Here is a 144,179-nt window from a genome sequence, read left to right as displayed (position 1 = left end):
TCTGGCGCGGCGGCGCGCAGGCGGAGGGGCTGCTGCTCCCGGTACCCGGGTCGCTGCCTGAGGCGCAGGCGCGTGGTCGCAGTCTGCCCGGGCCTCGCATCGCTGTGGGCTTACCCTGACGACGCAGCAGAGGCCTTTCCGCCTGGCGGTGCTCGGCGCCTCTGACTTTACCGGCCAGCTCATGACAGAGCAGGTGTCCCGGAGCGGACCTCCCACCTGCCGTGGGCCGCGCGGGCCGCTCCCCGGAGAAGCTGCGGCGAGTGCCGGAGAGGTTGCCGTGAAGCCGGGTGAGGGGGGCGGGCTGGGCCCGGGCTCGGCCCCGCCGCCACCGCCGCCGCTCGCCCCCAGGAGCCCCCTTCTCGGGACTGAGGGGTTCAGGGCGCCGGAAATGGGCGTCCCTCCTCCCGCAGCGCCCCTCCGTCTCCCCAGCCCTGCTGGAGGCCGGGAGGAGGGGAGCGGTGCTTCAGTAGTGTCAGCTTTGTTTCGCTCCCTACATCAAACAGAAAAACAGATTGAATCTCGCAGCTTGAGTTTTTCCTTTACTTGGGGAGCCCCGCTGGGGAAATAGTGAGAACTTCAGGTTTTCCTTTCCCAGCTCCATCCCATTTAGTAGCTGGTGGGGCTGGAGTTCACTCGGTATTTGATGGAAACGAAAGTGGAGCGCTGGTTTCTTTGGAATTGTTTGTACTTTGCCTTGTGTTTTGGAGATGGGAGAGAATGCTTCAGAGTTTTACTGATAACATTCCTGAAGCTTTATTTTTAATTTATTTTTTGCTTGTAAGAATTCTCCAGCAGTCCCGTTAGCCGATAGCGAGACCTCTAAATTAGAAGGCCCGCCATTTACATGTTCCTTATGTTAGATTTTCTTTTAAAGGTTAGTAATGTTTTTTAGCAATCCTTAGAATTAACTCCATTTTCCTCATAGTCTTTTCCTTTTTTATTACCTGGTTAAAAACCCTTTCGTCTTTTGTTTGAGAGGGAGAGTTAGCTTTCGATATATTTAGTAAATTTACCATCACTGGTTACTATGAAAAGAAGATCTGGGAAATCTAATACTGTATCAGGATTTGCTTAAGACAATTTATTTCTTATTTTAGGAAGACCAACACTGTCATCTGAAGTTGGAATAATAATTTGTGATATCACCAGTCTAGCCTCACTTGATGAAATGGCTACACCGGCAACAGTTGTCCTCAATTGTGTAGGACAGGTAAGTAATCAGCCTCTCTTTTTATCAGAACAACCTATTCATTTCTAGCAGAATCTGGTATTTTATATTCCAGAGAAACATAAGGGCAGGGGACAGAAGAGTTGATTCAGCGCCTTAATCCCATATGGGGAATTCTCACTTCTTGTGACAAGCAAATGAATATGACCAAGGTCTCCTGAGAGAGAGAATGACACCAGACTCAAGGAATGCATGCTGGTTTATTTAGTGGCTACAGCTATAATTGCCAGACTTTTTAAAAAAAGTTTGAGCATATACCCCTAATCTAAATTTATTTATTTCTAATTACATTCTGTATTACTGTACCAGTATATATGTTAAAATATGTACAGAGGTTAAAAAAGGACTTGTTCATTTATGCAAAAAATATTTCTTGAATGTTTATTATATGTAGACTGCACTAGTCTAGGAACATAATGTGCCTAAAACCAAAAATCCCTCACAGAGCCTTCAGTCAGTGGGAGAGACAGAGAAATAAGGTTGAAGCAGTAGGTAGTGACAAGTGCTTTGGAGAAAAATAAAACAGGGAAAGGAGGTAAAGAGATTGGCGCATCAGTCTCTGTTAGATGGATGGTCGGGGAAGGTCTCTGTGAGGAATTGAAATTTGCATGTAGACCAGAATGAAGTGAGGGAGAAAACCACCTGAGTATTTGAAGAGAAGGGTCTTCCAGGAAAGAGCAGATACAAAGGTCCTGAGGTGAGCATTTGCTTGGCAAGACCGAGGAATGTGCCAGAGGCCAGTGTGGTTGGGTGAGCTGGGCAGAGAGGTGGGAAGTTAGATGGAGAGGTACTCTGGAGCTAGGTCATTAGGTCTGAAAGGTCAAGATCAGGGTTTGAACTGTCTTCTAAATGTGACAGACTCATTGAATGGTTGAAAGCAAGGGCATGATCTGATCTACAGTTTTGAGATTCTTTGGCTTTTGAGAAGAAAAGTAGATGGTAGAGGACCAAGAGTGGATGGTCAAAGTAAGCCAAGCACAGGGCAGGAGTGTTAGAGGTGCTGAGAAGTGGCTGAGTTCAGGTGTTTTGAGAGGAGAATCATAGCTTCTGCTATTGGACTGGATGCGAGGGGCACACTTTTGGTCCGTGGAACAGGGTGAATGTTGGTGACGTTTACTTCTCTGAGGAGGCTACCACAAGTGGCAAAACATTTGAAAACTAAGCATCTGAAAGTTATTGATAATTTGAAAAATGTAAGCAGAAAGGTCTTTATGATTGTTATCAAGTAAAAATGTATTTAAATTGTTGTTTACTTAGATTTATTTCATTCTTAACTAGCTTAGGATGTGGTTCTGTAGTTCGTTGCTTGAATCACTATCTTACGTACCTTCTCAGCCAGCTCCCTAGTCCTTCCCTTCCCAGTGCCCTGGAAAAACCCCAGCCCTGGTTATTCCAGCTCCCTGCTCACTCTTTACCTGCATATCCCCCTGCTGACTGGTCCCACTTTAAATACGTGGGGATAAGCCTCCCCCAGGGCCTCAGCACCTCCAGCAGTCCTGGTCTGTTTCTCTAGGCGATTCTCTCCTACTCTCTGAAGCAGCAGTTTTATAACTTCTTTTCCCCACACTTTTAGCATCCCGTTTCTTTTTCCGCACTCTTATCCGGTGATTTTCTTTCTTACTTTTCACTGTGACAGTAGAAGCTGTCAGAAGAGACCTCCTCTTCCTACCCCAGGTCTTCCTACCCGCCCACCTGCATCGCACCCTGACTCCTCTCACCTCTCATCGCAGGGCGCTGAACCCGCTTCTACTGGGCATGGGACTCAAAGCCTTCATGTTTACAGCTTTACAATTATCATCATGTTCTCCCTCTCAATTGGGTTATTTCCCTCAACATACAAACATGGGATTATCTCTCCCATTGTAAGAAAAACCTCCCTTAGTTCTCCACACTCCTCCCACTACTGCCATCTAGCAAACTCCTGGAAAGGGCTCCCTTTACTTACTGTCTCTCCTTCCCCACCTCCTCCTCTATCTCAAAGGAGTCTTTTAAGATGCTTTTATCCTTCCTCCTCAAATGAAACTGCTCTGCCCAGGTACCCCTGTCACATCCCATCAGCAGTTCTCAGTCCTCTTCTGAGTCCTGTCTCCCCGCATTGAGCCCAGTCCATCACTCTCTCCTTTCCTCACATGGCCCTGAATTCTTGCCCTCTCCTAGCTATTTTTTATCCACCAGCTTTGCCTCCGTCTCCTCTTTTGGATCTTTTTATCCTCCTCCAAATGCCAGAGACTTCAGAGCTTAAGCCTTAGAATCTCTTCTCTGTTTATACTTCCTGACCACTTTTTAATATTATTATTATTATTATTGCAGTAAAATATACATAAAATAAAATTACCTTTTCAAGCATTTTTGAGTATATACTTCAGTGACATTAAGTGCATTCACAATGCTGTGTTAACTGTCAGCACTTTATTTCCAGAACTTTTTCATCATCACACACAGAAACTGTAACTGGGCCAGTATTTTTTAAAAATTTTTATACGTCTTTTTCCTGAATGGAGGCACTGGGGATTGAACCCAGGACCTCATGCATGCTAAGCACATGCTCTATCACTGAGCTGTACCCTCCCCCACGAGCCAGTATTTTTTAAACTGTGAAATCAATTCAGTGGGTTGAGACCAGGCATTAAAAAGGAAGTATCAGATAAACTGAAATAGAAAATAGGGTGAATTACACATAATACTGGTAAATGACCAGTTCATGAACACTTTGTTTCAGCTAGATATATTCGTGCATGGAGCTGCTATGTGAAATGCATTTCTTGGGATTATGTCAGAAAGATCCGAAAGCCTTGGCTATAAATACTATATGTCAGTGATGCCACATTAAGTTATTCCCAGTGAGAACCTGCCCCTTAAACTCCGGGCTGGTGGATCTAGCTACCTTCATCTGGCTGGTTCCATGTGGATGATTCATGGGCATCTCTAGCTTTTGCCCCCAAAACCTGCTCACCCCTAAGCGCTACATGCATGTCTGTTTTCACTTTGTGATATGAGTTATACTCCCAGGGGTAGATGTGCTAACTTTGCCAGGTGGGGGTCATAATTTGGTTTTTTGCAGGGTTTTTGTTTTGTTTTGTTTTGTTTTGTTTTTTCACTCGTTTCTCTGATCTGTGACAGTTTATTTAGTGAGAATCAGATGATATCTGTAAACCTGGTCAGGCATATGTAAACAAGCATTCTATCATAAAATACAGAAACGACTGAATGATTGCTTTTAAACATTATTTATTGTCTCCTATGCCAGGAACTGGAGGAGAAAAAAGCTGGTTTTAAGAGAAAGATGATTCTGATTTTGGACATGCTGAAACTGAGGTGTCTGCTAGATATTTTTGAATTAAGACAGGAAATGCATACAAAATAGTGGAATTATTTTTTTAAGTAAGTGAGGAAACTTGGCTGAAGAGAAAATAGTGGAGGGAAAATGAAGCCAAAGTGAAATTGATTTTGCCCCAGGTCCTGTACTCTTGTGAGTCCTCTGACTTTTGTAACAGAGGCCACAGATATGGCACCTTCATCAGTGTGCAGCTCTGGAGAGAGAAGCCGGAAGCCATTGGCATGATGTAGCTGGAGTCAGGACAGCAAGTGAGATTTTCCAGGGAGCATGTCTGGGGGGGTGAGTCTCCTCCTTTAATGGACAAAGAAGCACCTGTGGGGCTCACTGCACATGCAGGTTACTGGCATCTACCCCAGAAAACCTGTTACTGGGGAATTTGGGGAGGGACTGAGTAACCAGCATGTTTAATGAGTGGCACAGGTGATTCTAGCACAGGGGACTGCTGGCCAGTTTGGAATATTTGGAGGTAAAATGACCAAGAGAAAGGACAAGGAAACCTCTAAATGAATTTCAGATGGTTCTGTGTAAAGATTACCCAAAGGGATTTATTGGGTACAGGAAGGAAATAGAATTTTGAGTTGTATTTATTTTAATCTCAACTTTGTTTCCATTTTATGTATGTTTAATGTATATTAATATAGTAGCCCATGTAAGTGATTTGTAAATAAATTCTATAGTTTAGTAGGTGATGGATTTAAGGTGTGAACTTGAGTCTTACTACCTTGAAAGCCCTTATTTTTTTTGCTGTAGAGCCATTTTGGTTAGCATTTTAAAAGTTTAATTGCTTTGTTCTTAAATATTTTAATTTTGGTCTAGATGTTTCTGTAAAGCTCTGATTCAGATTTTTTTTCTTGAATGTTTAGTTTCTGGAACTAACATATTGAAAGTATCATGAGAAAGCTGTAGAAAAGGAAGTTTATGTCATTGGAAGCAGTGGCTCTGACTGCATTCCAGCAGATCTGGGAGTAATAGATCCCAAAAATAGAATGGATGGTAATTATTTATTAATAAGCAGTCACGGAATTTGAAATAGAAAGACTTCACGTTTGTAACTGTGATGAACTAAAATCTGCTTGGGAAAAGAAACAACTATAAAAGGGGAGTGTTAAACACATGCTCTGTTTTTAATATAGCTATACTTATTAGAAATGCTATTGACACTGTTGTTTTTTGAGATATGGTTAGTCCTGTAAGTGTTCCAATTAAGGAATTATCCATTGTTTCAGTTTGGTTGTGGTTACAGCTATAAACTTTCTGGAAAAAAATTCAGCAGGCATTATGAATTCTAGCTTGCTTTGTTTAGGAATTAATACATCTTAAAGTATACTTTATATAGATACTATAATTAGAAGTTTTAGTTTTTTTTAACCAACAAAGCTAGAAAGTATTGAACAAAGTTTTTGACATCTTTTTTCCTCATTTATAAAATGGAGACAATTTAAAAATGGAAAAAATCAGAACAAAAAGACTGGAAAAATTACTCTTACAGTAAAATAATGGGTATTAGTAATGTGCATATATAAAAAGTGTCCATCTAGAAAATGACTTGAAGCAAGTAAGTCCAGTTTTGTATAAAGCATACTAGAGCTTAAAAAGATGGAAACTGTTCCATTTTATATTGAAAAGACCAGCAAAGATAGCACAGTACGCGTGTGCGCACACACACACACACACACACACACACACACACACACACACAAACGCACAAAGAAGAAAGCTACAAATCAGTCTTGCTTGTGAAATTAATAGTAAAAAGAAAATACTAAAATTCCAATGTCATTTTAAAATAATAATATATCAAGGCCAAGGTTTATTAGGAAGTTACATAATCACATCAGAATATCAAAGGCAAAAAGCTACATGCACATTTCAGTAAATGATTTGAAAATTCATGCCATTTACTAACTTTTGACTTTTAGAAATTGAGCAATAGAACACTTGCCTAACACAGTCAATGCCAGAACGTAGTAGTCATCGTACTTAATGCTGGAACGCTGGAACCATCATGCCCAGCAAAGAGAAGGGCATGAAGTGAACATCTTTAAAATGTTTATGTAGTCTTCCAATCCATGAATCTGGTATATTTCCATTTATTAAAAATCTCCAATTACTAAAAAGTTTAGCTTTTTTTCATGATGGGCCTGCGTATTTCTTAATAGAGGTTATTCTTAAATATTTGATAGTTTTTATTTTGAATATGTCATTTTCTTTTTAAGGGAGAAATATTACTTTAAGATTTGTTTTCCCTCAGAGAAGCAAGATGGCGGATTTAAAACTTTGTTTCCAGATACTGAAAACATTTTAACTACCCCAGCTGATTTTGGGGGAGGAGCCTGAAGGCTGGCCTGAGGGATAGCTGGATCCAGAGGGCTTGTCCAGCAGGCCAGCCTGGTAGGCCTGAGGAGTGGGCTGGAGTGGGCCCCATCCCAGTGAGGGTGTGCAGAAAGAGGCAGCAACAGGGCAGACATCCAGATCTCTTTTATTGGGGCCTGCCTGCAGCCATGCTGTCTGGCTGGTGAAGCCACACTTCGCCCAATGTCTTGCTGTCATCCAATAGCTGGTCATCCACTGGCCGCTTGAGGATGCCCTGGACACTGCACTTCAGCTGGAACACGATGCTTGACTGCCTAGTGCCAGTGAAGATGGCGGTCTTGTGGCACCAGATCATGAGAAACACGTCCTGGGGGCGGCAGGCCATGTGAGCTTCTAGCCCGGGTTTGGGGGGGGGCCCGCGGCCCGGCGCCCCCTAGCTGATGTCTGCTGCAGGTGGTTCCCATCTTTATTATCACTGCTTTAGGTGGCGCAGGTTCTTTCTGTGGAGAGCCTTATCTCACAGAGCCATATTCCCAGGCAACGTTCTCTGAACCCTCAGAATCATCTCTAGGGAGTTGATTTTAATGATCTAGGCTTGGTTTTCCTCAGTGGTCAGGCTAGCAGCATTTATGTGGCTTTGGTTCTCTTCTACTGTCACGTCATTGTTGATGATGTGGTCATTCATTACCTGGCTCAGCGTGAACTTCCTAAGGCCCCATGCTTTAATTTTCTCTTGGACTTAAAAAAACTAGTAACATTGTCTCTTAAGAAATTAATACATTTCATTTTACCAGATTTTGAGAATTAGCTGGTCTGTTATGTTTTTCTTCATGTCTTACTGCTCTTGATACGCTCAAAAATTATTAATTAAATACTTAAACCACTATCTCTATATATTAGTCCCCATGGTTAATTGATTTCTCAGCTTTTTTCTGGTCTTGGTTTTCTATTTTTATTTTTCACTCATTATATTTTTATTTAATTAAAACAGCCTTCCTGTAGCATTTTATAAGTCATCACAAAGGCCCATTTTGGTAGGTTTTCTGTACATTCATTGTAAGTCACTACTAATAAGTCTTCTTGAAAACTCTCATACTGGAAAATAGAATAATTCCCATGGTTGTGGGTTTGAGAACCTATGGCCTTCCAGAATGAGTGAGCTGAAGTGTTGCCTTATTGGAAGAGACTTTCAGCACTGTCAGTTTGAATACTAGAAAAGCTTTTGTCAGTACCGACAGTCAGTTTATGCTAAACTACTCTCTTTTTGACAATTTACCTGGTTTTAGTTCTTTCTTAAGTCTGTTTACAATAACCTATTAATACTGTTGTAAGTGCAGATTTTATGATTATATCAGCTGTAGGCTTAATAAAAATGTTCCTTAAATAAATAAGAATAGATTATTATTATTTGTCCTGGGTCAGTAGATTTTTATTTGATTTTACTTTACCATTTTCTTCCTATTTTAGGTACATTGACTGTTATGGAAAGTTTTCTGACCTTACATTCAGGACCTAAGGTTAGTTTTGGTTTGTCCCATGTTTTCTATGTTAATATTAAAAATATTTTGGAAATGACACATACCTGTTAAATAGGATTTAGATTAAATTTTATATATAGTTTTAATTTTTAGTGTATGAAAGTCACTGTGCCTAATTTTTAAAAGATGGCTGAGAATTATTTTGATTTAAAATAGACTTTGTTGGGCCCTGCGCCCGCCTCCTGGCCGCTTTCCTGCTGCTGCACTGGGGGCCTGAAACCGGGATCTGTGCATCCCAGGGACAAGGGTGGAGATGCCAGGCTGGGGGCGCTGGATGCTGCTCTGCTTCAGGCTGCTGCTTGCTGGGGGCAGCATCGCGTGGCGCGTCGGGGATCCCATTCTCTGAACGCAGGAACTGGTGCTCATTCATGGTGACCTGCGCCGTCTCGTGCCATGTGCAGAATGGCACCTACCTTCAGCGAGTGCTGCAGAATTGCCCCTGGACTCTGAGCTGCCCTGGGAACAGCTACAGAACTGTGGTGAGACCCGCACACAAGGCAACATACAAGACAGTGATAGCCCATGAGTGGAGGTGTTGCCCCGGGCACTTGGGGGCAAGCTGTGGGGAAGTTTCAAGCTCCTCTGGCCCCATGGAGCCCGGGTGGCTGGGCAGCACTGTGTGGCGGATGGCACTTTGGCCCATAGCCTTCTCAGGTTGTCTCAACTGCAGCAAAGTGTCAGAGCGGATGGAGCGGCTGAAGCTGCTGGAGGCCAAGGTGGCAGTGCTGACTGCCACCAAGTGGGCAGTGCCCCTGACCCCAGTTGCCCCGACCCCAGTTGCTCCCAAGGACCCCACCCTGATCTGGGGCTCCCCAGCTGCCCAGGGCAGCCCTGGGGATGGAAGCTTCCAGAGAAAATGTGAAGGCCTCACTGTTCATGGAGATGACTGAGTTGGCACCTAGGGGCTTCCTGGGCCCACTGGCCCAAAAGGAGACCCTGGCAGCTGGGGCCAATGGGGATGAGGGACCTGCCAGGTCTGCAGGGCCCCGAAGGAGCCCTGGCCAGCCCGGAGCTATGGGTGCCCCTAGAGAGAGGGGACCTCCAGGCCCTCCAGGGCCACCTAGGCCCCTGGACCCCCAACCCCTCTTGGACCATGATCCGCCTGGATCTGCCAGCCATGAGGATCCATTTCTGTCCAACACCTTCACTGAGACCATCAGCCACTGGCTCATGGGTCCTCCTGGACCTCCTGGTCCCATGGGCATCCCTGGGAGTTTTGCACACATGGGACCCCCAGGTCCCTCTGGACCCAAAGGAATCTTCGGCCACCCAGGAGAGAAGGGCGAGAGAGGACTGTGTGGGGAGCTGGCTCCTCAAGGCTCCATGGGACAGTGGGGAGAACCCGGCCCCAAAGGAGACCGTGGTGAGAAGAGCCACTGGGGAGAGGGGTTGCACCAGCTATGTGAGGCTTTGAGGATTTTAGCTGAGAGGTTTTTAATCTTGGGAGCAATGATTGGGCTCTACAAAACAGAGGTGTCGGGGCAGGCCCTGCTGGCACAGGCACCCCCAGCCTCCTGCTGGGCAAGAGGGGAGAACATGTGGCCAATTGTGGCCCCCAGGAGCCAAAACAAGAGTGACTGAGAGTGGTGGTGGTTCCTCGGGGTTGGCTGGACCTGGCTTCCCTGCCCAGCCTGGGCTTGGCCAGCTGCCTCCAGTGTGCTACTGTCCATATTTATCAATATTCTCAGGGTCCCTTCTGCCGTCTAGGCCTTTGTGGTGGGCAGGTCTTGGTTCTGGCACCCTGTATATGTCTGTCTCCCATGGGACTGAGCGGGGACTGGGGCCCGAGAGGGAGGCGTGGCCCAAGTGAGATGTGAGGCCTGGCTCAGGGCCTAGGCCTCAGTTTCCTTCTGCAGAGGTGTGATGCAGGCCTGCGGGGTGGGGATGGCGGGTGTGGAGCTTCTGTCTTCTTATCCACTGCCTGGCCCTCCAAGCTCCAAGCAACTGAGGGAGTCAGAACTCCCTCCAGCATAGGCAGGGGTGATGAGGGAGGGCAATGGCAGCTCCCTCTTCTTCCCAGCCAAACCTGGGGGTGCGCCTTTACCTCGCCTCTCCTTGTTTTCCGGTGCTTATTCCCCTGAGGTCAAGTGACCTGATCTGACTGGACCTTCAGGGCTCCTAGTCTCATTCAGTCTCAGTTCTGACCCCTGAGCCCTCAGTCCCTCCTGTGGCCAGGTAGGGGGGGTATATGGAGAGGGAGGGGGCCCCCTGCTCGCAGAAACACTTGTGACAGACACCAGGAGGTAGATGTGTACCAGCCAGTAGAGGCCCCCAGTGCAATTTCCCCCAGAAGAAAACATAAAATAGACTTTGTTTACAAGAGCTGCACAGTTCATTCTATTAGAATGAATTACCATCATCCTAACACTAAAGATCACCCTTTGTTTTGTGATGAATGTGGTCAGCCAAGAGCATTGTCACCTTTGTGCAAATCAGTGCATTTTTATTACGTGCCTGACTTGGAGTTAGGTGCTCCTGTGACCACACAAGAAATGTATGATGTAAATGAAACCTTACTGAATATGTGGTCTATGAGAGAACATAAGACAGTTGCACTTCTGGGAAAGGACCATGCTTTATGATAGCACTTTTATGGCCAGTACTGTCTAACCCAATTTGTGTCTGTAATTGAGGCTCCATAAGTATTTGCTGTCTTTAAATACATTCAGTATTTCAAATATTGTGTAGTAGTGCAAGGTAGTGTGGCACATAATGAATAAGATGCAAACCCTGCCCTTAAAGGGGTAATAATTTGGCTCAGCAGGAGATGAGCAGGCTTGTGATTAGAGCGGCAGGTGAACCACTGTGGGATTCTGAGAATGGAGAGAACATCCCGGGGGGGAGGCTAGAGGCGAAGGGTGTTTGGTAGGAGCTGGGGTATAGACTGAATTTTAAAGGTTGGTGGGTTAAAGGTGAGCTGTGAGTTAGGGAGAGGACATGGTTTAATAAAGATGAAACTGGGATGGTGTGGAGCGTGTTGAAGTATGGTTCCGTTTGTCTGGGTTGTGGGTTCAGATTAATGAACACAGAGAACTCTGTAAACCGTGCTAAAATGCCAGGAGTGTCAGAATAAAGGGAGACGCTGGGAGTGTCTCACAGATTCCTTGTTAAGTTTGACCTTGAACAGTGACCAGCGTCTGGAAGGGCAGAGGCAGCAGCCTAAACAGCAGCTTCAAAGTAAGTCTGAGAGACGTGCATGGAGCCCTGGGCAGCGCGTGTTAGCAGCTCAGCTCCCCGGGGGTGGGGGGGAGGTGTAGCTCGAGCCGCAGAGCGTGCTCAACACGCGTGAGGGTCTGGGTTCCCGTCCCAGCACTTCCTCTAAATGTAAGTGAGTAAATACACATTAATACCTCCCCCTCAAAAAGCAAACAAACAAACAACAACAAAAAGAAACTCACCTGGTTTAAACCAACAAAACAAAAAGGAGTGTGTTGATTCACATAACCAGATGTCTACAAGTAAACAGCGTGGCTGGATCTAGATGTGTAAGTGGTATTATTGGAACTCTTTTTTTTTTCTTTTTTTTGTCCCTTTTCTCTTCCTGTCTCTTCATGTCTTCTGTGTTCCTCTGGGTCTGTGGGCTCTCGCAGTGACAGAGAAGGTGCTGGTAGCCCCATTGTCCTTAAGGTTCACGATTTCCTGGGAACAGCTGCCAGAGTTTGTATATCAGATGATGGGGAGATGAGTCAAGCACCAGGTCCTCTGGTGCTTCTCAAACCTGTCAGTGCGACCTGGGGTGACGGAGTAATCAGATTGCCCTGGCCTGAGTCGTGGGCCTCTGGAAGGGGGATCATAGGGCCAAGCTCTTCTGAACAACAGGGAACAAATTCCAAATAGAAAAGTGTTTTGTAAGCAGAAGATGGGGCAGGGGTTATAGGGGATTAGTGCAGGACTGACAAAAAACAGATGCCCACCCCGGGGAGACGGAGAAAACAGGTAGAGCCGGAGAGGGGCTTCCTGGAAAGAGCAGCAGGAGGTGCTCTACGACAGGAGATGGTGGCCGTGCCCACTGCATACAGTTGTTGAGGATTCAAGTAGTCAATGAATACAAATCAGGACAGTGGCTGGCACTTAATAATCACTCAGCAAGTGTCAGTACGTATTATTATTATAAGGGCTCAAAGTTGGGGCTTACCTCAGGGCCAGGTGGTTGAAGCATCCACATCAGTGCAGCTCCCTCTGATTCCCTGTAAAGCAAGGTGCAGAGCCTTCATCTCACAAGGGTGGGGCGGAAATACGCCCTTGATTCTCTGCATCCCTTGGCACTGCGTTGCTCTCCTGCCCCTTCTTATCCTCCTTTTCGCCTTAAGCTTTTTAATTTTACATGAAAAATTGAACCATAGACTATCTGTTAGACCATGAAACAAGACTCAAAAATTCATGGTTTGAAATCATGTAGTCAGGAATAGTGCTGTGCAGTAGCGGTCCCCACGGTGACGAAGGTGCTCCGCGCCTGCTGTGTGATGGCTTCCATCCTTCGCGGTGTAGCTGGAGAGCAGGCTCAGCCCGCGGCCCGCACTTAACATGGCTTCAGGGAAGGGGTGGCTTACACTTAGACAGGGGTGTGGAGCAGAGACCACACGTGGCCCGCACAGCCTGAAAATCTTAGTTTGACCTTTCACAGAAACAGTTTGCCAACCCCTCTTCTAGAGTATGTTTTAAACTATAATGCAGTTCTGCTAGAGATCAGTGAGAAGATAACAAGAATTCAGCCTCTTCACTTCTCACAGGTTCCTGTTTTCTGCTTCTTCTTAAGTCAGTTTTGTTAGTTTGTGTCCGCATTAGCTCTCTAGGGCTGCCGTAATAGGGGACCACAACCTGGGTTGCTGAAACAACACATGTTTATTGTTCTCGCAGTTCTGGAGGCTGGAAGTCCAAAATCAAGGTGTTGGCAGGTTGGTTTCTTCCCAGGGCTGTGAGGGAGCATCTGTCCATGTATCCTTCCTGGCTTCTGGTGGTTTGCCGGCGGTCTTTGGCATTCCTTAGTCTGCAGACACATCACTCTGACCTCTCTCTCATCTTCCCAAGATGTGTGTGTGCGTGCAAATTTCCCCTTTCTGTAAGGACACCAGTGGTTTTGGATTAGGGGCCCACCTACTCCAGTATGGCTTCAGCTTATATCTACAGCAACCCTGTTTCCAAATAATGTTATGTTCTGGGGTACTGGGGGTTGGATCTTCAACATACGAGTTTGAGGGAGCACGCAGGTTAATCCATAACAGTGTCTTTCTAGGAATTGGTCCGTTTCACCTAGGTCGTCTAACTTGTTGGCATACAGTTGTTTGTAGTATTGCCTTACGTCCCTTTCTATGTCTGGAAGGTTGGTAGTGCCTCTTTCACCCCTGGTTTTAGTGGTTTGACTTCTCTCTCTCTCTCTCTCTCTCTCTCTCTCTCTCTCTCTTTCTCTTTCTGTCTCTCTGTCTAGCTAAAGGTTTTGAAATTTGGTTGATTTCTTCAGAGAACCAATTTTTGGTTTTGATTTCTCTGTTGTTTTTCTGTTCTCTCTTTTGTTTATTTCTGCTCTAGTCTTTACTGTTGCTGGTTACACCAATAATTTAAAAATCAGTTGCATTTCTGTATACCAGCCCCCATTAGAAAATGAGTTTCTTAAAAAGAGAGACTATTTATTGGAGTTTTTAAAAATTAAGTACTTAAGTAAGCAATCTTATGGTAACCAAGGGTAAGGGATAAACTCAAGATTTGCAAATATTAACTACTATATATGAAATAGGTAAAAACAAGTTTATTTTGTATAGCACAGGAACTATAGTTAGTACCTTGTAATAACCTATAATGAAAAAGAATATGAAGACAAATATATGTATGTATATGTATGACTGAAACATCATGCTGTACACCAAAAATTGACACATTATAACTGACTACTTCAATTTAAAAAAATCAAGTACTTAAGAATAAGTGATATAAAATATATAAGATTTCTATGAAGAAAACTATAAAATGTTATACAGAGACCTTAAAGAAGACAAATGGAAAAATTCACCATTATTCATGGATTGGAAGACTTGATTTTGTTAAACTGTCAAGTTTTCCTTAAATTGGCTTATAATCCCACATAATTTCAATCAGAATCTCAAGCAGATTTTTAAATTTTTCCTTGTTTGTTTTATTCTGGTGTGCAACTTGACAAGCTAATTCTAAAATGTATATGGAGATGCAGAGGGCCCAGAATAGCCAAGATGTTCTTAAAGGAGAATAAGGTAGAAAGATGCTCTCAAATATCAAGACTTCTTATTAAGTCAGTGTGTTGGCAGTGGCGCACTGCTAGCCCAGGGGAACAGGATGAAGAGCTCAGAGTAGTTCATGCATGTGCGAGTACTTGACTTATGGTATAGGGGCTTTTCAGGAGATGATGGGCGTCCATATGGAGAAAAAATGAAATTGGACTCATACTTTGCACTATGTACACAAGTCAACTTTAGGTGGATTATAGACCTAGAGGCATAAGGGAAAACAGTAAGCTTTGAGAAGATGACATATTTCATGGCCTCAAGGTCAGGAATGGGGAATGGCTTCCATTTTCCAGAAGTAACTTTTATTTTATTAGTTTATTTTTCTTGAGGTATCCTTGACAGATAACAGTGTACTATTCAGGTGTACAACATACTGATTCCATATTTGTATATATTACAAAATGATCACTGCTAGTTAGCACCCATCACCACAAATTGGTTACAAATTGCTTTTCTTGAGATGAACTTTAAAAATCTTCTCTCTTAGCAAATTTCTAATATGCTGTATAGTATTAACTGTAGTCACCAGGCTGTACAGGGAATGACTGCTTAAAAAAGACACAGAGGCATTAAATACAAAGACACAGTGATACATTTGTATAAATTTAAAATTGAGAGTGTCTGTTTATCAAAAAACACCACTAAGAAAATGGAAAGTTCAGCTGCAGAGTAGGAGGTACTTCTAACATGTGATGAATCCTAACAGCACAATTTTGAGCAAAAGAAGCCAAACTCAAAGAATATACACTGTATGCTTCCATTTTGGTAAAATTCTGAAACAAGCAAAGCTCACTGTGCTGTTTAGGAATGAATACTTACTTAGGTAGTAAAACTCTAAAGAAAAGCAAGGATTTTTCTTGATTACCACAAAGGCCCTCTGGGCTTACATAGATGTTTGCTTCATAATTTCATTAAATTATACATTTATATTTTAAATACTTTTTCTATTTTTCAATGAAATCAAGTAAAAACTTTTTAAATGAAATGTAATTTTTGCCTTTTTGATGGCTTATATTTATAAGAAGATATCCTTAGGTTTTCAAAAACTTTTCTCTTGATTTTTGAAAGTCTTTGCAAATAGGTCACATTGGCTAGGCAGAGATTTAGGATAGTTTCATAAACTCTTAAGACTTTTAGCTCTGTTTTAGTTTTAACAAAACAGAGGAAGTTAATCTTCACCAAAATGGAAATCAGGTTGGTGTCTCCCTACCTTTCAGTGTCACCAAAGCTGTGAAATGAAATCCTGACTCTTTTGATGGTTTTATTGTTTCTTTTATTCTGCTTAAAGCAATCAGTGATATCTTCACATCTACCTTACTGGTACTCCTCTTTCAACGCCTTGTGATGAAGTTGGTTTTGGATCTTTCTAAATGACTTAGTTCATTCAAACAAGGTAGATGGTATATAAGCAGGACATAACACAGTCATGTACAATCAAAATTATAAATGAAGTTTAAAATATTTACATAATAGAGAATTAAAATTAGGTAAAGAAGGGACAGTAGTAAGGCAGTACTTTCTGAGATTACAACCTCCCCTGTGCTGTCCTTTCTGCCAGTCATATCTTTTTTTTTTTTTTTTTGGCTGGTTTTTTTTTTTTTTTAATTAATGGAGGTACTGGGGATTGAACCCAGGACCTCGTGCATGGTAAGCATTCAAACTACCACTGAGCTAACCCCCTAACCCCCCTCGCCAGTCATTCCTAATTAGAGTTGGAGGTATGGGTTGTGGAAGGTGTAATAGTATGGGAAGGAATGGAAGGCACAAAGAGCTAAGAATCTCATCAAAGAGATGAAATATTTTTCATCTGGATGAAATTCAGTGGATGAATGAGGGTCCAGTTAAGATCCAACAAGGATTCGATGCTGGATACAGTACCAGAAAGAAATTGAAGTGGAGAAAGAAATTAAAATATAAATCATATTAGTAAGCTGTAAAATTAAAAAAAAAGTTTTAAAAAGCCTTCTGTGGAACACATTCATATAACTTGGGTCTAGAATGAGGGGTGTTGGGGACAGGTAGAGCACCAGATACACAGGGAAGGACCTGATGGACAGTACGTTATTTATGCATGCGTAATTGTGCTCATGAACATAGCTTGAAATTTTGAAGAATCAACATTGGGAAAGGGACTAGAGAGGCTAATTTTAAAGGTGCATGGTCAATTAGTTGAGTGAAAATGATGACAGGAAACTCACTGTCTTATTAAAAGAAGCATAAATAGTGGTATGAGGAAAGAAAAAAGGGCATGTGTTGTAAATATGTAATATGTAAATGGGGTGTAAATAGTGAATATGATCAAAATAATGAGTGTTACTGCTGCCTTGCTGGTCGTGGACATTCACCTCAGGCTTGTTAAATAAGGGATTGTGCCTTGCTCAAATAGAGGTGAAATGTTGTTTGTATTAATTATAAGTTACTTGGTTTTACATTTTAGTAATTATCCCTTAAGATATGTTTAAGTCTTGAATTATTTCATCAGGGGTTATGCATTCATGATGGTACCTGTAAGTCAGCAGTTTATGGTTTTGGAGATCAGAGTAATTTCAGAAAACTATGAAATGAGTCAAATCTGAAGCCTGTCCCAATTGTTGGCCCCAAATTGAAAAGAAAGTATGTTATCTCAAAATCTGTTCTTTGGTTTATCTAATCTAAGCATATTGTTGTTGATCAGGCTGTTAATAACGTACGCTGCTAAGAAAAGCTGAGAGACTTTTTTTTCTTATATAACGGTCGTGTTTCTAGGCACCACTTCTCCTTAAGGGCACGTAGCTCTCCTTTTACAATGGAAACCATCTTGAGGCTGTGTTGAGCATCAGTCCCACGTTGGCTACATACACTGTGTTCATTTTTCTGTTGTGTCCAGATGGCCCAGGAGATTGCAGATGCCCCAAGGGCATGTGCCTCCCATCAGATTGTCCTCCTCAGGGGGGAGCCAGTATCTTCCTCACTCCCCAGCTGGGGCCTGCACTGAGTGGGACCCAGGGCTGAGCTCCTGAGGGCAGAGGCTGGATCTGGCCTTCTCCCTGTCCCAAGTCCCCAGAGGGACTGGCACATGAGACCTGCCTCCAGGGGAGTCTGAGGGACGGCCCCTTCTCCTGCACCCCTGCAGCCCCAGCCTCAAAACTCAGTCACCATGGTCGGGTCCTGAGCCTTGTTCCGTGCAAATGGGAGCAGCACATCTACCCGTAGCAGGGCAGGAGGAGACTGTGCGCTGTGCGCTGCCAGCTGGAACACGAGAACGAGCCCTGGAGCCCTGGCAGCCTTCCCCTTCGTGAAGGAGGGGGCAGCCCCAGCCCTGGCCGCACGGCGCCTTCATGAGCATTAGATGAAAGCACTCCCATGGATGTGTGGGTAAGGACAAGGGGTCCCCGCTGGGCACATGCCACAGGAGCACAGCTTGGTGAGGGGACAGCTGCTGTGGGGATAAGAGGTCACCATCCTCTGGACTGATGCAGCCCCACTCCAGGTGGCCAGCTTGGTGCATGGAACATGGGCTGGGTTCGGCTGCCCCTCACCCTTCTAGTGTTGCAGCCCTGGGCAAGAATTAACCCCCACAAAGGCAGAGCTCTTACCCTGAACCTGTGAACCTGGCCCCTGGCCTCCCCTCTTCTCCCCACTGTTGGATCCCAGCTCACCCCACCTCCCCAGCCCTGGCTACCCCCTCTAGGTATCAGTCCCTGGGGGTCTGAGCTGGAGGGTCCACCCTCCCGTCCAGGCTCTGGAGGCTGTGAATAGGTGGCTGTGGGAGCTGTATCCCAAGAGTGAGGTTGTCTTGGACATCGTCTTTGTGACCAACAACCACACTCAGGTGGGCATCCGTCTCATCAACAGCATCAACCACCATGGGGAGCATGAGGGGTCTGGCCAATGACATGGCCCCTACTGGACCCCCGGGGCTGGGGCCACACCTCTGCAGGGTGCAGGTGCACCCACTGGAGCCTCAAGCCCAGAGGGGAGCTGGTGAGCTGGCTCTTTCATGGGAGACTTTCATAGTGAGGTCAGGATTGTTTTCAAAGGTAAATAAAATATAATTAATATGTTACCCTAAGCTTAAGTATTTCATCTGTCATAATATATTTGGACTCTGGGAAAAATTAATTTTATGAATTTTCACTATCAAGATCAAAATTAAACAGTTAAATTTTATGCAATAAAAATGTGATGATCTTATGTAGATTAATCAATCAATCTCGTAATAGTATTTATGCGTGAGAGCTCTGAAATCAGAGTTTGGCTATTGAAATGAGTGTCCTTTTTGTCATTATCTAGGGAAATTGATGGGGTGTAAAATGGTTAAACTGTATGTGTTAAGTGCCCATGGTGTGAAGGGTACTACATGTTCCAACTTGTCACTTGCTCAGGTGTGAGTGTAAGTGTAGAGAACAAAGGACAAATACTGAAGTAAATTTTAATTAAGAGTAGATCTGCCATCTTCATTGCTATTACTGACTCAAGAAGAGTTAAGATTTTTATTCAGAAACTTACAGTTAAAGCTGTGGTCACTGTAAGGAGAGAAGGTGTAACATGGGTCTGTCTTGCAGGTGGCCGCCAAACTCTTACTGCAGAGAACTCACTGGTTATTCCATTCCTTTCTTGGGAGCAGATGTATGTGTTGTGAAGTGGACTCAGTGTTACTTATGTGAAAATTTAGAGCAATCACCTGTAAGTGTATATGATTCATTTTTTACCAAAGAGTATTCTATGTTTATTTCAGTTCCCCTATCTGTTTAATGTAGGATTGTAATGTTTATGAAGCAATAAAAGAAAGAGCTAAATAATGCATGTTTTAGTTTCCAGAAGCATAAAGAATTAGTAGCATAGAGCATTTTGCATTCTATGGGGGTGGTGATAGCCTCCTCCCGTAATTCATATCTGGCCTGCTGAATACCTGTTCAGGCAGCAAGTTCAGTTGGGAAATCCTGGTGCTGTAAACTTGAGAATTTCAGCTGCTGGAATCCCCTGCCTGTGGCTTATGGAGCTGTCTGCCTTCTCTCTTCTCTCCTTACTGCCTCTGAAGTGTCCTCCTACTCCTTTTGGTGAGGGAAGTAATTACTCGCACTGCCGAGACTTGAAGAGGAAGCTATCTCAAGTTAAAAAATAGTATTTTCTCATTGAAGAGGTTTTAAGTGGAGCCTACATTCTAGAATGTATAGTTGCTAAACTCTGGTATATTATGGACTTTTTATAGATGGATTATATGGACTTTTGTGTTCGAGTAGGGGAAGCTAATTAGCATTTGCAACAATTTCTTTTCAAAAATGGCTTTCTAGTATCTGGTTTCTCAGCTAGCTTTTAGAACATAACACGTTAATAAAGTGGAAACTGCTTTTGTGTGATATTTATGACTATAGAGTAAGTTCTAAGTAGGTAACATTCTTGTTTTACTTAGTCTAAGAAAGGAGGGAGTGACGTCCTGGCTTTATGTGCTTTACTTAGGCTCAGTGGGCTGCTGCTGTGACTGTGGGAGGCGGCACTTCTGTTATTTTATTTTCTCAGTTGAAGCACAGTCAGTGACAAAGTGTCTGTCTCTGGTGCACATCACAATGTGCCAGTCATGCATATACATACATAGATTTGTTTTCATATTTTTTCCATTAAAGGTTATTACAAGATATTGAACATGGTTCCCTGTGCTATACAAAAGAAACTTTTTTAAAAATCAATTTTTATATATAGTGGCTAACATTTGTAAATCTCAAACTCCAAATTTATCCCCTCCCACTCTCTTTCCCCAGTAACCATAAGATTTTTAAGTCTGTGAGTCTGTTTTATAGATGAGTTCACAGTGTCTTTTTTTTTTTTTAGATACCACATATAAGTGATATCATACGGTGTTTTTCTTTCTCTTTCTGGCTTACTTCACTTAGAATGATGATCTCCAGGTCCATCCATGTTGCTGCAAATGGCATTATTTTATTATTTTCTTATGGCAGAGTAGTATTCCATTGTATAAATATACCACATCTTCTTTACCCAGTCATCTGTTGAAGGATATTTAGGTTATTTCCATATCTTGGCTATTGTAAATAGTGCTGCTATGAACATTGGTGTGCAGATGTCTTTTCAATTTAGAGTTCCCTCCAGATATATGCCCAGGAGTGGGATTGCTGGGTCATATAGTATGTCCACTTTTAGTCTTTTGAGGAATCTCCATACTGTTTTCCACAATGGCTGCACCAAACTACATTCCCACCAGCAGTGTAGGAGGGTTCCCTTTTCTCCACACCCTCTCCAGTGTTTATCATTCAGGCATCACCTCTGTTATTAAGGTGATGTTTGCTGCACTTTTCTTTTTATTCTTTATGAGGTTTGGCATTGGAAGGCAACTTCTCATAAAAGTAATATTTTAATGAAATTAGACCTTTAGAAGTATTTTCCATGAATTTTAAAAAATATCACCTAAGATTTTTTTTCCTTCCTTTAGTTCCCATGGCCCTTCTCCTTTGGTTATTTTTCAAAACAAGGTCCAATACAAAACTAGGTAACCTTTTTCTTTGTATCCAGGTCTCTGAAGTAATACTTCTCTTAATTTTGTTTGTACGTTTCCTCAGTGCAGTGACAATTATAGCTAAGACTTGCTGGAGCACTTACTGTGTTACAGATACTGCTTTATGTTCTTTACATAAATTAGGTTACTTAATCTTTTCAAATATTCCTTGAGGTAGGTGTTAATAGGTGTTATCTTCATTTTACAGATGAGGAAAGTAAATCACAGGGAGGCTAAGAACTTTGCCAAAACCCTATAGTGTGTAAATGACCAAGCTAGGATAAGAACCCAGCCATCTGGCTGCAGGAATTGTATTCTCTTTACTTCACAGAGATTTCAAATATTTTTATTCTTCTGTTTTTCTCTTTTGTTATCTCCTCCTTCTCACCTCCTTTCTCCCTCTCCCCCATGCTTCCTTTTCCCTTCCTCTTCCCCACACCCTGGATCCCCATGGTAGACAGATTGAATCACCACCTGTCCAGTATCCTCCATGATGTGACTGCTTCAGGCACTTCAGAATTAACACATCAAAATCTGACCTTCTTTCCCCCAAACCCTCTTCTGCCTTCTCTGTTTCCCATCTCAGATGGTGACACTATCATCTGCTCAGTCATGAACATAAGCAACATTCTAGATTTTTCTCTAGATCTATCACAACTACCTTAGTTCAGGCTCTTAACTCTCTCTCTCTTTTACCTTCTAATTGTGGTAAAATACATATGACATAAAATTTACCATCTTAACCATTTTAAGTGTTCAGTAGTATCAAGTTTACCCATATTGTTATACAGCCGCCACCACCATCATCCATTTCCAGAATTCTTTCCATCTTACAAAACTAAAATTCTATACCCATGAAAGAAAGAACTCTCCTTTACCCCTTTTCCCCAGTTCTTGGCAGACATCATTCTACTTTGTCTCTATGGGTTTGAGCACACTAGTACCTCATGAGTGGAATCATGCAGTATTTGTCCTTCTGTGATTGGTTTATTTTACATAGCATGATGTCCTCAGAGTTCATCCATGTTGCAGCATGTGTCAGAATTTCCTTTCTTTTTGAGGCTGAATAACATTCCCTTGTATATACACTTGTCCCTTGGTATCTGTAGGTGATTGGTTCCAGGATCCCCCACAGATGCCAAGACCCGTGGTACTCACGTTCCTTACATAACATGGCATGGTATTTGCATATAACCTGTGGACACTGTTTTATATCCTTCAGATCACCTCTGGATTACTTTATCACACCTGATACAGTGTAAATGCCATGTAAATAATTATAAATGCTATGTATATAGTGCTGGCATGAGGCAAATTCAAGTTTTGCTCTTTGGAACTTTCTGGAGTTTTTTTCAAATAATTTTGATTCACAATTGACTGAATCTGTGGATGTGAAACCATGGATACTGAGAGCTGACTGTATATACCATATTATGCTTATCAATTCACCTGTCCATGGACACTTGGGTTCCTTCCACCTTTTGTCTGTTTTGAATAATGCCTTTATGAAATTGGGTGTGCAAATTTATCTTTGAGATCCTGCTTTCAATTCCGTGGGGTATATACCCAGAGGTGCAATTGCTGGATCCTGTGGTAATTCTGTTTTTAATTTTTTGAGGAGTTATGCAACTCCTCAAACTTGCTAAGTTATGCAAGTTTTCCACTGTACCTGCACCAATTTACATTCCCACCAACTGTGCACAGAGTTTCTAATTTCTCCACATCCTTACCAACACTTGTTATTGCCTGTTATTTGTAGTAGCCATCCTAATAGGTGTGAGGTGGTTTCTCATTATGCTTTTGATATTTGCATATGATGATTAGCAATGTTGCACTTTTCATATGTTTATTGTCCATCTTTATAACTTCTTTAGGTAAATGTTTACTCAAGTCTTTTGCCCGTTTCTAAAATTGTATTGATGAGTTGGAGGGTTTCTCTATATATTCTGCATATTAATCCCTTATCAGTTACGTGATTTGCAAATATTTTCTCCCCATTTGTGGGCTGTCTTTTCACTGTTAGTAGTGCAGGGCCTTATCTCTCAGCTGAACTTTCGTGGCCTTCCTGTGAGTTCTTTCTGATTCATCTTCCCACTGCTGTACAAGAGAACTATGATGCAAATCTGATCCTGTTCAAAAAGATGGTTCAAAGATATACAAATCAACAAAAGAAAAGACAAAACCCATATTATCATCTCAATAAGATGCAGAAAAAGCATTTTATAAAATTCAACATCCATTCATGATAAAAACTCTCACCAAAGTGGATATTGATGGAACATATCTCAACATAATAAAAGCCTTTTACTACAAACCCACAGCCAACATAATATTCTGTGATCAGAAACTGAAAGCCTTCCCGCTAAATTCAGGAGGAGAAGGAGAAGGATACCTACTCTTCCCACTTCTATTCAACATGGTATTAGAAGTCCTAGGCCCTCCAGTCAGATAAGAGAAAGAAATTAAAGGCGTCAATACTGGAAGAGAAGAGGTAAAATGGTCATTATTTGCAGATGACATGATACTCTATATAGAAAACTCTAAAGGCTGTACACAAAAACTGTTACAACTAATACATGAATTCAGCAAGATAGCAGGATACAAGACTAATATACAAAGATCTGTTGTATTCCTTTACACTGACAATGAAATATCAGAAAGAAAAAGCAAAACAAAAAATCCCATTTAAAATTGCATCAACAAACAAACAAACAAACAAACCTAGGAATAAACTTAACCAAGAGGTGAAAGACCTTTAAGCTGAAAACTGTAAAACATTGAAAAAAGAAACTGAAGATGATTCACAAAAATGGAAAGGTATCCCATGCTCTCGGATTGGAAGAATATTGCTAAAATGGCCATAGTATCCAAAGCAATGTACGGATTTAATGCCATCCTGTCAAATTACCCAGGACATTTTCCATAGAACTAGAACAAATCATTTTAAAATTTATATGGAACTACAAAAGACCCAGAATTGCTGAATTAATCCTAAGAAAAAAGAACAAAGCTGGTGGCATAACCCACCCAGACTTCAGACAATACCACAAAGCTACAGTTATCAAAACAGCATGGTATTGGCACAAAAACAGACATATAGATCAGTGAACAGAATAGAGAGCCAAGAAATGAAACCACAAATATACAATCAATTAGTCTATGACAAAGGAGGCAAGAATATACAGTGGAGAAAAGACAGCCTCTTCACAAGTGGTATTTGGAAAGCTGGACAGCTTTATGTAAATCATGAAACCAGAACACTCCCTCACGTCATATACCAAAATAAACTCAAAATGGTTTAAAGACCTAAATATAATACATGATTCCATGAAACTCCTACAAGAGAACATAGCCAAAACATTCTTCGGTGTAAATTGTAGCAATATTTTCTTAGATCTGTATCACAAGGCAAAAGATATAAAAGCAAAAATTAAAAAATGGGACCAAATTAAATTTAAAATCTTTTGCACGGAAAACGAAACCATCAATAAAATGAAAAGACAGTGTATGGAATGGGAGAAAATATTTGTAAACAATGCAACCAAAAAGGGGTTAATATGCAAAATATATAAGTAGCTCATACAACTCAGTATCAAAAAAAAACAAACAACCCAATCAAAAAATGGGCAGAAGACCTAAATAGACATTTCTCCAAGGAAGACATACAGATAGATGGTCAACAGGCATATGAAAAGATGCTCAACATCGCTAATTGTTAGAGAAATACAAATCATAGAAACCACAATGAGGTATCACCTCATACCTCTCAGAATGGCCATCATCAAAAAGTCTACAGATAATAAACGCTGGAGAGGTGTGGAGAAAAGGGAACCCCTCTACACTGTTGGTGGAAATGTAAGTGATATCATATATTTGTCCTTCTCTGTTTTGACCTCAAATTTAAGAGTTATTTGGTCTCATTGTGGGAAAATTCCATTGCTGTTTTGATAGAGATTTCATTGACTCTGTAGATTGCCTTGAGTAGTAGTATGATCATTTTAACAATATTAATTCTTCCAGTCCAAGAGCATGGTATTCCATTTGTGTCATCTTCACTTTCTTTCATCAGTGTCTTATAATTTTTTGAGTATGTCTTTTACCTCCTTGGTTAGATCTATTCCCATGTATTTTATTCCTTTTGACATGATTGAAAATGAGATTGTTTTCTTGATTCTCTTTCTGATAGTTTGTTGTTAGTGCATAGATATACAACAAATGTCTGTGTATTAACTTTGTATTGTATCCTGCAACTGTGCTGAACTCATTTATTAGTTGTAATAGTTTTTTGGTGACATCTTTAAGATTTTCTGTATGTAGTATCATGACCTCTGCAAACAGTGACAGTTTTACTTCTTCCTTTCCAATTTAGATTCCTTTTGTTTCTTTTTTTGGTCTGATTGTTGTGGCTAGGACTTCGAATACTATGTTGAATAAAAATGGCAAGAGTGGACAATCTTGTCTTGTTCCAGATCTTAGAGGAAATACATTCAGCTTTTCATCATTGACTATGATGTTAGCTGTAGTTCATCATATATTGCCTTTGTTATGTTTAAGTATGCTTCCTGTATACCCACATTTTGGAGAGGTTTTTTTTTATCATAAGTGGATTTTGAATTTTGTCAAAAGCTTTTTCTGTATCTGTTGAGATGATCAGATGGTTTTTATTCCTCAGTTTGTTAATGTGTATCACAGTGATTAATTTGTGGTTATTGAATTATCTTTACATACTGGGGATAAATCCCACTTGATCATGGTTTATGATCAATTCAGTTTGCTAATATCTTGTTGAGGATTTTTGCATCTGTTCTTATCAGTGACTTTGCCTGTCATGTCTGTGTGATATCTTTGATTGGTTTCAGTGTCAGGTTTTGCATCTGTGTTCATCAGTGACTTTGCCTGTCGCGTGCGTGTGCACTCGTGTTTGTGTGTAGTATCTTTGAGTGGTTTTGATAGTGGTGATTCAGGTTCATAGAACAAGTCTGGAAGTATTTCTTCTGCAGTTTTTGGAATATTTTGAGAAAGGTAGGCATTAACTCTTCTTTAAATGTTTGGTAGAATTTACCTATGATGCCATCTGGTACTGGACTCTTGTTTATTGGGTATTTTTTTTTTAATTGTGGTTTCAGTTTCATTCCTGGTAACCAATCTATTCATATTTCTATTTTTTCCTGATTACATCTTGAGAGATTTTACATTTATAAAAGTTCATCTATTCTATGTTGTCTACTTTATTCACATATAACTGTAGTGGTCTTTTATGATCCTTTGTATTTCTGTTGTATTGGTTGTAACTTCTTTTTCAGTTCTGATTTTATTTATCTGGGGACTCTTTCTTGATAAGTCTGGTGAAAAGTTTATCAGTTTTATTTATCTATCCAAAGAAGCAGCTCATTGATCTTTTCTATTGTTGTAGTCTCTAGTTCATTTATTTCTGCTCTTATCTTATTATTTCTTTCCTTCTAAGACTAGCATATATAATCTGAGTTATTTTAATATCTGGACTTTAGGGTTTCTGAGCCTTCTAAGTGATCAGGTGCTGAAGGCTAGATCGGATGTTATTCAAAAGACAATTGTCCTTGGACTGGCAATAGTATCGAGACTGGCCTCAGACCTCAGAGCCATAAGTTATTATAAATCTGTCTTCAGAAGAGATGTCATTTTATAAGAATCTCTAAGGTTAAAGGAAGACATTCAAGTTGCATTAAACATCATTTACCTCCCTTGTTTGAGGAGAAGTATACAGCAAATTTTCTATTCTTATTTCTTCTGGAAAATTCCACGAAGAATTGATTATGAAACTTAGTACTTCTAGAAGATTGACATGTGAACACTGATTTGACTTATTCCAAGTATACTTTTTACATGGAATCAAGCTTAATTTATGAAATTTGTGTTCTAACAATTGAACCAGGTATAAGTGCTAAGTTAAGTCTGTGTCAGGTTCTACTATTGAAAATAAGAACTTCTTCATTCATCAATATACTCTGATTTACATACTCAGATTTTTAGATTTAGCTTTGATACCATGCTGAGTTATCAATTTGAAGTCCAACTGGAATGGTAGTCCTATAGAGTTGGAAGGATCCTAAGAAATTTAGCTGGTTTCTTCCTTCAGTCATAACTACATTATTTCAGGTATGTGAGAGTACTTCCAAGACTATTTTCAAGAATAACCATCCATCCTAGTGTGTAGCAACCTTGAGTCTAAGGAATTTGTTCATATAGTTGAATTTGTTACACAAGAAACTGTTTTTCACTTATAATCTCTTACATGGAGTAGAATGTTTTGAAAGCTTTTTTCATGTAGTCTGAGAGTTATTGGATTATAGCTGTCAGCTTGTGACTTTCCTATTTGACTAAGCAAATTCTTTTATTTCCATTATTTTAGTCATTGGAAGATAAATATGCTTTATTTATTTTTCAACACATATCTTAATTTTGAAATAATGTCTTGAATTCTAATCATCAGGGAGGTATATTGCATTTCTAGGGAAGTCATATAATTTTTTTTAAATTTCCCTTTTTTTGACTTAAAGAGTTCTTTTCTAAAAGGAATAAACAGTGCTTATTAAAGCTTGTCTTCATATTTAATATTTTTTTAGTAAACTAAGTGTACTTTAGTGATTAGATGTTTATTTCTAAATTCTCTAAATTAAGAGATTTTAGGGAGCAAAATATTTTTCATTTAGTAAAGGTTGGATCCACATATTTCACAACTAGTACTTTTAAATGCATAATTGTTATATAAGACTTCAGATATTTAATAATTACTCTTACTCTGGTTAAGTACCCAATTTTTCTATAACATCTTCAACTAGATTTTATGTTCTGCTCAGGGAGGCCAACTTGGTTTCATATGTCATCAACATGCTATGAATAGTGAAATAATTATTTACAGCTACCTAACTTACTTTCATACCATCCATAACAAAATAGAAAAGAAGTTAGATTGATCAAACTAAAAAGTTATTAGTATTTTTATGTGCTGTGAACTCCATTGTGGGGATTACTTAGAGCCCATGGTGCTAGCTCCTGAGTTTGTTATAATACCCACAGTGCTCTGCTGGGAAGGGCTTTAAGCAGTTTTTAAAAACTGTTTAATATCTTTTCTATCTAAAATAACAATTGGAGATTAGTAGGAATCGCTAGATTCCTATTATGTCCAAAGCTTAGGAGTAATTAAACACAATTGTATCCTTTTGCAAGGTTGAGTGGGAAAAGTCCTCATGTACAGGTGTTTGTCTTGGAGAAACTAACTGATACACAGTGCACACAGGGAAGCAGCAGTGGCATGGTAGACAAGGAAGTACTGGAAAGGAACATTTTAAGCAAGAGAGGAAAACATCATGGTTTTGGAAATTGTTTACTGTTTTATGTCTGAAATGGCCATAGATTTTTTAATATATGTATGAGTATAAATACCATACCATTATTGATATTCATATCTTATTTATATCTGCATTTCACATCTAATAGTTACATTATGATTTCATTATTACTGTTTAAATTTACATTATTCATTTTAAAAGTCATTGTACGTTATTTGTTTGATATTCTTATAGCTTTCATTCTGCATTTGCTAATGCATATTTTATATAGGCAAAGAGAAAACATTTTACCAACTGTAACAAAATTTCACTGTAAAATTTGAAGAAAATTAGCTAAGATTTTGCCCAGAACTAATGCCGTTAATGTTTCATTGACTGTGTCATGAATCTACAATACTGCAGGTCCACAATCCATTGTCTACAATGCTGCAATGCAGAAATATGAAAACTAAAAATATTTTGGAACTAATTTTTAATAGAATGTTTCCCAAATGGATATCACTATTTACAGTGTTCATCTCTCTTCACACATTTCACTGCATAGACATTAAGTTTTGATTACAGTGCAGAGTGCCAACCGCTCTGTGAGAATTACACAATACACAATACACAATATTTGCATCAAATTAACCTTACAAAACTTGATAAATTCTAAATTATGAAGCACATCTAGCCCCAAGGGTTTTAGATGAATAACTGGAACTTGTGTTATTTAAACCAAGGTGAGACTTTAAATCCTTCTGTCTGAAGTTGCATATCTTAGTGTATTTGTACATCACCAATTTGTTATTGAAGGTCATAGAGAAAAACAAAATATTAGAGCTGGAAGGTAGTTAGAAGTTACACACTTCAGTCATGAGCCCTTGTTTTTAGCACAAGAAACTGCTGGCCAAGGAAATAAATTATTTTGTTTAAAATCATGCAGCCAGTAAATGAATGATAAAAGGACTGAATTCAACTCTTCATGCCATTATCACCTCTTGTAAACAAACAAACAAAAAGTAAAAGGGAAAAAAAAAGTAAAGGGGAAAAATTTTCTATGGCAACAGTAGAAGAAAAAATGTGGTGAGATACTGCAATTTAGTTGGGGAAGTGGTGCTGAAACAACTGAATATCCGTGTGGAAAAATGGACTTCGACCTCTACCTCATATCATACACAAAAATCAATTCAAGATGAATCATGGTCCTAAATGAAAAAAGTAAATCAACATAGCCTTAAGAAGAAAACACAGGAGATTGTCTTTCTTACTTTTCTATAGACACAGATTTCTTAAGTAGCATAAAAAAAGTACTAACCATGTAAGGAAGACAAAGGATAACTTGGACTTAAAAAAACCCACCAAGTGTCTTTTTATAAAATGACACAATAGAGGTAATTGTAAAATATAGAATAGAAAAAAAGTTACAAATGTTTGACAAATACATTTAGAATATATAAGGAACTACCAGAAATCAATAAGAAAGATAAATCATCATATTAAAAAAACACACAGACACAGTTGAATTCATTTCACAAGAAAGGGTAACCAAAACAAACAAAAAAAGCAAATGAAAAAGGGCCTCAAAATATTAATCATCAAGGTCATGCAAATTAAGCCACAGTGAAATAGCACTACACTCACCCAAATTCTGGAAACTAAAAAGACAGATAATACCAAGTTTTGCCAAGCTGGTGGAGAAACTGGAACATTGCCATACTCTGGACAGAGTATACAAGTACAATCACTTTGGAACACTGGCAATATCTGCTAACCCTAGATATACATGGATAAATCTCACAGATGTTATAGTGAATGAAAAAGGAAAAAAGCCAAGACAAATGGGAATCTACTAAATGATTTCAGTTATATGAAGTTCAAGACGGGGCAAAAGTTATCAATTGTGATAAAATTTAGAATAGTGATTGCCCTGGAAGACACATGGACTGGGAAAGGACCCAAGGGAAATTTATGGGGTAATGGAAATATTCTATATCTTGGTCTGGGCGATTAAGTGGGGATGTATATGTTCAAACTTCCACTTGAGCTGCAACTTAAAATTAGTCACTTAAAACATTGTTTATAATGTACCTAAATAAAATTTGGGGGAAAAAATGCAGTGGAACCTAATTAAGGTCATTTCAATTCGGACTTCTAGAACACAATTCACAGATGAAATGGTAGTTGATCTAAGCATTCATTCAGTAAATGAGCATTATGTTTCTTCTATTTGCCAGCCACTTACTAGGTATTATGAATACCTGGAAGGTAACACAGTTGTCACCCTTAAGGAGCTTAGACTGGTGGTCATGAATGGTGAAGAGGATGCCTGTATGAGGGGAGGTGATTCCACGCTGGACAAATGGGTTGTAGTAGTAAAGTGTGGAAGTATGTGAATTATTTAAGAAATGAAATATATTTCAGTTTGATAGAGTATAGGTTTCATTGAATATTATGATAATGCCAAATCCAAGTTTCTCTACCTTGTATAGAAAAACATTCAGCATCTCTCTGTCTTTGTCTCTTTATCTTCCTTCCTTTTGTTCTTTTTTCGATAAACCCACATTGATTCCCAACTCACACAATTTATATACTCTAATAGGCTCATTATGTTAGTGTTATAATCATTATGATATATAATATACATGTGTGTATGTGTGTGTATATATATATAATATACATATAGATATATATATATTATTACCAGAAAGAGGAGACTTAACAGGATCTAAATTCTAAAGTAACCAACCAACCACAAACTGCCATGCTGGGGTTCAAAGAGTGACATGCAGAAGGGTACCTGGAGATGCTATCTCAAATTACATAAATGTTTTCACCCTGAACTCCAATGTAAAGCTCTCATCCCTACTGAACCAGTCTGGGATGGACAGTGTGTGGGCTATGATGATTCTTTCTAACACTCTATCTTGAGTCTTTGGTCTCTTTCCCCCAAGCCCATACCCTAATTCTGAACACAGGGAAAAAGAAGTGTTTTTCCCTGAGATCAGAACAAAGTTGGTACATTCATTCAACCCCAGGCCCTCCCAGAGCAGGAAAAGCCTTAGAACCACAACATAGCACAGCTTAGTGGTTGCCATTATCACTTTGAAGATGGAGAGATCTGGATTCTAAGGCCAATTCTGCTTGTTTGAGCTTGAAAAAGTTGTTTACCCTCCTGCCCTTCAGTTTCTTCTTTTATAGCTAATAAATAATACTTATTAAGCACTTACTATATGGCAGTCATTGTTTAGAGGATTCTATAGATATTCCTTCACTTAATGCATAAAGCAATGGAACAAAAAGGATATTATTTTTTTCCTCATCTTACAGATAAAAAAAAAAAAAACAAAAGAAAAGGCAGCTTAAGTAACTTGCCTAGGTCACATAACTTGTAAGTGACTTAAAGCCTGTTTTGAAACCTAGTCTGGGTCCAGCGTCCACATTTTTCATGACCACTATGAAACACTGCTTTATGATAACTAGTATTGAGAATAACAATAGTGCTTACTCCTAGAATTATTTTAAAGATGCATTCAGTTAACATATGTAAAGTTCATAGAAGTGCTTAGCCTATAGTAAATATTCAGTATAGATTAGTAATCATTATTATTTAATGAGGATTAAATAAAATGATACAAATAACTTAGAAATTTAAAATGCTCACTTTATTATTATTTTACTACCTATAAAGGACAGAGTGTTCAAAAACAGTTTGTAAGAGGGAATCTGTGTCACTTCCACTTCCCAGGCAATACAGGAGTCAGGCTCACTTCTCTTGCTTGCAGGGGTGGCAGTCAAAAGAAAACAATGGGGAGAATCCAAAATGAACCCATTATGTGAATTCAGAGGGAATTAATCTTTCACTTGCACCTGAAGCATCTACCCCCACAGTGCTGTGGCCTCGTAGTGCCCTTGAGCCATATCATTATCATTATTCTTGGAGTGATGGGAGGGTCAGGGGCATTCAGTACCTGCTAGTGTTGAAGTCTATCACCAACTGGGAGAGAGAAATTATTTTTGTAGTTTTACACGCAGAAGACACTGTGGGAGAGCATCTGATGCTACTGTCAAATCCAGATATTCCAGCCTCAAGTATGTCTTTAATTACATTTCCAGTGTTGAAATAACTTTCTAGGCACAACATGGTACTGCTTCTGCTGGGGATCCATGTCAGCAAACCGAAACTTAGATAACTTTGTGTCTGTGCAAATGTTCCTCATGATCAAGAGTGAAAGGATTTCAATCTAAAATGGAACCAGAGGGTTTGAAATGGAGAATCTCAGGCATGCACCCTCAGAAAAATCGGCTTTAAGAATTGAGTCTCCTGATTTACAGAAGACTAAGAGTTACCTCCTGACCAATGAATATGTAGCATGAATCCCTCCCCATCCTCAAGCCAAGGACTTACAGCTTGGACTCCGGCTGGACTCTCCCCTGTTTGCACTCCTTGCCCACCCCAGATGACAAGTCAACTATTGAGTCTTCTCACCCAAAATCAGGTTGACTGTGTGGCCTCAGTCAATCAGATATTTTATTTCTTCTCTCTTTCTTGTTCTTTATTCTTTATTCTATAAAAGTTTCTTGCCTTCTGCCCCATTCTGAAGTTCTCCAAAAGAAGATTCACTTCATGAAGTTCTATATAAAGTTTGTTTGTATCACTTATGTTGCTTTTTCATCCTTTTTAAACAGTTTTTAGTGACCAGGAGTGAGACCCAAAGTTGAATGCTAATGGCTGATGGGATCAGGAGGTACACAGGCATGGCGCCTGCTGATCCCTTTGAGTTCACTGTTTCTCTCATTGTTACTAAGGAAGGGCCAGGGGTAAGTCAGTCTTGGATTTTAGCTCTGTTCTTTAGCATGCTGCTCCGTGATCAAAACAAACTCCGCAGAAAGTTTCTGGAGCCCCAGAAGGATTCCAGGATAGTTGTATTGGGAGTCTGCAGTGTGTAGCAGCCACCAAGGGACTCACAAAGCCTTGAGGTAAGTCCACAGCATAAACCACTGGTGGAGGTCAAAATCTAAGTAAGCACAAGTTATACTACTAGAAGCCATTAGGGTGTCCAACACTGTAAATAAATATTCTTATGAAAGGAATAATAGATCTGTTGCTAATGGGAATCTTGAAAGCCAAAGATAAAAAATTGGTGGGCCTGGATCAAGCACTTAAAAGCTGTTAGAACACTCACCACCTGACTTTCAAACCCCTAACCTATGATACCTTGGTCACAGAATGAGTTAGATTGACACTGATTACCCACCAACCTCAAGAGAATTTCCATGCAATGAGGTACACTATAAACCACCACAAAATCCCCCACCCAGGGGCACCTCCCTCTGAGGTAATAATTTGGCTCTAAGAGACCCAAGGCTTAGCTAAAGAAATGGGATCCACAGCCTTCAAAGAATTGAGGGTGTACCTCTGGCACACCTACTTATTTTATGTCTAAGAACTGTGGTCCTGGAAGTTGTAGATATCTGCAAAAATGGCAAAATCTTTAGTAAGACACCCAGAATTACAATGAACATCATGGAAAACGTTCCAAGTAGGCAAGATGGTTCACTTAAGAAGTGCGCTTAAATGCAGGGGCTCCTAAATGAAATAAACAGAATAGGATAGCTATTTTAATTAGAATGCAGAAGACTCCAAAAGGCTTCAAAATTCAAAACAAACAAAAAACACTTCACTGAATGATTCATTGCAAAAGGCTAATGAAAAATCAAAGACACAAGAGGTACCTAAAACAGGACAATAAGACTGATGATTACTTCCTTCTATCCTCCTTTGCTTGAGTACTCAGTCTACTAATCCTTTATCTGAATTGCCTTTCTTCTCTGAAGAGACTACCAGACTGTAAACAAAAGCCTGCCAAGTTAGTGGCTTTACCGATTCACCTCAAAGGAGGGTCCCCATAGAGGCCCCTCCCAGGGCTGACAGGACCCTGAGGGATTCTCCAGTAACCTGCTATCCATTATTCCCTTAAACAGCCAAGGGAAACTAAAATTGAAATCAAAATTAATAGAAAACGTTGCCAAATTCTGGTATATACCAGGACTGTGCTCCATACTCTGAACCCCTTTCTCCTGGGATCCTGCAGACGAGATCCTGGGATAACTGGCAGAAAGGTGACACTTCTCACCAGAGTCGGTTCTCCCAGATCTCTGTGGTGACCACACTGAGACCTGAAGAGGCACCGGTAACTGAGACTCATGCTGAGACCAATATTTGCTATCACATCTCTTGAATGGTCTGATCAAAAGAGGGTGAAGTTGAAATAACTTTCTAGGTCCCAGACAGACCCACACCTGCCTCGAGTACCAAGTCAGCAAACTGAAACTTAGGTAGCTTTTGTGTTCCTGTAAATGCTTCTTTTAACCAGAAGCACAGCCTATCCAGTCTGCCAGTCCCCACAGGCCAAGTCACCTCTGGGTCTTCTCACCCTAAAAGTTGACTATGTGGCCTCAGCCCATCAGATATTTTCTACTTTCCTCTTCCTTGCTCTTTATTCTTTATCCTGTAAAAATTTCTTGCCTTCTGCCCATTTTGCAGTTCTCTGAGATAAGACAGTCCACTTCATGAAGTGTTACATAAAATTTGTTTATATCATCAAATTGTCTTCTTTAATGATTTTAACAGTCAAATGAAGGAAAAAGAAATTTAGTTTTATGTGAATCTACTGTATATTTAGACATTACCTAGAACATTTAAATGATTTCACCAAGTATTATCCTGTTAAATTTGAAAAATTCCAAGCCTGAATAGAATAAATAAAACTTTTTCTGAGATCTAGAATCTGATAATGCCAATTGAAATAAAGTAAGAGGAGAGAGGAAATCAAAAGTACCTGTGGGGAAAAATATCTTTCTTGGTAGATTCTTCAGTTTATTTGGAACAAGGTCAGGCAAAATATTAACCTGTAATATGTGGGTTTTAATTTTGAGGTTTCAGATTCATTCAAAACCACAGGAATTTACAAGTAACAGAAAGAGGAAAACACATAATTCTTTTGGTAATTAAAAATTTATGAAACAAAGTCAAGAAAAATACATAATTAGGTCTTTAAATCAACTGAAGAAGTTTAATTCATTATACTTCCTCAGATTTCAAGCAACTTGTTATAAATCTGATATGAAATCAAAGAAAAATAGTAATACATTCCTTTATAATCTTAAATCTCCTTCTTATATTCCCTTTTTTGGTTAATGTTACCACATCTATTTAGGGAACCAGACCAGAAATAAGGAAGCACTGCCATTTCCCAAATCGTAAGTATCTTGTAAAATGCATACTTTGAAATAGGTCCTCACTAAATTAAACTTGTTAATGAATAAATAAATAGAAGGCCATCTGCATCTACTTTTGGAACTAGATAAAGACTAGATTAGTCGTCTGTCATTTTTTCTAAATTTCCCTAAGAATTTGAGAATAAATAGACCAACAAGAAAATACTTTCTTCCTTGTCTATGCTACATTCGAGTTCCCTTTTCCCGCCGAATTTAGCGCTACAAGCTGGGGGGGGGGGGGGGCTTCGGAGGCGGGGCGGCGGCGGCGGGCGGCGGCGCCTGAGCGCATGCGCGCGAACTCTCTCCCCCCGCCGCCCCGCCTGCGCAGGCGCGCCGCCCCAGCTTCTGGAAACTTTCATCCCACCCGCCAAGCGAGCGACTCCATGTGGAATTGAGGAGAACCCGCTCGGGAAAGTGTGGAGCGCCGGAGCAGACAGGGACCTCTTCCCTTTTAAAGATGTCTCCGCAGAGTACTGTGATTCCAATATGACTTTAATGAAATTTTGTGAAGGACTGGGGAAAAAAATGTACTTTCTTTCCGTGAAGAAACAGCACGCAGGAGGAGCGAGGAGAAGGCACCGACGTTTCAAAGGAGCCGAAACTCAGACGGCCCGTCGGGGAGGATGCGCTGAGCCTGCGAAGGTGAGAAGGTGCTTTTCTGTTTTGGGCTCCTTTCTACTTTGTACTAGACTTACCCTTATGAAATTATATACATTTTCAGATAACTCTTTGGAAATCAAAATCTTAAAGTCTTATCAAAGTTCATTCTGCTACAAACTCTTATTTTTTGTTGTTTAATTAGAAGGTACTTCTGACACATTTGATCCAAAGCTCTCATTAAATACCAGCAGGAAAAGCTTTAATGCCAATCATGCAGAAACTACATGGTTTTGACAAATTGTTTTTAATGATCTTGTAAACATATTAAAAACAGTTTTATGGCCAAGAAATGTAAATAAGATGAACCAATTTATCCTTATGTAAACACGTAACATAACAATTACATTAAAAATTAAACATTAAAGTAATTTTTGTTAGTAATGTCCCTTGCACATTGAACTAAAAGAATTATATGTATTTTTTTCTACCAAATGTTTATCACTGTTCATAGATATAAATTAGTAAATCCCTGTGATTTAAAACTCTTAATTAAACTTTAGGATATTTTCTTCTTTTAAAGTTTAATATAAAGTGATAAAAATGTATATATATGCAAAGAAAAAGGTAATTAGCTATAATATTGAAATTATGCATTTTCTTGGCTCTCATATAAAAAATATCATGGAATGAAATATTTATATCAAAACAGCAACACTTTCCTCCATCATTTATTTCATCAGTTACATTTGTGGCTCAGTAATCCAATCTTGAGATATTTTTCTTATTTATGTATGTAATTTAAGGAGTAAAATTTGCCTAGTGCCTATTTCAATACTTGTCACTTTATGAATTGTAAGGTGATATATTTACATGGAAAGAAAGTTGATGAGTCACTATATTAAAGCCATAATTATAAACCATTAATTTGAAAATGATAAATAAAGCTCATTCCTTTGAAAAACTTTAAGAATCCCTAATGTAGTTCTGATGAAAAGATTTTCTATAGATGGAACTCTTTTGTTCCCAGAGTTGCCTTCTATACATGATGATTTTAAGTTTCTACTCTGTATAATACCATACTAGCTTTTTAATAGCACAGCAGATGAAATCTATCATTTTTAATGATTTGGATTGGCTTAGTTTAGAAGCTATTCCTTAGGATTCACTTACATGCTTTGAGAATTTAACTCTGTTTTCAGAGCCATATTAAAATACAAGATTACTTCCCCCACCAATGGAGTAAATTTTTGGTAAATAGAGATCAGGACCCAATTCTGGTTCCTTTACTAAGAAAGGCATTTGTTGGATTTTCATTTGAGATTTAGGATAACTTTAAGTAGAGAATAACATCAAATACTGACCTACAACGTTGAACTATCCACATGAATGCCAACTTGTATATACAAACACTCCAAAACCTATATTCTGTTTCTAAGTAATTTGGCTCACTGTATTCTAGCAGTATGGAAATGCCACACAGTTTTCTAAGATGGGGGAGTAGTTTAGGTGCTGATGTTACTTTCTCAGAGTCATTACTTGATATGATCATGTATTTTCTATATCAAATGAGTAAAAAAAATATAAAATAAAAAATCAAGCTTAACCAAAAAAATGTATTACAGTATTTTTCACAAAAGTACAGGTGGCCATAGAGTCAGCACTAGAATTCATGTTGCTATTTATTTTATCAAAATACTGACCTGTGCAGTCAAACTCCTAATTCAATGGAGAAACAGAACTTTCAGGCAGCTTAGTTTCCCCAGGATATCGCTCCTAGCTGCCATTTGGTTTCACTGTACTCTACATGCTAGAAGGAAGGCTTTCATGATAATTTTCCCATTATCCTATATATTGGTTTCTTGATCATTTATAAAATCTACGTCAAAGACTGGTGAAAAATTGGCGGTGACAGCTTGTCAAGAGGCATTGTGGATTGCTTTATTGAACACTATCATTCATCTTCTTAACATTTGTAAGTCATGGGGATTGAGTTTAAGGTATATGGCACTTAGCTTTATTTGGTCCATAGTAGAGCCTAAGAGAGAGCCCTTACTTGAAAACATGAGTTATTAATTTTAAAGTGGAGTGTGTGAGAAAATGGAGATAGAATTGAGCAAACGAGTAGGCATTACTATGCGGGAAAAAAGCAAGCAAACACCACCACCAGGATGTCTTACCCTGCAGTTCTGGATTCTTATCAAATGCTAAAGTTTTGTATCAGTCATGTTCCCAGTAGGGAACAGATTGCATTGGCAAGTTGGGAATTTGAAGAGAGTTTAGTAAAAGTGATTACAAAGGGGTAGCAAGTTATAGCAAAATTTAAAGGGATGTTGTAGTAATATGGGACACTGTTACTACCCTTAAACTAGAAAAGTAAGGGAAAGATGAAGTTACAGGAATCAGGAGAGAAAGCACCTTGACAAGATCTGTGATCATCTTAACTGAAGCACATAGTCGGGTGGTGAAAAAGCTGTGAGGATGGGTTCCACAATTTTCTTCCTCTCTCTAAGCTTCTGCTGGTGTTCTTGGCTGGATCCAACTAGTAGCCAGACAACAAGGAAGTTTGTTAAACAAGCAGGGTTTGGAAGGTTAGGAAAGCAGAGAGGCATGGGAAAACACTGAAGAAAGTCTATACACAGTAATTTTTGATGGACTCTTTAAAATTATTTCTATATTTTTAAACCAACTCTCATAGTCTCCAATGCAAATATAACATGCCTTGATTTACAAGACAATTTAGAATATATTATTGTATTAATCCCTTAAACTTCCTGTAGAATAGAAAGACGGTAATACTGATCTCATGAAATGATTAAATGGATTAGCAAAAAACATATAGGTAGTAAGTGTTACAACTTGGATTCAAAGTCACCTTCTACTTTTAAGCCTAGTGTATTATTTTTATTAGGTTCCAATTATTCAAAATATTTCAGAGTATTTATTTTCTTCCTATAAAACAGTAAATGATTTTTTTTTTTTTGACAACCTTAAGCATCTGCCCTCAGTCAGTCAACTGAGTGGTACATGAAGTCAAGTAACCATTTTGGTTAAACTACTTGAACATAATTGACTATTAATCAATTAAGCTTATGGCTTATAGACTCAGTTTTAATAGTGTTAAACTGAGAGACGAAAGAAGTCTGGGATCCAAAAGAATCTCCTTTATCTTCTTGTATAATTCTAGAGAATTTATTTCTGAAATATGGTCTAACTTAGTCATTATAGTTATGGTAACATTTTGAGGAAATTATTTAACTGTGTATTTGTTTATTTGTCCAGTTCTTCATAATACGTAAGTGGTCTGTGTGAAGTAATGCAGAATCCTTCACTGGGTTGCATTAAAAGTTTGATGGCAGAGAGATGGTTTACCATTTTGGGCTGTCCTTGGTTAAGGCTACAATTTATAGTCATCATCATAAGTGTTCTGCAGTCCCACAGTGTAATGACTCAGTGTGACCTCGTGGACAGATTCCTTGGTTACAAGTAAGAGCTGGATCCAGTCTGAACTCTGATACTAGCAAGTTGTGAGAGAGTGTTAGCTTCTCAGTCTATAAAGCACAATTTTTGAAAAATACGGAGTGGAATTTTGTGGTCCAAAGATCATTTTCCACCTCAACTGTTCTTTCATTTTAGAATTGTTTACTTAAGTACAAAATATTGAATTAGTGTAAATATGGCAATTGCTTCCTGTATGTTGTTTAAAAACTTGTAAAACAAATGTTAGTTCCAATCCCTGCAGTGTGAATTTAAGTCCGATAGTAATTAGCTCCTTTGTTTTGTGTTAATTAAAATGTACACTTTCATTGGTAGCAGTAGTATAAAGGACTGCTGATTTGATTTCTTTTCTTTTTTTTTTTTTTTTTTTTTTTTACTAACTTTAACGTATTTCCTTGCAAGAGTAACTATACTGTGGCAAAGTAAAGGCCTAATATTTCAACTTGGGTGTGTGTGAGTAATATGCAACTTTCGATATACCTTGGTAATTTAGAATAAATATATTATATTAGATTTCAATTAATCAAAAAGCAAGTAATGTTGAAAGGTTAATTCAAGTACTAACTTACACTGTGTTCGTTTTAGAAAGACATAGAAACAGCATTAATAATTTAGAAAGTATATTGCTTATGAAACTAAGCACTTTTAAATTGAACTGGTTTTATAGTAGAGTGCTGACCAAGAAGTCATCCTCTTAACACTTCTTCTTAGTGTCTAATACATCTTAGTGTTAAAACATTTTCCAAAAATATTTACTGATTTTATTAATAGGAAAAACTTAATTGCATGTAAATATCAAAAGTGTTTAATTTAGCTTGCAGGATTATTTGTAATTATTTCTAACTGGGTCACTCTTTAGAGAGTTATTATCCATGTAGATGTGATAGAGATTGGGAAGCATTTCAAATCAAAAAGGAAAGTGAATGGAGTTTTATTTCTCCTTTAGCCGGTGGAACATCCTCTCTGAAGGGGATGGAGCTGTCCTAGCTGTCTGTGCTCAGCATTTCTCATTTGGTTGGTTTTCTTTATGAAGAAATCTCATCCTAAATCTCGAATTACGTTTTCAAAGCCGTGTGTGGGAGACTCCTACCCCAGAGATCCCGAACACACGACCCAGAACTCTGACTCAGGACTCTTGACGTCTCTTCTTCATCTCCTTTCAGCTGCTCTTTTCAGGATCCCTCACGCACACACTTCTTCAAGTGCATGCTTTCTTTCACGGTGTGCCTTCTGCTCAGAGCATGTTCCTCCCCTCTAGTCACATGTAAAACAATTTAATGTTACTTTCTTTTGAAAGTTTTCCTGCAATATCCTGACCCCACCTGTCCCTTCCATTTTCTAGCCTGCCCTCCATCCCAGGAGATAACTACTAGATAATTGTTATATTTGTGTTGGAGTCATCCTTAAACTTAAGCTCCATGAGGGTATGGATTTTGTTAAATTTGCCATCATTCAGAATAGTGCTTGATGCTGATTGGATTTTTTAAATGAGTAAGTGTTTGTCTCTTTTCCTTGAGGTTGTGCTCTGTTTTCTGTGGAGATATTTTCTTTTATATACTATGGAGTTGTTAGGCTTGGAGGCTTTAGACAAATACTAGGTGGTTTAACTTTCTGAGTTTACCAGAAGTAAATTTTCCTGGGGGTGTTTAAGATTATGAAATATGTGAACTAGTTGTAAACCTGTATCATGCTCCTATTAAAAACAGAGAGAGAAAAGAAAAACAAAACAATTATTATGAGTCCAGAAACATCACAAATTGCATTGCAGTTCTGAGGAGACAGTTGCCTTATTTCTAATTCTCTTTTTGAAATTCACCAAAGTGAAAATGCACACTTAATACACCCATATGATACTTTGAGTTTACAGATGAAATACTTGCTACAGCATTTATTCTTTTTTCCTCATAGATTTCACACCCTTGCAAAAAATCTAGGGACACGTGCTAAGTCATTTGATTTATTTAACTCTGAATTTCTTTGCTTTAGGATTATAAATCAGACTCTTATTGTCACTTTTAATGCAGAAAGGGTTCTTTTGTGTTCATAATATAGATCAAGATGTGATCTAAGTTGAATGTTGTCAAGGTAACTCCTTTTTAAACTGTGAGAAGAGACTTGGCTGTAGCCCAAAACTAATGGGAGTCATATTTTATAATAAAAAGCAATAAGTTAGTAAGAGACTTTGCTCCGCATTGCAGTCTCCACAAGCACAAATTCTCATCAGTGTTCACAGCTAATGCATTTTTTGCCAAGTCACAAACTCTTTTAAAAAGTCTCTATTTAATATTGTGGAAGACAGAAATTCTGATTTTCCAAGGAAGCAGCAAAAATAGAGATCTTAGTTGGAGGAATAAGATTTAAGATGCCTGACTGTCAAAGGAATCCCATTTTGAAAAGAGACCATCAGAGAGTGGAGTAGTGTGAACATAAAATTGTAACAAATTTTCAAACTGAGCATAAAGGGGTGTCATATTGCCAGTACTTATCCTCTTCCCCACATTTTACAAAGGGATCCTTCAACTGATCACATGGAAAAATATGAAAAGAAGTAATTTACATTGTTCACATCTACTGTTTAATGACTTTGGAGAAATGAGAGCTAATTTCACTTGTGTTTGCAGGTACTGCAGACACTTGTCACACATTGCTCATAGCTCTTGTAAGGCTACTTGTCTGTAACGTAGAATAGATATTGATGTGAAACTATAGCAAAAGTTTCAGGAAAGCTAGTTACTTAAACTGTCAACTTCTGTGACTGCCAGTGTGCCTAAGATATAAATGTAAAATGAAGACCAGTGTGAGCAAATAAGTCAAATGGGGGAAAGCCACTTTAAAAGTACTGATTATGTTAAGTCATCTTCCTAGGAAAGCAAGTCAGCTTTATTTACTACATTTATAAATTTAATGAAAACAAAAGGCTAATTCAATTCACAACTTTTACTTAAGGAAATTCACTTTGTTCTTCCATTTTTATATAGGATGTGAGATTTCCAAGGCTCTTATTTGCTATGAACTTCCCTTCCTAGGTTTTCAAAGAATTTCAGCATTTCAAGGACATTCATGTAGCTTTTTAATCTTTAGTTTTGGATTATGCAGCTCCATTATGTTCACATTGTTATTCCTGTCTTCATGTGTTCCTCCTTCATGGAGGTGTCATAGATGGAGGTGAATAGTATTCTTTGAGGTCATTGTGGCTTTCTTCAAGAAATATCATCAGTGCATTCATAGATGTGATCTTTCTCCTTTGCTCTATGTGCTCTGCAAAATATGTTATGATACAGAAGTCTTTTTATTTTCTCCTTGATTTGTGTGATAGTAATATTCTTTATTTACATGACCAAATTCCAAACGGCAGTTAAGCTGCTTTAGACATTGTAATAAAATCTGTCACTTACCTTGTCTCATTTTGTTCTTCACAAATTGGTTTTTAAGGTGATCAAAGTGTTTTTAATCTGTTTTCCAGGTGAAAACCCTGAGGTTCAGAAAATTTAAGTAAATGGTAAAATCAGGATATTAACATAGGTCTTGTAACTCTAGTGGGCTTTTCCGCCTCACAAAGTTAGCTCAAATTACTTTAAAGACATAGTCACCAACTTTTCTTAGGATCATGAACTTAATAGCTAAAGTATCTCTAAGTGTTAATAAGAGTAATAAGGATGAGTCCTCAAGAGAGAAAGTTAATTCCTACAAAACTGTGCACATGTGCGTTGTTATTTTTTCTTGTTATAAAAGCCATTGTTCCAAATAAAACATTATGGTAGAAATGAAACTTTATTTTAACTTTTCACCTTACCTTTTCTTGAGCACAACTAGAGATTATATTGAAGAAAACGTTGTTTTAGACAAAGAGTCTTTTATTTGTAATCTGATAAGAGACACACAGTTTCATCCACTGACAGTCTGTTACTGGGATGCATAACGTCACTGTCCTAGTCCTAGGCTGTTATAGTCAGTGTCTTACTTAGGTCATTTCTATTGGAATTAGTTGCTTATATTACTTAGTAATTTAAAATTACTTAATTTTTATATTCTATAATTCTTTAGGCTGTTTTAAATTGACCACTTCTGTTCTTTAAATCAGCACCTATTGTTAAAAACTGGTTTTTTTTTAGAAAAGAATGTTTCTCTTTTTGTTCCTAGGTATTTGATAATTTTGTGAATCACTCCATTTAGATCATTTAGTAAAGTGAAAGAATATCATTCATTTCAATTCTGTGTCTTGATTTAACCTGTCTTAACATGTATTTGTTGTCTTTTAATATCCTCTCTAAAGGATTCCTCTACCAGAAAAAGCTGAGAACTGTTGAATTTCCATGTCCAACCTAGAAACTGTCCTGACCTGCAGATTACATAGCCAGTTCCCCACTAATCTCTCTACTTAGATGTCTGAAAGATTACTTAGACTAAGAGACTCATGACCCTTATCTAAACTCTCAAACTAGCCCCTCCTTCAGTTGTTTTCTTTCTTATTCAGTGATAAAATGATGTATCCAGTTTCTGAAGGCAATAATTTCGGAATCAGTCTTCACTCCTCTCTCTTTCTCACTCCTCCTTCAGCTCTATCACCAAATATTATTGATCTAACCCCTTCTTCAGTCTGTCACATTTTTACCACCACTGCTATTGCTGTAGACCAGAGAACCACTGCCTTTTATTCCTGAGACTAGAGATAGAGCATTTTGACCATCCTTCCTAATTTCTATTGCTGTTTACAGTAAGTTCCAAATGCTTCATACAGATAACAAGTATTGTTAAGATATTGTCTCTGCCCATCTCTTGAAGTTCATCTCTCATCCCCCTCTACTTCTACATCTGTGAGTGCTTCAGGTCAGTGGGACATCAGTTGGTTCTACACATGCTTGCTTTTTTCACATTTAGGCATTACAACAGGAAATTGCTTCTTCCAGGAGCTCCTCTTCTTCACCACTACATCTTCACATACATAAGTTTACAACATCCTTTATGTATTAACTAACATGTCACTTCTTTGCTAATCTCCTCAGAGCTGATTAGGTGCCTCAGTAAATGATCTCTCTGCATCGCCTTTTATGACACTCATCAAAATTGTAATTATATGTTTATTGCCTATCTTTCCCTTTAGAATTTAAACTTCATTAGGGCATAGACCATTTTATTTCCTCTGCTGATTTTGTATATCTATCGTAGAACACTGACTGACAAAGACTGAATGCAATGAGCATATGAGTATTTATTGAGGAAGTGAATATCATTTTGATTCTTGATTATTTGCCCACAGTGCTATCCATTTCTGAAACCATCATGCCATTTACTTTGTGGGCAAATATATTTTTTATACATTTATATTCAAGTTCTAGTGCAATATAGAATCTAGCCAGGGCCAAAAACTTTCCTTGACCTTGGGTCAGTTAGGAGCCTTCTTTTGATCCTGTCATTCAGTTAGTGATAAATTTGACTTTGAAGAATTGGGACTGTTCTAAAAAGCAAATTTTATTTCCTTGGTAGCAAGCTTAGATGTTAAAAATTATTTGCCAAATATTATTAAAATTCATGAAATTAAATTGGACAGAAAATATATATCTAAAACCTAAAGATTTCAGAAATCAAATCACAAATTTTAAACCTCATAAATTGAGGTCACATCTACATAGCCCACACTGATTCCACTTAGTGTTTTTAATTTTTTTTAAATAAATGACAGTAGATATATAAGTAAGACTTTTATATCCAGAACAAGTCAGAAATTATTACATTTGAAAGATTTAGTTGCATTCCTTGGAGTTTTTCATCTTGTGTGAATTAAATGAAAATGTACATTTTCATATTATGAAACTATTTTGTGTTATTTTCTGTGATTTTATCAAGTATATCCTGAATTCTAATCTTCATTCTGTCATAAAGTTACATTTTAAAAATCTACTAATTATAAGTCATCTTGAGACCTTTACTTGCCACATAATGTTCAGAAAGGAGCATGCCATTGACCATTTCCTTTCAAAAATGAGTGTGCCATTGCATCATAAACTGCAGAGCACACACAGCGAATTGTAACTCACAACCACTCTGACTCTGACAAAGCTGGTGGCCCTGGGAGAGGGAAATTCTTCACCAAATTCATGTTTATACCATACTAATTTAAAAGAGTGACAGTGACTAGGGAACTCTCAATTTCAAAATACTAATGGGTTTTCTTAGATGATGAATATTTTTAAATTATTAAAATTATTATTTAAAATTATTAAAATAGAAATGAATCAATATGACAGAGCTTTCTAACTTTCCCCAGTATCCATTCTCACACTAACTCTCTTTCCGCACTTGTTCTGTAGGGTCCATGGAAGTCCAGGTGGAGGGTACACTTCTCAGCTTTCTTGTCTGTTTCCACATGACTGAGTTCTCACTAATGCAGAATAAGCAGCAGTCATAAAGACAAGTCTCATGCCAGTTTCTTAAGGCAACACTGCTTCCTCTCTGTTTCTTATCTTCTTTCTTGGGGTTGATAGAGTAAGTTAGCTACAAACTTGTAGATGGGACAATAGGATGCCAAAGTAAAAAGTCAGAAGAAACCTGGGTCCTTAGAACATATATGGACAAGGTGATCCACATAAATTGGGACTGAAACATGCAGAGAAATACAATTTGAAGGGATACCTATATTTTATATCTTTTTCATAATCATTTTTGATTTACTAAATAATCAAATTAAAACAAATGCATATGGATATGTACATATGCATACCTGTGTATATATAAAAATATGCTGGCTCATAGCTTAGATAATGGGTTTTGTGTTAAATTAAGGGTAGAAGAAATTCTTGTATTTGTAAAAAGGTGATACAATTAGGCAAGGGATTATCAAGGAAGGTAGATGTGATTCTTTTTCAAACTAATTAGTTTTTCTTTCTTTTCTTTTTTTCTTTTTTTTTTTTTTTTTTTTTTTGAGTAAAGGTACATTTATTCAGAGAGTTACATTGAAAGGCAAGAGAAAGGCCACGAGGTGTGGGGGTTGGGCTCTCAGAATAAAAGTAGATACACACTCCATAGACAGAGCGTGGTCTGTCTCCAAAGAGGGAGAGTGGCCGTGGCCTGTTTCCTTTTTTTAATGGAAAGTGCTTCAGTATAGACCCCTTTGTTGTGGGAAACATAAATAGATTAAAAATTACTAACTCTAAAAGTTTGTTGACTGTTCTCTTTTTGTGTAGTGTTATGTAGCCCTCAGAAAAACGATGCCTTTCTCTAAATGTCTAGGCTTGAAGTTATGGTTAATTGCCTGTTAGATTCCAAGTAGAATTTTATTTAAAAGCACGAAGATGATATACATATCTAAGTATGCCTTAATAACATTAACTTGAATTTTAGCTCTAACTTTAGATTTCCAAATAAGCATGAATAAGAAATATTAACCATTATAATGACTTGTTTAAGTTTCTTTCTCTTTATATTTTTGAAAAAAAAATTTGTAGTTGGTGTATGTAAACTTTTGCATAGAACTAACATCATTGATGTTCACAGTAATAGTTACTCAGTTAAATTGTCTTTATCCCAAAATGTTGTATAGCATGTTGGGCTTCCTCCCTTTTAATCATGCTATTGATTATTAATATGTAACTTAAGAGTCCCTGGGCAAGCCACTCATTAGTCATTCCTAGAGCATCACAGTGTCATATACAAAAATGTTGCATTTAGGGGCTTGCTAACTCGGGACTCTTCCTGAGATGCCTTATGTTTACAACTTTAAAAGGCAGAATTTAAATTCTGATTTTATAGAGGCCAGTGTAAGCACAGTGATCTAAATTTGGCTTTCCAAATAAGTATCATTACCAGGAAGCCTGAATGCCCACAAGATAGGCTGATGACAACTTGATTGTGTTCAGATATTTCCCAAATTAGTTGCTGTGTTTGAAAACTTGGCCAAGTGAGATTGACACAAGCTTTTCAGGAAACAGTGAGAAAAACAGAAGGCAGATCAAAAATCTTTGACAGACTTGCTTTAACTTTCTCTCCATGATGTTCTTTGTCTTATATTCTCTCTGTCCTGAAATTGTGACACAAAGGTTATGACAAGCATGTGAAAATAGTGACTTTTTAATGTCTGCTGTGACTTGAGCTCACAGAACAGCACAGGGTGGCTCCAGTAATCACCTTTCTTTCCGTATATTGCAGCCAATCACTTGAGCTGTCCAAAAGTGTATTCCTTCAGTGAAATCAGATCAGTGCATTAATATGCTCCTCTACTTTGAAGCTCATGGTTACTTGTCAAAGTAATATATTGCTTAAACCAACTTTCCCTGAATATAAGAATGCAAATGACTCAATTCTTGAAATTCTGTTGCAGGCTCTTTTCCAACACCCAATTTACACATGCATTGAAATAATGGACACTTTTAACAAATAGAGTTTTCATTTGTTTATATTCATCTGAATAGAATTGAAAAGACAATATTGAAACAGTTTTTTTTTTTTTATGAAGTGGATCTAATAATTAACAACCTCTTTACAATACTAAATTTTGAGTCTTAAAAACTCTATATTCCATTTTGGGACATGATTGCCTTTTTCTTCTACCCTTAGTTGCTTTTTTTTTTTTTTTTTTTTTTTTTTTTTTTCAGTAAGACTGTCATTTTTGTTGGCTCATGTTTGAGCACATACACAAAGGCTGTCCTTGTAGAGCTATAGCTTATTTTGTTTTTCCTTCCCTGAGAAATTGAGAGCAAGACATAATAGTAATACAGACTTTTGAGAACAAGTCTGTCATTGCACACCATGATGGTATTGAATTTAGAAGATAAATGAGAGGAATTTTGGGGAACAACTTAACATTCCTAGAGCAAAACAATTCTTACTTATCTTTGTAGGAAATAGAAGACAGCAAATAAGATGGTATCTTTACCTTCTTTATTTTTGTGTTTTTGACTCTTTACTCTTCTTTCAAAACTATATCATCTGCCTGATAAAGGTATATATACATTTTGATCCTGACTTTTTTTCTGGGATAAAATTTTTGTTCAATATTACTGTTTTTTAACATCTGTATTACTATTAGGAATTTTGATTGTACTAATGTGAAATAGATTAAGAGAACAAATCATTTATCCACATCTTATGTTTCACTCAAATTATAATGAAACAAACTGATAATGTCATGTTTCAATATATAGCTATTAATAAAAGTAATATTTAAGTTTGTTTTACCATGCAGAAAGCATTATCCTAAGTACTTTTTAATATACTATTTCCTTTTATTTTCACAAGAAACACTGACAGGGTTTTATTATTATTACAATTTTGCAGACAAAGAAACTGATTATTTCAGAGATTTAATAATTATATACATATACTCACACATACATATAACTTATATATGTGTGTGTGTATATATATTATATATGTATATATATACATATTATATATAAAGTAACTAGTTAATAGAAGGTTAACATTCTAATATTACAGAACAACCCAGAATTTATAATCACATTTATGCCTGCTTGGCACTCATGTGACTCTTAAGCATTTGAAGACTTTCACTCTCCCTTAAGTATGCTGTATCCTGTAAGTCTGGTAACTACTTATTCCAAGCCAAGAAAATAGAATGGATTGACTTCCATGGTAAATATGCATTAACACTGACTTAATATCTCTGTAAAGTTTTATATTATGACTGAAGATAGCTATCTTCTGAAGAAATGATACATCTTAAGCATATTAAGTTCACACTACCAAAGATCTGTTGAGACACTGATGAGGGAATCAAATAATACATCCACATATTTTGTATTCTGTGAGCCTCCTAATACATCACACATAGTAGAAGGACACAGACACACACACACACACACACACACACACACACACACACACACACTCTCTCTCTCTCTCACTCTCTCTCTCTCTCTCTCTTTTTAAAATACAAAAAACCCAGGGTTCTCAGAGATCAGGTAACTTAGTGCTAACACTTTAACACTTTGATGATAGAGAACCTCAGATTAATATCTTATCCACGAACTGAAATGTTAGCACATTATTTAGTATGGTCTTTAATGGTAATATTTAATTAAAACAGAATTACAGAAGAGTGATGAGCATTTAACTGTTCCTAAAATAATGTGCTTTGCTGTGAATATGAATTGAGTCCCTTTGTCCTTTGTTTAAAAACTATTCCACAAAATGAACATTCACCTTCTATTTGGCAATTTATTGTGTTTTATTTGCATCACACCCACACATAGAAGATCATTCTGTCTTTTTATTTTCTTTAAACCACTGTCATATGCCAATGTTCTGTTGGCTAGCCACCAAAAAATATGTGTGATACACAGAGAATTTCTTAGTCAACCAAAGTTCTGAAGACAGATCTGAATTGAGTGACCTTAAACAAGTCTCTGTTTATCTAATTAGGGAGCTGTGTGAAGATTAAATGAACACAACACACACACACAGACACACATACACACAGTCTTAACCCTGTTCATGGAGCATAATAAGTACTCGGTAAGTGTTAACTATAGTGTTTTTATGGCAGATCTTACATAAAGACTAGATTATCTCTGTGGTTGCTTTCATAATTGAGACAAATTGTTATAATTTGTGCTATTTTCCTATTAACACAAACTATCTCTCAAGTGAAATATGAAACTGAAAATTCTCATTGGGAAATTAAATACATCAAAAAAGAGGGTGTAAACATTAGGTAGTAAGATAAAAAATCAGAATGGCAGAGTTTTAGAGTTACTGTCTAAATTATTTCACAGATCATTCATATTTTTCAGTAAGAAGTTAACTTTAAAATATACACAAGAAAGCACCCTTGCACTGCTGACTTCTAATTGTTTTGGCATCAAAATCTGCCTGCCTTAGTGGACCTGACCCTCAGTATATTTGTCAAAGCATTTGCTATACAGTGACCATGCATCTGTATCCTGGTTAGATGTAAGATTTCCATTGACTTGGAAATATCAAAAAAATCTTATTATATTCCAGCACTTCTGTGATTTCTTAGAACTATTTCTTAGAAACATTGTGCTAAAATTTTGTAACTTCTTATATGTTTGTATTGCTGTAGAGTGTATAAAAATAATTTACATGAATTAACCATATAATCCTGCAGACAGCTCAGAGTAAACTTTATACTCTTTTAAAATTTGATGTAACTAACATTCATTAAGAGGCATGAAGTGATCCTGTGAGGTCTTGGTAACAAGTGTGAGAACAAAGCCTAATACTTTCTGGCTTTATTCTCTGCGCATCTTATCTATATCTTGCTGCTTCCTAAAAAGACCTAGAATGTAAATGGGATGCCCAGCAGCCACTTAGAAGTTCAGAATGTTTTAAAGACAAAGACAGGGGCTTTGATTTATGAGTCAGTTCTTTGCTGGTTCTTTATTGGAATTTTCAATGATCCCTGTTCTGTTGTCCTGTGACATATACCAGGAGAACTCTCAGTTCGGTTAGCCAGATGGTGCGGCCAGGAGACAGAGGGAAGACCCAAGTAGATGAAGTGTGGAGCTAGAGGCAGGCATGTGATTAGAATGCAAAGCCTCCATTCTCCATCCATGTTTCTGATGCTGGGTTACTCTCTCCAGATGTTTTGGCAACTCTCAGTTGCCAAAAAGTCTGCATAGAAATAATATTCATTTGTGCTTGCAGCATTCACTAATTACCCTACATTTTCTCTGAATATCAAATACATGCTCAAGTGAGATGAGATATAAAAGCAGCAGGCAATGCAATCCAACTACCCAAGGAATAATGCCAGTTTACAGTGTAGCAACCAAATGGCTGAACCTCAGTGCCTCATATACATGTATTTCTAGTTGCATCTGTTTTGGAGTTTGGTTTGATCATCACCTTTAAAGAACCTAATGAATTGCTTGAAACAACACTTGACTTATTAAAATTTTACATGTGTTTGTACTTTGAACATAAATCTCATCCATCTTACTCTGAATGTCTCCATTGTAACAATCCTTCCTTGACTTGTTCTGTGATCCCTTGTACGTGACCTCATATTTAATCACTCACACATTCCTCCTTTTTCTATTTCCATATCCTGTTTCCTCCTCTCTATAATTCTAGCTAGCTTAACATTTATTCCTTAAATGACAGCATGCCTCAGCGTATTTTTCATTGTTTACTGATTCATTTATCCAGCTGAGCTACAGGGTGTCAGTAAACTGACTGCAAGATGACACATGTAATGCTGGCAGGCAAGGCATGGGAAAAGTCAAGGGATTATGGGTGGGCATTCTAGATTGTTCAGTTGAGGAGACTTGTGTTACTCAATCAGTACCCTTTGCTTTAAAATTGCTCCTGAATTTATACACAGTGACACTTTCCAGAGCCATATATTTCCATCTGTGCTTATAATTGCAATTTTGATTTTTTATTTGGATTATAAACCTATCCCAGCTGGGTTTTCTTGTGTGGCTTCATTCTCAATGGTTGAAATGAGATCGATTTAGTATTATAACAATATTGCAGCTTAAAAATTTTTTGCATTCTACTTTAGGGTAGATGGCTTCATTTACATTTTTAAAATAAGGTATTAGAGGGTATTGATTATAAGTTGCCATGCAGTGCAGGCTAATTTCATTTGGTTCCATAGACTGCAAATCTCAGCCTTTCCTCAGCAGATAGTTTAAGTTTACTAAGAGGATAGCCTGTTACAATTACTGCCATTCAGCTTCATCTCTAACAATACACTTCTTCGCTCAGTAACTCTTTTCTGGGCCCCTTCTCAGTGCCGGACTCTCTGCCAGCTGCTGAGCACGTGCAGGTGTCCTGGATACCCTGGAGCCAGTGACAACTTGGTTTATGGATCAGTAGCTCAATAGTAGCTAGTGCCATTTTCCAAACAGTCCATTTCTTCCAGGAGTGTGTCAGAATTTCACCTCCTGTCTCTCTCATCCTTGTCTGGTGTGAGACCAGTTTGGTCCAGTAAGTTGAAGTACAAGTGTCACCTCAGGTTGCTTTTTTGTTGTGAGACTAGGCAGTATCTCCTTCTCCCTGCTGCTGAACCAGCAATGCTCTTAAGTAGGTAGGGGCTGTGTCATCAGCCTGGTTCTTAGAGTGAGGACACTGAAAACACAGAGGAGAGTCCACAGTTTATAAATGATAGGAATTTGGTGTGAGAAGAGATGACGTTTTGTTTTTTAAGTTGCTGAGGTATGGAGGAATCTTGGTTACAGCTGTATAATCTTGGTTATCCTGAATGACATAGAAAGAACACTTTCAAATTGAACTGCAAACTTCATTTCAAAGTTTCCTCATGGTGACTGGAAGACATTGTCTTTCTCTCTCCCCCGCTATATGTGTGTGTGTGTGTGTGTGTGTGTGTGTGTGTGTGTGTATAATGTATATAATATATAATATATATTATATGTCAATACAACATGTATAATCATTCTCTCTACCCTGTTTTTTATACATTATGCACTTAATCTTTACCACTTAACACTGTTAATAAATTTCAAGGTAACACGTATTTAGTGAGACCATTGACTTAGGTGAGAATATTATCATTTGTTCCCAGTCCTCCAAAATTATAACCATTTTTCAAATAATTCATAAAATAAACATTTATAAATAAACCAAACACCATTAATTTTCTTATTAGTATATCACTCTCAAGGGAGAATAAATGAATCTTTGAAATACATCTAAAATATTGATCTTGGTGCTTGAGTCCTACTCAAATTCTGAGTCACAATAGAGATAGGCTGTGGTTTCTAGATGTATTTAGATATTTTAAAGTTGGAGGCTTCTTTTCTTTTCCTTATTGAGAAAACCGCTAGTTGCAAAAATGAATATGTGCTCTTCTTGGAACTATTGTGAAAAAAATGTAATGCAAATACCATGAATGGAGAGCCACATGCTCATGTCTGTCCGGCCCCTGCTGGGTACTGTATATGCACTATTTCATTTAAGTCTCAAAATTATCCTGAAAATTGATACTATCCCTCCATTGTTTGACATCCCTCAGCTAATATATAGAAGACCACAGCTCCATGCCATTTCTGACCACAAAAGCTAGCCTCTTTCCACTAGAAGGGCCCAAATAACAATTTGTTATCAAAATAGCATATCTGTCATCTATGTGTCATCTGAATGCACATTTCCAAATTTTTTTTAAGATTTAAGAAGACTAGAAATTTACAAAAGTTTGCTGTCTTCATGATACATTTATTTTATAATTAAAGCATCTGATAAAAAGTCACTGAGCTAATATCAGCAATAGTCTCCAGGAGGTCATGTTAAATCCCTGAGCAGACAAGTGGCACTGTGCGCTGTGCTCCCTGTCAGCCCAGCTACACATGACTACGTGCTACTCCTAAACTCCGTAAATTCAAAAAGGAAACTCAGAGTCCCTTTTTCACACAACACCCAGCCTTCCTTTGCATAAAAGCAAGAGACTCTAGGGAACCTTATACATTAATACCCATGTCAGTAAGGGGAATAAAAGTGATTTGGCTAGAAGCATACAAAATTGGGGACATCTGAAAGATTCGTATTTCTGCCCTATTAACTGAAAAGTGTCCAACTTATTTTCCTTCATGCTGTGAATGAGAGTAACTGCAGTGGAGGCTATTCCTCTAGCTGTCACCAAATAACTTGTCTCGTGGTGTAACCAAGGGATGGGACAGGATGTCATACCTCAAAGTGAAATTAAAGTAAAAATAGGATAAAAATATAAACAAAGGGATGCTTTTATGTACTAGAAAATTTGAAATAGTTGAGTTTTATCCCCAGGCAGCTTTTAAATCAACCTGGTGAATTCTGAATTATTAGTACCATAAATAGTATTTGGCTTAAGTTTTCAATACCCTGACTTAATCGCTGCCAGATCTTTCTGTACTCATGCTGTAGAGTTGTGTATGCTCAAACAGTAAGTGACAAGTGAGTGGGGCCTCTCCCTCCCCATCACTTTTCTGGCCTGAGTAGCATTGCCATTAACTACATGAAACAAATTATAATAGTGAAACAGAAAGTATCCACTCTTTTGTTCAACCTATTTTCTTAGTTTCTTTAAAGTTTCTCTTTTGTGGTAATAATATTTTTTTTAAAAAGTGACATATAAATTTATTTTAATAATTAAGTCAAGAGGTTTTCCATTTTAATGAAACAAAGCTCCCAGAAATGAGACAGTCTAGTCACTTTTCACAGTGTCTTTCTAATGTCACTAATTCCCCTGCACTGTAATGTGGTTTTATGTCATTGACATGCTCATGAGATTTTTATAATGTAAATCCATAGACATGATGTTACAATGTCAAATGAAGTAAGCTGTCAAATCTACGGGGATGTATGTCAATGATGCAAATATTTCTAACCTGTAGAAGTTGCAATATGTTAAGATGATGGTAAATAATACCAGGGGATTTCTGGGGATACTATTTTCTGGAACAAAAACAGTGCAAAAAAGAATGTCAGTACAGTTCTGTTGAGACACTGATCTGATTATCTGATTATCGAAGCTATAAATAAAAGAAAGATTGCTAATGTTTGTGTTCATTCAAGTTATTTTTTTCTATATTTGGGGAATTGATATTTTAATATACCCCATTGCAAAGCACTTAAGAGCATCTTGTATCTTAAAAGGAAAAGTTCTGGTCTCATAACAGTCCAAACCAAAAGGAAGGGAGGTTGTCCTGATTTTAGTATCAAGAAGGCTATATTCTTTTACTCTATGCCTTTTTCCTGAGTCTGATTATTATCTACTAAAGCAAAGATTAATGTTCTCTGCTTCCATGCTTAAATTTTGGGTGTGGTTCAACTTTGGCAAAAAATCTGAGTGTGACATGGTCAAATGTGTTCATAAAACTTCTAAAGTATGATTTTTAAAAATGATGCATGACCTTAATTGAATAAATGGATGAAAGGGGGGGAAAGTCATCCATGATTTAGTTAATTCTTTAACGAATTTATTGCCTTGAATTTAAGTGTATTTAAGATAATGCTGCAAGGAGAATAATTTGACCCTACTGGGTAAAGGCAATTTATTATACACATTTATTTTGGGTGCCATTCATTTAAGTTTCTGCACAAGGATAGAGACCAAAATAAAATATCAAAATTCATGATTTTGAATTATGTGAGCTATTCAGTCGTTTCTGCTGGAGCACCAGACCTAAGGAGTAATTTCCAACAATGACATTAGTAGAGTGATAATGAGTAGCCGAGAGAGCCTGTTCTAGAACACCACTTGAAGAAATAATCGAAATAATATCATAGCTCCTCAGGAGGAAGAGGGACTTACATACACAAACACATGTACTCAAAGTACTTTCAAGCATGTTTTATCTTCTTTTATCATAATATTCTTGTGATAGAGATAAGAGCAAATATTATTCTTTTTTTGCATGGGGAGACATTGTAGTTCCTTCTGATAATGTATTTAAGTATAATCATTTAAAATTTGGATACTTAACATCTAGAATACCCCAGTTTTTACTTATTTCAAAGTAGTTTGAATATGCACCTAAAATGAGACTACTTTTGTTGAATATTCTACTTCCTTCTTTATACTACATTTCTTCACACACCAAATTGGGATTAATTCTAGTTTTTAAATACCCCTATTTATTTTTTTTTATTAAATAAAATTCCACTTCAGGAGGACTGACACTACCAATATCATGACTTACTATAAAGCTACAGTAACCAAGACAGTGTGATATTGGCAAAAGAATAGACAAACAGATTGATGGACAGAATAGGGAACCCAGAAATAGGCCCATATAAATATAATCAATTGATCTTTGACAAAGGAGCAAAGTCAATGCCATAAAGCAGAGATAGTCTTTGCAACAAATGGTACAGAAATGACTGGGCATTCTCATGCAAAAAATGAATACAGACACAGACCTTACACCTTTCACAAAAATTAACTCAGAATCAATCACAAACCTAAATGCAAAATGCAGAACTACAAACTCATAGAAGATAACATAGGAGAAAACCTAGATGACTTTGTGTGTGACAATGACATTTTAGATTCAACAGCAAAGACACAATTCATAAAAAAAAAAAAGGATAATCTGGACTTCATTAAAATCAAAAACTTCTGCCCTGTAAATTATAATATTAAGAGAATGAGAAGAAAAGCCACAGACTGAGAGAAAGTATTTGCAAAAGACACATCTAATAAGGGACTGTTATCCCAAATACGTAAAGAGCTCTTTAAACTCAACAATAACAAACAACTTGATTAAAAACTGGTCAAAGACCTTAATAGACACCTCATTAAAGATACTTGGACAACAAATAAGCACATGATAAAATGTTCCACATCACATGTCCTCAGGGAAATGGAAATTAAAATAACAATGAGATTCCACTACGCATCTATAAGAAAGGCAAAAATCCAAAACACCGACAACACCAAATGCTGACAAGGATGTGGAGCAATAGGAACTTTTCATTCATTGTTGGTGAGAGTTAAAAAATGGCATAACCACTTTGGAAGGCAGTTTGGTAGTTTCTTAGAAAACAAAACATACTCAACACGTGATTGAGCAACTGCACTGTGTATTAGGGTTCTAAAGTGAGAAATAACCAATAGAAGATAGATATAGACACAGATATAGACATGTAAGAGAAAATTTATGATTGGAATTGGCTAACATGTTTTGAACACCAAAAAGATCCAAGATCTAAAGTCTGCAAGCTGGAGAATCAGGAAAACTGAGTGAACTTTCCATAGTTCCATGTCTTTGGGAATGGCCCTCAATTTGTGAGACTAATAATAATCCAGCTTTAGATGAAAAACGTTCTCTTAGAAGTGCCCAAAACCAATTACCTCCTTCCCAATATATACTTTTTATAATGCCACAATTTACAAAGCACACAATTTTTCTTATTTGTATAACTGGTTTAAAGATGAAAATTGTTGTCCAGGTGACTTCTATAAATTATCTAAAATAACTAATCCATTAGTAGTCCCATTGCACCATGTGGATTATTTAAAAACAAATATATCTAGAAATTATTGGAGCTTTTTAAAAAAGCCAAATAGATTTTTTAAGTGTCCTGATGACAAATACAGCCACATCTACAAACCTGAAATCAGACTGTGCAGGAGGGTTACAACACAACACCCAGCTGTTTTTTGTTTGTTTGTTTTTGTTAAAACCTGTGAAAACCAACCAGTTAATTCCATTGTCTGCGATTCCAGCTGCCTGATATGGTGAAGGTGCAAATGCCAGAAGTTAGAACAAGTCACCTATAATCGGATGTCAAAGTAATTTTTTTTTATTGAAGTGTAGTCAGCTTACATTGTCAAAGTAATTTGGCAGGAACCAGGTGAGGCTTTGGTTTCTGAAGTCTACCATGTTTATGTGTGCTAAACATGTTTGCGTGTGTTGACTCCATGAAGTCACTTACATTAACGTGCATGAAAGAGGTTCTGAGACATTTTTCAGATTTTCACAACCGGCTAAAGATTTAAGAGAGGACCTGGGAAATTCTTGTGTGTGTGTGTGTGTGTGTGTGTGTGTGTGTGTGTGTGTATTCAAAATCAGGTGTTAGTCAGCAATGACCCAAAGAAGGTAAAATACTTCATTTAACACTGGTTACTTATGAGGTAAATGTGTGAGCATTATACTTGCAGTGAACTGTGCATTTAATCAGCATTCTGCAATTGAGTCATTATGGTTTCTAAAGAACCAGGCCAGCGAGAACCTAGAGGCTAATAAAATTGTTAGGATTTAGTTTTTGATGGCATGTTAAACGGCTGTGTATAACTTCTCAGTCGAGTGGGGTTTTAGAGCCAGTGGTTGGCTGTATGTGGGAGTACTTCCAGCAGTCATAAAGTGTGGTCTAAAACAAGCCCACTTTCTTAAACAGGTGATTGCTTTGTCTGGGAGAGATTCTGGAGAGTTGCAGAGGTAGTTTCAGAAGTGCTGTGGCTGACAGGAGAAACTGAAGGTATATGGCGCCTTGGGTGGGAGACATCATGGTTCAGCTTGCAGTGGGGAGACTCACGGGTTTACATGACTGTGTCCATGACGTGCTGCGGGACCTCCAGGGAGTTCCTTACACCGTCAGACAAATGGAGTGGGTGGAGCCACTGTTTGTGGGATGTTAACATCTTGACAGGTGAGTGAAGAGAACTAAACAGTTGTCAACACACAGCCCTCCTTTGGCAGGTGAGCAGCTGAGAGATTTGAAAGTGACTTTTCTGAGCTACCTGGCCACTCAGTGCCAGGGTCAGATTGACCCACGTCTCATCTTTGCTCATCGTTAGTCCAGCGCCTTTACAGCCCCGCCCTGCTGTTCTTTTTCTCCCAGAGGCAAAAATACACGTGTCAGAAGGCTTACTTAATCTTTCAGTCTGTTCAAGGACAGACCAAGAGCAATGTGGTGGGAGAAATGGTGAACGGGGAAGACAGCAGCAGGTGGTGAAGGGCTACGATTCCCCCCAGGCTGCGGATCTAAACTGGGATCGCCAGGAGCAGTCAAGATCCAACCCCCCGCATTCCAGGGAACGTGTGCCTTTTGTTGTGAAAAATCACTAATTGGAAATTTGCAGAAAAGAAGGAAAAAAATGAACAAACCCGAAGTGATACATGCAAAAAGTACACAATATAAATGACTAAAATGAAACAGCCAAGTTCAGAGGCTAAAGTTAAGAATAATGAGTTGTATTTAATGTAATGTGACTGTCGTGTCAAGCGGATACTCAGAACAGACCAGAGAATGTGGTGACAAATAACGTATGAATCAAAGCAGAGAACTGTTATAAGTACTTTAATCATGGATTCTCTAGAACCTACTTGAATAAAAATACTTTGAGGCTATTCCCTGTGGAGGTTGTTATAGAAAGTGAATGGGGTTATTTTATCCATATTAAGATGTAAGATTTTCTGTTTATGCCATCACCATTTGATTAGTGCTTAAATTTTATCTGAGAATTAAAAATAAGTATGAGATCATAATAATATAATGCTGCTTTTAAATTGACATCTTAAGAAAAACTTGAGTAACTACAATAAACACAAGGTATTGACAACAATGACTACTTAAGAGAAAATGGTTCCATGGAGTTTTGTTTTTTTTTTAACTTAGAATTTGGTTTTGGGCATGAAAACTCTGCCTTTGTGGTATGTCGCAGAGTCTAGTTACCCCAGATCCCAGTATTAATGCTCATACTGCTTCAGCTTGGTCCGTTCTCAGAAGACTGGGTTGCATTACCAGGGGTGTTTGGTGTTTCCATAAACTGAAATTGTGCACCTGGGTGTGTGTGGAGATGACCGAACGCTGTGCTGACGTTTCCTCTCGGGCACTCGGGATCGAGGAGGAGGGCTCCAATATCTGAAGTGCAAAGTGCAAATGGGTTTCTCCACTTCATGATATGGGGGATGAAATTGAGACCTAGCAGGCAGAGTGAGGCTTCTGTTAAGATATATCTGGAAATTAGTCATGTGTAGGTAAATTATCAGTCACACTTGAGATCAGACATCTTGCTTAATCATTCAAGAAGTACTGGGTGGATGCAAACAAAGGTAACAAAGTGGATTCTGAAACAGGAGTCAGGCGCTGGTACCTTTCATTACTGACGTGATGGGTGGACGAGCATCAAGAACCCAGTCTCAGCTCCCAAGACCCTGGCTTTTAATCCACAAGCTTGGAAAACAGATACCATGTTGTTACGCCTAAAAGGTCCTTCTTTTGTTTACTAATGGATAATATTTGACAAGCTGATTAGAATTTTTAATATATGCCATCTACTTTCAGTAACAAAAGTGACATTTTTGGTATATGATTATATATTCGTATATATGTGTCTGTGCATATATATATGAATTCTCTGTAAAGAGAAAAGACAATGAAAGTCAACTGTTTATCTACTTTATATGTGTTCAACATCTTGTAGTAACCTGTGGTGAAAAAGAATGTGAAAATGAATATATGTATGTTAATGTATGACTGAAGCATTATGCTGGACACCAGAAATTGACACAACATTGTAAACTGACTATACTTCAATAAATATATATATACAAAAATAAATAAAGATTAGAAAAGTCTACTGTTGTCTAATATGTTAATGTTTATTTGCAAAAGGTAATTAATATTAAACAGGATCATTGAATACATTTTAGTAAACATATTTCTTTAATATAAAGCCATTATATGCTAAATAAAATACCCTAAGTGATTGTATTTGTATTCTAAAGAGCATTCAAATTTTATATCTCATTTTTGTCCTTCATTATGAAAATTATACCCGTTATGTGTTAGTTAGTATCTACCTGTCCTGAGTCCCATTTTAGGTGGGCAATCCTAGTGGGAAACAAGCTAGAAATTGTCCCTGCCCTTAAAGGACTCTTATTCTAGAGAAAACATAATATAGTGTTTACTTGTATTTTGTTGTTTGAGTGGCTCCGCTATTTTGTATTTCCCTCCTAAATTTGTTTTTTTTTTTTCTTTGCTGTCTTGCACTTCATTTTAGAACAGCTTCTGGCACATGGCAGGTGCTCAAAATAAATCCGTGTTGAACAGCAGATAAGGTGGGGTGATCATTGAGGGTGCAGTCAGTGCTCTCCGGGGAGAGCGGAGCCCAAAGAACAGGAGTGTCTCCTGGGGTAGATGTGCAACTGAATGTAATGGGGACGATGAGGTCCCTTTTGGAAGATCATGCAGAAAAAAGGGGTTTTAATTCAGAAATTCCTGTTTGAGTCCCAAGTCTGATACCAGATGGTTTCTCATCAGGTTACATCTCAATGCCTTACCGTTCCCATGTGTGAAGGTTCTCTGTTCAAAGGTAAAAAAATCATTGTTAAATATCACTTAGCCAAAGCAAATCCTCAGTACAGCGTAATTTATTCAGCTCTAAAGAAGAATGAAAGTCTGCCATTTGTAGCAACATGCGTGGACCTAGAGAGTGTCATGCTTAGTGAAATAAACCAGACAGGGACAGACAAATACCGTATGATATCACTTATATGTGGAATCTAAGAAGTAATACTAATGGAAGTATACAGAAAACAAACACAGACTCACAGACAGAAAACAAACTAGCGGTTACCAGCGGGGAGATGGAAGGGGGAGGGAAAGGTCAGGGGTGTGGGATTCACAGACACAAACTACTGCGTATGAAATGATGAGCAACAAGGACATATTGTCGGCACAGAGGATTATAGCCCTTATCTTGTGATAACTTTTAATGGAGTGTAATCTGCAAAAATACTGAATCTCCTTGCTGCACACCTGAAACTAATATAATATTGTAAATCAGCTTAATGTCAATATAAACAGCATTTTTAATAGCATTTTATTTTATATGTCTTTCTCAGCAGGTAACTACAACTAGTTTTTGCTAAGTATATCCTAATAATAACCTGGATTCTTGCTATCTTTTAATCCCTAAAATCTGTGTCAAGCCTGATCCTCATGACTCAGTGAAAGCCTGGGTTTTAAGAGCCAATGCCCAGCATACCACCGATTAAGTAAGACACCCACAAAAACATGAAGAAGTCCTCTTTTAATACCAGTAGGTTCTGGAGGTAAAATCATGGAAATAAGAAGAGAATCAATGTCAAGACCCCAAACTTGAATATAAATGCTAACATAATTTGGGAATAAAAGGATAGTATTTTATTTTGTTTTATTTTTGTTACAGAATGTTCTCAAATGAAATCTGAAGAAAGATGGAAAATTAGTAAACTGGATTTAAAAAAACTGGGTAAAACGAGAAAAATAGTTGATCTTAGGGGCTTGGGGGGCGGGTTGGTGGTGGTGGGCTGGGTTGGGGGTACTTCACTGGCTCAGGCAAGCTGAGTGTTTGTTTTTTAGGATTCTGAGGGATGCTTGGGGCCATGCTGGTAACTTGAAATCAGCCCTGTTGTGAGTATTTACATGGTGTAATTGGCACAGTCCACAGAAAAGGATGGTTTCTCTCTCAGAGAGCAGGTCACCCACGGTAACCAGCACACACTGCAGATTTGGGACAGAAATTCAGCCTCTCTGAGGGTCAAACCCTCTTCTGAGAAAATGAGGTAGTAACTGTGTTGTTGCAAGATGTGGGGCATATGTTTCACAGGGAGCAGCGGGCGGAGTGAGCATGCAGGAAATGCTAGTTCTTTTATTGGGAAAACCACAGGGACAAGACCAGGTGAGCTCAGTTCTGCCTCCCTGCAGTGCTGTGTGATGCCACCTGGCCCCGTCACCCTGCAGGTACACAACGAACCTTCACTCCCCAGAGCGCCTTCCCCAGAGATGGTTTCTAATTCCCCACACACTCAAGACTCAAAAGGGCCTATTCATGAGCTGCTCACCCAACACATCCTAACTCTACACGGTTTCTGTTCCAAGCTCTGCCCCACCCGCCTCTCCTGATGTCTATCTGAAACCTTGAGTCCTCCCCGCTCCACTCCAGGAGGCAGCAGATAGTGGTCCAAGAGCCAGGCATGGCCCAGACCGCTTGGTGCTTGGTAAGGTGGGGTAAGGACATGTCATTCTGTCCTTGGTTGACTGGAAATGCACCAGAGACTTGGCCATGGGCACGACCACCCTGTGGAGAAGCAGGGCGAGCATCCATGGACCAAGAGCGACCACTGCTCAGACCGGGGCACTGAGATGGGCCAAGGGGCTCAGACCGGGGCACTGAGACGGGCTGAGGGGCTCAGACCAGGGCACTGAGACGGGCTGAGGGCAGAGGGCAGACTTGCCCTGTATTCTCAAGGCAGAACTGAAAGGACCTGCACTGGATGTGTTGTTGTTTAAGAGAAAAAAATTTAAATGCCTTTTTGAGAGAATTGGTGAATGGTGGTGTCATTAATTAAGACATTAAACATTTAGATGGAAATGGATTTGGGGGGCTGGGAGGGAATCCAGAGCCATGTTTCACGCATGTTAAGCTGGGATGAATGGTCAACTCAGGAGGGGAGCTGGTGAGCAGGCAGCTGATAAATGAATTTGGAATTCAGAGCAGAAAGGAGGGCTAGCGATATAAATTTGGGAACTGTAAGCATATTGTTGATGGTGAGAGGAAACAAAGACAGATTTGGAAGAGATGTGAGGGCAGGACCTGGGCACTGCAGATGTCGGATTGAGAAGAGGAGGCCCAGAGGAGGGAGAGGTCGGTGAGACAGGAAGGCTGCGAGGAGGGTGCGGGTCCCCAGTGCAAATTTCAAGGAGGGACTCACTTTGTCAAAGCCCCTGAGACAGCTTCTGGTGAGTGTTGAGATTTGGCCAAGTCAGATGGGAGACTGTAGTTGCAGAAAACATGATTCAGTGGCTTCCAGAGAGGGCATGGTGAGGAAGGGGAGTCAGGAAGGGGATTCAGGAAGGGGGTAGTCCGCCTTTAACAGAGAACTGAAAGCTTGTTAGGTTGCTGGGTGAATGTCCTTCTTTGTCCCTCCCTTCTTTTTTTCCTTCTGTGGCTTCCGGGAAAAGTCTTTAGAAGAGAGTGTTGGATCACATAACTTTACCCTCTTGCCCTTTTATTCTTTTTTCCTGGAAAATGGACCAATTGCTACTGCCACAGCAGCGGTCCTTTGATCAAGAGGTAACCACTAAGACTGGAGTACCACGCTCAGAGCACACGAGCAGAGAAGCCGACAGATCTTGAATTAACGAATCCACCTTCAGGATGGGATGTGTGCCTTAGCCTGCCTGTCTCTGGGCTTTTTACACACACACACACACACACACACACACACACACACACGTGTGTGCCTTAGCCTGCCTATCTCTGGGCTTTTTACACACACACACACACACACACACATAGCTATTCTTTCAGCCCAGTGTATTTCATTCCTTGCACATAAGCCTAATTATCAGATGTTTCTTAAATATCTGATTTAATCCCAGAAGTGAGATACCAGTTGGGATCCACCCTCCTCCCCCAATTAAAAAAAAATCAAAATCCAAGAAATTTCAAATTTTATTAAGACTGACCTTTGTCGAAAGAAAAAGACAAAGTAAAAGCCAAGCCTTTGCCATGTGTAGACGTGGTTGGTGTGCATTTCTAGTACAGAGCGGGGTTTGTTTTGTTTGTTTTGTCTCTTAGACAGGATTAGTCATAAACTTCATCAGTAAGAAATTGTTTTGGATTTTCTCCAGATCATCATTGTTATCGACCACACAAGTTACAGCAGAGCAAATCATTGTTTGATAAAACTGGGGGAGATTCCTGGGACCCTACAGGCGACTTTAGGGAGACTTACTGAGAAGGAGGAGATTGCGTCTGAGTGGCTCAGGATTTAGCTGAAGCAAGAGCTTCAGTTACTTCATCTCAGAAAGAGTATGTTCCCTTTGAAAATGAAAGGCGTGTATCTGGCCCCTGAACACCCCATCAAGGCCGTGGGGACTTAGCACAGCAGGACGTCCCAGGAGCTCACAGAGTGGCCTTAGAGCCCGCATATCGGTCACCCGATGGAAGGACAGACAATTTAGTCCACCTGAAAGCAGCAAGTCTTGTTTAACGTTGCAGTAGGTTATCGTTATGCATTTGCTCCGCACTGTTCTGCTGTGCATAACTTAGAGAGGTAGGGGCTGCATTTTGGTATTAGTTACCATTATCAATATACTATTTGTCTATTAAATATTCATGCTGTCTGGCTTTTCAAGTGTGCACACATGGCCCACGTGTTAAAATGGCCATGAAGTCCTACTATGAGGCTAGAGAGAAAAGCAGGCTTTTAGAAATGGGCCAGATCATTGCACTGACCCGGGGGGAGAGATTGGGAAGGGCGCTTCTGATCTGTCACCCTCTGAGGACCGGGAGCGAAGGTGTCCATCAGGACCCCCAGACCAGCCGGGCTCTGGGTGTCCAGGGTCTTCATCAATGCTCGTCATATTTTCCAGCACATTACCTGTCAAGGTAAGGTGTGAAGACGGCTCTCTGCCTATTACAGGAGGGCTCCAAGAGCTCTGATTAAGGAGAGCAGATGGCTTCACCCAGGAGAGGATGGTATTCCAGTGAAAGAAGGAAGGCGAGGCCGGCAGAACTTGTAATCAGTGGAGACGCAGCCCCTGCTGCTGGCTCTGGGTGTCTCTCCCTGCTTCACCTGAGCTCTCAGAATCTTAGCGTATGGTCTTTGATAGGCATGAAATTACATCAAAGTCATTTCTAATAACTGTCAGTAGGTTGAGAGCAGCAGTCACTTTTACTGACACCTACGCTGAAGAACTCGGGGAACACTGGTCCCCCAGGAGACATTATTACTGATATTAGTAAATGAGTATCGATGGCGGTTTGCTGAGCACAGCGCATGTACAATGTCCTCATGTCCTCTTCCTTTGGAGGAAGCAGGAGAAAGGAGCCTTTGTTTCGCAGAGATGTGGCCAGCTCCACCACTCAAAACGCCCTGAAGCCACGCTAAGTAAGTGGCCTGCGCTTTCAATTTGGTTACCTTCCTCTGTGAGGAGAAGAAATGTTCTCTCTTCTTCATATATCCTCGATCTTTGAAATGTTATCTGTTGCAGAGGATGTTTGGATGGAAAGGTGACTTTCTTTTACAGCCTCTTCTACGGGAAGGATGGACCTGGAATAGGTGAGTGGTTTTCTAAGGACGCTGGAGAGCAGCCTTGCCCGAGGAATGCCCTGGAGTAACTGGGGTCCCTACGGCCCAGGCAGGGCATCCGCATCTCAGCCCCAAAGCGTGTAGCTTTTCAGAGCCGACCAGACCCAAACTTCAGGGGAGCTTGTCTGGAGCAGAAAAGGCAGATTGTCAAGGGAACACCGCAAACCGCTGGGAGGGGCTGAGCCTCGGAGGGCAACAGCTCTAGAGAAACCCCAAACCAATAAGGGAAAGTCACCACGCCAGCTTCTCATGGGCCAGAGAGTGAAGATCTGGGGGGAAAAAAAAAACCGTGTGGAAAATCAAACTAGATGTTCCTGGAAAATAGAGCAATAGCAGAAACAACGTAAAAGTCACTCAAGATTCCACTTGGAGGAAAAGTCCAGGACATGTAAATCCATAGACAGATTAAGACCATGCTGGGACTGGGGGGCGGGGTTTATTTTGGGGGGTGATGGAAATGTTTTTATTATGGTGACGGTTACATAGCTGTGAATATGCTAAAAACATTGAATCGGACACTTTAAATGGGTGAATTCTATGGTGCATGAATTGTATCTCAATAAAATAAATATGATAAAAATATAAGCCTGGAGAAGCCTCTGGAGCAACAGAAGAGAAAGTGATGAAATGAGAGTCAGGAAGCGGACTATTTATCTCAGTGCTAACGCACAGATTTAGTATGTCAGGGAATTAGCCTTCTTGCCATTATGTCTTGTATTTCTAATTCTGTAAATTCTGAGCAAGATAACAGGCGTGAAAAAAGGCTTTACTACAGGCCACAGCCACAGGGAGCCGGCTCAAGGCAGCCGGTTGTCCGCTGGAGTGGTGCCCGTGCCGGTGAGTAGGGCTGGACGCGGCAGCATTCCCGGGCTCGGCTGGACGCTGCATCTTCACCAGCTGTAAACTGGGCTGTTGAGCCCACAATGGCATTTTCAGTTCTGAAACTTGTCTTTAAACCAACCCTGTCATGTGCATCCATTTACTAGCCACAGGTATCACTCCCGTGTCCCCCAGCCTATCCACTCATTTTGTTTTTTCGGTAGCATCTTCTTTGCTTTCTATACCTCCTTGCCCAGTTCATCACCACCCCACTTTATGCTCCTAATTACTCCCCCATCATAAATCCACCTGTAAACTCTGTAGTCCAAGAGGTCTACTGTGGGCATATTTGGAAACACCTATCATTTAATATTTCTTTCTCTGGAAAATGTACAAAAGGTAAAATTCTACTCATAAAGGGCCTGCTTCACCCAGGTGTCCGCACAGGCTCCTGGTCTCAGGACGGAACCACAGGACATTCCCAGAGAGAATCGCATGCATAAGGAACTGGGCAAAGCTTAGGAACAGCTGGTCCAATGTCTTCACTCGGCAATGAGGCCATGGAGACCCAAGACCAAGACGAGTGATTTATTTGTAAAGGACGATATGAAAATTAGGTATTTTAAGATAGAGAATCAAGAGCAGAAGAGTGCTGGGCTAGAGAGAGGGTGAAGATCATGCTTGTGGTGGAGGAAAACCAACAGCGTGCTTGTCTCCTGGTTAATGTTCGGCCCCCCAGCAACACAGCCTCAGATGTGCCAGTACTGGGTACTGAAACTCGTGACTTACAGTAAGTGTGACTTCACCTGAGGAGGGAGCGCAAGAAGAGAAATGACAGTGTGAAAATGCAAAAAAAAAAAAAAAGAAAAAGTAAAAGAAAAAAGAAAAAATCCAAGTTCTACAGATTTGTACATAAGTATTGAATAAACAGACTACCTGTGTAACTGTGTGCAGGTGAACTGGCTCCATCAACCACATGGGGCTCTTCTAAGTTCTTAGGTGCCCATTAATCAGGGAACAGGATCCCACATTTCAGCACAAGCTAAGGATGGTTCCGGAGAGCAAGGCTCTCAGCATCACGTCCTGCAGACCCGAGACTTCACATCACCAGACAAGGAAGAGAGTTATCACCATGGTTACTGCTGGTTCTTGTTTCATCCTAGACTCACTGGGAAAGTATTCTGAGATGTATACCTTCAAATACCTCCACTTAATGAAGATAATTCTCATGTTTCTGAAAACTTTTCACTAACAGAACTGAATTATAGTAGAAAGTGAAGGAGAAAGTGTGCTTGAATGGTTTCCAATTAAAATCCACTCATGATTGATGACCTAAGATCGATATTAGTTATATTTTAGATGTATTCTAACAACTTTAACACCACTGAGAATGGAGAATCTGCGTCTGGTGCCCAGCTTGGTGCTGAACCCTGGAGCAGTGATGTCTCAGACAGCAGAGTCCACACTTGATAGCCCAGCCATGTCAGACATTTCAGGGGCTGAGTGTCTGAAGCACAGTCAGATCAGATCAGACAGAATCCTCAAATTCCTTAAGGCCATGCTCACAGCGTTCACAATACGACTTCTTTCAAGACAGCAGGAGCTGTGGGACTTACAGCACCGCACCGGGGCTCCACCCAGAAGCTCTCTGACCCCACCCCACCCCAACCAGCACTGTCCTCTGCAAAGTCCTCGACTCTCACATTGACTCCAGCCTAAGGGGACATTCAATGACACACCACAGTCTTCGTGTCGCTGCTGCCCCCCATGCAGACACAGACGGTCCCAGAGCCAGGACTGTGGGATTACTGCAGACTTACGGCAAATGCACCGGTTACAGAGCACAGCATGCACACCTGTTACACGGATTTTGTTGACACTCATGATTTCACAGATCCCCCAGCTGGAGCCCGCGGCCAGTCCTGGCAGGCGGAGGTGAGTGAGGGCTGAGGTTTGAATGAGTGGAGGGACTGTCTGTCAGGGTTCACACTGACCACCACCAAGGCCCTGATTATCTCCTCTGACACCCGGATAACAGCCATCTCTGTGCAAGCAGCTCACCCATCAGCTGTGCCAACAGCGCTTGGGGAGAACCACGTGGTTGAGGGGAAATGTTAGCAAAGGTTAAACAATCGCTCTTCAGAATCATCTGGTCCTTCGATCTTGCAGGTTGCAAAACCTCAGAAGATAATGCAGGCCTAGAGGACAGGCAGCTGCAGGGAGCAGGGCAGGGGATCATAGGGGAGGAGCAGGTCTTTAGTCCTACACACAGATGGTGTCTCCATGCAGCCAGGACCTATGGGGAGTCCCTTTAAACCTACAGTGAGACCGCCACATACATTGTGAACGTTTACATGTCAAGTAAACCAGTGTGGGTATTTTCCTCTGAAAGGTCGAAGTCTGAGAAAGATTTAGGTCTGAGAAGAATTATATTTGCAGTAACCTTAAATACCCACAATTTAAACCTCGGGTGCCATCTATTTGGGTGTGATTAGAGGCATTTTTTTAAAAGCTAACACTACTCAGAACATGCTATCAAATGTTTGGATAGGAACATTTTTTGAAAAGATGAACTAGGAAAGAAAAATGGTGTTATTTTATATTTTTGCTGAGAAACTCCGAGGAGATACCAAGACGTGAGCAATGCACTGGTAACAGATGCACGTGTCTGCACACACAGAGTTGTGTTTATGTTTGGCAAAGCCACAGGGGGCCACTTTGGGGAGCTTTGGCTTGGAGTTCTCACAACGTGAAGAATGGGGACAAGGCGCACCGGTCACACAATCGACGTTTCAGCTCAGAATTATTCTCTATACATTTTCACAGTTATAACAAATAAGACCCATGAGGCTCTCATATTTTAAATAAGTCACTGAAGATAACATATATAGCATACAGTTTACGTTTTTGAGGAGAATGATTGTACAACTTGTGCAATTGCTCAGATCAAAAACTCCAGGAAGGCAGTTAGTCAGATAGCCACTTGATGAACAGTTTTCATTGACTGAACGTGTATTTTGGGTCCTGAACGGTGAGAAGCATAAAAAGTGTGGGATTTAAAAGCCTCTCTTAATAGTAAATTGTTTTAGGTTCTTGGATTAGCTTCATGGTAAACTACAACCGTATATTTCGCGTGAAGTATAACTGCATATGGTGTTCTAATGACTATCTTAATGTCACGTGTTAGACAGCACTTCATTTACAGTATTATGATCTACAAACGGCTGGGTTTCTCAGTGATATTGACGTGTGTCGAGAAACGTGACTCTTGCATATTTTTCATACAATTACGAGCGCTGAATAGTTGGCACCTAAGCATGCTATTCATGAAATTTTAGCAACTTTCTTTTAAAAGTCATCAAAGGGTACCTTTTTAATAAATTTAATAATGTGAAACACTGAGAGTCCTTTGGATTGATAAATTTCTAAGATGGTATCAAAGTAAAAAATACTTAGCACATTTTACTAAATATAATATGCAAACACTTTAAAGTTTTTAAAATCAATCTTCTAATTATTTCTATTATGCTACCCATAAAATGTGAGTAACTACCTTTAAGTTATATATACATACATAAACATATACTATATAAAATATTGTATATTTTATATAAGTATATACGTGTATATGTGTATACCATACAAATATAAATATTATATATATTGATATATATGTATGTTTAAAAACCATTTTGTCTAACCCTATTCTTCAGAAGAAAATAAATAGTACAAAATACAGTACGAGCTTCTCAAATTATTTTAAGTAAAATTTCTTTTAATCTAAACAGTTATTTTCCAGAAATAAATTAAGAGAATAAGCAGCCAATGGCTCCCAATAAAAATCTAAGGACAAATCCCCTCATCACCCCCAAATACAAATGGTTCCCTATTCCAAACCCACATCATGGGGAGACAGGGCCGCACTGCCCCCAGGATTCTGGGCTTCGTGTGAATACAGCGTGGTTTCCCTCAGTGAGATACCAACATTGTCAGAAACAGCTATCCGCAAAAGGAATGGCCTTTTCATTCACTCTGAGTGGCTAAAATACAGGCTTCTATCACTTGGAACTAAAACCAAAATCCAGTAGCTACTCCTGCGACTCCGGGGTGCACCTGAGAGGAGCAGAGGCCCTGAGTGCCCCCGGGGACCCCCAGCCCTCAAGGACCCATCTGACCCTGGCACAGCCCTGTGACACCCAGCTGGGGCATTCTCTCCGCCAGGAGCTGCCTGGATCTTAAGGGACCAACTGTCATGTATAGTGGCCGTGGGCAGCCCACCCAGCCCAGCGGCCCCGGCCTTCTGCCCGGAATTCTGAGATCTTGGGCCCCCAGGGCATTTGTGGGCTTAGGGCCTTACTTTGCCAAAGTGGGTCATCACCAGTGGGTCTGGCCAGGACTGTGTCTGTGATCAGGTCCCAGCCTGTGGGAGAGCCCGGTGAGGGGCCGGGGCAGTCTTAGCACAGCTGCAGGCTCAGAACCCAGGCTGAAAGAAGCAGCCTTCTCTGTGGTCAGGATGGCACACCCCGGCCGCTAAGGCTGCAGAGAGAAAGGACACAAAGCAGCCCCTCTCTGCCTGTCAGGGTGACAGGGCTGTTGACAGGATTCAGCACAGAGAAACCACCACCTCCATGGGGAACAACCACACATCCCTACCTTCTTGTGTGTGATTTCTTTCTTTATGCATATATATATATTTTTTTTTTTTTTTTTTTGGCTTTTGATACCTCTTTTTTTATTGAAGTCTAATTGATTTACAATGTTGTGTTAGTTTCTGGTGTCCAACAAAGCAATTCAGTCATATGTATTATTTATCTTCTTTATCATATTCTTTTTCCTTATAGCTTATTACAAGACACTGAATATCCTTCCCTGTGCTGCACAGTAGAGCCTTGTTGCTTATCTGTTTTGTATACAGTAGTGTGTATCTGGTAATCCCAAGCTCCTAATTTACCCCTCCTGCCCTTTCCCCTTTGGTAACCGTAAGTTTGTTTTCTATGTCTGTCAGCCTGTTTCTGTTTTTCACATTTAAATATATCTTGTACCCATTTAAAACAATAATTCACCTTTTCAAAGGAAGAATTCATTTTGTATTGTTGACATTGAAATGTCAAATACAAGTATGCTTATTAAAGATATCAAATAAATGTATGCTTCATAAACAGTATTGTATCTCAGTACTAAAAGCACAAAATATTTCTTATAATTTATTTTGTTATTTTCCACAAAATTTCATATTTTCTGCCCACTTCTCTTTAAAAGACAAGGCCATTCATATTTTGCAATTACTAAGCAAAGCTTATTTAATTTTCAATTTTCAGGAAAAGTGAATCCGAGATTATAAAGATCTATAGCAGAAACATCATGGATAATAAAAATCAGATGAAAGTCAGAGAGCTGTTGAAAGAAGGAATCACTGACTGGTATTTGTGACCAAGAAGTGTATTTTCTGTGAAATGGGACGTGTTATGAAGGTCTCAGTTCTGCCGACGTAAGGGCTGATTTGGTGAGGGATGCCCTCACCAGTGTTTTCATTCTGTTAACAGCCCTGCTGGCCTGATCCTTGCCAAGGGGCTTCATCAGAGAGCCTCAGGCAGCAGCCAGCTTGATGGGCCCCCCCAAATCACAGGTAAGAGGAAGTCTTGTGACCACCCCCCAACTCACAGGGGTAGCCATGACCTTGGTGGGCACTTCATGCCTCCATGAGGAAAGGGCTCAGAGTGTAACCTAGCCAGGTGATTGATAAGCCGATGTGCTGTTAGACTCAAAAAAATAACCTACGTGGATGGCAGAAGCCCTAGGAATTGTCAAATAATTATGTGGAAACAGAACTGTGTGAATTCTAAAAATCTTGGCTGGTGCCCAGCCCAGTCACAAGCTACGGACCAAACACAACCCAGACAAGCCATTAAAAACACACAAATGTAATATTTTGGTACTTATCTTGCATACTTAGTTAAGAGTAAAAATCCAGCAGACCTTTCAGCCATTCAAACTCCCTGCCTCATATTTTGATGGCCAAGGAATCCATTTTTGTTTGCATGTTGCCCAAAAAGAGAGAGATTCAAATCCCAATTTTCCTCTCATCCAATTTAGCTGTTGTGTGTGATCAAAGAGTGTGACTTTGTTTTCTTTTATATTTCAAGGGCCGTGAGAACCAGCACCCACACAAAGACCCAGCCTGGTCGTGGACCAAGGGAAGGGAGACCCAGTCTCCCGGGCCGGCCCGATTCAGAAGCTGGCAGTGAAGGGATCTTGAGGGGGTTGAGAGAGCCTCCTAGGAGCTGTGGTCCAGGCAGGGTCTCTATGGTGGGCAGCCTCATTAGCTTCTGAGCTCGCTGTGCTTGAGAAAGAGATGTTTATTTCTGGACTGGGGCTTCCCTTGTGGCAACTCGGGGTCTTGAGCCTCATGTTGGTCCACACCCCAAAACAGGACTTGGCAAATGTCCTGTGTAAAGGGCTGGACACGAAGTAGTTCAGGGCTCACAGGCCACGTGGCCTCTGTCACAGCTGCTCATTGCAGCCCCTGTGAAATGAAATCTTCCCCGGACCCCTGCTGATGAGAGAGATGGCTGGTTCCAGTGACTCTCTGTGCTGAAGGTGGGGTTGAGGGGCCAGACTTGGCTTCAGGGACAGAGCCCACCTGCCCCGCTCAGAATAATCGATCCAGGGGAGGGTAGAGCTCAGTGGTAGAGCTTGTGCTTAGCATGCATGAGGTCCTGGGTTCAATCCCCGGTCCCGCTGTAAAATAATAAATAAAAGCCCCTAATTACCTCCCTTCCCAAAAAAGAATAACTGATCTCAGTTCATCAGATTTAGTGTCTTGATTTGTGCTTTGGAAAACATGCTCACCAGAATTATAGAAAACATTTCCATAACCATCCTCGTGTTTGTATTTTTTTTCCCATGAAGGAGAACTCCTGAATAAACTTGGAGGTAAGGAAAACATTGAGCACAGATTTGGAGACAGAAATGGAAATTCTTAGCTTTAAAATTTTTTCCCACGTGTATAACACCTCTTTTTCTTGTTCACGTTCCATTGCCCTACGTCTGATGGGTCGAAATTTGTGACTAAAGAATGAGAGACCAAACTGATTTAAGTGGCAACGGTGCGGACCCTTCTGTGTGATCACTTTCGGGGTCACGGATGCTGGTGGAGACCTCAGGGATTTGAGTTCCTACCGCAGATTTGCTGAGGTCACAAAGCACAGTGGTAGAGTTTTAGAAACACTGGCAGATTTGTCTCTGAAATGAACCTGTGTCTGAACAAGCCTTGCATATGAGAAATTTCAGTCCAATGCTTCAGATGCAGAGCACCACCTCCCATACTGGCTGTGCGGGTGCAGAACAGGGCCACTCCTGCCGGCGAGAGAGTGTTTCTGGAAAGACCTTCCCCGTCAGTTTCTCCCCTCCCTGTGCCTCTCCCCGCTTCCTTTTCTCGTTCCAGTCTTCTCCTCAGTCTCTCTTTCTGGATGTTTGATTAGGGATTCTGCCAGCCCTTTACCAAACTCCAACTCAAAAAATTATGATTCATAATGAAAATCATCAGAGTTGATAAATAACAGTTTAAAAATCATGTTGAATGGGGGAAATTGAAGGAAAAAAATTATAAGATCCTACACACACACACACACACACACACACACAGATTCCTTTAATTCTTGCTGGGTATCCATCTGCAGGTATTTGATAGACAGGTGGATAGATGTTGCAGATATTAATGTAGCTTTATCTGTATGTCTGTACATAGATAGCTGTAATGTGTGTATTTGCATGTGTGTGTATATACATTTTAAGACAAAAGTATTTGCTCTCCTTATCTGCATCCTAATCTTTGAGCTGGAGGCTGTTTTATTACTTTTTTAAACAAAAGAAAAGTAAACCATTTAAAAAGCAAATAAATAAAACGTTTCCTGGGGTCAGCTGCTTCTCTCCCCTTGGAAGACCGCAGCACCATCCATGTGCTGGTACTTATTCAACGCTTCTAGTTAGTGAAACGCTTCTGCTAATTCTGAATCTTCATTTACTGTAATTGTGGGCCTCAACACTCCCAGCAGGATTCCTTTGGAGAAGGTTTTAAACTCACTGTGAGTGTGCACATGGCGGCTGGAGGGATAACCTGTTTAACCCTCAGCCGGGAGGCTCATCACAGAAGCTGAGATATTGGTCTAAGTGCCCCACCTCCATCAGGAGGCAGGTCCTTGACAAGTTGAAGCAGCTTTCTTCCTCCACAATAAATCCCCAACACTTGCATTTCAGTCCCAGTGTTGCCATCCTTGCAAAAATGACTGTGGGAGCTGACTAGGTGTGTGATGGCTGCTTCCCTTTTACGGCCCGAGTCTAGGAGAAAACGAGCTTCCTGACCTTTGTCGAGCTCCGGGCCTGCTGATGGGGAAACGTGTTCGTCTGCAGGACTTACAGGAATTTCCCGTTTCCATGACTACTGATATTCCCTTGTTCACGCCCTGGTATCTGGAGACATCTCAGATTTTCAAAGTTAATTTACAATTAAATGTGATGACCCATTTTGCCATTCTCCTCTGGCTTGGAAAAGATAATGCATCAAGTTGACTGGACCACTGTACACATGAAAGGAGTCCTTGAACAGGACGATGCATCTGGTCCAACCAGACTCCATCCGGCACGAGAAAAATGTCCTCCTGGAGGACACTGGTTGGGAGGCAGGGATCATCAAGCAGAAAAGTTCTGGGGCAGAATGTTTGTGACTCAGAGCAGAACGGAGTCGGTGGTTTCACCAAGGTCTTCCCATCAAAAGCCAGAAGGGCTTCTGGAGGAAGGGTGGGAGGGGAGAAGAGAGGGAGGACGAGGGGCAGCACTTGGGAGCAAGTCAGACTCCATATATAGATCGACCTCAATTTAAGAGAAACTAAATATGTAAGTAAATACATAGAATGTGTATGTGGAAAAATGCCTGAAAGGCTATAAACCAAAACAATAGATGTGGTTGTCTCTTGATGGCAAGTTATAGGTGGTTTCCATTTTCTTCCTTGGCTTCTCTATTTTCTACATTTTCAACAAATGCACTCATTGGATCACTTTCGTAAGAAAAAGTGTGAAAGGAATGTAAAAATCCCAACATTTAAAACGACACAGTCCTGGCAGCAACAACGACAAAAGACAAATCAGTTAAAAGGAAACAGACAATTCCAAACCTGGTCTCCCTGTGTGTAAGCACTGCCTGCATAATTAATTAGCAATGCAAATCAGTGGAAGGGAAGTTTGTTCCTCAGCTATTTCAGATCAAATTGGTTACCTTCATGAAAATAAAAGTTAAATCCTTACCTCACATCATACTCTGAAATAATGTCATTGCAGATTAAAAATCAAGGGTGAAAAATAGTAATATGCAGAAAAAGAGAAAAATATCTGATGTGCAAGTAAATAGGGAAGAGTTTTAAACACACAGTGTGGAAAAGAGTATGAAAGCAACAGGGTACCTCATGTAGCTGCAGTCAGTTTAAAATCCTTGCCACACACATCAGAAACGTGGAGATTACAAAGAAGATAAGCACAAACTTTAGATGATAAACAAAGTGTTACTATTTACATATTTTTTAAAAGCTAGTACAAATCATTAGGATTAGAATAGCAAAATGTGTAAAAGACATGAACAAGAGACACAGGTGTAAGTGGTGGGACACAGGGTGTTTCCCCGTCACCGTCCCTTCCTGTCCTAGTCCTACTTGTGCAGGGTAGGATGTTAATTTCTCACTGCAGGATTTTCTGATTCCCTGCAGCCACCTTGTAGACAGAGGCAGCTTGTAGTCAAGCCAGAGACGGTGTGTAGGAGTCCCCATAAGACTGTTTTTCTCTGGCCTGAAAGCCAAACAGCACTTTGGCTGTTTACAAAATTCTGCCAAAAATCCTGTTTACAAAATCCTTGGTTTGGTTTTTTCCCTTGATTTTCCTGAAAATACTGCTTTATTGCTGCTATTTTTATTTTGCTTGCATGTTGCTTTTAAGAGGTCTGATGCACAGTTAACTCTCTTGCCCTTGGAAAGTGTTTGATCTTTCTGCTTTGAAGCTCCAGGGAAAGTTTTGTCTTCAAAATCTGAGAGTTTTAACAGGATATGTCTCTAAGAACATCATTCTGGGTCAATTATGCCAGGCACCTGGTGGACCTGTCCATCTTCAGTTTATTTCTGGAATGTTCTATGACAGCTGGACAGATGAATCCTGCTCTTTTGTTTGGGTTTTGTTCTTCAGTAGCCCCTTTCTCCATTTCAGCCTATTCCTCTCTGACACTTTTTACTTTTTGCCTCATTTTATTTTTTGTTTGCTTTTCTGCCTTCCTTCACTGTCTCATTACATTTTTATTTTAATGTTCTTTCCTGTTATCTAGTAATTTAGCCTTCATTTCTGAGACTAAATTACTGAATTTGTGTTTTTCTTTTATTTGTTGAGTCCAATCAACAATTTTTCCTTTCTTCTGTTACTGATCCATTTTTGTTTTTAATGCTTGCTGTTCTAATTCATTAAAAAAAATCACAACATGTTTTTGAGGCTATTTAGTTGATCTTGGAGTAATTGAGTTACACTTTTTTCTTTTTGAAGAGAGGAAATTGGGAGAGGGACTTTTAATTACCTGCAATGTGTTGATTTTCAGTCTGTCCCTCTGCTAGCAGATCTGTATGGATGAGGACTGATGGGCACTGCTTCCAGGTGTGTTTCCTGTGGACAGGTATCTGTTCATTGTGTTGAGAGTCCTGTCTCTGGAAGTTCTTCCCAGTGGGCAGCAAAAGATGTGAGTGATGTGGGGAGCTGGTCTGTGTATCACCTGTGCCCCCGTGTTTCCAGGGTCCCAGGAGTCTCCCGCCCCTCCTCACCAAAGGCGGGTCCTCACCACCTACATTCCTCTCTCCCTCAGCGCCTTCCCATCCTGCTCCCTGCAGTACTCAGTCCTTCTCCGTAGTGTTTGGACCCCCTAGGACCCTTTCTGCATTTTTTCTTTCTCTGGAATCTTGGGGTATTTTTACTTCCATCCATGGGAAAGACCTTTACCCAAAAAAGTCCCTTGTCTCCTTTGGGACGGCTTTTCAGGACTTCTGTCTGCCAGGGCTTGACAGAGGAGCTCAGGGAGGACTCTTTCTAGATAATGCACTACAGGCAATTTGAAGAGTGGAATAGTCTTTGTTTCTAAGGATACTGTGTGATCCGTTTGTTTTTCTTCTGATCTGTATACACTTCAGAACCACTATGACTTCACTCTGATGTGCCCTGAAAACTAAATTCTGAGCCTAACTTTACTCTAAGAGTTTTACCAACAGGCCTAATGTGACTGCCTCAAGAGAGTGAAGTTCCCCCAAAGTGAAATTAAGAAAAACACAGAAGGACAATTCTTTAAGAAAGGTCATCTGATTTGGTATTATAATCACTAGTACATAAACCATGTAAACATTTTGTTGATCTCAATATAACTAGTGATTTAACAGAAATGAAAGTAAGAAAAATGAATTTATGACAAGAATAAATAACACCTTATTATATTTATGAGTTTAGTAGTAATTTATGAGTCATACATGTCTTTATTTTATTATCTTACTAAGGATCTCTGGACAATCAAGCTGCCCAGTGAAAAGTAGAACCAGCCATCTTTTATATTGTGCCAACTTTAACTTTCTAAGAATCATGATTTTATATCTACATTGTTTATATACAAGTATATTTCCCAAGGTATTAGGATAAAGGCTATTTATGGGACAAACACTGGGTACAGGTATAATTCTTAAAGGTGTAGAACATGAAACACTTGCAACTTGATCTGTGCTCTGCAAATGTAATGGGGATTTAAGTTCAGACCGAGCATGTAATTTAGTGCCCAAACCAGATGCTTCTGGGAACGAAGTGTGATTGACAGTGGCATTAAAGTCATGTAAACTGGGATTATCACTATCCTGACTGACATACCATGCTTGTCTCACATCAGGACGAACCTTTCCATTCCCAGAATGCCGGCACGGAGGCCCTTGGGTGCCTCGAGACACCCGCTTTCCCGCGCCTTACCCGCCGTTCCCTACGCAACACTTGATGGGCCCGGGGGTGCACGCGCTCCACAGGTCGTGCCTACCAAGCGGGCTGGGCGGCCAGAATGATTGCACGTGCCGGGGTAACGGGTCCGAGGCCTGGCGCTCCCGCAGGCGCGAGCCCCGCCCCTCTCAGGAGGCCTCGCGCTGGCCACCCTTTCTGTGCGCCACGCGCGGTGCCTCCCCCCAGGCGACCAGTGCGCAGGCGCAAGGCATGAAGCCCGCCGGGACAAGGAGCTCCCATTGGTCAGAGCAGCGGCAGCGGCGAGGATTCCTGGGCCAGCTGACTGAGGAGCGGTTGGGTCTTGTTCCTGGGCACCTGCTGAAGGGAGTGCCCGAAGCTGTCTCCGGTGAGTAAGGTGCGAGCCACCGGGCCAAAGCTACGCGGGGACCGGCGCGAGACGGGGGAGCCATTGGTGTTGGGGTGACGAGTGCTGCGGCGAGACAGACAGCTGGGGCGCCTGGAGGGCGCCTGGGGGCGGGGCAGGGAACCATGGGCAGCCTTGCGCGAGGCCCTGGCACCCGAGGCCCCCTGGGGTAGGGGAGCTAGGACTAAGCCGGGCTTCGCGGAGAGGTAACATACTCAACTTGGCCTCGCGAGCCGGGGTGGGGGGGCGGGGTGGGAGCGAGGAAACCCGGGAGGAAGCGCTGGCTGCCGAGGGGCTCCGCGCTCCGCTTAGGTTAGGCACGTCGAAGGGATGAGGGCAGCAGGTGATCGGCGACTTTGGCCGTCAGCTTTTTAGTCGCACGGCCAGGGGTCTTCACCGCTGCCACCTCTCCGACCTGCTCAAGGTTTTTTGCACTCTGGGGCTTTATGGCTGGCGCCTGCGCACTGCGCGCCACTGTAGGCACTGCGCACGAGGGGCGGCGTTCACGCGTCGGCAACCTCGGGCGTCTCGTAAACCCCGCTTTCCCGTGCCTTACCCGCCGTTCCCCACGCCACAGTTGGTGGCCCGGGGGGTGCGCGCGCTCCCCAGGTCCTGATTGCCAAGCGGGCTGGGAGGCCAGCGTGATGCGCGTGCCGGTGTAACGGGTCCGAGGCCTGGCGCTCCCACCGGCGCGAGCCCCGCCCCTCTCCTCTCCGGAGGCCTCGCGGTGGTCACCGCTTCTGTGCACCGCGAGCGGTGCCTCCCCGCGCGACCACTGCGCAGGCGCCATCCATAAAGCCTGTCTGGGCAAGGGGCTCCCGTTGGTCAGAGCGGCGGCAGCGGCGAGGATCCCTGGGCCGGCTGACTGACGAGCGGTTGGGCCTTGTTCCTGGGCACCTGCTGCACGGAGCGCCCGAGGATGTCTCCGGTGAGGAAGGTGCGAGCCAGCGGGCCAAAGCCACGCGGGGTCCGGCGCGGAACGTGGGAGCCATTGGGGTGGGGGGTTACGAGTGCTGCGCGGCGAGAGGGACAGCTGGGGCGCCTGGAGGGCGGCTGGGGCGTGGCAGGGACCCAGGGGCAGACTTGCTTGGGGAGCCGGCATCCGAGCCCCCGTGGGTATGGGAGCGAGCACCAAGCCGGGCTTCGCGGAGAGGACACATTGTCAGCTTCGCTTTGCGCGTCGCGGGGGCGGGGTGGGAGCGAGGAAACCCGGGAGGAAGCGCCGGCTGCCGAGGGGCTCCGCGCTCCGCTTAGATTAGGCACCGCGAAGGGATGAGGGCAGCAGGTGATTGGCGACTTTGGAGGTCGCTTTTCAGTCCGCCTGGCCAGGGGTATTCACCGCTGCCGCCGCTCCGACCTGCTCAAGGTTTTTTGCAGTCTGAGGCCTTATGGCTGGTGCCTGCGCACTGCGCGCCACTGTAAGCGCCGCGCACCGGTTGCGGCCTTCACGCGTCGTCATCCTCGGGCGTCTGGAAACCCCCGCTTTCCCGTGCCTTACCCGCCGTTTTCGACGCAACAGTAGGTGGCCCGGGATGTGCGCGCGCTCCCCAGGTCCTGAGTGCCAAGCGGGCTGGGCGGTCAACATGATGCGCGTGCCGGGGTAACAGGTCCGAGGCTTGGCGCTCCCGCAGACGCGATCCCCGCCCCTCCTCTCCGGAGTCCTAGCGCTGGCCACCGCTGCTGTGCGCCGCTCGTGGTGCCACCCTGCTCTCCCAGCGCACAGGCGCCATCCATAAAGCCGGCCGGGGCAAGGAGCTCCCATTGGTCAGAGCAGTGGCAGCGGCGAGGATCCCTGGGTAGCCTGATTGAAGAGCGGTTGGGCCTTGTTCCTGGTCACCTGCTGAACTGGAGTTCCTGAGGCTGTCTTCGCTGAAGAAGGTGCGAGCTGTCGGGCCGAAGCCACGTGGGAGCCACTGGGGGTTGGAGGAAAGAGGACTGCGCAGTCAGACGGACATCTGGGGCTCCTCGACGGCTAGTTAGAGGTAAGGTACACAGATGTAGCCTTGCGGGAGGTTCCCAAGGGTGCGGGAGCAAGCACCGAGCGTGGCTTTGAGGAGATGTGAAATTCTTCTCTTGGCCTGGCAAGCTGAGGGACCCACGGACACCCGGGAGGGGGCGCTGTTTGGCGAGGGGCTGCGCACCCCACTCAGGCTAGGCATTGCAAGGGGATGGTAGTGGCAGCAAACTGCACCCCATTTCTCTGCCCAGCGCAGGCGGGTAGACCGACCGTCTCTGGGAATGGATGGAAGGCGCCGGGAGCCTGGGTTGCGCGTAGAGGGCGCGGAGTGCGCAGAGGGTGGAGGGCGCGGCTGGGAGGCGGGAGGTGTCATTCGTGCAGGGTTTGACGTCAGTGGCTACCAGGGGACTGATGGATTGCACCGGGTAGGTGGCCACGAGTTCCCCAAGTGGAAGGGGAGCCTGGAGGCTTTTTTTAGGAGCGGTTGCTGAGCGAGGCTAAGGAGTCTATTAGAAACTTCCCCTGGAAGCTGTTGCCATTCTGGCCTGGCTGTCTAAGGGCAGCTGGAAGATGTAATTACTACAGTCTTCCCAGTGACGGGTAGAGGCGGCAGACATGGTGGCCCCGTGCCGGGCCAGGGGAGTGCCTGGCTCCTGGCACCCCAGTTGGGCGTGCTGCGTGGAAAGAGATGGAGCAGAGTACATGGGATTCGGTGGAGACTGGGAAAGAGTCGGGGTTGGAGAGGGGCAACAGGGCGGAGTGCCCCGGGGCCTAACCGGTTTGCAGGGGGAGAACAGCGAGAACCAGCCCCCGGGGTCGACTTGCGTCAGAAACTCAGGAGCGTCTCCCTTGGCTCTCTCTCTCCTCCCGAAAGTATTCTGGCCAACTGCGTGTCGCTTCCCCCATGAATGGCGACTTGGCAGGTCTCCGGATTCGGGACTTAACTCCGCTACTGTCTCCAATGGAGCAAAAATAAAGTTGTCTGCAAGAATTTGTTCTTGTGCTGTGGGTGGTTTTGTAGCCGGAAATGTAAAGCTCACCTGGGTTTTCTGTTGTCTGCGGAGGACTTCAGACAACGGCTTTCCTGAGGGGCCTCAGCCCCGGGAGTCTTGGGACTGCTCACAGTAACGATGCGTCCTGGTGGACAGTGTGTCTGATTGTAACTCGCAGGCCTGGTGATCTGTGACTTCAAGAGGATTCTGATTTGCAGATGTCAATTAATTGTGCTAGGTATTAGAAAATCCCCTGGCATCTCAGCATGGCCTGAAGGAGCCCAAGAGCCCCATCCAAAAGGAGTCTTTCATTCCCTCAAAGCTAACACCACAGAACCCTTTCCCCTTTCCCACACCTTGGAAAGAACAGCCTTTTAATTTGAGGTTATTGTACATTAAAAACACCATGTTCATTTTACGTCCTTTGTATTCTCTGCAGAAGATAATAGGTAACCAAAGCAAAAAATGATGAAATGATGAAAAAGTCGTTTTTGGCAGGTCAGGTTGTTACCATGGTGTTTTAAAAAATGTCATTAATTAGGATTTCTAGTAGCCAAATTGTCTGGTACAGGCAGCTGGGTGACTGTTACTTTCTCATGGCTTGGAAGGGACTGACTTAGAATATTTTACACCCCACATCTGGCAACATGACCAGCAGGCTGTGGGGAATACTCTGCCCAGGCACATCTGGGCTGGGAGGGCTGTGGACCTACTGAATGGGAACAGCATGAAACACTGCAGTCCTGGAGCACACGGCCCCTTTCCCCCACCACCTCGAGTTCGTCCCAGGTCAGGAGTTCCACACGTGGGGCCTTGATTCTCCCTGAACACCTGTCAAGGAAGGCTGCTTTGTGTCTGTGAGCCCCTTTTCCCTCTTCTGGCCTCCCCTCACTAACTTCTCTGCTCTTGGTTAAGAAGTCTGTAGGTGTTCATTGACTTACCCCAGTGATCAGGGTTAGCTTCAAGAGCACAGTGAATTCTTTATCAGATCATACAAAGTGATGACGTAATTGGAGGTTTCTCACCACAAAGATACTTTCTGAAATATGACATCTAAGTCAGCTTTCAATGCTGTTAATCATTTTCTCCCTTTCCTTCCAAAGAGCTTTGTTTGCACTTATAGTATAGCTGTCCTAAGAGGTGCTGCTGGAGACAGAAATAAACACGGGTTTATTTAGCAATGTTTTTGTGAGCTTTAGGTTTCCTCAGTTGTAAATGAATTAATAACAAAGTGTTTATTTTAATTGAGTTCAGATTACTTTGCATGATTTCTCTCCGGCGATGTAAATGTCTTCCTGTGGCAATCTGTTGCTTCTCTTATTTTTGTCTACTTCATTTTTGAAATTGGCGGAAATTTCACACGTAATATAAAAGAAAAAAGCACTTTGCCAAATTTGAGTCACATTGGATTCTGAACACCCAGAATCCAACCAATTCTGAAACTAAATTCTAATATTTTAAAGATTGTTAGAGGATTTGTCTGTGGTTTTAACAGAGCATCTCCCATCATGTGCCTGCACGATGAGATTGAAGAAATGCTATAATCCTTTTATATTTGAGAAAGAACTTCATGGTTTCTCAGTTTTCCAAGGAGTTGAATGATACATTGATTATAGATTTTAAAAGGAAATTAATTAAATGTATTATTTATCGACCCTTGGAATGGATATGCCATGGTCATTCACTGGACACAATAAAAATAACTACGATTCATCATTTTGGCCAGATGGAAGTCATATTTCAAGCATTGCCACATGTTGGTTATAAAAGATTTATGGGCCACCAAACAGGAAGTTAGCAGGCAAAGCATTTTCTGTGGTTAAGAATCATTCTGATCAACCACAGGTTTACGTATAAGTTGTTTTTATTCAATAACCATCTTCCCAGCTGATTGCCAGCTTTTCAAGTAGGTGCCGTTGTCTTCGGTCACAAAGCCTGTTCTGGGTGACTTTATGTTTATTCACGACAAATGCACTGGTTTCTGGGAGCTAAGCTGTGGGCCTCGGGTGGATGGTGGGGATGTGGGGGTGCAGACTCCTCTTTAATTCCTGCACCTGCTGTCAGAAGGGCGGTTACATTTACTGCACGAGTCCCTTCCAGGGCTTAACACCAGCTACAAACAACAGGTTTGAGTCGGTGTTGCTCTCCTGGGAAAGGCAGTGGGAGTCCACGTGCAAGCCAGCTCTTCTTTTTTCTGTGTGGTCTGTGCACTGGCATGACCTGTGATAAGAGAGTCAGTCAGGCAGCCCCTCGAGGGGTCCCCCACTCTCAGCCCCCCGTCAGGGGGATGCCCGTTTCTGGCTGTTCCCACACTTCCCACAAGGAGCTTCAGTTGGGTGGCTCTCAGGGACCACGTCTCCGGATTTGGCGCTGATGGTTTCCATGCTGGGGTGGACTGTGTGTGTTCTTGAAGGCTCCGTCTTCCTTGGAGGGTCTCCAAGGAGTTGAGCTCACCGGTCCGATTAGGACAGCTTCTGTGACCTGTGCCATCCGGCCTCCCAGGACAGCTGCATGGGGATTTCTCTGGAGAGCCGGCCTGGCCCACTTTTAGGATCTGGCTGTGGTGAGCCCACTCTTTGCTTGAGGGTGGGTCCTAGTGGGCTCAGGAAGTCAGGACCCCACCCCTCGCTCAGGAGTAAGTGCCTCTGTGAGGAACATGGCATTTCTTTGTAGCCAAGAATGGTACCTCCCTTTGAGGGAAGTTTAGGAAGTAAATCTGAAGGATGTAGGGCCATCACTGCACAGCCTCTGAGGGTGGGGCGGGGTGGCCAGTCTGGAAAGGAAACCAGTACCCAGGGCAGCAGGGGTTCTACAGCTTTATAAAGCAACCAGACGGCACCTCTGAGTCTTCAGTTCATCCACTGGCTTGTTCTCTAGTGATACTTTATTAAGAGTCATGGCAGGCACTCAGTTAAAAAAAAAAAACCTTTTGCATATAACTAGTCCCAGCAATTTCACTTCTGGGAATGTATCCTGAGGAAATAATCATGAATTTACAGAAAATTAGCTAAACAGATGTTCACTCCAATTTTGTTTCACAGTAAAATATTGGAAGCTAGCAATGACTGAGATTGGACAAGTTCATTATGATACAGCAGTTTGAAAAAAGATACACATCCATTACAAAGACGAAAGTGCAGTATTTGATGCTACAGAAAGGTGTTCCTATTACACAAAGTGGAGGAAGCAGGTTGTAAAATAGGATGCACAGTGTGGTCCCCTTTCCCTGAAGCTGCTGAGCAGAGGGCAGTCTGGGAGGACCCCCGGGGCCACGGAGTGAGGGGCTGTTCATCCAGTGGCATCTGCACCTTGCTGGGGTGGGGGGCCTCTCTCTGGGCCATTCCCTGAGCTGCCACCTGGGAGGCCTGGTGTCAGGCCTTTGCATGGGCCTCACCAGCCCACGTGTGCTCCCCAGACATTGAGGGTCACTCCCCATTTGGCACTTCCTCAGTGAGTGGACTCCATCACTCCCCTACCTCCCTACCTCCCAGTTGCTGGCCAGTGTATTACAGGATTTACTCCTGACATGTGGGTGTCTGGTCCCCAGTTCTGCTGGTGTGACTGGCATCTCCTGAGCTCTTACTCCGTGTCACGTGCCCTGTGGAGTGTGGCATGTGCACTGGCTTGTTCGTGGCACCACCCCTGTGAGGCCAGCCCCTTGGAAGAGGGGCCAGACCAGGAGGAGGGGCAGTCCTGCGTGGGGTCTTGCCCAGCTGGATCTGTAGCTGTTGTCCCCGGGGCCCCTGGCTGCAGTGTGCTGTGTCTGGGTCAGGGCAGGGTGCCGGCCCGGGGACCCAGGTGCAGTGCTTGCTCAGCAAGTGGACAGAATCAAAGTACCAACACTCCTTATCCAGGGGTGCCGAGCCTGGAGGTGGTTTGGTTTCTTTTTCCTTTTTTTCTATTTGCATCAGAATGTTTGGCCTCAGGTCACAGAAAGTCCCAGACAAAGTGGCCTCACCAGGACTGTCTGTTAACTCCTAGTGAGGCTGGGGCAGAATATGCGAGAACCCCAGTTCTCCTCGCCTCCCTGCTCTGCGGCCCTCGCAGTGGTGGCTTGACCCCCCACATTGCAGAGGGCCATCACCATTCAAAGCCATCACTCTAAGTTGTGACAACTGGTGGAACGGGGACTTGTCCCTCCCTGAGGTCCCCAAGCTGCCATATCAGACCCTCTGGAGCATGTGTGCGGAAACAGAGCACAAGTTGTCCTCAGCTCAGGTCAAGTTGGGAGGTCTTCTTGGTCCCTTGAGGGGTCGTTCTGTAACCAGGCTCTTCCTGCCTGGTGGCTTTGCCACTGTCACCCTCATCCAGCCCAGAGTAGGGCGAGCTGGGGGCCACGTGGGCTCTTCTGGTCCAGCTCCCTTGGCCTCTGTCCCGTGCGCACTGGCCTCAAGGCCTCAAGGGAGGCAGGGAAGAAGCAGAAGGGGTTTGTGATGGGCTGTTTCTGTGAAGCCCTCCTGGTATTGTTTTTGGAATGAAGACACCTCACCTGGAGGTTCCTCAGGAGTGTTTCCCTCCTGCCCCATCATGCTGGACCAGGTGTAACAGGAAGGATGGGACCATCGTTGGGGTTTAGATTAATCTTAAGGCATCTTTGGGCCGAGCTGTGTCTGGTGCCCCGAGGCCATGAGGAGGAGGCCCAGCCCTGGGGACCAAGCTCACTCCTCTTAGAAATCAGGAGTGGGTGGCTGTTTGGTTATTTACCAACAGTGTCTAGTACGCGGCTGTTCTGGATTTATAAATTGCTTAGGGCATGTAACACTTGTGTAATTTAATGTCTTAAAGGAACCTTTATGCATCATCTGTCTGGTAAAGATTTCAAAGATACTGTAAAGTGAATAGGACAAAGAAGCACCCGCTGAACCCAGTGTTGCGAGTCCCCCTTTGATCCATCAATCACATGGTTATCATCTGATGGATTCACATGTCTGTCCATCAGGATTCTCTCCTCACAACTCCTAGAAACTCCAGCTAATGCTAGTACCGCAGAATCCACCGGAAGGACACGGACCAGCCTCCATCCTGAGGGAAGGTTGGAGCCCCCGTGGCAGGTCCTGCAGGAGCCTCTCCACACTCTGTCCCGGCCTTGCTGTAACAGGTTGAGTGTCCACGGGCTGCTCTCTTCCACCCTGAGGTGTGCAGGGCACCGGGGTGGGGGTGGCGCTGGGCTGGGCAGACCTACCCAGTCTTGTTCTGAGGCCCCAGGGGACAACCCATGCCTGGCCTTGCCCCAGGAGAACACTGGAGTGCAGCCTCGGGGGAGGGCGAAAGACACCAGGTCTGAGGTCATCCTACAGCGTGTCTGGTACTGCTAAGATGGATGCCACGTAGGCAGGCGGGTGAGACCAGGGTCCGTGGGACTGAAGTGCAGGGGTGTCCTCGGAGACCACTCAGACTGTGACTGTGGGCATGCGCACGCCATTCTTAGGCACTCTCAGCCACTGTCCCTCCTTCACAGTTCCCTTTATTCTAGGTCTAGGGTGTGCTTTGCAGAGTATTCAGTGTTTTCCCAGATAGCCAGAATAGGCAGAACCCAGAGGTCAGTGTCTTATTATTGGACTTGGTAAGGCATTCCCTTGGCTCCCGTATCTTCTGTTTGACATGTTTACTCCACCTTTGGAAGCTTGTCTCCTTTGTTTTCCCAGCCCACCCCATTTAACAGAGAGCCCTTGTCCACTTTACCTTGCTTGCTTTAGTTGTGTGTCCTTGAACCTTCTCCAGCTTTGCCTTTATGAGACGTGTGACTAGAACCACACCTGTTCCCCTGGGGTCAGGAAGCACCAGGATTTTACACAGACAGGGTGATGCTTTCTGATTTATTCCAAATGCCTCTGTTGATGAGGGCCAGCAATTTGTCGATTTTTTTGGTCATATTTTCTCAATTAGCCTGAGAGAGTGATGAGTTACTCACTTTTAATCATTTGACTTGCTGAGCTCCACCAAATGTTCATACCTGTTACCATGCTCAAATATTAGCAGAGGTGGATGCTGGCAGTGGTTACAGGTCTCTCTACTGCACAGTAAGTGGTTTAGCTGAATCAGCGCCCCTTCTGTCCCCAGTGTGACTTGTGAGTTGCCCTGTTGCAGTTTCCATGGAACTAAACTTAGGTAGTATGATATACTTGGATTGAGGATCTGTCTTACAGGTTATCAGTAATAAACTGAAGACCAACAGTGATCAGCTGGCTTTTATATAAAAGAAGACACATTTGATGGATTGATATTTTAATAGCAGAAACAGAACTTTTGTCTGTGTCAGGCCATATTTAGGCAAAGCTTGTCCTCAGCATTTCTGTTGTTGGTGATACTGACCCTCCAACTGTGGCCCTGTGTCTCTCTTACTGTCTCTCAGCTGTTTATTGTAATTAGATGGCATCTCATAAACTTATTCTGTGTAGTACGTTAGGTGACAATCCTTTAAGATTTGTTATTCTTGGGCATATTTGCGTTTTACTGCTAGTCCAAGGAATAATCAAAGTGACAACCCCCTGGCGCTGGAATGATTTTGGAGAGTTGGATGGGAGAAGTAGGCGCACGCCCTTCTGCTTCCTCGTGAGGCTACTTCTGCTAAGTGGATGCTCTCAGATTTGTTAAGTAACAAATATATCGATGCTTTGCTCTCATAACCTCACATACTAATTTTTTCTAGTTTTTTTTTTTAATTGAAGTACAGTCAGTTACAATGTGTCAATTTCTGGTGTACAGCATAATGTCCCAGTCATTCATATATAATATATAAACACACATATATACACACACACATATATTCATTTTTATACTCTTTCATTAAAGGTTATTACAAGGTATTGAGTATAGTTCCTTGTGCTATACACAACAGATTTGTTTTTTATCTAGTTTTAACATTTGCAAATCTCAAATTTCAAAATTTACTAAGTTTGTCCAAATTATCCTCACTCGTCGTGAGGATGAGTTCAGTGATTCACTGAGGTTTTCTCTGAAACTCAGGCTGCTCGAGTGGACGGTTCTCAGTGGGAAACCTCTGGACTGTGCTAGTGCATCCAGCCCTCCGCATGTGCACCCGCTGTAGGCAGCCTGCCATTTTTAGGTGATTTTATTTCGTATGGCATAAACATCTGAATTCAGTAGGCTGTTAACAAAGTATCCAAGTTTTCTTTCAACAAGTTAGCTAGATGGCCTTAAGCAGTGAATTAAAACAAACAAAAACCTTCAAACTCTAATCCGAGGATATTGAAAATGCTTCATACCAGCAGGCTGGAGTCAGCGCAGTTCTGCACTGAGTGTGGCCCCGCAGGGGGTCCTGTCACACAGTCCGCACAGCTAATGCTGGTCGAGGGTCAGTTTTGGAGGGGGAAACCAAAAAGCTTTAGATCTTTTACTGAATCACTTTAATGTGCTTCTAAAGTAAATAAAAACCATTTGTAAAAAGGTGGGAATAATACCAAATGGCCTGTACTATCATGCAGCTCTTCGCTGTCTTCAAGTTACTTTGCAGCTCACTTAGGACTAATGCCTTTTTGGAGAAGAGATCTGTGAGATGTGTTTTGGATAAAATTCTGCAGTCCTGGCTACTTGCCTTGCCAGTTGAAATATATTTTCAAAAATCCTTTTTATGATTTCAGGTACATAGTTTACATGTAAAATGATACCCTAAGATATATTTTACAGTTTCACAGCGGGACATGTTTCCAGATCTTGGCAAAGGTCTCAAACAACTCCCCCGTAGAAAGAGCTTTTTCTAACAGACAAGTGAGGTGGAGAGAGCAAAGCTGACACTTACCCTGTTTTTCTCCAGACAAGGATAAGCGGACAACAGAACAGTGTGGTCCTGCAGAAGCTGAAGCCTGATGCTCCTTACACCATCACCCTGTCCTCCCTGTGTCCTGATGCGGATGGAGGTCTGATGATGGGAAGATGCAAGACCAGTAAGTGAACCTGGACTCCTGTGGCTTTTTTAGTAATCATCATGGGGATGGAATCACGTCTTCCACTGTAAACACTGGGGTGACACAGGGTTTTGCTAAGCTTTTAAAATGCATTTTAGTAATGCTTTTCATTGTTTTTGTTTGTTTTGTCTTATGAGAGGGTAGTAGTAAGATTTTATTTTTTAATGGAGGTACTGGGAATTGAACCAAAGACCTCGTGCATTTTAAGTACATCCTCTACCCCTGAACTATACCCTCCCCCCAAGATCTTAATTGTTTTTAATATCCTTACTGGACTTACCTGTCTCTGGTCTTGGAGAAAGGTGTTTATTACTTTCTGGGATAACACAGACAAAAAAACAAACTATGCTCTGGGGCCAAAATACCTTGTGAAGGGATGAGACATGACCCAGATGATCACAGACCTTTTTTCCTTTATTCACTACTTTAGCAGGTATTTGTGGGGTGCCTACTACAGGGGTCCTGCTGTGTTCTAGGGTTCCTGGGACCCCTCAGTAAACCTGGGCTTCATGTGTGCTGGGTTGTCAGATCACACGTGATGTGCTTTCTTTGCCTTTCAGAACCTTTGAGTACCGTGAGGAACTACAGAGTGCATGACCCTGCCACCAGCACTTTGAACGTTCGCTGGGACCACGTGGAGGGAAATCCTGATCACTACAAGCTCTTCTGTGCACCAACAGCAGGTGATCTGCCAAGAAACTGGTCATTATTTCCTGCAGGGAAAAGTGCATGTTAGTTTCAGCTGTAGCTTGCAAAGTGGAGATCAAGAGTTAACCAATTCACCACAGTGCTGAAGGAATTCATTCATGTTCCTTCAGTAGAACTTGACAGAGGGTAGTCGGTTGGGGCCTTAGAGCCTGGGCGATGGAAGCTTCTGGGGGATTGGGGCTGGAGGATTGAATCATTCCAGGGACTTTTCAAGAAGGTGTGAGGGCATGTGCAGAGAAGTGTTCATCAACTCTTACAACAATTTGTATGGTGGCATGTCCTTAGGTCCCAATATTATAGAACCTCCTTCTTGACTTGGTCTTGGGTTAAAATGTTTTGAGTATTTTATTGTTTGAAGTATTATTTCTTGTACAAGTTTTTCAAATCAAGTCCTTTCATTTTATTAAAATCCTTAGGTGCCAATCCCTGGGAACACGAATTATGCTGTTCTTAGGAATCTGCAGCCGGATGCCCCATACACTGTTACAGTGGTTCCCGTTTATCCTGGGGGCGATGGAGGGCATACACCAGACAATGGAAGGACATGGAAGTAAGAAGGCAGACAAATTTAGCTTTTTCATGATGCATTTTGCTTTTTAGTATAAAGGCCATATAGGCCTGTTAAAGAAAATTTGGGAAATTCATAATGATGGAAGAAAAATGTAACAATTGCCCATAGTTTACCTACCAACTCCCATCAGTTATTAATATCTTTGTGTATGAAATAAAAAATGTATAATGGCATTCTTCTGAAATGATAAGTTCAGGATTTATAAATGCGTATACAGTTATCAGTATTCTCTGTCACTGACAAAAGTTCATGAGTTTTGCTTTGTGCTCGATAAATTTGTGTGAAGCAGTTTTGTCACTGGCTTTCAGTGTAAGTTGTTGAAATCTGTTGGTCACGTTGCTTGATAGCACATTTCTCTGCTGCTGAAGTGCATTTTGGCGTTGAAAACCCGTGTGCTTTCATTTGCTGTTAATATGTTGAGAAACTAGTTTATTGTGGTTTTACAATTCTTTGTAGTATTGTTTAAAGGCTTTGGTGCATACCTCTAAATATTTTTTTTGGCTTTAAAATACACGTGCTGATGGCTAAAAGAAAGCAAGTGTGGATGACTTCTTTTGGCAAAAGATTAGTGGTCTACAAAAATGATGTTATTGGCTAAACTGGAGTTTGGGGTTAATACATGGATTTAATTTGCATGTCTTTCTAAGTCCCTATTGGGGCAGTTAATTGAGAATTGAGTGTATCTTTGATTTCTCCCTATGTTTGCCTTTTCTTTGAATCACAGAAGACATTCAGTGTCTGTTTGTTGAATGAAAAGAAATGAATGATTGAAACCAGCTAACCTAGCTGCCTGGATTAGATGGTCATCCTTGGTGGTGTCAGTTCTCATTTAGAGGTGGAGATGGTAGAATCCTCTTGTCTCTCTCTCCTGACCTGTGCTGGAAAACTGAAGCTGCTTTTCCAGTTTCTCGCTCTTGCCCCTTGTCCTTTTGTGGCCAACCCAGTGCTACTACTTTTTACTCCCCTGTTTTTATTGGCACCAACTTAGCTTCCATAGACCCCAAGGTCCTGGTTGACTAAGTTTGGCTAAATGTTGATTTGGAGAGTTTTCATCTGCTTTTGTGTGTAGATAATTTAAAATTTAAGGAGGTCAGTATTTCTCCTACTACAGAGCAGAAGTTCGGGGGAAGTGATAGCTCGACATGTATAAGTAGACATATGAAATACGTGTTGGCTTTTCTTTTCTCAGTGATGAGAGGACTGGCCAGAAATGTCCAAATGTACAATCCGATGCCGAACAGCCGGGATGTTGGCTGGACCCTGCCCCTGGCCAGTGCAGCAGCACCACGTGTGTGTGCTTCCCTGGCTGGCATGAGGGCCCCAGAACCTGTAAGTACTGTTGTCATCTCAGAGCTGGCAGAAGAATTTTGTAGATTTTACAGCGCTTTCTGCTGTGGTTGCTGGCGCAGGGCAGTAGATGAGTTGATGTGGCCCTGGGTCACATGCACACTCATTTCCTGATGAACTTAGTCTCATGTTTGTGTTGTGCTTGGCAGCCTGTGAGAATGCAGGCCACAAGCATGCCTGCGTACAATGCTTAAGTGATTGCTTTTGATGAATTAAATCATAAGGGTATCAATTGTAGGGTTAGTAAACAAAAATGAATTTGGGGAAAATTCAAATGCTATTTGAGTTATAGCACTTAGCTATATGAGTTAAAAATCCCCAGTAGTAAATGCAAATCGTTAATAGGACTTGTCAGTATGGGCTTTTATTATAACACACACATCTTTGTTAGGAATCTACCTGAAAGTTTGCCTTCATTGGCTCTTGACAGATTGCCAATCTACCTTGGTACTATTCCATTTTCTAAGTAGATTAATAACACAGAGAGCAGAAATTACTAATTTGAGTAGGAAGAGTATCAGAACACCTGAGGGAAAGTAAATTTACAAGACTTTATAAAAAGAAGCAGGGACCATGAACAAAAATAAACACAAGTTGAGCCTGTCCGAATGTTGATTTGCATCCTGTTTGTGGCAGGACATGTTCAGACAACACTGCTCTTACCCGCTGCCTGGAGTAGCTATTTTAATAGAGAAACCTCTCCCCAAGAAGTTATCTTAGGTGTACATGTCTCTAACGTTTGGGATGCTTTGGGGTCACTATCATAAGCCCTGGATGTTGTGTGTGAGAACCTTCCCCAGGAACCTAAATGGGAGGTTGTTGAAGTTGCTAAGGGTCAAGTGTGAGCTCAAATTTAATGGAGAGGGAATTTATGAGGGTAAATTACATCCAGTGCTGTGGCCTGGGCAGATCTCACGAGGTAGCACAGAGGTTGGCTTCTGCGGTGTCTGGACTCTCAGCCCTTTACTATAAACATTATTATGCTGACTAATAAAAGACTCAGTAAGCATTTGGGTTGTCGACAGACAGAATTTGTCAGGTCCTCCCTTCCAGATTGTGGTGCCAGGAAACACCCACACGGGGCACTTGGAGCAGCTGATTACAGACACACCCTATTCCGGGAACATCATTGCCCTCCACTTGGATGGAGGGGGAATCCCAGCCCTGCCCAGGGCACCAACACATGGGCCTGAAATCCTTTCCACCCAGTTCCCTTGTGACTCAGTGAGGAAGGCTGGACAGGTGGGTGGTGAGGGAGGGGTGCTGAGAGCTGCCTCCACCTTGCGCAGGTGAGAGGAGGCTTGGCACCCACTTCTGCCCGGGTTCCCCACGTTCTCATTCAGGCTGAAGGCCCTCTGGGCTGAGTGAGTGTCACTGGGCCGTTTTCTCATCTGGGACCTTTGTTAAGGAGGTTTCTTCCCTTCTCCTGCCCTGTGGTGGGTCTTCTCACCAAATGGGCACTTTTGAAATGGGAAGGCTTGGCCTCTCTATTTCATTCAACAGGAAGTGGTCAGAGTAGTTGAAATCCCTTTCTCTCCCAGTCTGTACATTTAGGTTCCAACCTAGTCTCTGTCCCTGAAAGATCAGCACATAACCATAGTTCTGAATGGAGCACTTTATTTTTAAACATTTTTTTATTCAGTTACAGTCAGTTTACAGTGTCAATTTCCAGTGAAGAGCACGATTTTTCAGTTATACATGAACATACATATATTCATTGTCACATTCTTTTTCACTGTGAGCTACCACAACATCTTGTATATAGTTCCCTGTGCTATACAGTATACTCTTGTTTACCTATTCTGCATATGCCTGTCGGTATCTACAAATTTCAAACTCCCTGTCTGTCCCTTCCCACCCCCCTCCCCTTTGGCAACCACAAGTTTGTATTCTGTGTTTATGAGTCTGTTTCTGTTTTGTATGTATGTTCTTTTTCTTTATTTGGAGTCCACATATGAGCGATCTCATGGTATTTTTCTTTCTCTTTCTGGCTCAGTTCACTTAGAATGACATTCTCCAGGAGCATCCACGTTGCTGCAGATAGCGTTATGTTGTCATGTTTTATGGCTGAATAGTATTCCATTGTAGAAATATACCGCATCTTCTTTATCCAGTCATCTGTTGATGGACATTTAGGCTGTTTCCATGTCTTGGCTATTGTAAATAGTGCTGCTATGAACATTGGGGTGCAGGTGTCATTTTGAAGTAGAGTTCCTTCTGGATATTTGCCCAGGAGCAGGATTATTGGGTCATATGGTAAGTGTATTCCTAGTCTTTTGAGGAATCTCCATCCTGTTTTCCACAGTGGCTGCACCAAACTGCATTCCCAGCAGCAGTGTAGGAGGGTCCCCTTTTCTCCACAGCCTCTCCAGCATTTGTCATTTGTGGACTTTTGAATGATGGCCATTCTGGCTGCTGTGAGGTGATACCTCATTGTAGTTTTGATTTGCATTTCTCTGATAATTAGTGATAATGAGCATTTTTTCATGTGCCTGTTGATCATTTGTATTTCTTCCTTAGAGAATTGCTTGTTTAGGTCTTTGCCCAATTTTGGATTGGGTTGTTTGCCTTTTTCTTATTAAGTCATATTGAGCTGCTTATATATTCTGGGGATCGAGCCTTTGTCAGTTTCATCTTTTGCAAAAACTTTCTCCCATTCCGTAGGTTATCGTCTTGTTTTGTTTATGGTTTCCTTTGCTTTGCAGAAGCTTGTACGTTTAATTAGGTCCCATTTGTTTATTCTTGCTTTTATTTCTATTGCTTGAGTAAACTGCCCTAGGAGAATATTTTTGACATGTATGTCAGATAATGTTTTGCCTATATTTTCTTCTAGGAGGTTTATTGTATCTTGTCTTACGTTTAAGTCTTTGATCCATTTGAGTTTATTTTTGTGTATGGTGTAAGGGAGTGTTCTAGCTTCATTGCTTTACATGTGGCTGTCCAGTTTTCTCAACACCATTTGCTGAAGAGACTCTCTTTATTCCATTGTATATTCTTGCCTCCTTTGTTGAAGATTAATTGACCAAAAGTTTGTGGGTTCATTTCTGGGCTCTCTGTTCTGTTCCATTGGTCCATAAGTCTGTTTTTGTACTGAATAGAACACTTTTTACTGTTTATGGGTCCACGAGAGAAAGGTAGGAGATGCGGATTTTATCACAAGTGGGGAAACACCCCAAAGAGTGGTGAAACCCCTTGGGTACAGTTACTCTGACCTGCTTACAGTTCTTTTATACCCCTCCCACTACCCCCATGCCCACCATGCTTGCAGACAGGCTACTAACTCTGTTGTGTTGATTTATTTAGGACCATGCAGTGGACCGAGGAATGTGAGTCTTTGGGGAGACAACCATCAGCCTGTCCGTGCCCTGGGATCACACTGATGGGCCAGCTCAGCAGCACAGGATCAAAAATTCTCCTACCTTTGGTGACCCAGTCGATAAATATGTGAGTCTGATACTCATTCATTTGAACATTTTGTAACATGTTGCCTGGTTGGAGGGTGAAATTAAGCTTTCTTCTTTAGGAAGTACTGTGATGACGGTTGAGTCTTGTCTCTTGTGTGACAGTATGATAGTGTGTCCTGTGTGACTCTCATGTGACAGTCACATTTTGTATGACTCTGACCTGGCCAATCAGAATCCTCCCCAGCTTGGGGGTGATGACTTGGGGCTATGCTTGGCAGTGCAGTGGGGGCCAAGACTGAGGCAGGAGACCTGGAGCCCCCACTGGAAGTCCTGTGCCTGCGACCCTCCCCCACAGCAGGGGGCTCTGTCACCTCCCTGGTGGTCCTGCCTCCTAGCATCTTGTCCTGGGGCCCTGCTGGGGTCCTCTCACCTGGCCCTGCAATCAGGAGAGTTACCTTTCAGGAGTTCTGTCAGCCTCCTGGGCTTATTTTTCTTCATATTGTCTGCTCACTTTCCTGTTGGTTCTTTGTGTTTTTCTCATACTGATTTGAAGACTTATTTTTAAAATTTCTATTACCCAGAGCCCCTGGGCTCAGAGGCACTGGACATCTGACTAGGGCCAGTGTTGTGCGAGTGCCAGCTGCAGAGGGAGGCCGATGTTGGGCTCCTGCCCGGCCTGTGCATAGTGAGTGCCCTGCAGCCCGGGCTGGACCCAGCCTGGCTGGGGAGGCCTCACAGCCCCTGTGGAGTGGGCAGACCAGGCACAATGAGGCCTGAAGCGTTATTTTTTAATGTTGTGTAAGTTAATCTTTTATTGATTCTTTTCTCCTGTGGATACCCATTTCCTGGTCTGCTGTTTGCAGGTTAATTTTACTTTGTTTCTTGCTTACAGACAGAAAAATCTGGTTGATTTTATACTGGTCCTCAATCCAGTAACCATGCTTTAATTCACTTACTAATTGTAAGTGTCTTTGGATTATGGTGGATTTTCCATGCATATAATAATGCCATGCACATACAATGACAATTTTCTTGCTTAAAATTTGACCTTTATGCCTATTTTATTGTTGTTGTCACTGCATTATTATCCTGACAGTGTCTTCAGTACATATTGAATAGAAGGGGTGAAAGCTGGCATCTGGTTCCAGTTACAGAGAAAACTCTTTAAATATTTGCTCATTAATTATATCATTATTGTTAATGAGTCCAAACTTAATCTGCTCACTGCACAACAGGCCAATAAATCAGAAGACAAGGTGTTGGGGCAAGGAATAGTGACTTTATTCAGATAGTTGGCTGACCCAGAAGATGGTAGACTGATGTCCTGGAGAACCATCTTCTGCAAGTCAGAATTCAGGCTCCTTTTATACTAAGAAGTGGGGGAGTTCTTGGTTGTTGCAAACTTCTTGGTGTAGGAATTCTTTGTTCTTGGAATCCTGTGTTCTTTCACCTGTCCACCTGGGTCAGATCATGGTGTTTCTGTAAACCTCCAACAAAACAAATGTTATTTTCTATGTTGCAACTTACTATCTTTATATGATTGGAAACATCCTTAAATATCCTTAAAGGTCAGACCCTTGAGAATAGGCTCTCCTATACATTTCAGGCTATTGGCAACATTGTTGTATAAAAGGTGCAGAGCCAGCAAGACTAAGCCTAGGAAACAGTGCAGAGGGTTAAAGACAAAGGAACAGATCTAACGTGGAGTCAGATTTGTTCTTTTCTATTCCATTATCAGTTCACTTAGATAATCAGATTCAGGAAATTGCTTTCTTTCCTTTTGTTTTCTTTCTGGTTCATGGTGTTCAGAGTGTGTTTTTTCCTGTCTGGATTCTAAACATTACTGGACTCATCATGCTCAATCATGTTAGATTCATTTTTCTGTTTCCTTTCTCTGCACCTTGCTTTTTGCATTTCCGTCTAGTAAAAAACCAGTTTTCAGTCTATTTCTTCCCAAAGAACTTGAACAATACTGTTAATGGAATTTATGTTGGTAAAGAAATAAAGATGGCAGTCTTTACTAGAGTTCTTCTACTGCAGGGGGAGGAGTAACTACAGCTGAAGTGACCTGGGTAATTGCAGCCCCCCGCAGGACATGCCTGCACAGTTGCAGGTTTCTGTAAAGCAGAATAGAATTGTCACTTTTGTTTCTGAACAAAAGGCAAGAACTTGCTGTCTTTTTATGTTCCTCTCCTGTGCTGTTTGCATTTTCTTGGACTGCTGAGTGTGTGATTTCTGTACTAGGGCACCTGGACTCTGTGAAACTTAATGCCCGGTGCAGGATGCCTTCTCTTTATTCCCACATTGCTCATCCTAAAGTGCTTGTGCTGACTCATCAGGATGGGGTGTTAGAGCGGACATACGTTACTGTGCGGTAGAGTAAGCCCACCCCCCGCCACCCCCCCTGTCCTCACCCACTCCGGAAATAGCAAGAATAGGACCCAAAGTATATTTTTGTTACAGAACCACAACTAGACAGTTGCTCAGAGTTAATAATAGCGTCCCTCTTCTATGTAGCAAAACAAAACACACACATCAAACCCTCAACACTATTACTGAGCCGATTCTGGATGTGCTGTAGTTCATTTAAGTTTCACTTAGATATTTTTATTTAGCAGGAAGATGCCTAAGAACAATGGAGTGTCCAATTTTTATCTTGTGTGGAGACCAGAGCTACCCTGTGCTGATGCTCTGACCAGGCTGCTGGGGCTGGTGCTGCCACCACGCTGTGACCACTGCCTGTCTTCCTGGTTTTTATTCATCTTATTACAGTTTTCAAAGCATCATTAACCCCGTTCTTTCTCAATACAGCTTTTCAGGATAAGCAATGCAGGTTTTCATATCCTAAGTTTTATATGTAAATGAAAATTGAAGTTCAGAGACTTGAAGTGGCTGGAATCAGAAGTGATTAAGTTGTAAGACATAGTCTTGTAGGATGAAGGTCTGTGCACTTTTGTTCTGGTTCCAAGACAGGTCTGAGACCTGGCTCTGCCTCTTGCGGTCTTGGGAAAATTGCTTAACTTCTCCAAGCCACAATTTCATTCTTTGTAAAGTTACCTATGATACAGATCTTTTTACGATTGATTGTCTTATAAGTGAGATAATGTGAATTAAGCCCTTAGCACAATCATCACCAAAGGATGTGCCCTGGGTTGCCATCATCACCACCACCACCACCATCATCATCATCATCATCATCATCATCATCATCATCATCATTATTACTACTACTACTACTACTGCTACTACTACTATTACTACTACTACTATTGCTAAATGTTCACATTATCCCAATATATCCTTTTACAAATTGCATAGCAGTTTGGTTTGTTTGTTTTTATTGAGATATAGTAGACATAGAACTTTATATTAGGTTCTGGTAAACAACATCATAATTTGATTTGTGTATATATATTGTGAAGTGATAACCACAGTGAGTTTAGTTAACTTCCATCATTATATATATTTACACATTTTTTTCCTGTGATAAGATTTTACTCCCTTAGTAATACCAAATATTTTATGTGGTGTTATTACTTATAGTGACCACATTGTATGTGTCATGACCCCACGTTATTTATTTTGTAAGTGGAAGTTTATATCTATTGGCTGCGTTCACCAGTATTGGCCCCTCTTCTCCTCCCCACACCTGGCAACCACCAGTCTGTTCTCTGTATCTGTGAGCTTGTTTTTGGTTTTGTCTTAGTTCCCACCTGTAAGTGAAATCATGCATGTTTCTCTTTGTCTAATTTATTTCATTTAGCATAATGCCCTCAGGGTCAATCCATGTTGATGCAAATAGCAAAATTTCATTCTTTTTGGTGACTTAATAGTGTGTTGTCAGATATATACATGCATACCAGATTTTCTTCCTCCATTCATCCCTTGATGGACACTTCAGTTGTTTCTGTATCTTGATTGTTGCAATCAGTGCTGCAGTGAAGATGGGCATGCAGATCTCCTCTCAAATTAGTGTTTTCATTTCTTTCAGAGAAATAAGAATGGAATTGCTGGATCATATTGTAGCCCTATGTTTAATATTTTGGGAAACCTCCATGTGATTTTATATTGTGGCTCCACTAATTTATATTCCCAACAGTCACAGGTTTCCCTTTTCTCCATGTCTTGCCAACACTTGTTACGTCTTGTCTTTTTGATAACAGCCATCCTAACACATGGGAGGTGATACCTTGTTGTGGTATTGATTCCTGTTTCCCTGTTGACTAGTGATATTGATCCTTTTCATGTTTTAATCAGATTGGGGTTTTTTGTTTTGTTGTTGTTACTGAGTTGTAGGAGCTTTTTAATATATTTTGTATATTAGCTCCTTTTCGGATATATTATTAGCAGTTCTCTTCTCCCACTTAGTAAGGTACTTTTTCATGTTTTTGTTAATTTCCTTTGCTGCGCAGAAGTTTTTAGTTTGATATAATCCCACTTGCTTATCTTTATTTTTGTTTCCTTTGCTTTTGGTGTCAAATCCAAAAGCTCATCACCAAGATTGATGTCAGGGAGCTTACTGCCTATGATTTCTTATAGTAGTTTTATGGTTTCAGGTCTTACATTCAAGTCCTTCATGCATTTGGAGTTGAATTTTGGGTATGGTAATAAGATAGGGGTCCATTTTCGTTCTTTTGCACGTAGCTATACAGGTTTCCCCACACCACTTAGTGAAGAAACTGTCCTTTCCCCATTGTATATTTTTGACTCCCTTGTTGTAAATTATTGATGATATATGCACTGGATATATTATGTCTCTGAGTCTGTTCTGTTTTGTAAATAAGTTCGCTTGTGGCATGTTTTAAATTCCACATATAAATATCACGTGATATTTATCTTTCTGTAACCTGCTTGCTTAGTGTAATCTCTAGGTCCATGCACGTTGCTGCAAATAGTATCATTTCATTCTTTTTTTTAATGGCTGAGTAGTATTCTAGTGTGTGTGTGTATAAAATATATGTATATATAAAACACTTCTTTATCCATTTATCTGACAAGGAACATGTAGGTTGCTTCCCTGTCTTGGCCACTGTAAATAATGCTGCTTGAACATTGGGATGCATATATCATTCTAATTGAGTGCTTTCTCTGGATAAGCCCAAGAATGGGATTGTTGGGTCACATGGTAGCTCTACTTTTAGTTTTTTAAGGAACATCCATACTGTTTTTCATAGTAGTTGTACCAATTTGCAGTACCACCAGCAGTGTAGGAGAGTTCCCTTTGCCCAATGTCTCCAGCATTTGTTATTTGTAGACATTTTAATGATGGCCATTCTGACTGGTGTGAGGTGATATCTCATTGTAGTTTTGATGTGAATTTCTCTAATAATTAGCAATGTTCAGCATCTTTTCATGTGCCTGTTGGCCATTAGTAGTTTTCTTTGGAGAAATGACTAGGTCTTAAGCCTATTTTGGGGTTTGAGTCATCTGTTTTGTTGTTGTTACTGAGTTTTATGTGCTGTTTGTATATTTTGGAAATTAAGCCCTTTTTGGTCACATTGATTGCAGATGTTTTCTTTAGTGTCATAGTTTGTCTTTTCATTTTCTTTATGGTTTGCTGTGCAAAAACTTTAGAAGTTTGATTAGGTCCCATCTGTTTATTTGTACTTTTATTTCTTGCCTTGGGAGACTGACCTAAGAACACATTGCTGTAATTTATGTCAGAGAATGTTTTGCCTATGTTCTATTCTAGGAGTTTTATGGTGTTATGTCTTATATTTCAATCTTTAAGCCATTTTGAGTTTATTTTTATGTATGGTGTGAGGGAGGGTCCTAACTTCATTCATTTACATGCTACTGTCCAGTTTTCCCAACACCACTTGCTGAAGAGACTGTCTTTTCTCCACTGTATATCTTCCCTCCTTTGCCGAAGATGAACTGTAGGTCTGTGTGTTTATTTCTGGGCTCTCTGTTCTGTTCCATTGATCCATATGTCTGTTTTTATGCCAGCACCACACTGTTTTGATTACTGTAGCTCTGCCGTATTGTCTGAAGTTTGGAGGGTCATTCCTCTAGCTTTATTCTTTTTCTTCAATAATGCTTTGGCAAGTCTGCATCTTTTATGATTCCATATAAATTTTACGATTATTTGCTGTAGTTCTGTGAAAAATGTCCTTGGTAACTTGATAGAGATTGCATTAAATCTGTAGATTGCCTTGGACAGTATGGCCATTTTAACAATATTAATTCTTCCAATCCAAGAATATAGGCTATCTTTCCATTTCTTTAAGTCATCTTTCATTTCTTGAATCAATGTTTTGTAGTTCTTCATGTATAGTCTCACCTGCTTGGCCAAATTTTTTCCTAAGTATTTTATTGTTTTGGATGTGATTTTTTGTTTTTACTTTATTTTCCTACCATTTCATTGTTAGTGTCAAGAAATGCAAGCTTATTTGTGTATGTTAATCGTCTATCCTTCTGCCTTGCCAAGTGTTTTTGTAGTTCTCTTTCTTCCTTCATACTATTCTCTTATGGTTAGTTGATTTTCTTTGTTGTTATATTTGTGTTTCTGTAGTTTGTTTTTATGCATCTAATGTAGGTTTTTGATTTATGGTTACCATGAAGTTCATATACTTTGCTCCATTACAATATCTGATTGTCTTTAAGTGATTGTCATTTAAGGTCATATAAATTCTAAATGATCTACTGTTTTACTCTCCCACCCTTTTTCTTTGTTTTTGATTTCATTTTTTACATCTTCATATGCCTCATATAAGTGTTTACTGTAATTATAGTTGCTTTTACAATTTTTGTCTTTTAGTCTTTGTAATAGCTTGTTTAAGTGGTTAATTCACAGCCATTGCTCCATTTTTGCCCTTAAAGTGGGATTTTCCCCTTCACACAAGTTCTTATTTCTTACTCTGTTTCACATAAAGAAAACCCTTTAATACATCTTGTAAGGTCAGTTTAGGATTGATGAACTCTTAGTTTTTGCTCATCTGAGAAGCTCTTTAACTGTCTTTCAATTGTGATTAATCTTTGCTGAGTAGGTAGCCTAGGTTCTAGGTTTTTCCCTTTAAGTAATTTAAATATATCATGACTGTTCCTTCTGGCATGCAATGACTTGACTGTTGAAACCTTGCTAGGTCCTAGGACCCCTCCATCCCGACCTCTGCCTCCTGCCTGTACACAGCAGACCCCCCTCCTCGCCCCAGTGAACCACCCTGACGCTAACAAGCATCAAATAAAAGACTGGAACCTAGCAAAAAAATCTTCAACTGGAAATATAAGAAGGGAACCACAGCAGGACGGTACAAGAGGCATTCTCATGATATAATCAGGCCCCATACACTTCAGGGTGGCTGAACCAGAAGCTGAAGAATAAATCACAGAGACCTTCCACCGGATTGAGAGTTCTAAACTCCACGTCAGGTTCTGCAGCCCAGGATTCCCGCTTTGGGAGGAGGAGACCCCAGGACATCTGGTTTTGAAGGCCATTGGGGCTTAGCTCTAGGAGTTCCATGGGACTGGGGGAAACAGACTTCATTCTCTTGGGACGCATACACACAACCTCATGTGTGTCAGGTTCAAGGGCAGCGGTAGTGATTTCATAGGAACCTGAGCCAGACCTGCCTGTTGGCTTTGCAAGGTCTCCTGGGGACATGGAGGACACCTGTGGCTCACCCAGGGGACATAAAAGCTGGTAGAAGACATTCTGGGAGTGTTTATCTACATGAGCTTTCCTGGAGGCTGACATCTTGATTGGATCATTAGAACCAAGACCAGCCCCACCCATCAGACTTCCTGAGCCACAAAGGCCTCTAGACACAGCCCTACCTACCAGAAGTCCAGGACCGAGCATCACCCAGCAGTGGGCAGGCACTGGTTTCTCCAGCCAGGAAACCTGCACGAGCCTCTAGTCCAGCCTTATCCACCAGGGAGAAGATACTAGAAAGAAGAAAACAGCAGTCCCAAAACCTGTGGAAGGAGTCCACACACAAGCCAGGTTCCACGCTGGAACTGGCTGGACCTTGGCCCTTGGGTGACAAGAGAGGAGCGTACTGCTGAGACACATAGGACATCTCACACAGAGGGCTGCTTCTTCAAGGTCAAGAAATGTAACTTAACCTACCTAAAAATACAAATAGAAAGACAGAATGAGGCAGCAGACAGTATCTCCCAGCCAAGGCACAAGATAAAATTCCAGAAGAAAAAATGAGTGATAGGAGACAGGCAATTTATCTGAGAAAGTTTTAAAGTGATGATGGTGAAGATGTTTAGAGAACTGAAGAGGAGTACAGATGCACAGAGCAAAATTTTTTAGCAAAAAGTTGGAAAATATAGAGAATACCCAACAGTTGAAGAATAAAATCACTGAAATGATTTTAATGGTCTAACACACTAGAAGGAACCAAGAATAGACTAAATGAAGCAGAACTGATCAGTGAGCTAGAAGACAGATTAATGGAAATCACTACTGCAGAACAGAAAAAAAAATGAAAAGAAATGAAGACAGTTTAAGAGAACTCTGGAACAACATGGAGCACACTGATATTCACATTATAGGGGTCCCTGAAAGAGAAGAGAGAGAGAAAGGACCTGAGAAAAATTTTGGTGAGATAATAACCAAAAACTTCCCCAGCTTGGGAAAGGAAACAGTCACCCAAGTCCTGGATCAACAGAGGGGAACACACCAAGGCACATAGTCATCAAATTGACAAAAATTAAAAATAAGGAGAAAATGTTAAAATCAGAAAGAGAAAGGCAACAGAACAACACACAAGGGAACTCATGTAAGGTTATCAGCTGATTTCTCAGCAGAAAGTCTGCAGACCAGAAGGGGGTGGCACGACATATTTAAAGTGATAAAAGAGAAAAATTTACAGTGAAGAATACTCTATCCAGAAAGGCTCATGTTCAGACTTGATGCAGAAATCAAAAGCTTCACAGATAGACAAAAGCTAAAAGAATTCAGCACCTCCAAACCAGCTTTACAACAAATGTTAAAGGAACTTCTCTAGTCATCAAACCGCAGGAAAGGAACAAAAAAGAAGAGAGCAGGAAAAAAAAAAAAAAACATACAAGATTGCTTTGGCTGTTAGGGGTCTTTTATTGTTATACATAAATTTTTGGTTTTATTCTAGTTCTGTGAAAAATGCCATGAGTGTTGACAGGGGTTGCATTGGATCTGTAGATTCCTTTGGGTAGATGGCTGTTTTGATAATGTTGTTGCTTCCAATCCAAGAGCACAAGATATCTTTCCATTTGTTTGTATCATTTTCAGTTTCCTTCATTAGTGTTTTACAGTTTTCAGAATATAGGTAACCTCCTTGGTTAAGTTTATTTCTAGGTATTTTGTTGGTTTTGATGCAATGGATATGTTTATGCCAGTTCTAAAATTCTGGGTTTTGAAGTGAAAAAAATAAATGAATAAAAGACCACAAATGGAAAAATACCCTCCTGTCTTACGGGCGAATTGTATTCCATTACCTACATACGGTGCATCTCCTTTATCCATTCATCTGTTGACGTGCACTTGGGATGCTTTCATGTCTTGGCAGTTGTAAATAGTGTTCCTGTTAATAGTGGGGTGTGTGTATCTTTTTGAATTTTTATTTTGTGTTTGGATTTATTCCTTTAATAACTACTTAAGTTTAAAAAGCTAAAGCTTTTTAGAGACAATGAACAGTGCATGTACATAAATTTGAAAAATATATGCAGTAGAAAAAACAGCTGATAGGCTCATGAGGGATTTCCTTTCTGTGACACTCCTTTTTTCTTGCTGCCTTCAGAATTCTGTCATTGTCTTTAAATTTTGCTTTTTGAATGATGATATGTCTTGATGTAGGTCTGTCTCAGCTGATCCTGTTTGAGACTCTCTGATTCCTGTGCCTGGATATTCGTTTCCTTCTTCAGATTAGGGAAGTTTTCAGCCTTAATTTTATCCAATGTTTTCTCAGCCTTTCTCTCTCTCCCTGCAGGGGCCCCTGTAATGTGAGTGTTACTATGCTTGATGCTGTCTCAGAAGTGCCTTAAACTCATGTAACAGGCCTTTTCTTCTTGCTTTTTTGATTGGGTGTTTTTCATTCTGTCTTCTGGATTGCTAATGGGTCATCTGCATTGCCTGAGCTTCTGTATTACCTGCAGTTCTCTGATTGGTTCTTTTTTATATTTTTTAAAAAGTTCTCCCTGTGCTCATCTGTTCTTTCTCCCAGTTCAGTTATCATTCTTATTGCTATTGCTTTGACCTCTTTGTCAGGTAAGTTTCTTTTCATTATGGTTATTTTGTTATTCTTTCATTTAAAACGTGTTCTTGTGTCTTCTCATTTTAACTTTCTGTATCTCTGTGAAATTAGGCGAAACAGTTACCTGCCCCAGAATGAAAGGTGTCCTTGTGTGAGAACACTCCTGTGCAGTCTTTTGTGCCCAGGGGATTTGTTGGGAAGAGCTGGACCTGAAGTGATCCTGGGCTGCTCTCTTCCCCCGGGACGTGCTGGCAGCCGCTGCAGTGGGGCAGCAGGGCTGGAGTCAGAGGGACTGGAGCCAGTTCCAGGTTGAAGCGCAGGGGCTTCTCCTCTGCTCAGTGACTGTTCCAGCCCTATCAGGGGTGGCACAGGGTCCCGTGGGGCTGGAGCAGGATCTCTGTGGGAGTGAGGTTCTCCTGGGTGTGATGGCAGTCTCTGCTTTGGTTTGGGTTGTGGCTGAGGCCTGAGGGCTTGCAGTGGCCCTTCTGTACTGGTTATGCCTTTTCCGCAGTGTGCACACCTTGGCTAGAGAGTGGGTCGGGGCCAGAGAGATTGGGGCCGCACCACTAAGCTGGCCCCACCCCGTCAGGTGTGCACAGGAAAGTGAGTTCTGGTGCTGGCAGCCCCTGTCCTGTGCTAGTACTGTTCCCTGCAGAGGGTGTGCAGGGACACTCTAGCTGGCCGTGACTGCCGGCCGCCTTTCCAGAGGCAGGGCCACACCCAGGCCAGAACCACTTTCTCCCACGGTGTGCACTCTCACTGGCAGTGGAGGCCTCCGCCTGAGTGGGGAGCAGCACCAGAACACGGAGGGCGGGAGCAGGAGCCTGGGGGAGTCCGGGGGTCCCCCTGAGCCAACCCTGCCAGCCGACTGGAGCCCCAGGCAGTGTTCATCCTGCTGTGTCCCTGCCATGACGGGGAGTCAGCGGGTCTCTGCACAGGCTCTTCAAGAGCAGAGGCTCCACGTCTTACAGTGCCCCAGTAAGCTCGCTGGTTTTCACCCCAGCTGAGGGGACTCCTCGTCCCGGTGCTGAACCCCATGCCTGGGTGCCTGACACGTGGTTCAGACCATGATGTAAGGCATGGGTGGTTGTCAGGGCTGGAGCACCGCTGTGACGTCATGCTGTCTGAGCACAGATGCCCACAGCTCCTGGTGTGTGTGGCTGGTGGGGAGCCCTGCAGGGAGCGGCTGTACGTCTGTCTGGCACAGACAGATGGGGCTCGTTATGATCATTCCCCATAAAGATGGTATAAGGCCAGGATATGCCATCTGGTTTTCCAAGAGATTGAATATTATAATGCGTGATGTGCCCCAGCTGCCTAGTGTGAGCAGCATGACTGCAGGTGCTCTGGGTCCAGGAATGCAAACTCCAGTTATGCCCTTGGGAACCAAAGGAGCAGGTCCTAAAGGGACATATTTACCATAAATGCTCTTACACGTGTCAGTCATGGGGAAACACCAGATTAGGAAATGGATGCTGCCTGAGTTTAGTGTTGAATTGTTTAAAGTGTAAGCAACCTACAAGATTCTGGGTAAAAATTAGTGCAGTGACAAGTGGAAGTTACCCAAGGAGTACATACAGTAAGAAACAGAGTCCTGAATTTAATCATCTTGTCTGATTTTCTCAGTGGGTAGTAAATGATTAGGGTTTTGACTCATGTTGTTTTGATTAAACTCTAGAATGTGGTCAGTTGTGAAGTGTGAAAGCCTAAGGATGTTTGTAGTAAGGGTACTTGTGATGATACAGTTTTGGGGGTTAATGTTTCCTGGGACGGATGAAATTGGCTGGCTGTGTGTGCTGGTGGAAGAAGAGACGTTGTTGATGGAAGTGGAGGCACTAGCAGAGAGGAAGGCTAGTGAAAAGTGAAGGCTAGTGTCAGTTGATTCAGGAAGAATGAGCTGATAAGGCTGGTTAATAGGCCATAAGGTTTAGTGTTAATTCAGAGAACTTAATTTTTGATAATCATGTTAATTGTATTACTATAATGTTTGGAATAACTAGTTTTAGCCTTGGAGAAGGTTAAGATTTTGTACATAATCAGTACCGCAGGCGCTGGATCCCACAGCTGTTAGTGACGGTCCCGGTGCAGCTGCACAGGCGGGGAGCACTGATAGCAGGTGTTATGCCAGCTCACGTAGAATGGGTGCTGAGCATGGTGACAGCGGCTGTAATGAAAAATGATGATATTGTGCCATCTAAGCATAGTAATGGGGATGTTAAGTGTGACATATATTAGTATCCATATATAGGACACTGTAAATGCAAAGAGAATAGTAATATAGACTAATGCCATTTGATAATTATGAAGTTAATTATAATTTTATGAGTCAAAATGTTTTTGTTTAAACTAATTATACATTCATTCTAATCCTTTTAAATTCATTCATAGGCTAACCTTATGGCTACTAGTAATGAGATTACAGTTTGTGCCATGTGAAGAGTTTAGTTTTTAGGTTACTCTTTTGAGAGGCTCAGGGTAGGGGTAGGAGGAGGGCAACTTCTAGGTCAAATAATAGGAAAGTAGTGACAACTAAGAGTAAGTAAATGGAGAAGGTGGGCATGCTGTCCCTATAGAGTCACACCCGCACGTGTGTGGGCTTGGTTTTCCTGGACACTGACTGACTAGAGGAGGTCAGAGTGCGGTCAGGACAAGCTGTGAGTCTGGTAGTGTATTGGTGAGTGACGTCAGTGTAAGCTTTATTAGTGTTTCTCCAGCTACAGGAAAAGCTGTAGGTTGGAAGTCAGTTGTTCTACTTAATACTAAAAGAACAAAATGCTCATCAATAGATAGTGATTTATAGAACAATCAAACTTTACCTACAAGATGCACTATCAGGCCACTGATTGAAATCCAAAATAATCAGATGTATAGGGAAATTTTAGTTGGCATAGAAAGCACAGAATGAGAAGAGTAGAGCCAATAATTTTGTGTAGTCAGTGGAAGCTTTTAACCATGAAAACTACTGAGCCAAAAACTCCATCTGAAATTGTGAATTTTATATTCTTCTGACACTCGCAATAATACAAGTTCCTAGAGGAACTGTGATGAATCAGACTTGAAGTATTGTTTATGATTTCTTTCTGTTAGATGATAGTGAGCGCAAGTGAGGGGAACTTGAGGCTCACAGAACTGAAGTATTAAGTTATTATGGGACCTGTGTGTGTGGCCAGTGTGCTGTTGTTAGGTGGTGTGAGCACATACCTTTATCTTTTTTCTGATCAGAAGGTAGATGGTCATTTTAGGATCTGTGTGCATTTGCCTGTGTGTGTGTGTGTGTGTGTGTGTGTGTGTGTGTATGGTGAGAGTTTGGTCGTGGGGAGAAGCACTGTGAACTTACCCACCCTGTACTGAGAGCTGTAGGACCTCCTTCCCTGCTAAAAATGACCCTGCTCTTGTCACCACATCCCCACACATGACAGCACTTGTTTGTAATGAATGCATGTAATGTCCTGTTTGTCATGGACCAATGCAGTGCATCCACTTATAGTTCATAAAGTTATTTACATTTCCAATTAAAAGTACTCATATGTATGATGGATTTTGTTTTTACTCTTATTTACCTTGGTGTCCGAACTAATGATAATAGAAGACCCATTTCCTAAGAGAAAGTTGACTTGCTGTTAAGAGACAGGATCCCTCGTGAACACATCCTCACCGTTTGTCCTGACTGATGCATGACAATGTCATTGCAAGAGGAATTTCCCAAGGAAAAGCCAACGGTCTTCCTCAGAACCTCAGGGAGCGGGTCACGACAGGCTCCAGGTGGAATCCCTTTCCAAGGTAGACCTTGGTTCAAGGTAAAGTTACAGCGCTCGCCAGCCCCGAGACCCTTAGGTGATTCACACCCCCTCTGTCTTCTCATCCATAAAATGGGTTAGTGAGAATGTTGTATAATTGGAACACTGCACTTTGAATTTGGTCAGTTGGCACATTTTATTGCTTAGTATGAGACTTCAATACCTTTGACCTGATGTTAATTGGTAACTTATAGGAGGTCCCGACTCCTGAGGGTTGGAAGGAATTCTGGTTGACAGTAGAAGGAGACCCAGGATCCCTGAAGCCTGAGTCCCATCCCTGATGGGACTCAGTCCCTCCAGGCCAGGATATCCTGAAGCCCGGCTGTGGGACCAGGAAGGCCCAGCAGTGCGGTTGGAAACGCAGCCCCACTGGGTCTGTGAGGAGTCGGGGTCAGCTCCACACAGGGCAGGCTCTGGAGTTTCCTCCCCAAGGGCAACCCATTCTCCTGGAAGTCAGCCCCGACAGGGACAGACACAGAGGCTGGAACCAGCAGTCCCAAGAAAAATGGGAGGTACCAGTCTTTGCAAGTACGGTGACCCCTGGGGAGCTCAGCTCCAGGGAGGTGAGAGCCTGAGCGTGGGAGGGACTATGATGCCAGGATTCCTGCCTTTTCTGCCCCCTTCACTCTGGGCCCCTTCCCAGAGTCGGGCCACCCTGGCCCTTCGTCCCCCACCATGCACTGTGGGCTGGCTCCCTCTTTCCTTCTTGCCTTGTCTTATATCTGCTCTCCCTACCCTGTTTCCCCCTGTCACCGTCTGCCACTCTCTAGGACTTGACCCCCACCTCTCTCACTCATGCACTGTCTCTCTCCCTGCTTGTCTCTCTCTGCCCCCAGGCCCTCAGCCCCTGGGCTCTGGTCCAGCCTTGTCCAGGGCCACAGGGCCCCACCTCTCTGAGCACCCCCACCCTCACTGGCAAGTTGTGGCCCCGGCCCTGCTCACAGTGGAGGAGCCCGCTTACAGAGGCCGCTCCTGCTGGTACTTACTGCTGCACTGCTGTCCCCCCTCTTCCTGGGCAGCACAGTCACACCTTGACCAGTTGGTGGCCCAGCCTGGACCAGAGCTGCTGCAGGGCTGGCCACCTGCCCCAGCTGGAAGGAGGGAGGGCTGTGGGCTTGAGGGGCTCCTGGGATTGGATTGAGGGATGTGTAAGGAGCCAGGTATTTTCACCCAACTCCTCTTTGTCAATGGCAGAGCGTCCCAAACCACTGACTGCTCCCTGCCCGTTTCTCACTAAGAGCACTGGGCAGACTGTGGGAGCTCCTGAGACTTAGGAGCGAGCTGCTGCCCTCAGTCCCCTCAGAGTTTGCCTGGAATTGGGGCTCCTGGGGGCAGCTGGCAGGGCTGGGGCCCTCTCACTGGACTCTGGCACCTCATCCCTTCCTCACAGTCAGCAGTTGGCCACTTCACGGGGACAGAGATGAGGACCTCTCTGACCCTTGAGACTGGCAGGCCCCACGTGCTCAGTATTTCTTGATTGAGTGAACACAACCACCCCCCATATCTAGACACCAAGTCTTCCCACCGCCCCAGAAGGGTTTCTCAGGCCCCCTCACAGCCAGTACTGCCCAACAGCACAACTTTGCTTCTGTCCCACCCGGGTAGTTTCTGCCTCCTTGGACCTGGGTGTACACAGATCACCCAAGTGCAGTGTAGGGGGTGTGACAATATATAATTATTTTTTAAAGTTATATATATTTTTGGCAAAAATCATAGGGCTTATTTTTATGCATGTAACATATGTACTTATAATTAATGTGTCACCTACAGGTGTACTGCAGATAAGGACAGCCACATGGGTGTGGCGATGTGATTAAGATGGTGTGCTGTTAAGATCTTCTCCATCTTGTGGACGTTCTCTCTGCCTTTTGTGTGCAATGCTGAGCAAAATGGTGTGAGGACCTCCCACCCTGCCTGTATATTTGGTTCCTCTTGGTTCTGTCATTCTTTACCTTACATGTTTTTCAGCCACTGCCCAAGGGAAATCCTGGGAGCTTGGAAAAGGAGGAGGGAGCACCCCAGAAGTAGAGGGCAGGGGACATGGGTTGGGCAGGACCAGGAAGCATAAGGTCAGAAAAGTTTGCAGAGAAGACCCAGGGTTGGATGGCAGTTGGTGGTGGGGAATCAGGTAGGCGGGGTGCATCCTAAAAGTGAGGTCACCCAGAATGTCCACTGTGAGGTGCCAGGGGCAAAGGCAGGTGATTGGTTGAGAGAGGGCATAAAGCACTGGCGTTGCTAAGGTAGCATTCAGATAGGAGAAGGCTTGGAGGGAGGCGTCTTGTCCCCTCCAGCTGCTCCTGAGAGTCCGCTTGACCTGCTGCTTGTTTTCCTGACCTGCTGACCTCCTGACCTGACTGAACCCTCCTTCCTCCCCTCAATAGCTTGATTGACCCTCATCCTTTCTGTGACCCTCTTCTCCTCCTAAGTGCCCAACCCCTCTTCCTGTCACACTCCCTCCCCAATCCCACCCCTCCTCCCCTACCCCCCCCTCCCCTCCCCACCTCCTGCCTGGGGACCTCAGGGCCCTGAGAGGACCAGGACATGGAGGTGATGGGGATGCCATTCTGGCCCCACGTGCTGGGGTGTACTGGATATGAAAATACAACTGTGAATAAACATCGGGCACCAGGGGTGTCCTCCTTTTTCCTGGGCTCTTTCACACTCTGGTTAAACAGCTGCTTTCTCATGGCGTCCTTGATGGGAATGCATCGTTGGTGAAGCCTGAGGCCCTCAGGGCAGGTTTCTTGACCAGCCTGGAGCGGCCCTGGCCACCGGCGTCTTCAAGATCTGAGTCCTGTCAGGACCTCTTGGACCGAACACAGCAGGTTGACAGGATGCAACCTGAAATAGTTACTTTATTGCATCAAAGAAGGAAGTATGAATGTACTAAAAGCCACTGAGTTGTATGCCTAAAATGGGGGAATGGGTGAATTATCTCAGTAAAGCAGTGTTTTAAAAAGCAAGAAACTTTGATTTACTAGAAGTCATAGTGAGACTGGCTCCCGGAAAGCTTGTCAGGATCCTGCTTCAAGCTGTGCACGTTCAGGTCCAGTGCCCATGCGGTACGCTCTCCTGTGCGTGCGCCCTTCCTGGTGGTGACGTCTGGGAGCAGTGGTGTCTCAGCATTGGGTTGGTGCTAGTCTGTTAAACAGTGAAGTGTCATCTGTGCTCTGTGCTTTCTGGTTTGTTAACTTATAGCAACTTTTTTTTTCCTTGAAGTGTATTCTTTTCAGAAATTTTAATGTAACAAAAATATTCAATAGCCCTGTAAGTTTTAAAGTATTTTTATTGAACTATAGTCAGTTCACCATGTTGTGTCCATTTCTGGTGTACAACAGAATGCTTCAGTCATACAGGAACATACATATATTCATTTTCATTTTTATTACCATAAACTACTACAAGATATTAAATATAGTTTTCTATGCAGTACAGTGTAAACTAGTTGTTGTCTACTTTATATAGATTAGTATCCATGAATCTCAAACTCCCAGTTTTTCCCTTCCCACTCCCTTCCCCCCTGGTAACCATAAGTTTGTTTTCTATGCTGTAAGTCTGTTTCTGTTTTGTAAATAAGTTTGTCTTTTTTTTTTTTTTTTGATTCCACATATAAGTGATATCACATGGTATTTTTCTTTTGCTTTCTGACTACTTCACTTAGAATGACAATCTCCAGGTCCATCCATTCCCTGTTGCTGCAAATGGCATCATTTTATCATTTTTATGGCTGAGTAGTATTCCACTGTATAAATATACCACAGCGTTTTTTTTTAACATTTTTTATTGATTTATAATCATTTTACAATGTTGTGTCAAATTCCAGTGTAGAACACAATTTTTCAGTTATACATGAACATGTATATTCATTGTCACATTTTTTTCTCTCTGAGCTACCGTAAGATCTTGTATATATTTCCTTGTGCTATACAGTATAATCTTATTTATCTATTCTATAATTTTGAAATCCCAGTCTATCTCTTCCCACCCCCCACCCCCTTGGCAACCACAAGTTTGTATTCTATGTCTGTGAGTCTGTTTCTGTTTTGTATTTATGCTTTGTTTTTGTTTTGTTTTGTTTGAGATTCCACATATGAGTGATCTCGTGCTATTTTTCTTTCTCTTTCTGGCTTACTTCACTTAGAATGACATTCTCCAGGAGCATCCATGTTGCTGCAAATGGCGTTACGTTGTCAGTTTTTATGGCTGAATAGTATTCCATTGTATACATACACCACTGATTCTTTATCCAATCATCTGTCGATGGACATTTAGGTTGTTTCCATGTCTTGGCTATTGTAAATAGTGCTGCTGTGAACATTGGGGTGCAGGTGTCATTTTGAAGTAGGGTTCCTTCTGGATATATGCCCAGGAGTGGGATTCCTGGGTCCTATGGTAAGTCTATTCCTAGTCTTTTGAGGAATCTCCATCCTGTTTTCCACAGTGGCTGCATCAAACTGCATTCCCAGCAGCAGTGTAGGAGGGTCCCCTTTTCTCCACAGCCTCTCCAGTATTTGTCATTTGTGGACTTTTAAATGATGGCCGTTCTGACTGGTGTGAGGTGATACCTCATTGCAGTTTTGATTTGCATTTCTCTGATAATTAGTGATATTGAGCATTTTTTCATGTGCCTGTTGGCCATTTGTTTGTCTTCACTGGAGAATTGCTTGTTTAGGTCTTTTGTCCATTTTTGGATTGAGGAGTTTGTTTTTTTCTTATTTAGTTGTATGAGCTGTTTATATATTCTGACAATTAAGCCCTTGTCCATCTCATCTTTTGCAAAAATTTTCTCCCATTCCGTGGGTTGTCTTTTTGTTTTGCTTATGGTTTCCATTGCTGTGTAAAAGCTTCCAAGTTTAATTAGGTCCCATTTGTTTATTTTTGCTTTTATTTTTATTGGACTTCTAGCAAATTCTTAGTTACCCCTTTCCTTCTCATCTTGGAGACTGCCCCCAGGGACTGTGTGTCCAGCTAGGCTGATGGGAGCCCTGAGAGCCCAGCTGATGTGAAAATCAGTGGCTGCAACCTGCTGTGATGTTTATAATGAGGAAATGCTTAGGAGGGACATGACCAGGAGGTGGACAAGTTGTCTTTTCTTTTTAGCGACATGTCCTTGTGAAGAATGTTGATTTTTCCCAAAGCAGAAAGGGTCCTTCATGTCCTCAGAATTGCCCAAATATAAAGAAAATTCAGATACATGCTGTGAAATTTTCACTCTATCAGGAAAAAGCACCTCCACACCCGAAAAAAGAAAGACTGAGAACACCTCATGGATTTAAGTGGGTTTGTTCTGATGGGCGTGCACCAGATTCTCATGGACCTGGAAAAATTGTGTGTCAGGAACAATCTTTGCACTGAGGCAGAATCACACCACGTGAACACTCCACCCAAAGAAGAGTCTGTTCTGTGTCTTCTGAGCCTGCTAAGGAGGGCGTTTCTAGGTCATCTTTGTTGAGATTTTTTTCCCTCAGAGGGAATGAGGCTGAGCTCTCATAGGTTAGTTAGCCCTCTTTCCCTACCACATCTTTGTGAGCATTTGGTTAAATTAACTTGTCTTTCTCCACCGTTGCTCATGGCCGCTGACAGAACCTGAGTCCATCGGCCCTGGTGGGTAGACTCTAAGTAGGAGGCAGCTACTGACGTCAGCGCTCAGACAGTGCCATGTGTAACAAGCATGTCCACGACGGAGGATGTTCACCAGTTAGCGACTAGATGGTGTTTGTGTTTTTGTGCCTTTGATCTGCATGTCTCTCCTTTGTGCTGAGACCCACTGCTCTCTCAGACAGTGGCTACTCAAAGACAGTGCATGTTTTCCACCAGCACACATTTTACTGACCTCAACTATGAGAGCAGCTGACAATGACAATATTATCGATTTCAGAGGCTGCTTTCTAGAGAGGTTTTATTTGCACAAGACTAAAGCTTGGTGTCTAGATTAGTACAAATTACATTGCGCATTTATTTCCTCCTGTAATACTTACAAATCTAGTTTTTACAAAGCTATGTGTTTGCCTTTTGTTTTGGTGACTGTACATTCCAGAAATACAAATTAATTTTCATGGTGGCTGTTGATGGACGTAGGTGCAGTACTGTGAAATATGCATGTGAGTTATTTGTACTGGTTATTTTGAATTCTCTTTTTATGTAACTTCATTCTTTGAGTAATCTTGTATAATATGATTAAGACTCTATTATACAAATCCTTATTTATTTCAGAAGTCTGACATTACGTGCTCTGGTGCAGAACCAAAGTGAATATTGAAGAAAACCTCCATCGTTTTTAGATAGTTGGGCTAAAATAAATCTTTAATTTTTGCTGGAATAGTAATTTTGACGTTATTGTAAGAGCTGGTCTGCTTTCTCACTCATGTCCAGTCTATAAATGTAGAGATACATCTTTGCATCTCTCTGTATTTTAACACATACCTTCATTGCTCTTTCCGCATACATGTTGGGTATATTTTTGGAGACATTTCATAGGGGTTTGTCCAAGTACTTCATGAATATATAATAGAAGGTGGAGGCGTCCCATGCCCTGTAGGTTTGTGTTTGCTTATTTTCAATTTCATGTTGGTTTCTACATACATAAGTTAAGTTCTGTTAACTATTTAAAAAATATTTGCAGTGTGTCTGTCAGTAAAGTCAAATCTCTAACATTTTGTGTATCAGATATTTGACATATGTGAGCAGCAATGAAACGATCACCAAACGAAGGCAGTAAACATACCCACACTCCTGAGCGTCCCCCTGCTCCTTTTGAACTTGTGTCCCTTCTCGCCTCTCTGAGGAGCTACTTGAGGGTGTGGTTGAGGGTTTCTAAAGATGATTCCCTGTGACAGATACACTGCGAATGTCTTTGAGGTTCCTCATTATCTCCAATATCTTTTCAGGTCCTCCGCACTCTGGTTCTCCTTTCCCATCCTGGGTCTGATGTTTATGAACTTCTGTGGAAGCTTATTCTCATTGCTGCTGCCTGGGGAGTTTCTAGTTTTCTCTTATTTGTCTGGAGGACCGTCCTCGCTGTGAGTATTACTAAAGTACCTGACAATGTTCTTTTAATCACACCTAACAGGAATTTTTATAGTCACTGGACATTTTATTTGCCTGCCTGGGCCAGAGTCCAGGAGTCTTTTCTTTGTTCCCTTTTAGATTACTAACTTGAACAGAAATTAGTTTTGAAATGGAAATTTGTTGCAAAATACTGTCTTTATACTAAGAACTCATTGAGCAAGACAACAATATATTCTCAATGAGAAAATGACAATTTATAAACTCTTCTCTTCAATAGCAAAACAGGAAGGTTAAGTATTTGGTGAGCCCATCTCTCTCCCCACCTGCCCCTGCCTATGTGTTGGGTGACAGGGAACAGGGACGCTCAGTGTTTCCTGAGCAAGTGTGAAGTGAAGGGAACGTCTGTGTCTTCCTGTTTGCCCTCCGTGGGTGCATTCTTCTGCAGCCACGGTATTGCCCCTGGAGCTTCCACACTGTGATGATGCTCCAATATTTTGGCAAGGTTAGGGGCTGGCCTCAGCCTCTGATCGTCACTTTAAGTTTTGAATGAAGAAATATGTGTTAAGGGTCAGGTGAATGTGTTTTTACATGGTATTACAGTGGAGTCCTGCCTGGGTTTTATTGAGCTATTACTCCTCAGATGATGACTCATGTCTGAGTCAAGAAGCACGTTCGCTTCTTGAAAATGGTCACTGTCTGTCCTGCTGCTTGTGCTTTTGTTGCAGCCATTGCTCACTTTCTTTCTCGTCTGATGGCTCATTTGATGTCCATTTGTTTTTAGTGGTCTTGACAAATCTTACGACCTCATATGTTACAATTGCTTATCAATTCAACACTCAACTCTGTATAAGATTTCAGAAAACCTTTCATTGAATGAAAGGGTGCATCTTAGTATAAAGATTTTGCCTTTATTTTTCTTTAGTTTCTCCTCTCTCTCTCTCTCTCTCTTTTGAAGGTTACACAACAATCCAGGTTCTGGACTTAAGTGTGGATGTTTGGTTTGACAAAAGAAAAACTCAGATAAATGATGCATTACAAGAACATATTATGAAAATAATATAGTTCAGTGTTATTAAATATGAATATGCATTATGAAAATTGAATAGATTGGTGTTTATTTAATAGAGTGTAAACAGATCTTTTGTTCTAAAATAAGTTATTTACCATTGTGCTATCAGAAATGGTGAGTGAAAGATCATGCCTTAAGTAGGAAATTCTGACTTTTCCTGATTTTTAATCACATGAATTGTTATGCTGAACCAAAGTGATAATTGTAATTTCAATGAATTACTGTTTTGATAGTTTATTAGAAACCATATGTTTACTCATTATATGTTTTGACTTCAAATGTAATATCTCTTCCTCTCCTAGGTAGAGCCTCCAGTGACTCAAGGTAAGGTACTAGGGTTTAGTTTCCTTTGTAATATTTTCTCAATACTGGGATCCGATGTGGGTTTTCATTCAACTAAGAGTAAACACAATGACTTCCGATGTCAGACTTCTTAACTCTTGAAAATTTTACTCCTGGGATGGTGTCTAAATGACACTGTAGAGGAAGTTGGCATCTATTGAGGTAAGAGACCAGGAGGGTCTGAGGAGTAGGGAGACTAGGATGAGTTTAATTTTGCATAAAGCCTTTTGGAAGCAGGTGAAGAAAAGAGTCTAATGTTCAGAGTGACTACCTGACGTGACCTGGCTCTTGGTGAAAAGGAAAGATGCTGAAACACCACTGGAGCCTGTCAGGACTCTCTAGGCTGAGGTGTGGCCAGGTGTGTGTGTCACAGCCGAGGGGAAACCGTGGGCTGTGACTCAGAAGTGAAGGGGGCCATTCATGGCAGTGGGGACTTAACGGAAGTGATTCAGCCTGAGGATGCTGCTTTCTGTGCAGGCTTCATAGGCTCTGCTGATCGAGTAGGGCTGTGTGTGGTGGGCAGGGTGGCTGCCCTGTGCTCAGTAGGCCCTCGAGGGCTGCTGTTGGTGACAGTGGATGCAGAAGGGCTGGTGCTGAGCGGAGGGATCTCGGCATCAGAGCGTCCCCGCTGGGCAAAGAGAAGATGCGTGTGCGCTGTGCGGTCAGATGAGGGACTTAGATGCCCGAGAGAGGAGCCTGGAGCTGAGGGCTGCGTTGTAGAGCATCACACGTGGAGTCACCTGTGGCTGGCTGCTTTATGTGTGCTGTTTTCCTGAAGCAGTGATGGGAATATTCTCATCCTGGGGGTGGAAAAGCTTGTCATTTAGGGATTGTGTGTTATCCAGGTTCTCCAGTGACTAGGTGGGGAAGCCCACATGGTACCAAAGTGCTTAATTCCAGTGACCTTGTCCTCCAGGGCCCCCAGCATGGTTTTCATGAAGGACGATCTGCCAGGCAGCAGGACAACACTGGGGGCCTGTGCAGGCCCAGTCAGGCGACGTGTTGAACTTGCCTTCTGTGGTGCTGTGGATAGGGCCTGGCTGTGGGGTGAACCTGCATGGGATGAGGGTTTTTTTTTTTTTTTTTTTTTTTTTAAGCAGGGGCATGTTTACTTACCTTAATAATTGGAGGAGAGAATGTTAAGGGGACAGGATGCACAGGATGCTTGGTTTTTCTTTTTCATCTCTGGTGATGTCAGAAGTATTTGAATGAATTTTCTAAGAATGGTGCTTATAGCTGGGAGAGAATTTAGGAGAAGACTTTTTATTGTGTTTCTGCATCTTTGAAAAAAATTGAACTAGGAATCTGTGATCTCACATTTAGAATGCCACTAAGATTTGCTTCCTTTAGGCACAGTAGTAAAGTTAAAAAGTTAATTATACTCATAGTGCCAGCCAGAGATATGTCTCTGCTGCTGCTAAGTCGGGATAATTCTATTCTACTGGGTTTTCCTGACAATATGAGAAATTTCTTCATCTCCTTTTAGTTACTTTAAAGCAGATAACTGGAAAGATCAAGAGTCTTGAGAAAGAAAACAGAGAACTTGCAGAAAATATATCTGCTTGGAAGCAGAAGGTATTGTTGTCCTTTTGATATTTTTTTTTGTGATTTCACCTTCAGTTCCTTCCCCCTTTGGTAGTTCAGTTATTTGGCTCTTTTTTTTTTTCATCCTACTGTCCTGTTCCGTATGTTCTATAAGAGGTCTAGGTTCAAAGCAAGTGCCCTAGATAAAAAAACGTTTTCTGTAGAGCACAGGGAACTCTACTTGATATCTTGTACTCTATAATGAAAAAGAATGTGAAGACAAATACAGGTATATATATGTGTGACTGAAACATGATGCTGTACACGAGAAACCAACACATTGTAACTGACTGTATTTCAGTAAAAAAAATAAATAAAGCAAGTGTCGTAGATGTAAAGCACCACTTTCTGTATTAGTGGAAAGGGTCACACACAAGATAGGTTAGGCTAGCGGTGTGATTAATATTTGTAATTCTGTTTCCTTTCTTACATATTTTCATAGACCAATGATGCAAAGAAATGCTTAGAGAAGACCATTAGGCAAAAGAAGGTGCTCTCTGAGGAAGCACTGAAGTTTAAGGTACAAACCTCTTCTTACCTAGATTACATTCTGAAAACAAATGAAAGTAATGAGTAATTGTTACTGATTAAATATGTTTTTTTGAAGAACTTGAAAACTATTGAGAAGGATAATGAATATTTGAATGACATGATTCAAATTGCTCGAGCTAAACTGCAGGCAGCCAGGGACCAGAACGCCAAGCGTCTGCACTCGGTAAGAGTTTGGCTGCTGTGCTGACCACAGCTGGGCTCCTGAGGCTTCTTGTGCCCTGGGCGAGCTGCGCGCTCCCGCTCCTCTTGCTTTTGGCCACAGTAGAGTGTGGGAGCCTGGGAGCAGAACCTCCCTGTGAACAACGATCCAGAATTTCACGGACTAAAACCTCCGTGACTTTTTAACTTCAGAGGCTAGGAAATATGTCTTATTTTCACAACCTAGGGAGTTTTCTCTCCACTCACACTGCCCTCCAAGATAAATAGAAAATGCCAGGAAACACCGGAGAGGTGAAGGAAGTTACTAGCTGAGCTGTGCAGGCCCTTGCCCTGTTTAGGTTAAACAGAATTTTCCATGTGAATTTGGGTAAACTTTATGTTCCACCAGGGACACTGATTTGTGAGCTCTTTGACATGAGCAGTTTCCCACCCTTGCTTTCCGCTTGTCGTCCAGCCATGTCTTCCATTGTCCAGTGAGGAAGAAGTCTGTGGAGGCTAGGGAATACCTGTGCCTGAAGGTCTCTCTTTGTTCTGCATTTCTTCATGGGCTTGACATTTGTCCTGGGCCCAGCCTGGATCAGCTGCCATCACAGGAAACTTAGGGGTGGCTGTGGGTACTGGCTGAGAAGGGACAGGATTCCACTTGGGTTGAAGAGAAGCAACTGCCCATCAGAACAACCAAGACTTGCTGGAAGAGCTTGACAGGCTGGCAATGGAAGAGGACCAGCTGAAGAAGGAAATGCAAGACGCAGGGGGTCAGAACGAGCTGCTAGGATGCCCAGTGCTAGAACCTGAAGGAAGAGGCCCCGTCTGCTGTAAACTCTCAAATGGAGCAGACACTGTCTACGACCCCAAACTGAAATTCAGGGAAAGTCCCAGATGCTTTCAAGCATGTATAAGGGGACGTATGACACTTGTTTTCCTTTCTTTTTAAAATTTGTATGTTCAGAACCATTTCACTGCCTTAATATCTTCTGGAGAGAATGCTCACCAAAGTCTTTGGACATGTACCAGGGCTGATATATTTATTTTCTATGGTTTGTTTTGTACTTAACAAAATAATTTGTTTTTTAAAAAAAGTTACACACTTTTTAAGCATATCACCCTGAGTTTTCATTGAAATCTTAGCACATGCTTTGTTTCTGTCCTGTGTGAAGATACTGGAAAAAGGAACATCTCCAGAGACCTTGAAAGACACTATTTCAATGAACACTTCAGGAATTTCAGAGGGAAATGCCTCCATTAGCAGCAGGATTTTCACTGTACACGTTAGCTTTCACAAGGAACAACAATTTCATGTCTTAGAAGGTTAAATGTTGATATCTGTTCAGATTATTTTACTTGGGAATTTAGTCATCAGTGAGAATGTTTTAGGTTGAAATTGCTCTTAATAAAGCTCGTGTCCATGAAGCTGCAATGAAACCTGAAGAAGTGCATGTGCGGGAGGACGTCCAGCTGAGCAGCAAGAAGAGAGTAAGAAATGTTACTCACCCCAGAGATCCTTACAGCAGAAAGCTGAGCGTCACTGTGTCAGTGTCTAATTGTGCTGTAGCGCACATAAAGCAGATGGCCTGTCTTAGCCGATTCCAAGTGTACGATCCTCTTAAGTACATTCACATTGCTGTGGAGCAGTACTTCTCGAACATCTTTTCTCACATCTGTCTTGCAGCCACGTGTTTTGAAAACCAGATCTGAGGGTTCGATGCAGAGTGCTGTGATGACTGTGGACTGCAGCTTGGAAGGTATGTTGCTTGTTGGGAAGAAAGCCTCATATGCAGGCTTCCTGGGAGATGTTGTGGCTTCAGTTCTAGACCCCTAGAATAAAGTAAATATAGTAAAGAGAGTCAGATAATTTATTTTTTTGGTTTTCCAGTGCATGTAACAGTTAAGTTTACACTATACTGTAGTCTATTGAGTGAGCAATACCACTGTGTCTGAAAACCCCAATGTTCATAACTTAATGAAAATATACTTTATTACTAAAAAATACTAGGCATCATCTGAGCCTTCAGTGAGGTGTAATCTTTTTGTTGGTGGATGGTCTTTTTTTTTTTTTTAACTTTTTTTTTACTGAGTTATAGTCATTTTGGTGGATGGTCTGGAATTGATGTTGGCGGCTGCTGACCGATCATTGTGGCGGTTGCTGAAGATTGGTGTGGCTTTTGCAACTTCTTAACATAAGACCACAGTGAAGTTTGTCACAGGGTAACTCTTCCTTTCAGGAACAAGTCCTCTGTAGCAGGCAATTTGATACATTTTACACACAGCAGAACTTCTTTCCAAATTGGAGTCGGTCCTCTGAAACCCTGCAGTAGTGTATCAGCTAACTTCATGCACTCTTGTAAGTCCTTTGTTATTTCAGCATTCTTCACAGCACCTTCACCAGTAGATTCCATCTCAAGAAACCAATTTCTTTGCTCGTCCATAGGAAGCAGCTCATCATTCATGCACATTTATCAGGAGGTTGCAGCCATTCAGTCATGTCTTCAGGCTCCACTTCTAACTCTAGTTCTCCTGCCATTTTCAGCTCATCTGCAGTACCTTCCTGCACTGACATCTTGAGCCCCTCAAAGTCACACAACAGGATTGGAATCAATCCCTTCCAAACCCCAGTTCGTGTTGATATTTTGACTTCTTCCCATAAATCACGAATGTTCTTAATGGCACCTAAAATGGTGAATCCTTCCCAGAAAGTTTTCCATTCATTTGCCCAGACCCATCAGTGGTATCACTGTCTGTGGCAGCTAAAGCCTTCCAAAATGTATTTCTTTAATAATAAGACTTGAAAGTCATAATTACTCCTGATCCATGGGCTGCAGAATGGGTGTCGTGTTAAGCATGGAAACAGTACTTATCTCATACATCTCTGTCCGAGCTCCTGGGTGACTGGTGCATTGTCCATGAGCAGTAATATTTTGAAAGAAATGTTTTTGTTTTGTTTTGTTTTCTGAGCAGGTAGGTCTCAACAATGGGCTGAAATTTTCATATTGTAAATAGATGTGCTGTCATCCAGGCTTTGTTCCATTTATAGAGCACAGAGTAGATTTCACGTGATTCTCATGGGACATAGGACTTTCAGGATGTTAAATGAATATTGGCTTCAACTTAGTCACCCACTGCATTAGCCCCTAACAAGAAAATCGGCCTGTCCGTTGAAGCTTTGATGCCAGGCACTGACTTCTCCTCTCCAGCTATTAAAGTGCTGGATGGCCTCCGCTTGCAATTGTCTGCACTGAAAATCTGTTGTTTCGTGTAGCCACCTTCATTAGCTATCTTAGCTTCATCTCCTGGAGAAATTGCAGCAGCTTCTAGATTAGCTCTTCCTGCCTTACCTTGCACAGGTACGCAGTGGATGTGGAATCTTGCCTTAAACCTCATGGACCAACCCCTGCTGGCCTCAGACTTTCCTTTTGTAGCCTCTTCATCTCTCTCAGGGTTTGTAGAATTGCTGAGAATTAGGGACTTGCGCTGGATTTGCCTTAAAGGAATGTCATGCCTATTTTAATTAAGATGATAATGAAATATTTCAAGAATTACCAAAATGTGACACAGAGAAAAGAAATGAGCAGATGTTGGAGAGAAATGTCACTGATAGAATTGCTGAACTCAGGGTTGTTACAAATATTTAATTTGTTTAAAAAAATGCATTACTGGGAAGGGCAATAAAATGAGACACACCTGTAGTAGAAACGAGTTTGCACTGGGAAGGTAAAAAGTGGGTTCCTGCCTTCAGGATTCTCTCCTTTCTCTCCTCCCCACCACAACCAAGCTCTTGAGTGCACATGTACACACACAAAGACAAATCTTTTTATGTTTACAGGACGTAAAAAGAAAACGCAAGACCACCATGCTGCATCGGGATCTGTGAATGTAGTAGAGGAAGCCAATTTCCAAAAGCTGAAGAAGAAAGTATGCTGCTTTGATAAAACTTGTGGACAGAGAAATGTGGGCACTGAAGGGTAAGATGTTCCCGTGTTAATTATGATGAATAATGTGTGAATGAATGTGTAGAATTATGTGGATATTATAATATCTTTCAGGATACTTGCCACCATATTTCCTTTACTATACTCAATCAATGCAGATCTGTGTTTACTTTTCTGTCTTGATTTCTGTAATCTGCTGCTTCTGTTCATTCTAACTGGTTACCAGAGTTCTTGTTTGCATTTAGTTTGAGATCTTAGCGGGTGCTTGGACCAGATTTAGTCACTTCATTATCTGGATCCCCCTACGTCCATTTTTATTGTCCTTAGGTTTCAACTACATCATGTTGTCATGACCTGCCATGTGTCTATCAGTTTTATTAAACTCTAGACGTTGGGTAGAAAATAGAGAAAATTTGAGGCCTAGTGTGAGGTTAACTTGCTTCAGAGAAGGTGGGCGTTACAGCTGGCAGGTGATCAGGGCGTCAGCAGCACTGCATCCTGCTAACACAGTTGGCAGCTGAGATCAGTCAGTGCAGCCAGTCCTCGTGAGGACCGTGTCTCCTCTCCACCTTTGTTCCTGGCACGTGGCTCTCGTGGATCCCAGCTAAGGCCTGCGGGTCACTCCAGGGATCGCCTTTGCTGACAGACTGTGAGCTCCAGCTGCCTGACTGCGGTGCCCGTTTGGGGGGGGGCGGGGGCACCAGCTGCCGGGCTGCTCTGCATCTCAGTGGTTTCCTCTGCAGTTACCAGGTGACCCTGGTAACTGGGAAGGTGGACCCAGTCCTGGGCTTCCTAATTCTCCATCTTGGCCTCATGTTCCTTCCTGGCTTGTTAGCAATTTGGTGTATTTGGTCATGGATTTTGTAATTTGTCCAGAGTTTCCTGTCATTCTCAGGGGGAGGGCATAGACTTCATACCTATTAACCCACTTTCAAAAACAAACATTTTCTTACATTCCCTGAAGAACCAAGTTTTGCCTCAGGCTTTGACTGAAATCAGGGCTCTCAGTGGGAGAAATCAAACAAGTCATGGATGCTTGCTTCACCCTAATGTGTTTGGTTGTGATGACTTGGTCAGGCCCTGGTTCCCACGTTGAAACACAGTGAGCTCACACTGTCCCCGTCACAGGAGCCTGAGCCTGGGGTGCGGGGCACAGAGCACACCTCCCATGGGCTTTTCCTGTGCGTTTACTTTATGCACAAATGAGTAGGGGTGGGGACGCTGAAGGGAAGCCCAGATACCAAACACTTGCCAGAGGCCCGAGTGTAGTTTTTTTGATATTTACTAGTTGGGGGCGTTTCATTCTTTCCTGTGTATTTATCAGCCTGAGCACTTATGGGGAAGGGCGAAAGGAACATTGAATTCTTCCCCTCCAATTTCTGGGAGGGAGACTGAGTGGAAAGACGGTTCACAGAGATGTTTCTGAAGGAGCTATAAACTGTTCTCATCCTGAGGACAGCAGTCTGATGTAGTGTCAGTTGGACCAATAAGCATGCCCATGTCACTGGGGAGACCGACGTGTTGTAAGGCTGAGAAATAGGGTCAGGATGTAAGGAAAGGAAGAGTCAAGCTTTATGATGAGAGATGCTCAGCACAGGACACGTGAGGGAAACGCTGAGAACGGGAGAGGGGATTGTGTCCGCGCAGAACCCGGCAAGCATTCAACAACAGTGACGGAAGGAGTGGGTGCAGTGACAGCTTTGCACCCACTGTGCTTCTACAGCCATGTGCAGCGAGCATGTCTTGTGCGGTGAGATGCTGTGTGTGAGTGTGCAGTGCAGATGACGTGGGCTGGGGCAGGGTACTTAACGTCATACCCAGCGTTGTGTCTTCTCTGATGGAACAATTTGTAACTCGTAGAAGAGTTGAAGAATGTCACGGGCAAATGTGGGAAGCAGAGATCACTTGGAGACACCAGGTACCCTGCCTTCCTCCTGACACACTGAGTCCTCAGCACCTGATGCAGACAGTTACTGTGGCCCTGAGAACCCCTAGCCATGGGGTGTTTCTGGATGTGCTGACTTCTAAGATTGCTCTTGCTGCGAAGAAGGCCCAAGACAACTGGGTAAGAATTTGCTTCCTTCCTTCCCTTTGTGCACAGTCGGCCACAACTGAACATGGATGTGTTTTTCTCCCACAGCTCAGGGCTCAGGAGCTGGAGAGGGAAAATGCTGAGTTGAGAAGGGAGAATGCCCACCTGAAACAAAGGTACAGAATTTTGACACAGTTTTTAGGGTGTTTTGAGATTCTTAAGGATTGGCTGTTTTGTATCTAGTAGAGGAATTGATGATGTAATTCTTATTGAAGCCATTCTTTCTCCATCTTTAAGACTGGACATAACCTGCAGAGAGAGGCAGGCAGAGGAATACATGAGGCAGGAGCCTACCCCAGGAGGGCCACACAGGCTGCCTCCTACCCTGAGAGGTAAGGAGCACACTGTGAAGTGTGGCAGCTTCATTTCTGCTGCAGAAGCCACCGATTGGGCTTCTTGTCCCCGTGGGTAATTGTTGGGTTTCCTGGACACCACACCACACACTCACCACAGGGAACGGTTTCTCAGCTGGTTGACAAGATGCTGTTTTCTTCACATGCCACCAGCCTGCCGGGCTCTGTCCTCTGTGAACAGTGGAGCTCATGCCCCTCCAGGGGCTGTGGGCCGCCCCCCAGGCCCTTGGGTGGCTGGTGTGGCTGGTTTCTGTGCGCTGGAAGACATGAGCGTCAGCACCCTCTTCCTGCCTGGACACAGTGTTGAAGGCTGAATTCTCCTTGCAGTTGAGAAAAATAACATGCACAGCGTTTTAGAATGAAGGCAGTATGTCCTGATGAGAAAAAATTTTTTCTTCATTTGTCTTGGTGGATAACTGTTCTATTCAAGATCTGCTTTAAGACAGCAGGCATTTCTTCACTAATTTTGCAGGTCCCTTTGTTCTTATAAAAAATGTCGCACAGTGATCAGTGCCAGTTAGTAAGTGGCATTACTACGTAGAGTAATGTCACTTCTAGAGTTGAACGTGTAACTCTAAAATCTTCCAGTAGGGTCTTCATAAAATTCACTGTTCTTTTGCCACTTATTACAATATTAGTCTGTTTAAGGCCACTTCTTTCATAAATATTTACATGACACCGGGTCACTTACACAAGACATGTGCTGTCAGAAGGATTTGAACAGCTTACCAGCAGGCTGAGGAGGAAGAGGTGGAGCTCATGGTCAGGGGTTGTTGATACTCTTCCTATGAAAGCCTCTTCTTATTTCAGTGTTTAGCCTGTGTAGGAACTGCGATTTCCCCTGAAGTGTGTGGTGAGTCCCCTGTGTTAGTGCTGATTTCCAGGGATCTGAGCCCTGCGCTCCCATCTAGGGTGATTAGTTATGGGAACACCTGAACCAGGGCTCTGGTCTCTTCCTCAAGGGTCAGGAGACCTGTCTCCCCCTGGTTCTGGTGTGGGGAAGAGTGTAACATGGTGAAGGGAGGCTTGGAAGTTTTGTTTTTCTTCAGCAAAGTCTGTGCAGCAAAGTGTAATCCTCCATCCTTTCTCTGGTTTTTATCAGATTCAGGACCTGGTGCAGCTCTGGTGCAGAACGGCAACTCCTGCCCTTCTGAGGCGGCCATGGAGGCCCAGGTAAATGGGGTGATCATTCTCTGTTGAAACTCTTTCTGGCAACTTTGATCTTTTTTTTCCCCAGCGGCCTTTGCTGGCCGCATGTCCAGATTGTGTGTTCTGTGACAGGTCTAGTGTGTCATTCCTTTCCAGATTCAAACTCTTGCCCAGGAGCCAGTGGGCTTCTCCCCTCAGCCTGTCACCTTGGGTGGTGCCTGCAGAAGCCATCAGGGAGTGAGTGCTTAGGGGCTGAGGACCGCAGACTTTGTGTGTTTCTCGAAATAACAGGAGGAGGGGTTTCCTCACTCCAAACTTCCTTCTCCTGGCACGGCTGACTCATTCCTGACCTCCTTCACCTGGGATTGCTCCTAGGTCACTGAGACAGATTCCTGTCATCATTATTTTGCTCCTTTCCTGTCTCAGGCCAGGTGATTCACCTGTTTAGAATGTCCATTCAAATCCTCGTAACTGAAAACTGAGCAGCACCCTCCCTCCAGCTTTATACCATGTGCTTTGTGCAGCTTTGAGTCCTCTTGGGTGTAGTAAATGTCACAACCCATCACTGACTTTTCTGGGGAGGTAAATGTGTCTTCCACGCTCCCTCCAGTTGCACTCTAGGTAGAAAAGCCTGACTCTCAGAGATGCTGCGTTTGTAGTAGGAGATAGAGGCTGGAAGGGAAAGGGCCCACAGTGAAGATGCCTGTTTCCCTGCAGGGGGATTCCGATTGGCACCACAGCCCTTACCTTGTGTTCCCCATCCTGCGCTGGGTCGGTCCTGCCCTGGAAGCTGTCAGAGCTGCTCTTCTGTCTCATCACACACTGTGGGATTTTACGCATGAGCTAAAATTCCTTCTGTGTCAATTGTGGGGTTGAGACTTATTACTTTGTTTTTCCATAGGATACATGTAGTGTGCGTTTCATAACGAACTTAAAATCCAGACTTACCTGAGAATAAGGATGACTGACTGCCTTCTGAGGACAGCCTTGTCCCCTCAGAAGCACTTGGCCAGCTCCCCTGCAGGCCTCCAGGGTGCCCAGCTCCCCAGAGCTCTGTGCGCCCAGGGGCAGCCCCTGCAGGGCGGAGGAGGGCCCTTTGTGAGGAGGGGGCAGAGAGGGCTGGGCAGGGGCCTGCGGGCAGAGCAAGCACCCCGGTGCGGCTCTGCTTCCGCGTGTGGAGAATGGGCTCTTCACGTCCGGCCTTTCTCCGTGTTCCTGGTCCGCGCACAGCCAGCTCCCGTGGCGCTGCCGGGGAAGGGGGCAGGGAGGGCCGTCCTGCCCAGAGAGGCTGCCTGTTGGGAAGGCGCTACTTTGTCAGTGTGCTGGAACCTGTCTGTGCATCTAGGGCAGGCCCCTTGGCTTCCTCCACTTAACAGACACCGGCGGTGACGTGTGGTGACAGTGTTTTATCCCCGCGGCAACCTGTGCAGGCAGGCCCCCGATGGGAGGGTGAAGTGTGGGACGTGGTGCTGCTGTCTGGGCACCCGGGGGAGGGGAGGGTGCCCGGTGCTGACCGCTGCTGCGTTGGGTTCCAGCTTTTGTTGGTGTTGGTGCTTTTGTCTGTCATCCAACACAGCTCTCCATTCTGTTCTGCAGGTTCCTTTTGATGCAAGAGGGCCCCATCCTTTCCCTGGGCCACCTCCACCTGGGCCCATCTTGTGCCCTGTGCAGCCTCGCCCACCACCACCAGCTGCTCCACTTGGTAAGATGAAAGCATATTCCTCTATTCTTTCTTGAGTCACTGCAGAAGAAGAGGAGATCTCTTTCCAGGGCTTTGCAAAGCATGGAGAAACCTGACTGGGGACATTGTCATGTTCCTCTAGTCTGTTTGCACACACATTTGATGGACTGTGTCTTCCCCAACCTGACATGAGAAGGAAGTGTCTCTTGTAGAGTAAAAAAGAGTCCTCTGACAGAAGCCAGAATGTGCCTTTGCACATGTTCCTTCAACATGCACCGCATTCTCGGTTTTGAGAGAGAAGCACGCCCGTATCATTCTCTCCAGTGAGTGGAGCCCTGACCTTCCGCAGTTGATCATTAGTTAGGAAAACACCTGAACCAGTGGCTTGTGGTCGCTTCCTCAAGTGACAGTAGACCTGTCTCCCCCTCGTTCTGATGTTGGAAATAGTGTCAGACGGTGAAAGATGGCTCAAAAGTTTCGTTCTGCTTCAGCAAACTAACATCTTCAGTAGGATAGTCAGCAGGGAAGGAGTTTTTTCATTTTAGTTTTCTCTATGCTTAGAAGGTAGTGTGCAGCAGGGAAGGGCACAGCTCATTGGTATATGGGATGCATGCTTAGCAATCTCCAGGACCTCCATTTAAAAAAAACTTCAAATAAAAAGAATATAAATTATGCAGTTCCAAATATGATATTAATTAGTTTTAAGTGTTTTTATTCCACCTTCCTTCAAAAATATCCAAACCATAACTAAGCTTTTATTTTGAAAAATGCTTTAACTCTCTAAAATCCTTTCAACCACTTTTTAAATTGAAATATCCATGAATGGAGATAGATGATCATGGGTGTTTAAAATTTACAGTAGTAATATTCTTATTAATATATTTATAGTTATATTTTACAGATGGGATGTCAATCTACAAATTTGGAAACGACAAAGAATCTTCTGATAAGAAGGTACTGTCTTTCTTAATATTCTTATTTTCAGATATAAGCATCTGAGAATGCTAAAAGATAACATGATGGTTGTTTTCACTTTCCATTTTGATGTTAGCATTTGACAATGAAAATTTTTCACTTATATTTTTAATCTATAATTCAAAACTTATTCTGTGCTTAATGTCATAGGACTGCAAAATGAACATATATTCACTTTTCAGACTCACCTAAACAAATCAGTGTTGTTAGCTAAATTCTTTTTTCAAATTCATTTCTATTACACTTTATTACAGGGTATTGAATACAGAGAGTTAACTGTGAAAGTAAGGTGGTTTCTTCTCTTCTTTTTTAGCAATCCTCATTTCAAATTAATCAAATGATATCTCTTGTTGAGTCTAGGGTATTGCGTTTTCCTTATAATTTATTATGTTGTTTTACACCTCATCCTTTTGCTCAGGCTGCCCCTTCCTCACGTTCCCTTCCCATCCCGACACCCCCGCCCCTCCGCCCCCACCCCCTGCACTGGGGCTGTCTTTTGAGGCACAGTGCAGTCTTCCCGGCATTCCCTGAGCTATGGACGTGCAACAGACTCTCCTGTCCTTTGTGCCCTGACATTGTCCATTGACTTGAGTTGTAGAGCTGTTCAGACTTTCCTGTGGCAATTCCTTTTCGTTGATCTGTGCCTCTGGCAGCGTAGAGCACCGAGTCTGTCTTTTATTTGAATTGGCAGCTTCTCCAGGATAGTGCTAATGACCTGATAGATGCAGGAAACAACCGTCGTCTTACTTAGTGATTGAGTGGCCAAATACGTGAACATGACGGTTTCTGAAGTTCGGTCCTCGTTTCGTTTTGTTTCCCTAGGACGGGGCGATTGAGATAGCAATTGAAGAACCAGAAGATGTTCCTGAGACTACTGTAATCGCCCCAGAGGAACTGATGGACCATAACACATTGACCTTTGTTGACGGAGCCCGCGAAACTGACGTGTGCGGTAAGTTCGTGAACATGTAATGTCTTTTTTTCTCTATGCTTAGAAACTAGTTTCCTCTGTAGGAATGGTATAGCTCATTGGTAGATAGAATCATGCTTGTAATGTAGGGATTCCTGAGTTCAATTGCCAGTGCCTCCAATAAAAAAAAATTTCACAGAATAGTGGTAAATTGTTTATATTTAAATATCATATGTATTACTTTTTAAGTGTTTTCTCTTGCCATGTTTCTTCATAAGTTTCTGAAGCACACCCTAGCTTTTCTTTCAAAAAATGCTCAAACTTTCTTTAATTCTTCTGTGCTACTTTATTTTATAGAGAAATCTATCAATCTCAATAGATGCATATGTGTATCTAAAATTTACGTTGGTAAATATTCTCATTCATGTATCTTTTAACTTCATTTTATAGATGGCTTATCAGCTTTTGATTTTGAAGTAGAGAGAGATACAGAATCCTCTTCTCATTTGAAGGTACTGTTGTATCATTATTACTACTGTATTCGAGTATAAGCTTTGAGTTACGTTAATACATAAACTAAGGGTTGCCTTGAGATTAGTTACTCACCTTTGCATTTGCCCTTCCAAACTTTCTCTTCGTTTTTTCGTCCACCATTAAGAGCTTCATTGTGTGCTGTATGTCACGGCAGTGCCTAGTACACTCTGAATTTTTGAGGCTTATTTAATGAAGCCTGTGTATGTAGCACAGAAAGCAAAGTTGAGAAGTCTATGGAAGTGATTCAGCTTTTTGAGTTGTTTTCTCTAGTAAGTAAAGAACTATTGTTTTTCAACCTGTGACTAGTTGTCTGTTTCTTTTGTATAAATGGATGTGCCAGACTCTCAGGCAGGTTCAGACAAATATAGGTTGGATTAAAAAGAATAGTGTTTTCGTGTTGTGTTTTGTTTTTTGTTTTTGCCACATTGACCTTGAAAAGCACATGCCTGTGAATTGGAATTATTGTAGTTTCCTTGTCACTGATCTGCAGGGATTATTTCACGAGAATCAGAAGCATGGTGAAGGGTGATAAACGTGTGGGATCAGTGTACCAACAGTTTGGGTGAGTGATGTTTTAATGAGGATAGTTAGTGTGGCCTGCATGTTGCACTTTGATCATGACTGTAGTTGAAGTAACGTAAGTAGCAGTGATGACATGTTCGAAGCTGTCGGCTGTGGGGAGAGGTAAGGAGGCCCTGAGCTCTTGGATCTGGACAGCTGCTGCCTAGTGGCCCAGCAGTGCATGTGAAGTCAACAGATACGTTGGCATGCACTGGCTGTGGGGTCTTGGAAAAACTTGTTGGAGCTGTTTGAATGTCAGCGACTTTGTTGGTAAAATGGTACTGATACCTCTGAGGTATGTGCAATGAACAAATGTGGTAACAAATGTGAAAACATGTTGTCGTCTGTAAGTGGTGCTATAGGGAGTAAGACAGAATGATCACTGGCAGTGCATGGCTAAGTGTTGAGGATACTTTTTTGACACCTGAAGGACAATAAATGGCAGTGGAGTTAAGAAAGGGAAAGTCCGAGCGGGCACGTGGATTTCTCACTTGGGGTGTGTCACGTTTCAGTGGACTTAGTGGAGATCTCTGATAGGTATAGAGTGCTTTGGTACTTGAGGCTATCTTGAGATTTTAGATGTTTTGACCTTAAAGAAATTCCTGCTCCTGAACACCAGCTGCGTGCCGGGCAGTTAGACACTGAACGTACCGGTCGAGGAGTTAGGCTGTAGGGGTAGGAACAGAAGAACCAGTAAACAGCAATCCTCTGTCAGTCACAGTAAGTCCTTCAGGTAAAGAAAATGGAGAACGTCAGTTTTTTACGAAAGTGTTTGTCGCTAGGATGAGGGTGGGGTAAGAGTGGAATTTACGTAGTCGGCACAGATCGGAGTGTGACCACAGCTGCCAAGGGAAGGATGGGACGGAACCAGTCACATGACGGCCCAGGGGAGGGACGTTCTGGACAGAGAACAGGGGGTCACGTCTGGTTATTGTTCCCCAGCAACTTATAGTGATCAGGAGGCAGCAGGTGGGTAACTGTCCTTACAACCATTTTTATTGTTGTTGTGTGTAGGAAAGAAGATGTGCACGTAAGGGCCTGGCACGTGCGGAGGGTTGGGAAATAAATGTCCTTATCCTTCCCTTCTGGCAGTCCCTGTGCTTTTTTGAGGAGTTGCATAACTACATTTAAAGTTCTTGGCTGTTATTAAAACATCAGTGTTTTTCTTACTACGTTGCTAATTTAGTCAACTAGTTTTCTTAACTATAATAAAAGTTTTATCAAATAATAGTTAGGTTGTGCTGAGCCATTGTTTCCTGAGGTGAAGCGGCTTCTCCAGTGTTCTGTCCGGACTCAGCGTGACAGACTCTGAGGTTTGTTTCATGCCAAGGATCTCATTTTAATGCTAAATCCGTGTCTGTCCTTAGAAATATTTTAAATTTATAGCAAGTATACTTACTAAAGTATTTGTTTAAAAATAAGTGTACTTTAAATTTTGCTTTTTTATGGAAGTGTAGTCAGTTTACAATGTTAGTTTCATATATACAGCAAAGCAATTCCGCTTTACCTATAAAAATATGTATTTTTAAAAATGTCTTCCTTTTTGTGGGGGAATTCAAAGTGGAGTTAGGTGTTTTGAAGTTAATTCTTTGTTGAAATGTGAATATAAGTCAATATTTTGCATGTGAAAATACTTGCCCTGGCTTTCCATGGTCAGTTTAGTGAATCAAAAGCCAAATGAAGATAAAAGATAGACTTGATCTAGAGAATATAAGGTTTTCTACTTAAATGTTTGGTTTCCCAAGATATTCTTCTCTTATTTTAGTTAAGTCTAACTGCTTTTAAAATAGGATTTTTTTTTTAAAGTTAGGAATTGCAGGGATTTTCTTACAAAGGGATTAGGAAAGCTTTATGCAACTCATTATTAATATTGATTTTAACAGAGTATCTCTGAGAGTCGACCACAGAAGTGTGTGGATAATTCATCTGGAGATGCAGGTCAAACAGGAGAAAATACATTAAGTGAACAAATAGAAGGTAAGAGGTGTATTTTATTAAAAAGTCATTTGACAGAATGTTGATTTCAGACATGAATTGTGATATATTCTGAAAGCCAAAGAAAATCACCTGGTGAAGATACAGTGAGGGGAAATGTGAGCAAGGAGGTCAGTTGTATAACTCAGGCGTCCGCAGCAGGTCAGACTGAGATGCCGCTCAAGGAGCTGAGTTGTTAGTTTTACTTCAAGATGCTCTGTGACCTAGGGCAGTCAGGAAATGAGAAGGGAAAGAGGGGATGAAGAATGAGCGAGGCAGAGGGGACAGGTAGTAAGTGAAGGGAAAGGAGGGAGGGGCCTCTGGAGGAGGGTGGGAAGGCAGAGCAGTTCTTTGGAAAGAGGAAGTGTCTGAAATGTGAGTTGGACTTGAAGTGAGCTTCCAGCACCACAGCTTGTCCGAGAAGCACGAATGTTCCCACTGTCCCTGTCCTCCTCATTGTTAGGAGGGCAGTGAGGGCTGAGGTGCCTGATCACGCACAGCTGGGTTCTCCCTGCCGTGGGTGAACACAGGCAGGTGCGGGCAGCTGTAAATGACTGGACCTTCATGTCACGTGGTGTGTTGCTGCCTTTAAGGATGGTGTCACCTGGCCAAAAGAAGAGAACAAGGAAGAGGAAGAGCAGGGTGTGTTACGGGGGATGGGGGCCAGGGAAGCTGCTTCCTGACTAAGAGTCCGTTAGAAAGTGTGTGCCTTCTAATGCAGTCTCAGGTTGGGGAAGCGTTACAGTGGGCACTTGAGGTGAGATTTCAGAAGGATCAATTAAGTCGAGTAGACCCAGTATAGACCAGAGTTTCTCAAATTGTAATTAGTCACCCAGGGACCCGGTGAAAAGTGCACGTTCTGATCAGCAGGCCTGAGATTCTGCATTTCTAACAAGTTCTGAGGCGACACCCTTGTTGCTGGTCTTGAGACCACGCTCAGAGCAGCAAGAGGGTAGACGTGTGTTTAGAGAAATCTGGAAGAAGAGCCCCTGGAGAGCTCATGATGTAACAGCATCAGGAAAACCGTGGTTTTGTTTTCCTTTCTGAGCATGTTTATAGCCAGAGGGAGGCAAAGAGCTGAAGTAGAAATTACCCACGTAAGGTGCTGTGATCAAGCAGAGAGGAAGAAGAAGTGGTGGGGGTCATCCATCCAAAGAATCCAGAAGGGGAAGAATTACGACCACAGATCTAGGGATCCTTTTGAAGAGGGGAGGATGCAGTGGAAGGAAGGAAGGAGGAGAAAAGGTGGCAGGTAGGTGATGTGGGAATTGATGAGGAAACTTGAGAGAACTCCTTTTAGATGGTGTCATATGTTTGCACTGAAGCAAGATTAGATCGTTGCCACTGCAGAGAATTCCGGAAGCAGGAAGGGGCTGGAACTGGGGTAAACCACAACCACTGCTCACAGCTATTAGGCATCAAGGATGTGTGTTGCATTGATATTTGTTACTCAAATGAGATTAGTTTGAATATGGAAGCACTGGCTGTGTGTGTGGTTTTTTTTTTAGGATAGCTAATTTTTTGATAAGATGGTTGTTTCACAAAAAGCCTTTTAAACATTAGCATGAGATACCAAACCAAACTAATTTTGGAAACAAAAGAAATTAATAGGGTTCATTCCCTAGATGGTAAAATTGTTGTTTTCAGTAACTAACTACAGTGATTTTGAAATATTAAAGACTTTTAGTATCTAATAATTCTGTGGCAATCAAATTTATTTTTTCCTTTTTTGAAAATCATATTTCAATGTGGAAAACTTAATACACATTATTTCTTAGGTGTGTCTTATATACCATCTTGTACTAATGGATCAAGAAACTTTGAAATGACATGCGAGACCACGTCCACCCCGACAGCACGGGCCCCTCATTGCTCCGCCGTCGCCACCGGGCTGCACCACCACCAGTTTGCCGTGGGTAATGACATTGCTGCGCTTGTGGTCGACAGTGGCTCCGGCATGTGCAAGGCCGGCTTTGCAGGCGATGATGCCCCCCGGGCCATCTTTCCCTCCATCGTGGGACGCCCCCGGTACCAGGGCGTCATGGTGGGCATGGGCCAGAAAGACTCCTACATGGGTGATGAGGCCCAGAGCAAGAGAGGCATCCTGACCCTCAAGTACCCCATTGAGCATGGCATCGTCACCAGCTGGGACGACATGGAGAAGATCTGGCACCACACCTTCTATAATGAGCTGCGTGTGGCCCCTGAGGAGCACCCCATGCTACTGACCGAGGCCCCCCTGAACCCCAAGGTGAACCGTGAGAAGATGACCCAGATCATGTTTGAGGCCTTCAGCACCCCAGCCATGTATGTGACCATCCAGGCCGTGCTGTCCCTGTACACCTCTGGCCGCACCACTGGCATTGTGATGGACTCTGGTGATGGGGTCACTCACACTGTGCCCACCTATGAAGGGTATGCCCTCCCCCACGCCATCCTGCGTCTGGACTTGGCTGGCCGGGACCTGACGGACTACCTCATGAAGATCCTCACGGAGTGTGGCTACAGGTTCACCACCACGGCCGAGCGGGAAATAGTGCGTGACATCAAGGAGAAGCTCTGCTACGTCACCCTGGACTTGGAGCAGGAGATGGCCACCGCTGCCTCCAGCTCCTCCCTGGGGAAGAGCTACGAGCTGCCCGATGGTCAGGTCATCACCGTTGGCAGTGAACGCTTCTGCTGCCCTGAGGCTCTCTTCCAGCCTGCCTTCCTGGGCCTGGAAGCCTGTGGCATCCACGAGACTACTTTCAAGTCCATCATGAAGTGTGACGTGGACATCCGCAAGGACCTCTACGCCAACACGGTGCTATCCGGCGGAACCACCATGTACCCCGGCATCACCGGCAGGATGCAGAAGGAGCTCACTGCCGTGGCCCCCAGCACGGTGAAGGTCAAGATCATCGCGCCCCCTGAGCGCAAGTATTCCGTGTGGATGGGCGGCTCCATCCTGGCCTCGCTGCCCACCTTCCAGCAGATGTGGATCAGCAAGCAGGACTACGACGAGTCCGGCCCCTCCATCGTCCACCGCAAGTGCTTCTAGGTGGACTGAGTTTCCTTCCACCGTTCTCTTGACAAAACCTAACTTCGGTGGAAAAGGAGATGAGAGTGGCCTAGCTTTGTTTTGTTTTTTTTTATTTTCTTAAAAAAAATTTTTATTTTGGTACTTAAGATTTAAAAACAGTGAAGGTGACAGCAGGCAGTTGGATCAAGCATCTCCAAAGTTCTACCTTGTGACCGAGGACTTTGTACATTTTTTAAAATAGTCACCCCAAATATCCTGAGATGCATTGTTACAGGAAGTCCCCTGCCTTCCCAAAACTACCCAACTTCTCTAAGGAAGTCCTTGCAGAAGCCCACACGGGAGGGTGATAGCATTGCTTTTGTGTAAGTGATGTTCTGCAAATAAAAAAAAACTTTACCTTAATACCTGTTTTTGTTTGTTTTATTTTGAATGGTCAGTCCCCCTTTTTTGTCCCCAAACTTGAGATGTATGAAGGCTTTTGGTCCCCGTGAGAGTGGGCTGAGGCACGGAGGCAGCCAGGGCTTACGTGTACACTGACTTGAGACCAGTTCAATAAAGTGCACACCTTAAAAAAAAAATTTAAGTTGGCTAAGCTAGAGGATCCAAGAAATATAGGCATACCAGTAGCCCACATGGGTATGGGAAAAAATGAATGTTTTTATGAACTATTCTCCCAAGTGTGTATCCAAGCTGATCAACTCATAGCACTTTCTCTGATGAGAAGTGAATTACACATTCAAATAAAGTGTTGTCACAACTGTGGGCTTCCTAAGTTACAGGGGAATTGAAGAACGTGATACATCCTTGCAGTCTGATGGTGTCAACTGCATTAGAGATGTGCTGCTGCGTTAGTCTTCTTGGAGTCATGACTTACTCTAATTAAAGCTCACTTTTCTCCTTATCAGTCAGAGTCAGCATGTTCCCATTGGTATATGTACAATTTTCTACTTTATAAAGTCATTTGAAACATAATCATACTTTTGAAATCTTAACTGCATGTTCTATATTCCTGCCTTTATTCATTATCTGTAATGGATTCATGTTTCTGTCTTGCTGCTATCTTAACTGCTCCTCAAAAACAAAACACCAAAACCTAATGTGTTCGTTTCCAAAGCAAGCGTGAGGATTACGCTCAGTCCTAACTCTGGGTAACTGTACAGTTGGCTTTCGTGTTTACATATCATTGGTTATGTGTCCCTTCTGTCTTTTAGATTCTACTGAAAAATATCCTCACTTGAAGGTAAAATCTTTTATACTTTTATCTTGAATTTTTTAGTGGGGGTACTGGGAATTGAACCCAGGGCCTTGTGCATGCTAAGCACGTGCTCTACCACTGAGCTATACCCTCCCCTCTTGAAATTTTCTGAAATAAATGTTTTACTCATAAGCAGCAAAATGCATTCGTTTAATTTTTCTCAGTAGAATTTTCATGAGACATTACAACAGAACCATTTTCTTCATTTTATGTATTCAAGATTCTGTGCTAAAAAAATTATTAGCATAGAACAGAACTTAACATTTTAGTTTTATAAAATGCAAGAATGGAAAGCTCATTTTAAGGAAAAATCCATTAAACTAAAAAAACCCAAAACTGACTAAACTTTTATTATAAAGGGCAATTTTTCTAAGAATTGCAAGGTAATGCATTTAGTGTAAAATATGACTTGAATTGTTTAAGCAATAAAATCTGAAATTATATGTATTCAATAGGCCAATATTTATTGTACTTTTCATCAGATGAATCTAAATTGCATTACATATATATGTTCCCTATTATCTAAAACCAAAATAAGCAGGAATTTATTTTATTTTATTCATGTGATTTTTTTTTTCCTATTTAAGCAATCCCCAAGTTGGATCTAGTCTCTAAAAGTATTACTTAAAAGTTAACATTTCATAAGCCAGCTCTCTTTCCCATGATACTGTCTCTTGTTTAATTTAAACATTATAAGTATTATTTGACTTATTTCCAATGCAGCAGGAGTTGGGAAAAATATAACTAGAGAACCAGGAGGTATGTTGCCAAAATGTATGAATTACAGTTAGACATTGATTTCTGAAATAAACTAAATAGTAAATAACATCTCTTTCCATTGTTTGAATAACAGACACTATGTTACATTTTTTTCTTACCCATACCTAATGAAAAATGTGAAAACAAAACCATTCATAATGAAAAATACACTTACTCCTCATTTATTCATAATGACCCATAGCTTTAAAAAAAATCATCTCAAGAAGCCTATGTTCTCTGTTTATTTCTGGCTGTATCCTTCCTCTCCTCCTGCTGTCCCTGTGGGACTGTCACCCTGCACACCGACACTGTTCTCAGAAAACCTGGAGGTCATCAGCTTCTCGAGTTTCTGGTAGTGACTGAGGCCAAAAACTCAGACACAAGCAATCACAGTCCATGTAGCTGCCACTGGTGTGTGACAATTAAATTTCCTGTCATTGGTTAATCTTTGCCCTCAGGGAAAATTCCAAATTCCTTAGCTTGGAATAAAAAACACATCAATCTGTTTCTTGCCAAAGTATTCAGATGTATCTCTTTACTCTCCTGCTCTGCCGCTTTGCTCCAGCGTCTGGCCCAGCTAGACTGCTTCCAGTTCCACACGTGCTCTTCCCTGGCTCTAGTTTTTGTGTTTGCTTCTTCCCTCTCCCTCCCACACTTTGTCCTCCTCCTTCAGGTACCTGCTTACATATCACTGCCACCAAAAGGGGGCAGTATTGGCACAAAGCTGGATGTCCCTTCTAAGTGTTCCAGTTGTGCTCCCTTTTATACCTGCCGTGGTTTTTATGATTCTGTATGGAAGTTGCCTGTTTTTCCAGTTTATGGTATGTGATTCTTCAGGGTGGACTGTGTCATCTTCATGCAGTTGCAGTGCTTCTCACAGTGTCTCCACATGGTTATTGGGCCAATGAATAAAGAATGAGAAAACCAGAAGCTCTGATCCTCAGCCACACGAGCAGGTAATTCAACGTGCAGCCCTGGGCAGATTCTAGAATCGTCATCTTGCATTTGGTATTGTAGTCGTATATAGATACTTTTCATTCTTCTCAACAGTTAGAAAGTTCTCAGCTTTCTAAAGAACTAACATATTTAGTTACCTGTGAAGTATTTTAGATAAAGAATCTTAATTCTTTTTCTTTCCAGCTGCTGCTGAACTTGAATCTGGATCCTTAGACCTTCCCCTCTAGGATCCACAGCAGAGCACAGAGAAGCCACTCTGGGTGGCTTTGTGTGGGGCCTCAAGGCTTACTCTCTCAGCTCTGGGCGCCTCTGTTGCTAGCCCTTCCTAGCTGTCTGGCCATTGGAAACCCACTCTGCCTGTTGTACCCTTAAGATGGGTTCTGTTTGTAACTCACTTCTACTCCTTGGAAAACAATTCCATGAAAACTCAATTGGTTTCCCCCCAGCTGTGGGCAGGGATGAGGAATAGCATATTATTATTTTATAAAATATATAAATAATAAAAGAAGTCATAGGACAGCCCTGGGCACAGCAGAGAGTCAATAATGCCTCCCGGCCTAAAGCAGAAGTGACGGCTCAGTGTTCCACGGCTGCCGGGCATGCTGAGCTGGTCACTCCTTTCCACCCTTACACTTTTTTCTTTTTTTTACTGAGAAAGAAATATGTGCATATGGTAAAAAAAAAAAAAATTCAGAGCACAAAAATACACAAAGGAAAGGTTTCCCTCATTCTTTGTTGTCACTGTTTACAATCCTTTGTGTGTTTTTCCAAATAGGCTGTGCACATTCCAACCTCTGCATGTAAACTCCTTTAACATTTACTTATTTTTAACCTAAAGGAATTTAAATCCTTAAGTGGCTTCTGCCCTGTGATAGAAAAGAACAAATCTGATTCTGTATTAGCTCTGTTCCTTTGACTTTAACCCTGTGCCCTGTTTCCTAGGCTTAGACTTGCTGCGCTGCATCTTTTATAAAACAGTGTTGCCAATAGCCTGAAATGCACAGGAGAGCCTGTTCTCAAGGCTCTGACCTTTAAGGATATTAGCACTTTTACATTCATAAAGATAACAAGTTGAAGAAGAGAAAATAACTTTTGTTGGTTTTACAGGGGAACCATGACCTGACCCACATGGACAGCTACAAAAAAGAAGGATTCCAAGAACAAAGAATTCCTCCACCAAGAAATTTGCAACAAGTGACCACACCCCCACCCCTTTTCACTATGAAGAGCGTGAATTGTGACTTGGGGAAGATGGTTCTCCAGGCCATCAGTCTGCCATCTTCTCAGTCTGCTGGCTTTCTGAATAAAGTCTCTATTCCTTTTTGATTAATTCATTGTAGTTTTGTTCATCTTTCTCCAGTGACCCTTTCCTTTGTAATGTGGAGGAAGATTCTTTTGAAAAGTCAGCATTATTTACATCAATTCCATTAGCTTGTCATCGTTTGTGCTTGTGTATTAGAACAGATAAACAACATAAAGAATAAAATAATTTCTACTTTACTTTAACAAAGGAAAATTAAAAGAAGAATCCCTTGGGATGCAAATAAATTTAGAGTCAATTTTGATTTAACATTAATTCTTTACAGCTCAAAAAAAGTCAGGAAAAAAAAATACAGTTGCTCTCTCCTTACCTTAAGCAACTTTTACCTAAATGTTGAAAGTGATAATGATTCCTGATTCACCTTTTTCCCCATGTTGAGACAGTGCTAGACCCTTTATGTTTTGTTCTCTCACTTAATCTTCACAACATACAAGGGAGTGGTATTATTCGTACCATTTTAAATATGAGGAAACTGAGAATTAGGAAGATAAGGTAACTTACTCAGCGTCACCAGGCCTGGAAGTGGAGGGGCTGCAATGAATCAAGGTCTGTCTGATGTCAGAGTTCATACATCATATGCATTTGCTATTTGATACAGATCTTTGTGTGGAGATTCTGTTTTGTGTGATCTAAGATAACTTTTTTTTGGGTGGTAGTGTAGAGTCCTCAGGCTGCCCAGAAGGAGGCTCAAGAAAGTACCTGAAGGTCGGATTTAACAAGCTGAAATAACCAGTGATACACAAAACAAGCTCTTATCCCACATGTCGAAAGAGAAAGCAGAATTACATCCTGAGCTAGATGCTCTACCCGGCCATGCTTTACAAGGTAATTTGGATGAAGTTTTAGTTATATAAATTGCATAGTAACTTTGCTCTTTGAGTTTGCTATACTGTTCCCTTGTCCCCTATAGCCTGACTGAACAGCTGCTGTATTTACTTGTGCTTTTAATAATCGTTCCTTTAATTTCCATGCATAACTTTGGGGGGGGGGGGCTGTAATGTCATTTCGAGAAATGGGTAGCAACTTAAAAGGGCTTACTTAACATTATTGAGCAACTAGCTTTTATAAATAAAAAATCAACCATGTTTCTGAATTGGTTATTTTAAATTGTTTAAAGTATTAACCAATTTCATTACTCTGCATATCTAACTGCCTTAAAAATAAATTTATAAGCGTTTGCTGTGGCATCTGTTCACATACCTTACAAATGGTGCATAATCTTGTCTTACGTGGGGGTTTTTAACGTTGGATCTGTTTTGGTTGGAGTATTGCTTTTTGTTTCCCTTTTGCTGTTATTTACACAGATCCAGATGGCACACCTTTAGGTAAGTGTGTTTAGCTTTCTGTGTGCCTACAGCTGCATGAATTACCAATTGTTCATGTACACTAATTGTGGTACATCTTATTTTAAACATTTTTATTGGCAGCCAGCTGGTTTCTGCATGATCATTTTTTGAAATGTACCTGTGACCACAAACATACTAAGTCTTTTGTCTTTCTTACACATTTCCTGATTTTTAAATTGTTAGA

The 144,179-nt window shown here is 41.8% G+C and overlaps 2 protein-coding genes, 1 long non-coding RNA gene and 1 pseudogene across 8 annotated transcripts; all 4 read left to right on the top strand.

Annotated features, from left to right (window-relative positions):
• Nucleotides 1–17: 17 nt before the first annotated feature.
• LOC105107131 (uncharacterized) lies at nucleotides 18–60,848 on the top strand. 6 transcript variants are annotated; one of them, XR_010383799.1, is made up of 8 exons: nucleotides 18–287; nucleotides 1,098–1,210; nucleotides 8,346–8,395; nucleotides 32,603–33,447; nucleotides 35,688–35,730; nucleotides 36,077–36,390; nucleotides 58,666–58,746; nucleotides 58,968–60,848. It is a non-coding gene; the product is annotated as an uncharacterized LOC105107131 (long non-coding RNA). The 6 variants fall into 6 exon arrangements; XR_010383796.1 differs by adding an exon at nucleotides 19,215–19,335 and having other exon boundaries at nucleotides 33,324–33,447; nucleotides 58,666–60,848; XR_010383798.1 differs by having other exon boundaries at nucleotides 33,324–33,447; nucleotides 58,666–60,848.
• LOC135322870 (EMI domain-containing protein 1-like) lies at nucleotides 8,443–13,790 on the top strand (annotated as a pseudogene).
• A 19,354-nt stretch (nucleotides 60,849–80,202) lies between the features above and the next one.
• LOC135322869 (collagen alpha-1(XII) chain-like) lies at nucleotides 80,203–120,181 on the top strand. The gene is made up of 8 exons (XM_064493498.1): nucleotides 80,203–80,518; nucleotides 90,305–90,434; nucleotides 91,016–91,138; nucleotides 91,580–91,713; nucleotides 92,924–93,063; nucleotides 96,385–96,525; nucleotides 117,354–117,485; nucleotides 118,846–120,181. Exons 1-4 carry the CDS (start codon nucleotides 80,501–80,503, stop codon nucleotides 91,615–91,617), a joined length of 309 nt encoding a protein of 102 aa, XP_064349568.1. The 5' UTR covers nucleotides 80,203–80,500; the 3' UTR covers nucleotides 91,618–91,713; nucleotides 92,924–93,063; nucleotides 96,385–96,525; nucleotides 117,354–117,485; nucleotides 118,846–120,181.
• A 913-nt stretch (nucleotides 120,182–121,094) lies between these two features.
• LOC105107140 (uncharacterized) lies at nucleotides 121,095–138,935 on the top strand. Its single transcript, XM_064493497.1, has 13 exons — nucleotides 121,095–121,184; nucleotides 122,850–122,922; nucleotides 125,001–125,139; nucleotides 126,967–127,171; nucleotides 127,247–127,314; nucleotides 127,436–127,530; nucleotides 128,654–128,724; nucleotides 130,297–130,402; nucleotides 131,283–131,335; nucleotides 132,179–132,308; nucleotides 132,717–132,778; nucleotides 135,245–135,338; nucleotides 137,114–138,935. Exons 1-13 carry the CDS (start codon nucleotides 121,119–121,121, stop codon nucleotides 138,373–138,375), a joined length of 2,424 nt encoding a protein of 807 aa, XP_064349567.1. The 5' UTR covers nucleotides 121,095–121,118; the 3' UTR covers nucleotides 138,376–138,935.
• The last annotated feature ends 5,244 nt before the right edge of the window (nucleotides 138,936–144,179 follow it).

This window comes from Camelus dromedarius, chromosome 14, assembly GCF_036321535.1.
Source record: "Camelus dromedarius isolate mCamDro1 chromosome 14, mCamDro1.pat, whole genome shotgun sequence".
NCBI classification, from domain to species: Eukaryota; Metazoa; Chordata; class Mammalia; order Artiodactyla; family Camelidae; genus Camelus; species Camelus dromedarius.
Note: the sequence above shows the minus strand (reverse complement) of the source record. Positions and strands in the feature narration are given on the sequence as shown.

What these genes read in the sequence shown, in the direction of transcription:
- LOC135322869 (XM_064493498.1), top strand. An exon ending in GATGGGAAGATGCAAGACCA is followed by an intron (nt 90,435 to 91,015) that starts GTAAGTGAACCT and finishes TTTGCCTTTCAG; the next exon opens with AACCTTTGAGTACCGTGAGG. An exon ending in CTTCTGTGCACCAACAGCAG is followed by an intron (nt 91,139 to 91,579) that starts GTGATCTGCCAA and finishes TAAAATCCTTAG; the next exon opens with GTGCCAATCCCTGGGAACAC.
- LOC105107140 (XM_064493497.1), top strand. Translation starts at nt 121,119, where the DNA reads ATGATTCAAATTGCTCGAGCTAAACTGCAGGCAGCCAGGGACCAGAAC. An exon ending in AGAAGGCCCAAGACAACTGG is followed by an intron (nt 127,172 to 127,246) that starts GTAAGAATTTGC and finishes TTTCTCCCACAG; the next exon opens with CTCAGGGCTCAGGAGCTGGA. An exon ending in AATGCCCACCTGAAACAAAG is followed by an intron (nt 127,315 to 127,435) that starts GTACAGAATTTT and finishes TCCATCTTTAAG; the next exon opens with ACTGGACATAACCTGCAGAG.